Source organism: Oncorhynchus keta, chromosome 13 (genome assembly GCF_023373465.1).
Source record: "Oncorhynchus keta strain PuntledgeMale-10-30-2019 chromosome 13, Oket_V2, whole genome shotgun sequence".
Taxonomy (NCBI): domain Eukaryota; kingdom Metazoa; phylum Chordata; class Actinopteri; order Salmoniformes; family Salmonidae; genus Oncorhynchus; species Oncorhynchus keta.
In genome coordinates this window covers 29,995,327-30,139,028 of record NC_068433.1, presented here as the reverse complement: position 1 = coordinate 30,139,028, position 143,702 = coordinate 29,995,327, and the positions used below count along the sequence as shown (strand labels likewise).

The 143,702-nt window shown below is 42.7% G+C and overlaps 6 protein-coding genes and 1 long non-coding RNA gene across 21 annotated transcripts in view; all 7 read right to left on the bottom strand.

Moving 5' to 3' along the window:
• LOC118392751 (uncharacterized) overlaps positions 1-4,669 on the bottom strand; it is a 6,718-nt gene extending 2,049 nt beyond the window's left edge. Inside the window, exons 1-11 of the mRNA XM_035784773.2 lie at positions 4,651-4,669; positions 4,554-4,596; positions 3,835-3,958; positions 3,518-3,620; positions 3,195-3,298; positions 3,027-3,110; positions 2,692-2,753; positions 2,469-2,543; positions 1,972-2,026; positions 1,373-1,561; positions 1-1,283 (exon numbers count right to left, since the gene is read on the bottom strand). The exon at positions 1-1,283 is cut by the window's left edge and continues 2,049 nt beyond it. Coding sequence (XP_035640666.1) covers positions 420-1,283; positions 1,373-1,561; positions 1,972-2,026; positions 2,469-2,543; positions 2,692-2,753; positions 3,027-3,110; positions 3,195-3,298; positions 3,518-3,620; positions 3,835-3,958; positions 4,554-4,596; positions 4,651-4,669 — 1,722 coding nt within the window. The 3' untranslated portion in view covers positions 1-419. The remainder of the gene's footprint in view (positions 1,284-1,372; positions 1,562-1,971; positions 2,027-2,468; positions 2,544-2,691; positions 2,754-3,026; positions 3,111-3,194; positions 3,299-3,517; positions 3,621-3,834; positions 3,959-4,553; positions 4,597-4,650) is intronic.
• Positions 4,670-8,771: 4,102 nt separating this feature from the next.
• Positions 8,772-25,223, bottom strand: LOC118392155 (uncharacterized). 2 transcript variants are annotated; one of them, XR_004827313.2, is made up of 4 exons: positions 24,576-25,223; positions 23,928-24,018; positions 20,115-20,219; positions 8,772-9,740 (listed from the first exon to the last, which is right to left on the bottom strand). It is a non-coding gene; the product is annotated as an uncharacterized LOC118392155 (long non-coding RNA). The 2 variants fall into 2 exon arrangements; XR_004827312.2 differs by lacking the exon at positions 8,772-9,740 and adding an exon at positions 14,963-15,852.
• A 2,222-nt stretch (positions 25,224-27,445) lies between these two features.
• Positions 27,446-32,675, bottom strand: LOC118392154 (serine/threonine-protein kinase PLK4-like). 3 transcript variants are annotated; one of them, XM_035783834.2, is made up of 10 exons: positions 32,526-32,675; positions 31,692-31,836; positions 31,405-31,486; positions 31,082-31,185; positions 30,906-30,989; positions 30,454-30,515; positions 30,245-30,319; positions 29,395-29,449; positions 28,862-29,050; positions 27,446-28,751 (listed from the first exon to the last, which is right to left on the bottom strand). In XM_035783834.2, exons 2-10 carry the CDS (start codon positions 31,815-31,817, stop codon positions 27,876-27,878), a joined length of 1,653 nt encoding a protein of 550 aa, XP_035639727.1. In that variant the 5' UTR covers positions 31,818-31,836; positions 32,526-32,675; the 3' UTR covers positions 27,446-27,875. The 3 variants fall into 3 exon arrangements, with proteins under 3 accessions (XP_035639727.1, XP_035639731.1, XP_052315928.1); XM_035783838.2 differs by lacking the exon at positions 32,526-32,675 and adding an exon at positions 31,322-31,344 and having other exon boundaries at positions 31,430-31,486; positions 31,692-31,784; XM_052459968.1 differs by lacking the exons at positions 31,692-31,836; positions 32,526-32,675 and adding an exon at positions 31,322-31,342 and having other exon boundaries at positions 31,430-31,486.
• A 14,140-nt stretch (positions 32,676-46,815) lies between these two features.
• On the bottom strand, positions 46,816-52,147 carry si:cabz01007794.1 (mucin-5AC). The gene is made up of 7 exons (XM_035783832.2): positions 51,984-52,147; positions 50,632-51,209; positions 50,051-50,242; positions 49,058-49,156; positions 48,568-48,712; positions 48,108-48,317; positions 46,816-47,754 (listed from the first exon to the last, which is right to left on the bottom strand). The coding sequence occupies exons 2-7, from the start codon at positions 51,205-51,207 to the stop codon at positions 47,711-47,713; spliced, it is 1,266 nt and encodes a 421-aa protein (XP_035639725.2). The 5' UTR covers positions 51,208-51,209; positions 51,984-52,147; the 3' UTR covers positions 46,816-47,710.
• A 16,897-nt stretch (positions 52,148-69,044) lies between these two features.
• On the bottom strand, positions 69,045-90,497 carry apold1b (apolipoprotein L domain containing 1b). Of its 9 annotated transcripts, none has more exons than XM_035783825.2 (25): positions 89,516-90,478; positions 89,181-89,244; positions 88,647-88,709; positions 87,303-87,371; positions 82,960-83,037; positions 82,764-82,823; positions 82,504-82,566; positions 82,296-82,370; positions 82,027-82,092; positions 81,847-81,918; positions 81,677-81,742; positions 81,455-81,520; positions 79,339-79,413; positions 79,109-79,177; positions 78,941-79,018; positions 78,744-78,809; positions 78,363-78,443; positions 78,173-78,256; positions 77,637-77,690; positions 77,379-77,486; positions 75,366-75,405; positions 75,217-75,268; positions 74,432-74,846; positions 73,566-73,763; positions 69,045-72,769 (listed from the first exon to the last, which is right to left on the bottom strand). In XM_035783825.2, the coding sequence occupies exons 2-25, from the start codon at positions 89,241-89,243 to the stop codon at positions 72,470-72,472; spliced, it is 2,361 nt and encodes a 786-aa protein (XP_035639718.1). In that variant the 5' UTR covers position 89,244; positions 89,516-90,478; the 3' UTR covers positions 69,045-72,469. The 9 variants fall into 9 exon arrangements, with proteins under 9 accessions (XP_035639718.1, XP_035639720.1, XP_035639717.1 ...); XM_035783827.2 differs by having other exon boundaries at positions 78,363-78,437; positions 79,109-79,180; positions 89,516-90,475; XM_035783824.2 differs by having other exon boundaries at positions 79,109-79,180; positions 89,516-90,474.
• Positions 90,498-100,772: 10,275 nt separating this feature from the next.
• Positions 100,773-110,951, bottom strand: si:cabz01007807.1 (uncharacterized). 3 transcript variants are annotated; one of them, XM_035783818.2, is made up of 37 exons: positions 110,691-110,951; positions 110,403-110,471; positions 109,661-109,726; positions 109,066-109,122; positions 108,918-108,971; positions 107,790-108,761; positions 107,618-107,683; positions 107,441-107,497; positions 107,219-107,263; positions 107,048-107,107; positions 106,843-106,878; positions 106,656-106,727; positions 106,506-106,556; positions 106,360-106,419; positions 106,201-106,257; positions 106,027-106,122; positions 105,884-105,934; positions 105,730-105,795; positions 105,550-105,633; positions 105,329-105,391; positions 105,154-105,219; positions 104,998-105,078; positions 104,837-104,896; positions 104,697-104,756; positions 104,461-104,562; positions 104,324-104,374; positions 104,140-104,202; positions 103,935-104,033; positions 103,788-103,841; positions 103,548-103,613; positions 103,346-103,450; positions 103,197-103,247; positions 103,029-103,109; positions 102,506-102,577; positions 102,341-102,380; positions 102,177-102,234; positions 100,773-102,021 (listed from the first exon to the last, which is right to left on the bottom strand). In XM_035783818.2, exons 1-37 carry the CDS (start codon positions 110,691-110,693, stop codon positions 101,271-101,273), a joined length of 3,945 nt encoding a protein of 1,314 aa, XP_035639711.1. In that variant the 5' UTR covers positions 110,694-110,951; the 3' UTR covers positions 100,773-101,270. The 3 variants fall into 3 exon arrangements, with proteins under 3 accessions (XP_035639711.1, XP_035639712.1, XP_035639713.1); XM_035783819.2 differs by having other exon boundaries at positions 104,461-104,559; XM_035783820.2 differs by having other exon boundaries at positions 104,998-105,054; positions 110,691-110,950.
• A 4,522-nt stretch (positions 110,952-115,473) lies between these two features.
• Positions 115,474-142,578, bottom strand: LOC118392151 (protein NDRG2). Of its 2 annotated transcripts, none has more exons than XM_035783822.2 (16): positions 142,093-142,578; positions 121,135-121,228; positions 120,462-120,503; positions 120,167-120,272; positions 119,724-119,844; positions 119,014-119,076; positions 118,761-118,821; positions 118,388-118,474; positions 117,657-117,713; positions 117,385-117,488; positions 117,262-117,300; positions 117,053-117,104; positions 116,887-116,934; positions 116,733-116,768; positions 116,437-116,488; positions 115,474-116,301 (listed from the first exon to the last, which is right to left on the bottom strand). In XM_035783822.2, the coding sequence occupies exons 2-16, from the start codon at positions 121,207-121,209 to the stop codon at positions 116,138-116,140; spliced, it is 1,107 nt and encodes a 368-aa protein (XP_035639715.1). In that variant the 5' UTR covers positions 121,210-121,228; positions 142,093-142,578; the 3' UTR covers positions 115,474-116,137. The 2 variants fall into 2 exon arrangements, with proteins under 2 accessions (XP_035639715.1, XP_035639716.1); XM_035783823.2 differs by lacking the exon at positions 142,093-142,578 and adding an exon at positions 128,767-128,917.
• Positions 142,579-143,702: the final 1,124 nt, after the last annotated feature.

The window sequence follows — 143,702 nt, the reverse complement described above, 5'->3', positions numbered from 1 at the left end:
AATGCTATTCATTGACTACAGCTCAGCGTTCAACACCATAGCGCCCTCAAAGCTCAGCAATAAGCTAAGAACCTGGGACTAAACTACCCCGGAGCTCGTTGACAAGCTCCATTACTGCAGTAATTAAATAATAAAGTTGACTTGTTTTGAAGAAATGTTAAAGTGTCTCCTCTTGATTAGAATAATTCCATGACACGGTTATGATATAAAATGAAATGTTTCAGAAGTAGAGGCGTCTGTGATATTGATCTTTACCACTTAGTTATCGTAGCTGAGTTCTACAAGCAATGTCTTGAGGATTTAATCAGGTTTTGGGAATCAGAAAGGCAATCTGCCTATGCCTGCCTTTTGCAGACAAGTTGCATATTAAAGTATGATTGGATCTGTTGTTTATGCATCTAATATAATCACTGAGTAGGTCAGTCGTCGAAGTAACAGTCCTCTATCTCAGGAATGAACGAGATGACATCCCTCAGTTCGTCCAGGCTCTCCTGTAGCCGTTCAGCTGTCTGTCTGATCGTCTGGAGGAACTTCATGGTCTCTGACTTGACCTCAGCCTTTGGTTCTTCACATCCAGGCTTCAGCTCAGTGCAGGAGTCTGTGTCCATCACTTTTAACTTACTGGTATCATTTTCCTTCGCATGTCGGATGTTGTGGATCTCTTTGGCATCCATGGCGATGAAGAAGATATCAACCGCTACAAAAAAAGCAGAAAATATTCCTGTCGCCATCTCTGCCACACGCACTGCCCTGGCAGTTTGGGCTGCCACCTTGCCAATATTGGCTACCCGGAGATATCGGAAGAGCTCTGTGGTGCCCGCAACGCCTTTCCCAACCCTCACCCCAGCACTAGCAGCGGCCTCTACATTTAAACCGGCACTTTCTGTCTTAGAAGAGCTACTTTTCATGAGTGTCTCCAAACCCTCAGCGATGTCTTGTAGAGATGTCACCACAGAGTTCATCTTCTCCTGGAACTCCTTGATGATGTTTTTCATGGCTAGGCGGTCGGTGGACTGATTGACCATGTTGGTGATGTTGGATACTCCGGCTGTGGCTCCACCAGTGACAGCCACCCCAATACCCACCCCAGTGACGATCAGGGAGGCGCCCAGAGTGAAGGGAGCCATGATGAGCCCAACTAAAGAGGTGATTCCTCCAGCTGCCCCAATAACACCTCCTGTCAGACTGCCTATGGTGGTGCCTTTGTGAATACTCTCCAAGCCACCTGCCAGAGTTCTCAGCTTGTCCAAGGTTGTCTGGAGTTCCTCCACAGTTTTCTCACTCTACAGAAACACATATTAATGAATGAATGGAAATGTAGATGGTTACCAGACATATTGAATGATTGAACGATTGATATTGCATAGCAAACCTTTTTTTTGAGGAAACTGATAATGAAGGGTTTTGCCATGATGTCACCAGCTGAAGGCCTAATGGTCGGGTCTTGTTGGAAGATGTCACACAGGAGTTCGCAGAGCTCCGGTGAGAAGCTCTTTGGTAGGGATGGGTAAGATCCCCTCAATATTTTTTTAATGAGGTCCGTTGTTTCCACTGCAGTGAACTGAGAAGAAAGAACTGTCTATTATCACACAATATCCATCATTATCTAGTGGTGGACAGCCAAAATAGAACGAGTTTAATTTATGTCGGAATTATTGGATTTTGATCGACCCTTCAAGTCAGAATTTTGCATCCCGAGTTTACAAGTTTTTGGTATCTGATCTTTGAACTTTTCAGCTGAAAATTGATAAAACAGAGCAATCTTACAATCATAATATTTTTTATAAGATATATGTAGCTCGTTTAATTTGGTCAATGTTAGCTATCTTAAGCTAGCTGGGTAGACGCTTAACTCATTGGTTGAATAATTGTTTCTACTTTAAAACTATTTAACTGCACTCATGTCGTATACAACTTCACCAACTGGAAAATACGAAATGACAACGAGCATTTAAATGCAGGATTACTTACTGCACCCTGAAGCATACACAACTCATACAGCACACATCCCAAGGACCAAATATCACTGCAAAGGATGGAAAATAAACATGTTAATTCTCATGTAATTATTATTATTTTACACTGCATAATTCTCACTTATTCTTACACTTATAAACCTGTTAATAAACATATCCTATGGTAACACTGTCTGTGAGCGTGCGTGTGTAGAGTAACAGCCATGTCAGTGGATCTCTGCAAATGTCAACTTACTTCACATTTTCATTATTGTCTAGGTCATCTTATTGGCCTGGTTTACCTAACGTATGGCTTGGGACATGACTTTATGACATAGATCATGTCATTTTATGATGCCACATCGTAGGCCTTACAGTAAATTAGGGATTATCTAGCCTCAAATGTTTTGTTATTTGTTTGTGGTTTCATTCTCATCTCACTAATTATTACCTCAAAATCTTTACATTTTTCCAGGAATATATATTTAAATATGCATGTTAAATATTTTCTACCTTTTGGTGTCATACATTCCACCAGTTAGAATCTCTGGGGCTAAATAACCCACCATTCCATCCTCGTTGGTAGTCCTGATAAACAAAGTAGGCATATTAAACATATCCCCCCCCCCCCTACTCATTTATGTAATCAAAAATACTAAACTATTAATTGGTGTAACTATTAATGTATGTTGTGTAAATTCATCATGAGCCTTTTATAATTACCAAGCGAACATACTTTTCATTGACACTTCCAAACGCTCCCAAACGAAGTGTTTCAAATTCTGTGAGAAGTACGCTCTAGTATAGATAAGAAAATACCAGTTGAGGTGTTAAACAACAGTTTATGACATTCCATCATTTCATTTCGGCACTGATATGAATAACATACATTTGTGTAATGATCTCTTTTTGTATCGCTGTGAAGTCAACAATCTCCCGTAAATCACAACATTGCAGTTGATTGTTTAACAGGGATTTACATAAAACCTTACATTTTATTTGATTTCTTTAAGTTTATTTCCAGGCTATCTTTAAACTAATAGTCTTTGCATGATGTTCTATTAGCGGTACCTGGGGTCTCAGTTCTCGGTGAAGAAGGTCCTGTTCATGTACATGCTTCAGGGCCATGCAGATCTTGACAAACCAGTCCATGATCTGTGAAGGTATCAAAGTAATGTATATTTAGCCTAAAATTAAAACAGTTGTGGTGTGGAATTTTCTAGTTATTACTTCAGCTACCTTCTCAGAGTACTCTTCTGTAGGGTTTGTCATCTGCTCTTGTATCTTCTGACAGAGATTTCCCTTCGCACAATGGTCTGTCACTATATAGTAGCAGTTATCCTCTGTGAAAATGTATTAGTAGTTTGTGTGTGAATACTACTTGAGAATACTAATCGTGAAACATATTAATACTATTAAACTATTATACTATTTAATACTGTAGTAGTTCACTTGTTGAAGTTGATGATACTGTATTAACTTGTAATTCCAATATAATGTCTCTGAAACAAATGAAATACAAAAAACGACAAATAAAACAACAAAATGAATGATGTAGTTACCTGGAAATGAGTTTTTGTAGCTTACAATGTGGGGGTGACTAATCTGTCTGAGGCTTTCAACCTCTGAGACAATTTCTCTAGCACTGGAGTTCAGGACAGATGTCTGTCAAAACAAATTATATGTGACTTATTGAAAGATATAGGCATGTTAATTATTTAGTTTATCTTTATGAATACATGTCACTATCAATCATTATTTTTGCACCTGCAGAGTTGCCTGTAATTGAAAACCAATTATGTATCCTATCCCTCTGTGATCATTCCAAAAAACTCTTAAGATATAATCAATTCAGAAATAACAAATAGTTCTCACATACCTCATTCAGTTTGATCTCTTTAATGACGAACTGGTCCCCATGTTTGTCAGTAGCTATGACACCGTTCTCTACCTCCTTCTGGGTAGTGTATCCTTTCTTCTCAAGGACACTGTGTTTTCCCCATCTTTAGATTCCACTGGAATCTGTGTCTCACTCATGTCAATTAGCAATGTTCATCTTTTTTTTTTTAATCAATAAAGTACATTTTAATATACACTGAGGTCACAAAACATTAGGAACACCTTCCTAATATTGAGTTGCACCCCTTTTGCACTCAGAACAGCCTGAATCCGTGCATCAGGGCATGGACTCTACAAGGTGTCGAAAGTGTTCCACAGGGATGCTGGCCCATGTTGACGCCAATGCTTCCCACAGTTGTGTCAAGTTGGCTGGATGTCCTTTGGGTGGTGGACCATTCTTCATACACACGGGATACTGTTGAGCGTGAAAAACCCAGCAGCTTTGCAGTTCTTGACACACTAAAACCGGTGCTCCTAGCACCTACCCCGTTCAAATGCTCCATTCACTCTCTGAATGGCACAATTGTCTTAACATGTGATATTAATAAGGGATCATATCTTTCACCTGGATTTACCTGGTCAGTCGATGTCATGGAAAGACCAGGTGTTCCTAATATTTTGTACACTCAGTGTAAAACACATTGGTTTGCAATAATACAACATAGCAGTAAGGTGAATATGTTAGTAACACAGGCGTACCTTTGCTTGTCTGTCTGCTGGTTGTGCTGCTGGCTTACTTTACCTACGATTTGATTAGGAGTTCCAGTCTTATATGCAGGACTACTCCTCTACTTACATGGTTTGATCACACCCATATCCGCATTACATGTTAAGCAATAATGGATGAAGTGACAAGCGGTGTGTCAGCTGTGAGAGGGGGTGGGGCGTAATGGGTAGGTCAGCTTTAATATTGCAGGCAGATTCTGGCTTCCATCACTGTAATTGTCTGCATACTTTCCAATCCTCCACATATTTTTGTAGAAAAATGTAAAATATGCAAATGTATTTTTTCAAAAACAAGCTACATATTATGGACAGTAGCAAAACAAATTATATAATACTTCGGGTCTCTTTGAGCAAAATATGCAGAGCTGGGATGGTTGTATCCCCCATATATATATATATATAACATTCTATTGGTTGCAACAATTTTGTCTAATAATTTAAATTGAAAAGCTCTACATTTTGAATCCAGCGTTGTTTTGTGTATCAGTTCGTAAACCATGTGCCATGGAATTGGTACATCAAAAAAATATCTTCCTAACTATTTTACATTCAATATGGCCAGCTGTAAATGTCTTGGTATTTAAATGAAACTGGCATACTTTTTTATTTATCCCAATTTTCTTTAGACAATTTTGGTCTTTAATGCATGGCTGACAAACAAATTCCTTAATTTCTCACCCTTTCACTTGCTGCAATTAGTTGGTTGTAATTTTGAGTAGAGCAGACATTTCCATATATTTTTGTAAGCTGTGTTGGGGTAGGTTCCTTGTTCCTTGTCAATCATTTTCTTATTGGTGAGCAATCAGACAATATCTTTAAGTAAATCAAAAACCTTAATTAATGCAATTGTAGACAGAAGTTGAGAACGGGAACATAGCACACATGTTTTCGGGAAAGTTCTGCAAAATAGGAAAGTTACTTTAATATGCTTGCAGTCAACCCCTAGTGATGTAACTGCCTACGTCAACACCTTCTACTCATGAGACCAAGCCCATGCATATACAGTTATACAAACTTGCAGGAGAGAACAATAGTTCTGACGTGCCTCTTATCTCTTTCACTCCCCTGCAGGGTTCTGTGTCTACGAATGTCTTTTAGCCTTGAGGCACTTTCTCACAGACACCCTGTTTTGACTGCAATAACTCACACATCTCTCAGACTGTTTCTTATAAGAAGCAGAGGCTAGAAAACAACTGTGGAACAATATTACAACTTATAATGCATATATTGCTAATGTGTAGTCCAGGACCCAATAGATGTTGTGAGGAAGGGATCTTATTGCCCTTCCCCTTCTATTAATACAACATAAGCATGATCAATTATTATAATAATATAATAATAATATATGCCATTTAGCAGACGCTTTTATCCAAAGCGACTTACAGTCATGTGTGCATACATTCTACGTATGGGTGGTCCCGGGAATCGAACCCACTACCCTGGCGTTACAAGCGCCATGCTCTACCAACTGAGCTACAGAAGGATATATAATATATCAATCATTTGGTGCAGCCCCAATCATGACCCCAAGGTGAACCCCATCATCTGCCTGTGTGACATAACTCCGCCAGTCCTATGTATGAACTTATTTACAAAGATTATAGCTTTTCTTTAATGAATTAGTATATTTGAGTTTAACCATAATATTTGTTGTAATATTTGTTCTGTCTTTTCTGGTTGATTAAACTGAAATTGCAACCAACTTTCTATGGCTTGTTTTAAAAACAATGATATTTTGGAAATGATTTCATTTTCAAATAACAGAAAGTGAGATGTTGTTATCTGAATAAAGGGAAAGGGCCGTTTGTGAACATGGGGTGAAACATTGCTGCTAATCTGCTAGAGAACCAGTTCAGAATTAAGTATACCTTTTGTATGACTGAAGCCTTTAGTGAGAGGTCCCGTACTTGAACATTTTAGTCATTTGTGCCCTCCGAATTCATATTCATTATATAAATAGGCCCGTTTAATTTTGTCTGGCTTGCTGTCTGGCTTGCCATTCCAAATAAAATAGAACATTTTTAAATACGTAAACGGGGATATGACTAAAGAGTTCATCGGGGTGATTTGTCCACAAATAGAGAGGTATTTTCCTTTCCACGGTAGCAAGATCTTATCTATTTTTGCCAACTTTCTATTAAAAGGTATTGTGGTGAGATCATTTCTTTGTTTTGGGATATGAATACCGAGTATGTCCACATCACTGTCAGACCATTTCATTGGTACACTACACAATAATGTAAAAGTTGTATTTTTTGTGATTCTATGTGATCCAATACGTAATGTAGTTATCATTGGTTGTAATCCAGAGAGGTAAGAACAATTATCTAGATCATCTATGATGCTGTGGAGGGATCCAAATTGTGTATTTTAAAGAAAACGTGAATCATCAGCATACAATGACACCTTTATTTTAAGCCCTTGATCTCTTAGGCACGACACATCGCGAAGTACATGGACACAGCCCTTAGCCGTGGTATATTGGCCATATACCACAAACCCCCGAGGTGCCTTATTGCTATTATAAACTGGTTACCAATGTAATTAAGGCAGTAAAAATAGACGTTTTGTGTATTTAATGTGTCCCTGAACAAAGGGGGGGGGGGTCAAAATCAAAAGTAACAGACAGTATCTGGTGTGGCCACCAGCTGCATTAAGTACTGCAGTGCATCTCCTCCTCATGGACTGCACCAGATTTGCCAGTTCTTGCTGTGAGATGTTTCCCCACTCATCCACCAAGGCACCTGTAAGTTCCCTGACATTTCTGGGGGGAATGGCCCTAGCCCTCACCCTCCGACCCAACAGGTCCCAGACGTGCTCAATGGGATTGCGATCCGGGCTCTTTGCTGGCCATGGCAGAACACTGACATTCCTGTCTTGCAGGAAATCCCGCACAGAACGAGCAGTATGGCTGGTGGCATTGTCATGCTGGAGGGTCATGTCAGGATGAGCCTGCAGGAAGGGTACTGCATGAGAGAGGAGGATATCTTCCCTGTAACGCACAGAATTGAGATTGCCTGCAATGACAACAAGCTCAGTCCGATGATGCTGTGACACACCGCCCCAGACCACGAAGGACCCTCCACTTCCAAACGGATCCCACTCCAGAGTACAGGCCTCGGTGTAACGCTCATTCCTTCGACGATAAACGGGAATCCGACCATCACCCCTGGTGAGACAAAGACATGACTCGTCAGTGAAGAACACTTTTTGCCAATCCTGTCTGGTCCAGCGACGGTGGGTTTGTGCCCATAGGCGATGTTGTTGCCAGTGATGTCTGGTGAGGACCTGCCTTACAACAGGCCAACAAGCCCTCAGTCCAGCCTCTCTCAGCCTATTGTGGCCAGTCTGAGCACTGATGGAGGGAATGCGCGTTGCTGGTCTAACTCGGGCAGTTGTTGTTGCCATCCTGTACCTATCCCGCAGGTGTGATGTTCAGATGTACCGATCCTGTGCAGGTGTTGTTACACGTGATCTGCCACTGTGAGAAGGATCAGCTGTCCGTCCTGTCTCCCAGTAGCACTGTCTTAGGCGTCTCACAGTATAGACATTGCAATTTATTGCCATGGCCACATCTGCAGTCCTCATGCCTCCTTTTGCAGCATGCCTAAGGCCCATTCACGCAGATGAACAGGGACCCTTTCTTTTGGTGTTTTTCAGAGTCAGTAGAAAGGCCTCTTTTTAGTGTCCTAAGTTTTCATAACTGTGACCTTAATTGCCTACCGTCTGTAAGCTGTTAGTGTCTTAACGACCGTTCCACAGGTGCATGTTCATTAATTGTTTATGGTTCATTGAACAAGCATGGGAAACAGTGTTTAAACCCTTTACAATGAAGATCTGTGAAGTTATTTTAATTTTTACGAATTATCTTTGATAGACAAGTTTCTTTTTTTCCTGAGTTTATGAATACCAGGCCTGGTTTCACAGATTGTTCATAGTTTTCTATTGTTTCTAGTATTTGTCTTATATTATCTCCAATGCATCGTCTGTGTAAAAAAACCTGTCTGAAAAGGATAAATAATATCCGACAATACCTTTTTAATTTTACTGATTGCGCTGTGCACTTTGCTAGAATTTGCATCACAAGACTGAAGTGTAAGGGGCCTCCAATTGTTTTTAATGGACTGGATCTTTCATTCTACCACTTGGGTCCTGTTTCAGTAATAATGAAATCAGACCATCTTGTTGAGTATCTGACAATCTACAATTTTTATTGGAGTGGTTAGAACATAGTAATAACTGTAAACTGAGCACATCAAAAATGGTTTAGTCTACCTTAACTGGTATGCCATCCAGACCTGGAGTTTTCCCGGACTTAAAGGCATGAATTGCATCAAGAAGTCCCTCCTCTGTAATTTGGTCTTCAAATGAGTCTTTCTGTACAGCTGTTAATTTTACATTATGAATAGGAAGAAACTCCTTACAATTAACTTTGGTTAGTGGAGATGGAGGAGACTGAAATGAAAACATATGCTATATAATACTTCCCTTCCTCTTTCAAAATATTGTTTGGAGAATCATGTTGAAGATTTTAAAAACAAAATGGTGCATTTTCCCCCATATTCCATCCAGTTCGCTTTATTTTGTATAATATATAACACTTGATCCTTCGTGAATAAGTTCCTCCATTTCAATTTATATTAACAGGTCGACAAATATGAGAAAACAGTGTACCATACATGCATCAGTTTAGTATTTTTATATCTTGTGTTTTATGAAAACAGTTTGGCTTGCTGGCTAGTTCTGCTTACTACAGTAGCTGCTAGATGTGGTACAGTAGTTTTGCTTTGTAAGCTTTGGCAATTGTCTTTGGTTAACGATGAATAGGAATCCAAAGGTAGGCTATCCAACTGTACCTCTGAGTGATTTTGTGGGGAAAATATCAAAGTCTTGTTTAAATTTCACATATAACAATATTTGCATTACCACTAGTATCAAACTGGCTTTGAGCTGATGGATCTAAGAGAGTAAATGGCTGATCAAACTCGATTCTTGCACGTGAAAGAACATGACACTAGACTCATTTGTTTCTTCAAACTTGGTAACTTAAATAACATGATCATTTATATTCCAATAGTGTTTCTCAGATGGACTGTTGCTTCCCTCCTGGCTCTCCTGTCTCCCCTTTAGGTCCAAGGGGTACGAGTGACCCTATCCTTCCTAAAAAGACAACAAACAGGATAGCTCTCACTAATCTGGGACATTGGGTTATGTACATTTAATAACATACAGTATATCATTTAATAATGTGTGTTTAGCAATTCTTGATCTACTTTTCTTTCTATTGGAGACTGTGCCATGGCTTGATGTTGGTAAAAATATGATGAAACATACCAGTGTCTTCTTACTCTTCCTTATTTTTAATATTGGTCACATAGTCAGCAACAACTGAAACATATTGCTCAGAGTCAAGGATTTGGTGCACTTACATACTTCTTAAAATTTGTATTAACTGATCTTTATCATTTTTACCATCAACAAATGTTAATGTATGTTTCATATCAGTCAATGTTTTATGAATATGATTCTATACAATCACCATGCACTTTTATGTACTAATAGACTAAATCTGCTCATTTTGCAGTTGCTTACTATTTTAATGAAATAAAAAAATGTTTCATGAAAATAATATACAGATCAAATCATCCCGACGGTTATAAAATGAAACATTTCAGAAGTAGATGTGTCTGTGATACAGATTTTGATCTGTACTACTTAGTATTATCAGAGAAGTTACATATTAACTTATGATTGGATCTGATGTTTATGCATATCGTACAATCACTGAGTAGTTCAGTCGTGCAAGTAACAATCCTCTATCTTAGAAATAAATGAGATGACGTCACTCAGTTAGTCCAGGCTCTCCTGTAGCTGATAACCTGTCTGTTGGATTGACTGGAAAAACATGACTTTGACATATTTCATGCCATTTTATGATACCGCATCGTAGGCCTTATGACAGAGTTGCAGTAAATGAGGGCTGTGTGGGAAATGTTCAATATCTTTTAGTTTTTTCAGGAATATATATTTTACACGCATCTTAAATCTTTTCTACCTTTTGTGTCATACATTCCACCAGTCAGAAATAATCTCTTGGCCTAAACAACCCACCGTTACTTCCTTGTTGGTAGCTTTGATTTAATAAAAAGGAACATAAAGCGAAAATACTATACAGATATAGGGAAGGCAATCAAAACGTGAAGGATTCCAGGTGAGTCCAATGATGTGCGTAATGATGGTGAGAGGTGTGCGTAATGATGGGCAGCCTGAGGCCAGAGTGCCAGAGAGGGGGAGTGGGAGCAGGCGTGACACATGAAGATCTTGACAAAACAGTCCATATTCTGTGAAGGTATCAAAGTCAAGTATGCTTTGCCTAACATTAAAACAGTTCTCGGAGTACTCTTCAGAGGCTTTGTCCTCTGAATTTGTATATTCTGAGAGAGATTTCCCTTCGCACAATGGTCTGTCACTATATAGTAGCAGTTATCCTCTGTGAAAATGTATTAGTATTTTGTTAGTGAATACTACTTGGGAATACTATTTGTGAAACAAATAAACACTGTAGTAGTTCATTTGTTGAAGTTGCTGATACTATATTAACTTGTAATTCCAATACACCGTGTCTGAAACAAATGGAAAAACATATAGAGACAAATACAAAGTCAAATGTAATTACCTAGAAATTAGTTTTTGTAGTTTACAATTTTAATTTTAATTTTTTTATTTCACATTTATTTAACCAGGTAGGCTGGTTGAGAACAAGTTCTAATACATAATAATACATGCCATTTAGCAGACACTTTTATCCAAAGTCATGTGTGCATACATTCTACGTATGGGTGGTCCCGGGGATCGAACCCACTACCCTGGCGTTACAAGCGCCATGCTCTACCAACTGAGCTACAGAAGGACCACGAGTTCTAATTCTAAGTTCTAATTTGCAACTGCAACCTGGCCAAGATAAAGCACAGCAGTGTGAACAGACAACACAGAAATAATGTGGGGATGACTAATCTGAGGGTTTCAACCTCTGAGACAATATCTCCAGCACTGGAGTTTGAGTCAAATTATGTGACTTATTGAAAGATATAGGCATGTTAATTAATGATTTATTTTATCTTTATGCATACATGTCATAAACATAACCTATTGTAACTGTGTGTGTGTGTCTAGATGTCTGTGAACTGGAGTAGTAGGTGTCTAATACAGATTTTTATCTGTACCAGCTAGATATCATAGCTGAGTTAAACAAACAATGTCTTAACGATCAAAGACAGGTTCTGGGTATCATAAAGTAAATCTGCCCATAAAATCAAATCAAATTTTATTGGTCACATTCACATGGTTAGCAGATGTTAATGTGAGTGTAGCGAATTGTTTGTTCTTCTAGTTCCGACAATGCAGCAATATCTAACAACTAATCTAACAAATTCACAGCAACTACACACAAATGTAAAGGGATGAATAAGAATATGTACATATAAATATATGGATGAGCGATGGCCGTGCGGCATAGGCAAGATGCAGTAGAATATATCGAAGACAGGATATACATATGAGATGAGTAATGTAGGATATGTAAACATTAATAAAGTGGCGTTATTTAAAGTGACTAGTGATGGTTGTGGTTGGGTGGTTGTTTTCCTTGATGATCTTTTTGGCCTTCCTGTGACATCGGGTGCTGTAGGTGTCCTGGAGGGCGGGTAGTTTGGGCGGGTGCCCCCGGTGATGCGTTTTGCCTTGCAGTTTAGGGCGGTGCAGTTGCCGTACCAGGCGGTGATACAGCCCAACAGGATGCTTTCGATTGTGCATCTGTAAAAGTTGGTGAGTGTTTTAGGTGACAAGTCAAATGTCTTCCGCCTCCTGAGGTTGAAGAGGCGCTGTTGCACCTTCTTCACCACACTGTCTGTGTGGATTGACCACTTCAGTTTGTCTGTGATGTGTAGGCTGAGGAACTTAAAACTTTCCACCTTCTCCACTACGGTCCTGTCGATGGGGATGGGGGGTGCTCTCTCTGCTGTATCCTGAAGTCCACGATCATCTCTTTTGTTTTGTTGACGTTGAGTAAGAGGTTATTTTTCTGGCACCACACTTCGAGGGCCCTCACCTCCTCCCTGTAGACCGTCAGGTCGTTGTTGGTAATTAAGTCTTCCACTGTAGTGTTGTCTGCAAACTTGATGATTGAGTTGGAAGCGTGCATGGCCACGCAGTCATGGGTGAACAGGGAGTACAAGAGAGGGCTGAGAACGCACCCTTGTGGGGCCCGTGTTGAGGATTAGCGGGGTGGAGATGTTTACTAGCTTCACCACCTGGGGATGGCCCCTCGGAAAGTCCAGGACACAGTTGCACAGGGCGGGGTCGAGACCCAGGGTCTGGAGCTTAATGACGAGTTTGGAGGGTACTATGGTGTTAAATGCTGAGCTGTAGTCAATGAACAGCATTCTTACATAGGTATTCCCCTTGTCCAGATGGGATAGGGCAGTGTGCTGTGTAATGGCAATTGCATCGTCAGTGTACCTACTGGGGCGATAATCAAATTGGAGTGGGTCTAGGATATCAGGTAGGGTGGATGTGATATGATCCTTGACTAGTCTCTCAAAGCACTTCGCGATGACAAAGGTGAGTGCTTCGGGGCGATAGACATTTAGTTCTGTTACCTTAGCTTTCTTGGGAACAGGAACAATAGTGGCCATCTTGAAGCATGTGGGGACAGCAGACTGGGACAGGGATTGATTGAATATGTCCGTAAACACACCAGCCAGCTGGTCTGCGCATGCTAAGGACGTGGCTAGGGACCGGCAGCCTTGCGAGGGTTAACACATTTAAATGTTTTCCTCACGTTGGCCACGGAGAAGGAGAGCCCACAGGCTTTGGTAGCGGGCCGTGTCAGTGGCACTGCATTGTCCTCAAAGCGAGCAAATAAGTTGTTCCATTTGTCTGGGAGCAAGAAGTTGATTTCCACGAAGGGGCTGGTTTTCCTTTTGTAATCTGTGATTGATTGTAGACCCTGCCACTTATGTCTCGTGTTTGAGCCATTGAATTGCGACTCTGATGCTTTGCTTGTTTGATAGCCTTGCGGAACGAATAGCTGCACTGTTTGTATTCGGTCATGTTTCCAGTCACCTTGCCATGATTAAAAGCGGTTGTTCGCACTTTCAGTTTTGCGCGAATGCTGCCATCAGTCCTCGGTTTCTGGTTAGGAAAGGTTTTAATAGTCACAGTGGGTACGACATCTCCGATGCCCTTGCTAATAAACTCGCTCACCGAGTAAGCGTAAACATCCATATTATTGTCTGAGGCTATCCGGAACATATCCCAGTCCATGTGATCGAAGCAATCTTGAAGCGTGGAATCCAATTGGTCAGACCAGACCATCTGTTGGACAGATCTGAGCACAGGTGTTTCCTGTTTAAGTTTCTGTCTATAGGCTGGGAGAAACAAAACAGATTCATGGTCTGATTTGCTGAAGGTAGGGTCAGGGAGGGCTTTGTATGCATTGCGGAAGTTCAAGTAGCAATGATCCAGAATGCTATTAGCTCATGTCGCGCATTGGATATGCTGATAGAATTTATGAAGTCCTTTTGTCAGGTTAGCTTTGTTAAAATCCCCAGCTACAATAAATGCAGCCTCAGGATGTATGGTTTCCAGTTTACATAGTCGAGTGAAGTTCTTTCAAGGCCGACAAGGTATGTGCTTGGGGGGAGATACACGGCTGTGACTATAATCGAAGAGAATTCTCTTGATTGTAAGGAATTCTAGGTCATGTGAACAAAAGGACTTGAGTTCCTGTATGTTGTTATGATTACACCATGAGTCGTTAATCATAAGGCATACACCCCCGCCCTTCTTCTTACCAAAGAGATTTGTGTTTCTGTCTGTGCGATGCATGAAGAAACCGGATGGCTGTACCGACTCTGACAACATATCCTGTCTTTTGCAGAGAAGTTCCACATATCGTACAATCACTGAGTAGTCTCAGTTGTCTCAGTAAGAGCCCTCTTTCTTAGAAATGAATGAGATGACACTACTCAGTTCATCCAGGCTCTCCTGTAGCTGAACAGCTGTCTGTTTGATTGACTGGAAAAACTTAATGGTCTCTGATTTGACCTCAGCCTTTGGTTTTTCACGCACGCATGCACGCAGACACACACACGCATATGAGAATGTGTGCCAACACTCAAGACAAATATTTAAAACACACTCACACTCTCTCACACTTACACCAACAAACACAGGCAAAGAAGTCTTCCTTCATAATGCCACATCAGCGAAGAGAAAACAAAGATCCTTGGGCACAAATAAATATGTAGGGGATGACATGGGTGTGACATGGTGAGGTAGGATCCAGGAGCAGAGAAGCGAACGAGAGGAGGAACCAATGGTTAGAATAAACGTAAACACTTTACTGGGAAAAGGTTCAACAGTAGGTACAAAGTAGACTTGGGAAAACAACAAACACTCGATTACTCACTTAGGAGACAAATGCACATGTCAATGAAATCAAACTTCTGCAAAGGGTGACAGAAAACACATCTCTAAAAGGAAATCATAATTAGTAACAGAAAACGCTTTAGCGTCATTATAGTTTCTAGGAAGGTCTCTGCCGCCCTCTGGTGACAGGTGGAACCATGACAGTAACCCACCTCCTTCTAGGAGCGGCTCTAGCCTCAGAGCCAGGGCAACCACCACGTAGTTGGTTGAAGTCCCGAACAAGTCCCGGGTCCAGGATGTCCCTGGCAGGCACCCACGCTCGCTCCTAAGGGGCCCCACCCAGTCCATCAGGTACTGTAGGTTTCCTAGGACCTGACAAGCCTACAGCAGACGACGGACGGTGTTGGCCGGGTGGCCATAAACAAGTCGAGGGGGCGAAGGGGCAGGTGTGTGGGGGGTAGAAGGTACTGGTCCTTACCAGCTTGAGACAGTAGACATGGAACGATGGACAGACTCATTGACCTGGGGAGCTGGAGAAGATAGGTTACCGGGTTAATGCGACTCAGGATCTTAAATAGTACTACGTAGAGCGGGGCGAGCTTCCGACAGTCCACTTTTTAGGGGAGATCACTGGTGGACAGCTACACCCGTTGAGCTGGTCGAAGGAACCGAAGGGGACTTTGGTGCCAGTTAGCCTGGTGTTGTTGTTGGACAGAGGAGCGAAGCAAGGAGGATCGCGCTCTGGTCCAGGTGTGGCGACATCATCGACTGAACACCTCTGCTGAGGGCACCCCTTGTGTGCATATTCGGCCCAGATGAGGAACTTGCTCCAGTTGGTGGCCTGAGTGGAGACAAAACAGCAGAGTAACTTCTTCAGCTCTTGGTAGACTGTGGGTGGAGCCAGAGGAGAGACTGACCGGTGCCCCAGTCGCGCGACGAACTGGGTGCCATCGTCCAAGACAGCGTCCTAGGGGAGTCCTTGTAGTCGAAAGACATGCTAATCATGAGATCGGCTTTCTCCTTGGCCGAGGCTTGTTGGGTAGGGCGGAGAATGAGAATGAAGGTAGATAACATCAAATAGCCAACAATTACAACGTGGGTAACACATTGAATTAGCGCAAACTACTGGAAAATAGTGTGTGAAAACATATGCATGCCCTATTCTTCATTGTGAAAATGTTTATTTTGAATAACCAAATAAAATGACCAGACACAGATTAAACCAAGTCCTGGATTGAAAGTGCTGTCAGTCAATTGAGAAACTCCACCACACTTTATCTGTGTCTGGAAAACTGGCCCAAATGTTCAGTTGGCATTGACCCTGATTGCTTCTCTAACCCTTACTATTTCTCGTAGACATACCAAAAAGATTGTGTTTACAGCAGAACTAGGAGGAGATGGCTATATACAGTACCGCCCTCGGTGAGAGAAACCAACCTGGCATTTAACAATGTCTTCACAATCGTTGGCGACGCCTTCAATCCTGCATCAGTTAAAGAGTTGGAAGACACTATCGAAGAACTATCAAAGTGGTTGCGAAAAGAGGGGTTGCATCCCAAAGATCTCCTATATCCCGAAATGTGCACTCATTCACTACTCCCCACAAATTTAAAACCATTGGATTGGTGTAGGCATAGGCTAGAGGGAGTTTCCATATATTAGTCATATCTGTTGAAAGGAAGTGAGAAGTGTACACTTTGGGAGAAAGAACTGATTATTGGGATGCAACCAGTGTCTCATACTAACCCAATGCAACCCTCATTAGCACAAGCGACATTATGTGTGCTTAAGTTAACCACATGTTGTCACTGAGGCACTGAATGGCTACAGTAACAAAAGGTACACATCAGTTTCAACGTTTTAATGACACCCATGCACAGTATAAGGTATGTTTCTTGTTATAGTTGCTTCTGACCTCATCTCTCCCTACTACTCCTCTGAATCAGGTGTCTTCTGACCTCATCTCTCCCTGCTACACCTCTGATACAGGTGTCTTCTGACCTCATCTCTCTATGCCAGTCCTCTGATACAGGTGTCTTTGATGCGCCAGTGAGACGAGTGTGCTACTTCATCTTCTCATCATTTGCCCAAAGTTAGTCTGTATAGGTGCATGTTGTCTGCATGTTGTCTGCATGTGATCATCAAACAGATAATGACAGATTCAACAGCTACAGTAGGGAAATGGAGGTACTCTACATCTAGAACTGACAGGGAAAACAACAGCACATTCAGTGGCTTCATGCTTTATAGAGCATAAGGATAAATCCCATGAAAAAAAAACGCATAGACTGTCTCAAATTGCACACTTTTCCCTATATAGTGCATGACGTTTTCACCACCTCCCATGGGGCTCTGGGCAAAAATAATGCACTATATAGGGAATAGCAGGGTGCCATTTGGGATGCAGACATACTGTGTCAGCACTTTACTATAATGATCAAATCAGTAGAACTAATAATACATCACTTTATTTTCTCAGAAAACTGACAAGCAAATTTTTTGTAAATACATTTGATGCTAATGAACTATTTGTTTAATACATTTGCAATAAGAGTTGGGTTGTGAAAGTTGTGTGGGGGGAAAAAGGATTTTAACTCTGTCCAAACCTCATCTGAGGAATGCTGTTTAATGTTTTAGATTAAGATTATAAAAATTGTATGACATAAATATGGAATTTAACTCAAAACATGATTGATTTATTCTGAGTCCTAAAGGTGTGTGTGTATAATACTTTACACTACCTACGATGCAGGTCTTTTTACTAATCTTACAAATTAACATAGGCATTATAGATCTATAGACTGGTCTTTGTCTTGGTTGATCATTTTGGTTTTGTTAAGATCCCCGACGCTTGGTCTGAACATTATTAACATGCATCACTTGTGGAATGATTTTGGAAGCATGAGGACCTTATCTTTTATATCAGCGAGAAATAATTTTCCAAAAACAAAATGTTAAATTGATATACACCTTCATGGGGTTAGGGTTATGTTTCCCACACGGCCATATCTCCATGTTACAGCGTTTGTTTACAGAAGACAGACGGAAGACAGAGGGACCACCTGTGCTAATTAGCATGCTCTATCTAGCATGCTCTGAACACCTGTGTGTAACAGAAGAAGGCCACCAGAAACCTGTTGTCACTGAAACATTTCTCTCGCCTGCAACTGTGATAAAGCAGTTAATTTAAAACAGTATACAGTAAGTATATATTTTGTGGAATTATTTTGATGTAACTTAAAAGTAACGGCCTTTATTTTTCTAGAATCATATTGAAATTGAGAATCTATTCACTTTTAGATTGAGTATTTGGCTGTCAGAGCCAGTCTACCTCTGAAAATAACATAAGATCCTTGGACCTTAAGGAGTAATGGTAGGCTCCTTAAGAGTACATCTTGGACTAACCGCAGACTTTAAAGAGCTAGGTATCAACAAGTCCTGACCATAAAGTAGGAGAGGCTATACATCGGTATACACAATAAATCATCATGCACCGAGCTCAGTATCTTTGCTGTATCAGCAACTATTGTTCTGGGTACTCATCCTGCTTCGTATTGAGAACTCCCACATAGGTAAGTACATGTTTTTATTTATCAGTTTTAAAATGCTTCTGCCGCAGGTGCAGAATGCCTTATTGATTACAGAGGGATGTCTTAGCTGTGACTGACAGATATTTAAAAAGTGCAGATGCAACGCTTGCAGTGGTTTACCCGTAACTCTGGCCCCATCCAGAAACAACCTCTATCCCCATCCAGAAACAACCTCTATCCCCATCCAGAAACAACCTCTATCCCCATCCAGAAACAACCTCTATCCCCATCCAGAAACAACCTCTATCCCCATCCAGAAACAACCTCTATCCCCATCCAGAAACAACCTCTATCCCCATCCAGAAACAACCTCTATCCCCATCCAGAAACAACCTCTATCCCCATCCAGAAACAACCTCTATCCCCATCCAGAAACAACCTCTATCCCCATCCAGAAACAACCTCTAGCCCCATCCAGAAACAACCTCTAGCCCCATCCAGAAACAACCTCTAGCCCCATCCAGAAACAACCTCTATCCCCTACACTCTAAACACTTCATAGATCTGACATAAATGAGTGAAGGCAAAATGCTCTCGAAAACACTGTAAAAGGGGTTGCCATGATTTTGACTTACAGGCAGCTCAGTGGCAAGTAAAATTCAGTATTTCATGTAACTGTACACTTACTGTAATATCAATACGGTATCAAAGCAAGTACTTCGGAATTCATTTATGAACGAATGGATGAATGAAATTCATTGTGGGTAGGAAAATGGATTGGTGCAAGCAGGTTGGCTGCTGGGTAAAGTGTTTACGCATTACAACATATTAATTCACATTTGGCGTTTTAAATCACTTGCACTTCTAGAGGCCTTTACAAAGGATTCCAAACTGGCAGCGACTACAAGGCACAACAGACCTAAAGGACATAGTAAAAATGCTCAACCATTTAATCACCTAGAGTCAATTGATGCACCGGTACATCAACATAGGTAACATAATAAAAAAAAACCCATCAACCCCCCCTCCAACAGCTTAGACTTACAGTGGTTAATAATTACTGCAATGGGGCACAATAACCATGTGGGATCTAAATTGTTACAGCAGTCTCACTCACGGGTGCAACAAATATAACCTCTTACAAGCCACGCCTCAAAAAATGTTAATGAGCCAGAAACAATAACATGTACCCACCCACTAGTGGTCAAAAGTTTTTTGGAGCTCCAAAGATACAGTATGTTACTGTATTCTGTGGGGTGGAGTAACAGTACCATTTGAAACACAGCTATTCTTTCCCTGTCCAAAACATGTTCCCACTATGCACCTTAATTTACAGTATGATGCATTAAAACATTAGAGTGTTTTACTGTTGATAATACCCAGAATTACTCTATGAATGACCGTTTTCCATTAGTGGCAGGCTATGTGGAACTTTGGCCATACCTATCCCACCCTTTCAGATCTACACAGATCCTAGGGGCTAGAGGTTGTTTCTGGATGGAAACTGTGTTCTGATTATAAGCAACAGATGAAAAGGAGCCCAGGGCAAGAGGCTGGGTTGATGTCAGCTCACCCCGACATGCAAGCCCAATGAGTCTGAGCTTGTTCTCCTCACAGAGTCCACTAGATGGCACTGCCCAGGTTGTCTGTTGTCTGCTGACCTCACAGTTGACTCTACCTGCCGGGGAAAGCCAGGTATATACATTGAAGAATGTTGGTATATACATTGAAGAATGTTGGTATATACATTGAAGAATGTTGGTATATACATTGAAGAATGTTGGTATATACATTGAAGAATGTTGGTATATACATTGAAGAATGTTGGTATATACATTGAAGAATGTTGGTATATACATTGAAGAATGTTGGTATATACATTGAAGAATGTTGGTATATACATTGAAGAATGTTGGTATATACATTGAAGAATGTTGGTATATACATTGAAGAATGTTGGTATATACATTGAAGAATGTTGGTATATACATTGAAGAATGTTGGTATATACATTGAAGAATGTTGGTATATACATTGAAGAATGTTGGTATATACATTGAAGAATGTTGGTATATACATTGAAGAATGTTGGTATATACATTGAAGAATGTTGGTATATACATTGAAGAATGTTGGTATATACATTGAAGAATGTTGGTAAATACATTGAAGAATGTTGGTAAATACATTGAAGAATGTTGGTATATACATTGAAGAATGTTGGTATATACATTGAAGAATGTTGGTATATACATTGAAGAATGTTGGTATATACATTGAAGAATGTTGGTAAATACATTGAAGAATGTTGGTAAATACATTGAAGAATGTTGGTAAATACATTGAAGAATGTTGGTAAATACATTGAAGAATGTTAGTAAATACATTGAAGAATGTTAGTAAATACATTGAAGAATGTTAGTACAGTGGCTTGCGAAAGTATTCGGCCCCCTTGAACTTTGCAACCTTTTGCCACATTTCAGGCATCAAACATAAAGATATAAAATTGTATATTTTATTTTACTTTAATTATATTTTTGTGAAGAATCAACAACAAGTATACACGATCATGAAGTGGAACGACATTTATTGGATATTTCAAACTTTTTTAACAAATCAAAAACTGAAAAATTGGGCGTGCAAAATTATTCAGCCCCTTTTACTTTCAGTGCAGCAAACTCTCTCCAGAAGTTCAGTGAGGATCTCTGAATGATCCAATGTTTACCTAAATGACTAATGATGATAAATACAATCCACCTGTGTGTAATCAAGTCTCCGTATAAATGCACCTGCACTGTGATAGTCTCAGAGGTCCGTTAAAAGCGCAGAGAGCATCATGAAGAACAAGGAACACACCAGGCAGGTCCGAGATACTGTTGTGAAGAAGTTTAAAGCCGGATTTGGATACAAAAAGATTTCCCAAGCTTTAAACATCCCAAGGAGCACTGTGCAAGCGATAATATTGAAATGGAAGGGGTATCAGACCACTGCAAATCTACCAAGACCTGGCCGTCCCTCTAAACTTTCAGCTCATACAAGGAGAAGACTGATCAGAGATGCAGCCAAGAGGCCCATGATCACTCTGGATGAACTGCAGAGATCTACAGCTGAGGTGGGAGACTCTGTCCATAGGACAACAATCAGTCGTATATTGCACAAATCTGGCCTTTATGGAAGAGTGGCAAGAAGAAAGCCATTTCTTAAAGATATCCATAAAAAAAGTGTTGTTTAATGTTTGCCACAAGCCACCTGGGAGACACACCAAACATGTGGAAGAAGGTGCTCTGGTCAGATGAAACCAAAATTTAACTTTTTGGCAACAATGCAAAACATTATGTTTGGCGTAAAAGCAACACCCTGAACACACCATCCCCACTGTCAAACATGGTGGTGGCAGCATCATGGTTTGGGCCTGCTTTTCTTCAGCAGGGACAGGGAAGATGGTTAACATTGATGGGAAGATGGATGGAGCCAAATACAGGACCATTCTGGAAGAAAACCAGATGGAGTCTGCAAAAGACCTGAGACTGGGACGGAGATTTGTCTTCCAACAAGACAATGATCCAAAACATAAAGCAAAATCTACAATGGAATGGTTAAAAAATAAACATATCCAGGTGTTAGAATGGCCAAGTCAAAGTCCAGACCTGAATCCAATCGAGAATCTGTGGAAAGAACTGAAAACTGCTGTTCACAAATGCTCTCCATCCAACCTCACTGAGCTCGAGCTGTTTTGCAAGGATGAATGGGAAAAAATGTCAGTCTCTCGATGTGCAAAACTGATAGAGACATACCCCAAGCGACTTACAGCTGTAATCGCAGCATAAGGTGGCGCTACAAAGTATTAACTTAAGGGGGATGAATCATTTTGCACGCCCAATTTCAGTTTTTGATTTGTTAAAAAAGTTTGAAATATCCAATAAATGTCGTTCCACTTCATGATTGTGTCCCACTTGTTGATTCTTCACAAAAAAATACAGTTTTATATCTTTATGTTTGAAGACTGAAATGTGGCAAAAGGTTGCAAAGTTCAAGGGGGCCGAATACTTTCGCAAGGCACTGTAAATACATTGAAGAACGTTAGTAAATACATTGAAGAACGTTAGTAAATACATTGAAGAACGTTAGTAAATACATTGAAGAACGTTAGTAAATACATTGAGGAACGTTGGTAAATACATTGAGGAACGTTAGTAAATACATTGAGGAACGTTAGTAAATACATTGAGGAACGTTAGTAAATACATTGAGGAACGTTAGTAAATACATTGAGCAACGTTAGTAAATACATTGAGGATCGTATTGACTTACATCAAGACATTGCACAACTTCCAGTTGAAACAAAAATACACCCAGTTTGGGGAATGATCTGTACAAAATTAAATGTATGTTTGTGTTTTTTAAGGAGGGATAGGGGCACAGGGAACCCCCTGGTAATGTGGGACAACCCAGACCTAAAGGGGAGTTAGAGGAGTCAGGAGGTAAGCAGCAGTCCTTGACCTATGATTTTGGGATTTCTATGTTTCGGCCTAGTATGATTCTCAGAGGCAGGTGTCATTAGTTGTCTCTGATTGAGAATCATACTTAGGTAGCCTGGGTTTCACTGTTTGTTGGTGGGTGATAGTCTATGTTAGTTGCTTGTGTCTCATTATAGCTTCACGGTCGTTATTCGTTTATTGTTTTGTATAGTTTGTATTCAGTGTTCAGTGCTTTCTTTAATTAAAAACTTCATCATGAACACATACCATGCTGCATTTTGGTCCGTTCCTTACAACGATCGTGACAATGTCAACACTGCAGTTCTGCTTTTCTGAAATTCAATGCATGCAAAATGTCCAGATGTACATTTTCTACACAAAAAAAAAAATGTATGGCTAAGTATAGCCACTCTAAAAATTCACGTTGTGTATATGTAACATCATTAAGTGACGCAAACCACACACTTATGATGCAAACCACACACTTATGATGCAAACCACACACTTATGATGCAAACCACACTTATGATGCAAACCACACTTATGATGCAAACCACACTTATGATGCAAACCACACTTATGATGCAAACCACACTTATGATGCAAACCACACTTATGATGCAAACCACACTTATGATGCAAACCACACTTATGATGCAAACCACACTTATGATGCAAACCACACTTATGATGCTTTATATACAATGACATTTTTTTATATCATGTAAATGTATGCACTTTATTAAACATATCTCAGTGTTAACTGCCTATGGGTCCCAATTTGCTTATGCAAAATAACAAACTGCCCATCTTAACTGTATCTATTCACAAGAGGTTGGTGGCACCTTAATTGGGGATAACGGGCTAATGGTAATGACTGGAGCAGAGATAGTTGAATGGTGTCATACCTCAAACAGGTGATTCAGGTGTTTGATGCCATTCCATTTGCTCCGTTCTGGTCAGTATTATGAGCCGTTCTCTCAGCAGCCTCCACTGTATCTAATAGACAGCAATGCAGTTGGGAGTTTTGATTACTCAAACTAGCATTTGCATGATATGCAATGCATTTTCAGACTGGCTGAACAATGTTTGTGGACTAATATTTGCATGGAGTGAGCGCTGTGTGTGTCACGAGGGACTGGGTGTGTGTGATAAGGTGCGTCTCGGTGAGAGGTGTAGGAGAGCAGGGATTTCTGAGAAGCGTGACCTACCTACCTACATACCTACATACCTACATACCTACATACATACATACATACATACGATCAGAAACTCGTGCCAACACACGGAGGAACAACCACAGTTCCGACACTTACACGTGCCTAAATAGTGAACACAATAAACAAAGATAATCGAGCGCAAATAAACACAAACTTAATCCCGCACGAACTAAGGCAGGCAACAGGTGCCCTATATACACCCAGAAATAAACGCAAATGAAACCAGGTGTGAAAAGGTACAGACAAAACAACCAGAAAATGAAAAAGGGATCGGTGGCGGCTAGTAAACCTGCGACGCCGAGCGCCGTGCGCCGCCCGAACAGGGAGAGGAGTTACCTTCGGTAGAAGTCGTGACAGTGTGAGGTAAGAATCGGGCGCAGAGAGCTCCACAGGGAAAAGTGCACTTTAATATGGCACCAAAATCCAATGCCCAAAACACAGGGCGCAAAAAATACTGACCAACACAGGGCGCAAAAAATACTGACCAACACAGGGCGCAAAAAAATACTGACCAACACAGGGCGCAAAAAAATACTGACCAACACAGGGCGCAAAAAAATACTGACCAACACAGGGCGCAAAAAAATACTGACCAACACAGGGTACACGGTCCGGACAAAATCAATACCGCAAAAACCAAGGGCGGGTTTACTATTCTTAAATAAGGAAGCACATCAGGGAAACAATTAGACACAGGTGCAACTAATGAGACAAAACAAACAGAAAAGGGTAAAGGGATCGGTGGCAGCTGGTCGGCTGGTGACGACTACCTCCGAGCACTGGTCGAACAGGCAGTGGAGCCAACTTCGGTGGAGGTCTTGACACTGTGTTTACTCTGGATGGCTGTATTTCATACATGACTCTGGTTCTACTTGGGCAGTATTAATCACTGCTTAATTTTAATGCAAAGAAAACTGGGTCCCTGTTTCTAAGGGCTAATTTGCTCCAGGGGTGCCACACTACTATGTCTGACCCTGTAAAACAACACATTTCACTGCACCTATCTGGTGTATGTGACAATAAAACATAATTTTTAAAATTTGTTTTACATGTATGTTATAGAACCCCACAGTGGCGGTGTCATAAGACCCATAAAACCTAGAGGTCAAACAGGGAAATAATTCCAATCGTTTTTCCACCAGTCATTTTTTTCCCATGGGGGATTTTAGAATCGCTTAAAAAAAGGGCTGTGTTTCGTGTAGGCTTATCCTGGAGTGACATTTTGATAACCAAGTAAATCTCTTTCGGACAAGGTGACTTTTATCAATATATTTGGCTTTATTTAGTCTCAGATTCTAAAATGTTAAATAGCATCAGAGTAGACATGCAACGCTACAAATCCCTGCCAGCTCCTGTACGTCATCTCTAGCTGACACCTTAGCTAACAGGTATTGTGTCAATGTAAAACTTGCTCAAGACAGTTCACAGAATTGTCAGTTGAAAGAAATCTAGTCAATGTATTCATTACTACATTTAGCAAAAATATGTAGTTAATAGAGAGGCCCAGTGCCTTTCATTCATGGTTGTGAGCTGTGCTGCTTGATCAAACAACAGTATCATGTGACATTTTCTTTGTTAGCAGCTGTTTCTCAAGTTTCAAGGGGAAGTTCACCCATTTTTACATGTGGCCTTTATTCACTCTTTCTGTGCTTCTAGTTAATCCCCCCAAAAGTTAATGTTCATATTTTGTTACAGAGAAAATTGTTTGTCACATTTAGCTGATTCTTCACTTGCCATTAACTCCAATACATTATTAAAATGTGTGTAAAATATGTTATAAAACACTCCAACCCACTAATATTACATCAGAATCTCTGTCTGGATAATGTCTCTACACAAAAAAAATCACAGTGAATGATGCTATTTATAACAACAAGAAAACATTTGCAAATATTGGATTATGAGACAGTGGAACATTTGTTTTTTAAATTGAGTGCAGAGACATTATCCAGACAGAGATTCTGATGTAATATTAGTGGGTTGGAGTGTTTTATAACATTTTAATAATGTATTGTAGTCTATGGCAAGTGATGACTCTGTAACTAAACAAAATATGTAAATAATTTTAAAAACAGTTTGGGGGAACAACTACAAGCACAGAAAGAGTAGAAATAAGGCCACATATAAAAATGGCCGAACTTCCCCTTTAAGTTCAACACTTTATTGTCCATTCTTGTTAGAAATGGACATTCGTCTTCGGCTTACAGGCATGTGGCTCAAAAACAAACACATTCTCATTCTGAACCCTTGAATACATGATATAGACATTCATTTGTTTAAACATTTGATTTTGATTACTTTAATTTGCATTTAGTCTCCATGTTTTTCAGTTCCTCCAACTGTTCTCTGTAGCTGTCCGTTTTCATGTCTCCTAGTTCCATCAGAAGGTTACACATGTCTGGCTGTCAGCTGCTGATTGTCTTGGTTAGGGCTGGTGCTTGGATCTGAGAAGAACTTCAGTCTACACCCTGTGCCTGTTCAGGCTGAATCTGTACCATGATGTCATTCAGGTTGACTTCTCCAGATTCTTCACTGAGAGTTTGAGTCCCAGACAGACACGGCAGCACCAGGGTCTTCGTCAGTCCTTCATTCTACAACTTGTACGTAAGTAGTATCAAAATTCACACAAAACCCCTCGGCTACCTGGGTAGCTCGTTGTGCTGGCTCTTTCCTTTATATACCTTTCCATGTGAAACATTACGCAATGTTACAGTCTCATTAGGACGCAGGGACAAAAACAGACATGTTCAAGGACTCTATGAAAAATGTATAAAATGGAACTATTCAAACAGAGTATTCTTAGGCAGCATGGATATTGTCATTTAGCTTGATGCTTTTATGCAGTGTCTTACAGAACAATTTGTGACTCCAATGGGAATTGAACTCACGACTCTGAAGTCTTACTGACTGAGCCACACAGGACCACATGGAGAATGTGCACACGGTTAATGTGATTCTTTGGGTTCACCTGAGGTCAAGTCTGTCCTTGTGTGTGTTAACAGATTGCCATTCGCAAACACGTCCATTTTCCCAGGATACAGGTGCAACACAAACAAGTACCGGATACTAACAGGCTGCTAAATATGAACGTTTTTCGAAATATATCTGTTGTTTGTACTTCAACAGGGTTTACCAGTGTGTATTTGGGCCTGGAAAATGCTACCATCAGGCCAGAAGACAGATTTGGTGCATTGTACACTTGAAAAAATGTTTCACTGATCTTTATTATTTTACCATGAAGAAACGTTCATGCACAATATTTCAGAAACGTTTCAGTCAATGTTTTATTAACACAATTCCATACAATCATCATGCGCTTTCATCCATTAATAGATTGAAACGGATCATTTTGCAGTTGCTTACTACTTTGTTTCATGAATATAATACACAGGTCAAATCAATCCCGATAGTTGTGATGTAACATTTATATTTTCAGAAGTAGAGGCGTCTGTGATATAGAGTTTGATTCTGTACCACTTAGTTGTCATAACTGAGTTGTACAAGCCACGTCTTAAGGATGAAAGTGAGTTTCTGCCGATCAAAACGGACATCTGCCCATACCGGTCTATTACAGAGAAGTTCAATATTAAAGTATGATTGGATCTGTTTATGCATCCCGTACAATCACTGAGTAGATCAGTCGTCTAAGTAACAGTCCTCTATCTTAGGAATGAACGAGATGACGTCACTCAGTTCGTCCAGGCTCTCCTGTAGCCGTTCAGCTGTCTGTCTGATCGTCTGGATGAACTTCATGGTCTCTGACTTGACCTCAGCCTTTGGTTCTTCACATCCAGGCTCCAGCTCAGTGATGGAGTCTGTGTCCATCACTTCTAACTTGCTGGTATCACCAGCCTGTTCATTCGACTTCGCCTGTCGGATGTTGTGGATCTCTCTGGCATCCATGGCGATGAAGAAGATATCAACCGCTACAAAAAAAGCTGAAAATATTCCTGTCGCCACCTCTGCCACACGCACTGCCCTGGCAGTTTGGGCTGCCACCTTGCCAATATTGGCCACCCGGAGTAGTCTGAAGAGCTCTATTGTGCCCGCAAGGCCTTTCCCAGCCCTCACCCCAGCACTAGCAGCGGCCTCTACATTGAAACCGGCACTTTTTATCTTAGAAGAGCTACTTTGCATGAGTGTCTCCAAACCCTCAGCGATGTCTTGTAGAGATGTCACCACAGAGTTCATCTTCTCCTGGAACTCCTTGATGATGTTCTTGATGGCTCGGCGGTCGGTGGACTGATTGACCATGTTGGTGATGTTGGATACTCCGGCTGTGGCTCCACCAGCGACAGCCACCCCAATACCAACCCCAGTGACGATCAGGGAGGTGCCCAGAGTGAAGGGAGCCAGGATAAGCCCCACTATAGAGGTGATTCCTCCAGCAGCTCCAATAACACCTCCCGTCAGACTGCCTATGGTTGTTCCTTTATGCATACTCTCCAAGCCGTCTGCCAGAGTTCTCAGCTTGTCCAAGCTGGTCTGGAGTTCCTCCACAGTTTTCTCACTCTACAGAAATGCATGAATACATTTAGATGAATGAATGAATGGAAATGTAGATGGTTGGATGGATAAACATACATATTGAACAATTGATTGATTGAAATTGTATAGCAAACCTTTTTTGTGATGAAACTGATAATGAAGGGTTTCGCCATGATGTCACCAACTGAAGGCCTAATGGTCGGGTCTTGTTGGAAGATGTCACACAGGAGGTCGCGGAGCTCAGATGAGAAGCTCTCTGGGAGAGATGGGTAAGAACCTCCCAATATTTGGCGGATGAGCTTGATTGTGTTCTCTGCAGTGAACTGTGAAGAAAGAACTGTCTATGATCACCCAATATCCTTTAGCTAGGTGGTGGACAGGCAAAATAAAATGCATTCAATATGTGTCGGAATAATTGGATGTTGATTGACCCTTCAAGTCATAATTTTGCAACCTGAGTTTACAAGTTTTGGTATATGATATTTGAACTTTTCAGCTGAAAAGTGATTATACAGAGCAATCTTACAATCTTAATAGTTTTTTATAAAATACAGGTAGTTAGTTTGACTTTGTCAATGATATTCCTACTTTAAAACCATTTGACTACACTCAACCTCAACTGGAAAATGCGAAATTAAAATGTGCATTTGAATGCAGGATTACTTACTGCACACTGAAGCATACACAACTCATACAGCACACATCCCAAGGACCAAATATCACTGCAAAGATGGAAAATAAATAAATAAATTCTCATGTTATTCTCATTATTTTACACTGCATAACCCTCACACGTATAGTTTCACATTTATAACCCCATAATAAAGCCTTCATAGATATGTCATAAACATATCCAGTGTGGGGTGTATGTCTCTGTGTGTGTGTGTGTGTGTGTGTGTCTGTGTGTCTGTGTGTGTGTGTGTGTGTGTGTGTGTGTGTGTGTGTGTGTGTGTGTGTGTGTGTGTGTGTGTGTGTGTGTGTGTGTGTGTGTGTGTGTGTGTGTGTGTGTGTGTGTGTGTGTGTGTGTGTGTGTGTGTGTGTGTTTGTGTGTGCGTGCGTGCGTGTGCGTGTCTGTGTGTGCGTGTCTGTGTGTGCGTGTGTGTGCGTGTGTGCGCGTGTGTGCGCGTGTGTGCGCGTGTGTGTGCGTGTGTGTGTGTGTGTGTGTGTGTGTGTGTGTGTGGGCGCGCCATGACAGCTGATCTCTGAAAATGTCAACTTATTTTACATTTTCATTATTGTCTTGGTCATCTTATTGGCTTGGCTTACCTAACATACAGTATGGCTTGTGACATCACTTTGACATATTTTATGATACCATATCATAAGCCTTGTGACAGAAGGTTCAAGTGACAGTAAATGATTGATTATCCACCCTCAAATGTTTTGTTAGCTTTCGTGATTTCATTCTCACCTCACTATACCTTCAACATTTTGGGTAATTACTAACTATTTAATCAATATCTTTTAAAAAAAAATCAGGAATATATATTTAAATATGCATGTTAAATATTTTCTACCTTTTGGTGTCATACGTTCCACCAGTTAGAATCTCTGGGCCTAAATAACCCACCATTCCATCCTCGTTGGTCGTCCTGATAAAAGAAATTGGAACACGAACACAAAAAAATACTAAAATACTCATTGATGAAATCAAAAATGCTCGACTATTAATGTATTTAACTATTAATATGTGTTGTGTAAATTCATCATGAGCCAAGTAACATACTTTTCATTGACACTTCCAAACGCTCCCAAACGAAGTGTTTCAAATTCTGTGAGGAGTACGCTCTAGTATGGATCATAAAATATCATTGTACAGTTGAGGCATTAAGCAACATTTTATGACATTCCATTATTTCATTTAGGCACTGACATGAATCATATCATACGTTTTTGCAATCATCTCTATTTGTATTGCTGTGAATTCCATGTCAACAATCCCACCCAAATCATAACGTGCGGTTGATTGTTTAAGAAGACTTTACATGTGTAGGCAGTCATTGTTAATACAAAACTGACTTGCCTAGTTAAATGAAGGTTACATTTGAATAAAATAAAATAATAATAACTAGGCTTTACATAAAACCTGACATTTTTTCAACCCTCCTTTTTCTTAAAAAAAAAAATCCAGGCTCTCTTTAAACTAATAGCTTTTGCATGATGTTCTATTAGCATTACCTGGGGTCTCAGTTCTCTGTGAAGAAGGCCCTGGTCATGTACATGCTTCAGGGCCATGCAGATCTTGACAAACCAGTCCATAATCTGTGAAGGTATCAAAGTGATTATATATTTAGCCTAAAATAAACATTTAAAACAGTTGTGGTGTGGAATTTTCTAGTTATTACTTCAGCTACCTTCTCAGAGTACTCTTCTGTAGGGTTTGTCATCTGCTCTTGTATCTTCTGTGACAGATTTCCCTTTGCACAATGGTCTGTCACTATATAGTAGCAGTTATCCTCTGTGAAAATGTATTAGTAGTTTGTGTGTGAATTCTACCTGAGAATTCTAATCGTGAAACATATTAATACTATTAAACTATTATACTATTTAATACTGTAGTAGTTCACTTGTTGAAGTTGCTGATACTGTATTACCTTGTAATTCCAATACATTGTCTCTGAAACAAATAAAATACATTTAAATACAAATGTAACAACAACGACAATGATGCAGTTACCTAGAAATGAGTTGTTGTAGCTTACAATGTGGGGGTGACTAATCTGTCTGAGGCTTTCAACACTGGAGTTCAGGACAGATGTCTGTCAAAACAAATGATATGTGACTTATTGAAAGATAGATGCATGTGAATTATGTATTTTATCTTTATGAACACATGTCATTATCAATCATTATTGTTGCACCTGCAGAGTTGCCTGTAATTGAAAACCAATCATGTATCCTATCCCTCTGTGATCATTCCAAAAGATATAATCAATTCAGAAATAACAAATAGTTCTCACATACCTCATTCAGTTTGATCTCTTTAATGACGAACTGGTCCCCATGTTTGTCAGTAGCTATGACACCGTTCTCTACCTCCTTCTGGGTAGTGTATCCTTTCTTCTCAAGGACACTCTGTGTTTTCCCCATCTTTAGATTCCACTGGAATCTGTGTCTCACTCATGTCAATTAGCAATGCAATATTATTTGAAAATCAATCAAATAAATTGCAATATACACTAAGTGTACAAAACATTAGGAACACCTTCTTAATATTGAGTTGCACCCCCTTTTGCCCTCAGAACAGCCTGAGTTTGTCTGGGCATGGACTCCTCAAGGTGTTGAAAGTGATTCACAGGGATACTGGCCTATGTTGTCTCCAACGGTTCCCACAGTTGTGCCAAGATGGCTGGATGTCTTTTGGGTGGTGGACCATTCTTGATACACAGGGGAAGCTGTTGAGCGTGAAAAAAACCCGGCAGCGTTGCAGTTCTTGACACACTCAAACCGATGCACCTGGCACCTACTACCATACCCCGTTCAAAGGCACTTACTGTAAATCTTTGATCTTTCCCATTCACCCCCTGAAAGGCACACATACACAATCCATGTCTCAATTGTCTCAAGGCTTAAAAATCCTTCTTTAACCTGTCTCCTCTCCTTCATCTACACTGATGGAAGTGGTTTTAAGAAGTGACTTCAGTAAGGGATCATATCTTTCACCTGGATTCACCAGTCTGTCATGGTAAGTTCAGGTGTTCCTAATATTTTGTACACTCAGTGTATAAACACATTTCCGTTTGCGGTAATACTAACAAACCAGTAAGGTGTATGTATATGTTATTTACACAGGCTTACCTTTGCTTGTCTGTCTGCTGGTTGTGCTGTTGGTTTACCTAAACTCTGATTTGAATAGGAGTTCCAGTCTTATGCGCAGGGCTCCTCTGCTTCCATGGCATGATCAAACTAACCCACCCACACCCATATCCGCATTGCATGTTCAGCAATCCTGGATCAACTATCAACCATTGTGTCAGCTGGGAGGGACTACAGCGACGTTTGGGCTAAACTAAAGCATTCAGATCATGTGATTTACAAGAACTCATAAATGCCTTTAGGCTGAAGTGAAAGCATTCACAAGTTCAAGTGTTGAAACAAGAGCTGTGTACTGTCGTCAACTTGTTTATTTTGTCATGCTTTTTATTGTCCTCTGTACCTGAAACACATGCGTATTATCAGTTGAAGGGGGTGAAATAATTATGTGTTTTCCTTTTTGGCACACCGCTAAAAATAAATGACAAATTCATATTAAAAAGTCGACAGATATGAGAAAACGGTTTAACATACTGTACATGCATCAGTTTGCTATTCTTTTTTTCATCTTGTGTTTCATTAACACAGTTTGCGAGCTGCTTAGCTCTGCTTACCAGCTGGCAGATGTGGTAGAGTAGTAATTGCTTTGGGAATTGTCTTTGGTTAAAGATGAATAGGAATTCAAAGGTAGGCTATCCAACTCTACCTCTGAGTGATTTTGTGAGGAAAAATTCAATTTCACATACTATAACAATATTTGATATTTCATTATCAACCTACCTTTGAGTTCATGGTTCTAAGAGAGCGAATGGCTGATCAAACTGGAGTCTTGTATGTGAAAGAACATGACACTAGACTCATGTTTCTTCAACCTTGGTAAACTGAAATAACATGATCATTTTTATTCCAATAATGTTTCTCAGACGGACTGCTGCTTCCCTCCAGTCTCCCCTATATCGCCTTTAGGTCTGGCTGGTCTCACACGACCCTTTTCTTCCTAAAAAAACTACACTGCCATGTGGAGGTACTGTTGTCTACTCTACAGTCTCCGACAAACACTCTCAGGTTCTTTATTGGTTGTTTATTGGTTAAAGCTCTATTCAACCAGGTTAAGTGCAGAGAGCAGTGTGTTAGAGCAGTTACTACTAGTTTATTCTTGAAGTAACATGCAACTCAAGCCGCTGCAATGAATTAACTTCTTTGACAACAAATACATTTTTCAAGACAGACCTTGGGTCCGATGTGGATGACACTCAAAAACTTTTCTGTCAGCCTGTTTTGTTGGAATGGAGTTTAGGCCTTCCATGGTGACGTCACCATGTGACACATTTGTTCAAATAGACCAATAACTGTAACGCTCGTCTGAAGAAGAGGACCAAAGCGCAGCGTGGTACGTGTTCATGAAGATTTATTCAAACTGAACACTGGCACAAAATAACAAAGTGGAACAAAACGAAACAGTTCTGTCTGGTGCAGAAACACAAAACAGAAAACAACTACCCACAAAACACAGGTGGGAAAAGGCTGCCTAAGTATGATTCCCAATCAGAGACAATAACAAAGAGAGTTCGAAACCTCTCTGTCAATAACAGCAACAACAAAAAATCCCCTTCCCACTCAGACCACTCACAGACAGTCCTAGCAAATGTCTTGCTTGAGCTGTTGCCCTTTGCGAAGAAGCAATTATTGTTTATTTTTGACCATTTTAATTTAAATCAATCACAGTTACCCAGAAATTATTCAATATTGAGATGAAAACAGCTGCGTTGTCACGACTTCTGCCGAAGTCGTTGCCTCTCCTTGTTTGGGCGGTGCTCAGCGTTCGACGTCACCGGTCTTCTAGCCATCATTGATCCTTTTTTCATTTTCCATTGGTTTTGTCTTGTCTTCCCACACACATGTTTTCTATCCCATTCATTACCTGTTGTGTATTTAACCCTCTGTTTCCCCTCATGTCTTTGTCAGAGATTGATTTGTTGTCAGTGTAGTGTGATTGTTTGTATAGGTGCGTGTCGGGTCCTCGTACCCATGTTTTGTTTGTTTGTACATTTATTGTTATGGAGCATACTCTTGGAACTTTATTAAAAGACTCCATATTTACACTCCATTTGACTCTCCTGCGCCTGACTTCCCTGCCACCTATTACACCTATGCGTGACAGAATCTCTGACCAATATATATGAAGTCAGCAGGAGAAGACCCATGGACCTGGAGGAACGCGTTCAGGAACAAGCGAGGGAGCTTGACTGTATCAGCTCCGTCATGGAGCACATTGTCCAGAAAATGGATCGCTGGGAGAGACAGGGAGTTTCTCCAGCGCCACCACCACCACAACCGGAATCTCCCGTGAACGTTTTTTCCTCTCCGGAATCGAGGATCCATTTATCCCTACCCACGGGATACAACGGAGATACTGCCGGCTGCCAGGGTTTCCTCCTCAAGCTAAACTTATATCTAGCCACGGCCTCCCCAGTACCATCTGACCCTGAGAAGAGTTACGCCCTCGTCTCATGCCTCACCGGGAAAGCCCTGGAATGGGCCAGCGCTGTGTGTAGAAGGGAGGATGCGGCGTTGGACCATTTTGAGGAGTTCACCCGCCAATTCCAGATAGTACTCGATCATCCACCTGAAAGCAAAGCAGCGGGTGAGACGAGGAGTGCACAGGATTTTGCTTTGGAGTTTAGGACCTTGGCTGCCGGCGCTGGATGGAGCGACAGGGCCCTGATGGACCATTACCGTTGTAGTCTACGCGAGGACGTCCGTCGGGAGCTGGCCTGTAGAGACACCACCCTCACCTTCGACCAGCTGGTGGACATGTCCATCAAGCTGGACAACATGCTGGCTACTCGTGGACGTCTAGATGGGGTCTGGTTGTTCCATCCTCCCGCACCCTCTCTCCCGAACCTATGGAATTGGGAGGGATGGTGCGCAGGGAGACCGGAGGGGGTTCCCGCTGGAGCACCATTCATGGTCGCAGAGGGCACACTGCTGGTCGGTGCCGGGTTGGTTCCTCTGGGAATAGAGAGGGCAGGCAGGGCATTCTGGCGTCACCCCAGGTGAGTAGGCACCATTCTCATCCAGAGCCCTCTGCTGCACTAATGTTTGTCTCTGTCTCTTTTCCTGATTTTTCACTGCATTCCCAGTATAAGGCACTAGTAGATTCAGGTGCGGCTGGGAATTTCATTAATAAAAGTCTAGCTCATAGTTCAGGGATCCCTATTGTTCCTGTGGATATGCCTATCCCTATTCATGCCTTAGATAGTCGACCATTAGGGTCAGGGTTTATCAGGGAGGTTACCGCACCTTTGTGTATGATAACGCAGGAGGGTCACAAGGAGAAGATTAGTATTTTCCTTATTGATTCTCCTGCGTATTCTGTGTAAGTCGCTCTGGATAAGAGCGTCTGCTAAATGACTTAAATGTAAATGTAAATGTGGTGCAAGGCCTACCCTGGTTAGTTTGTCATAACCCCACTGTTTGTTTCTTGGCCACAGAGGGCTCTCACGGGGTGGTCACGAGAATGCTCAGGTAGGTGTTTAGGGGTTTCCGTTGGTGCTACTACGGTGGAAAGTCCAAACCAGGTCTCCACCGTGCGCATTCCCCCCGAATATGCCGATTTGGCTCTCGCCTTCTGTAAAAAGAAGGCGACTCAATTACCACCCCATCGACGGGGGGATTGTGCGATAGATCTCCTGGTAGACGCTGCATATCCCAAGATTCACCTGTATCCCCTGTCGCAAGCGGAGACGGAGGCTATGGAGACATATGTCTCTGAATCCCTGCATCAGGGGTTCATTCAGCCATCCATTTCACCCGTCATTTCACCCGGTTTACGCCCGTGCATTGATTATCGAGGTCTTAATAAAATCACAGTGAAATATAGCTACCCGCTACCTCTGATCAATACGGTTATTGAGTTAATGCACGGGGCACGTTTTTTCACAAAATTGGATCTCAGGAGTGCGTACAATCTGGTGCGTATTAAGAAGGGTGATGAGTGGAAGACGGCATTTAGCACTACCTCAGGTCATTATGAGTACCTGGTCATGCCATATGGGTTGATGAATGCTCCATCAGTTTTCCAATCATTTGTAGATGAGATCTTCAGGGACCTGCACGGGCAGGGTGTAGTGGTGTATATCGATGATATTCTGATATACTCTGCTACACGCGCCGAGCATGTGTCCCTGGTGCGCAGGGTGCTTGGTCGCCTGTTGGAGCATGATCTATATGTCAAGGCTGAGAAATGCTTGTTTTTCCAACAATCCATCTCCTTCCTAGGGCATTGGATTTCAACTTCAGGAGTGGAGATGGAGAGCGACCGCATTACAGCCGTGCGTAATTGGCCGACTCCAACCACGGTAAAGGAGTTGCAGCGTTTTTGGGGTTTTCCAATTACTACTGGAGGTTTATCCGGGGTTTTGGTCAGGTGGCAGCTCCCATTACCTCACTGCTAAAGGGGGGCCCGGGGCGCTTGCGGTGGTCGGCTGAGGCGAACAGGGCTTTTGCGCACCTGAAGACTCTGTTTACCTCGGTGCCTGTGCTGGCTCATCCGGATCCCTCTTTGCCATTCATAGTGGAGGTGGATGCATCCGAAGCTGGGATAGGAGCAGTGCTCTCTCAGCGTTCGGGTACGCCACTGAAGCTTCGCCCCTGTGCTTTCTTTTCGAAGAAGCTCAGCCCAGCGGAGCGAAACTATGATGTGGGGAACCGAGAGCTGTTAGCTGTCGTAGAAGCCTTGAAGGTGTGGAGGCATTGGCTTGAGGGGGCTAAACACCCTTTTCTCATCTGGACTGACCACCGCAATCTGGAGTACATCCGGCAGGCGAAGAGATTGAATCCTCGCCAGGCAAGGTGGGCCATGTTTTTCACTCGTTTTGTGTTTACTCTTTCTTACAGACCAGGCTCCCAGAACGTTAAGGCAGACGCATTGTCTCGGCTGTATGACACAGAGGAGCGGTCCATGGATCCCACTCCCATACTCCCAGCTTCGTGTCTGGTGGCGCCGGTAGTGTGGGAGCTGGACGCGGACATTGAGCGGGCGTCACGTGCAGAGCCTTCTCCCCCTGAGTGTCCAGCTGGTCGTCTGTACGTTCCGTCTGCTGTCCGCGACCGATTGATATATTGGGCTCACACGTCACCCTCCTCTGGTCATCCTGGGATAGGTCGGACGATGTGCTGTCTTGAAGGAAGGTACTGGTGGCCCACTTTAGCTAAGGATGTGAGGATTTATGTTTCTTCCTGTTCGGTGTGCGCCCAGTGCAAGGCTCCTAGACACCTGCCCAGAGGTAAGCTACAACCTCTACCCGTTCCTCAACGGCCATGTTCACACCTGTCGGTGGATTTTTTGACTGATCTTCCACCTTCACAGGGTTACACCACGATCCTGGTCGTTGTGGATCGGTTTTCAAAGTCCTGTCGTCTCCTCCCTTTGCCTATTTGTAAGTCGCTCTGGATAAGAGCATCTGCTAAATGACTTAAATGTAATGTAAAAATGCCCGGTCTCCCTACGGCCTTACAAACTGCAGAGGCCCTGTTTACACACGTTTTCCGGCACTATGGGGTGCCTGAGGATATAGTGTCTGATCGGCGTCCCCAGTTCACATCAAGGGTCTGGAAGGCGTTCATGGAGCGTCTGGGGATCTCGGGTTAGTCTTACCTCAGGTTTTCACCCCGAGAGTAATGGGCAGGTGGAGAGAGTTAACCAGGATGTGGGTAGGTTTCTGCGGTCTTATTGCCAGGATCGGCCGGGGGAGTGGGCGAAGTTCGTGCCCTGGGCAGAGATGGCTCAGAACTCGCTACGTCACTCCTCCACTAACCTTACTCCCTTTCAATGTGTATGTATTAGGGTATCAGCCGGTTCTGGCTCCTTGGCATCAGAGCCAGACCGAGGCCCCTGCGGTGGACAATTGGTTTCGGCACGCTGAGGAAACTTGGGAGGCAGACCACGTCCACCTTCAGCGTGCCATAAGGCGCCAGAAAATTGGCGCAGACCGTCGCCGCAGTGAGGCCCCAGTGTTCGCACCAGGGGACAGGGTCTGGCTCTCGACCCGAAACCTGCCCCTTCGCCTGCTCTGCCGGAAGCTGGGTCCGCGGTTTGTGGGGCCATTGAAAGTCCTGAGGAGAGTGAACGAGGTATGTTATAGGTTACAACTACCCACTCATTACCGTATTAATCCCTCGTTCCATGTGTCTCTCCTCAGGCCGATGGTGGCTGGCCCGCTCCAGGAGGCTGAAGTGCGTGATGTTCCTCCGCCTCCTCTAGACATCGAGGGGGTTCCGGCGTACTCTGTTCGATCCATTTTGGATTCGAGACGTCGGGCGAGGGGCCTTCAGTACCTCGTGGACTGGGAGGGGTACGGGCCGGAGGAGAGATGCTGGGTTCCGGTGGAGGACGTGTTAGATCCTTCCATGTTATCAGAATTCCACCGTCTCCATCCGGATCGCCCTGCACCTCGCCCTCCGGGTCGTCAGGGGGGGTACTGTCACGACTTCTGCCGAAGTCGTTGCCTCTCCTTGTTCGGGCGGTGCTCAGCGTTCGACGTCACAGGTCTTCTAGCCATCATTGATCCTTTTTTCATTTTCCATTGGTTTTGTCTTGTCTTCCCACACACCTGTTTTCTATCCCATTCATTACCTGTTGTGTATTTAACCCTCTGTTTCCCCTCATGTCTTTGTCAGAGATTGATTTGTTGTCAGTGTACTGTGATTGTTTGTATAGGTGCGCGTCGGGTCCTCGCACCCATGTTTTGTTTGTTTGTACATTTATTGTTATGGAGCATACTCTTGGAACTTTATTAAAGGACTCCATATTTACACTCCTCTCTCCTGCGCCTGACTTCCCTGCCACCTATTACACCTATGCGTGACATGCGTTGGACCTTTAAAAAAGAGAAAGTTACACAACAAACAGACTCTTAATAGCTGTATAATAACAGTACCTCAATACGTGTTTCCCTATTCTGAAATGTAACCTAGGAAACACATATTGAGGTACTACGCCCTTATTAGTCCCGTCCTTGAGACAGTTTGCTGAGAGTTTGTTTCTTGTGTAACTTGCTCTTTATTAAATATGAAGGGGTTATTAAGGATTGGCCTAATATATGGCTAATGAGACGTAATAAAGGCCTTATAAGATACTTATGCACACTTCTAAACTACAAATGAGTGGCTAATATTTGTACCTTCAAATAAAGTGTTACTGTCACGCCCTGGTCGAAGTATTTTGTGTTTATCTTCATGTATTGGGTCAGGCCAGGGTGTGGCATGGGGTTTTTGTATTGTGGTGTGTTTTGTCTTGGGGTTTTGGTGTTGGTATTGGGATTGTAGCTTAGTGGGGTATCTAGCAAAGTCTATGGCTGTCTGGAGTGGTTCTCAATCAAAGGCAGGTGTTTATCGTTGTCTCTGATTGGGAACCATATTTAGGCAGCCATATTCTTTGAGTTTGTGTGGGTGATTGTCCTTAGTGTCTTTGTTCCTGTCGCTGTGTTAGTTCACACAAGTATAGGCTGTTTCGGTTTTCGTTTCGTTATTTACGTTCTTTGTTTTGTAGTGTTTGTGTTAATTCGTGTTTACGTTGTTTATTAAACATGGATCGCAATCTACACGCTGCAGTTTGGTCCGACTCTCCTTCACCAAAAGAGAACCGTTACAGAATCACCCACCACAAACGGACCAAGCAGCGTGTCAACAGGCAGGAGCAGCCCAAAGAGGAGATGCGCAATAAGGATTTCTGGACATGGGAGGAAATCCTCGACGGGAGAGGACCCTGGGCTAAACCAGGGGAGTGTAGCAGCCCAAAGGTGCAGCAGGAGAAGAGGCAACAGGAGCAGCCCAAAGAGGAGGACAGTATGGACTATACTTCTTGGGAGGAGATAGACAGGTGGGCAGTCGACCCAGGTAGAGTGCCGGTGCCAGCCTGGGATTCAATGGAGCAGTGCGCGGAAGGTTATCGGAGAATGGAGTTGGCGAAGCAAGCACGGCGACGCGGATGGAAGCCTGAGAGTCAGCCCCAAAAATGTATTGTGGGGGGCTCACAGGGAGTATGGCTATGACAGGTAGGAGACCTGCGCAAACTCCCTGTGCTTACCGGGGGGCTAGAGAGACCAGGCAGGCACCGTGTTATGTTGTGGTGCGCACGGTGTCTCCAGTGTGGGTGCATAGCCCGCTGCAGTATATTCCAGCTCCGCGTATCGGCCGGGCAAGATTGAGCGTCGAGCCAAATGCCATGAAGCCGGCTCTACGCATCTGGTCCCCAGTGCGTCTCCTTGGGCCGGCTTACATGGCACCAGCCTTGCGCTCGGTGTCTCCGGTTCGCCTGCATAGCCCAGTGCGGGCTATTCCACCTCGCCGCACTGGCAGGGCGACCGAGAGCATTCAACCAGGTAAGGTTGGACGGGCTCGATGCTCAAAAGCTCCAGTGCGCCTGCATGGTCCGGTCTATCCAATACCACCTCCACACCCCAGCCCTCCGGTAGCAGCTCCCCGCACCAGGCTTGCTGTGCGTGTCCTGGGTTCAGAACCACCAGTGCCAGTACCACGCATCAGGCCTACAGTGCGCCTCGCCTCTCCAGCGCTGCCGGAGCCTTTCTCCTCTCCTGCGCTGCCAGAGTCTCCCGCCTGTTCAGCGCAGCCAGAGCCTTCCTCCTCTACAGCGCTGCTGAAGTCTCCCGCCTGTTCAGCGCAGCCAGAGCTGTCGGTCTGCATGGAGCAGCAAGAGCTGTCAGTCTGCATGGAGCAGCCAGAGCTGTCAGTCTGCAAGGTGCTGCCAGCCTGCATGGAGCAGCCAGAGCTGCCAGCCTGCATGGAGCAGTCAGAGCTGTCAGTCTGCATGAAGCAGCCAGAGCTGTCAGTCTGCATGAAGCAGCCAGAACTGTCAGTCTGCAAGGAGCTGCCAGTCTGCAAGGAGCTGCCAGTCTGCAAGGAGCTGCCAGTCTGCAAGGAGCTGTCAGTCTGCAAGGAGCTGCCAGTCTGCACGGAGCCGCCAGAGCTGCTAGTCTGTAAGAAGCCACCAGAGCTGTCAGCCTACATGGAGCAGCCAGAGCCGCCAGTCAGCGTGGAGCAGTCAGAGCCGCCAGTCAGCATGGAGCAGCCAGATCTTTCAGTCTGCCAGGATCCGCCAGTCAGCCAGACTCTTACAGATCTGCCAGTCAACCAGACTCTTCCAGATCTGCCAGTCAACCAGACTCTTCCAGATCTGCCAGTCAACCAGACTCTTCCAGATCTGCCAGAACTGCCAGTCGGCCAGGATCTGCCAGTCGACCAGGATCCGCCAGTCAGCCAGGATCCGCCAGATCCGCCAGTCAGCCAGGATCTGCCAGTCAGCCAGGATCTGCCAGTCAGCCAGGATCTGCTGAGACCACCAGCCAGCCAGGATCTGGTAGATCTATCTACCTGCCTGAGCTTCCTCTCACTCCTGAGCTTCCTCTCACTCCTGAGCTTCCTCTCACTCCTGAGCTTTCTCTCACTCCCGAGCTTTCTCTCACTCCCGAGCTTTCTCTCACTCCCGAGCTTCCCCTCAGTCCCGAGCTGCCTCAGTCCCGAGCTGTCCTTCAGTCCCGATCTGCTCCTCAGTCCAGTGGGGTTCTGGGTGAGGACTACTAGGCCATGGTCGGCGGCGAGGGTGGACTATCCAGGGACGCGAGGAAAGGGGACTAAGACATTGACTGAGTGGGGTCCACGTCCCGCGCCGGAGCCGCAACCATGGACAGACACCCACCCGGACCCTCCCTATTGTTTTGAGGTGCGTTCGGGAGTCCGCACCTTAGGGGGGGGGGGTTCTGTCACGCCCTGGTCGAAGTATTTTGTGTTTATCTTCATGTATTGGGTCAGGCCAGGGTGTGGCATGGGGTTTTTGTATTGTGGTGTGTTTTGTCTTGGGGTTTTGGTGTTGGTATTGGGATTGTAGCTTAGTGGGGTATCTAGCAAAGTCTATGGCTGTCTGGAGTGGTTCTCAATCAGAGGCAGGTGTTTATCGTTGTCTCTGATTGGGAACCATATTTAGGCAGCCATATTCTTTGAGTTTGTGTGGGTGATTGTCCTTAGTGTCTTTGTTCCTGTCGCTGTGTTAGTTCACACAAGTATAGGCTGTTTCGGTTTTCGTTTCGTTATTTACGTTCTTTGTTTTGTAGTGTTTGTGTTAATTCGTGTTTACGTTGTTTATTAAACATGGATCGCAATCCTACACGCTGCAGTTTGGTCCGACTCTCCTTCACACCTAGAAAACCGTTACAGTTACATGACCCGGGAAAACATTCCTGTTGGCCAATAAGAGTTCTGATATGCTCCTGGTCAAGCAACACAGCTAGGAGTCAAGGCCCAAAGTATGGAAGAAAAAAGTTAAAAATTGACTTTTTGTTGTCGTTTTCTTTTACCCTACCCAGAGTTTCAGACAAAGAAAGTACTTGAGGACTGCAATCATAGGAACGACCCTAGGAACTGCACTTACATCTCTGTCACAACCAGCTCACCTTACATAGTGGAGATGAATTAATGAAACCCCAGAGAGACTTGGGGAATACCTGGGGATCCTCAGGGAAATACAAAACTAATCAAAGCACGGTAATGCAAAGTATCCAGCAGATCGTTTTTCCCCATCTTGTTCTATAAGGGAGGCTTTGCCTCTAGGGCAGAAACTTATGCAATGAAGTGGTAAAGTTTAGGCAAGTAAGTTTTGATATTGTTTACGTTTGGGCAAGTCATTTCAATTGGTTAAGGTTAGGGTGGGATTCAAACCAGTGACCTTGTGTATGGCAACCCACTTGGACATTTTTACGAATCAGATGCTTAGACATGACCAGAACCTCTCAATTCATCATCAATTATTAACACATACTTAATTCATTCATAACAAACAGATTAAAATGTTGATGTTAAAATTGTTTAAAAAAAGATCATCCTAATATATAATAAATCTCGCCTTTGAATTAAACCTTTTTCTTGCCAATGAGTCCATGATTGTGTTGTATGAAAATGAGACACAGTTTTTTTTATCGCCTTGTACAATGGAACAACAATGGAATTGATCAACAAAACACCAGTAAGTGGTATTACCAAAATTGGTACAGTGGATTCATCCTCCTCAGGTGTAAACCGTCCTGTGTAAACTTCCATTATTTAATACTTAGATTATTTATTTCAGGTGGAGGTGATAAATTAAATTGCCTATGATCCTCATGTAAAAAATAATCTCTACCTGTTCTTAAAAACTTGACCCTGAGGTCCAGTCATTGGCCTTCAAAAAGTGTTTTATTTCCTGGGGTCCGTTGAGGATGATGGTAAGCTTCAGAAAACCGTATTTGAAATGTAAATCTTTTGACTATGCTGACACCAATTGTTGCTCTCTTGCGGGAATTCCACTCACAGTCTGTATGTAGCCAAACGTAGCTGCTGCTCATGTTGGTATCTGTGCTGATGGCGCAAAAGCCATGACAGGGAGACATAGTGGAGTGGCAACGTGCGTGCAAGCAGTTGCTCCCGACGCCACTTGGGTACACTGCAGCATCCACCGAGAGGCTCTTCGGTACACTGCAGCATCCACCGAGAGGCTCTTGGGTACACTGCAGCATCCACCGAGAGGCTCTTGGGTACACTGCAGCATCCACCGAGAGGCTCTTGGGTACACTGCAGCATCCACCGAGAGGCTCTTGCTGCCAAGGAAATGCCTGACAGCTGGAAAGACATTTTGGACACTACAGTGAAAACGATTAACTTTGTTAAAGCAAGGCCCCTGAACTCTTGTGTGTTTTCTGCACTATGCAATGATATGGGCAGTGACCATGTAACGCTTTTACAACATACAGAAGTCTGCTGGATATCAAGGGGCAAAGTATTGACAAGTTTTTTTTAAAATTGAGAGACGAGCTTAAAGTTTTCTTTACTGACCATAATTTTCACTTGTCTGACCGCTTGCATGATGATGAGTTTCTCACACGACTGGCCTATCTGGGGGATGATTTTGTTTTGCCAAAATGATCTGAATCTAGGATTACAGGGACTGTCCTCAGCTATATTCAATGTACGGGAAAAAATTGAGCCTATGATTAAGAAGTTGGAGCTCTTCTCTGTCTGCGTTAACAAGGACAACAACATAGGTCTTTGCATCATTGTAAGAGTTTTTGCGTGCAAATTAACTCAAGCTTACAGACAATGTCAAATGTGATATAGCGAAGCACCTGAGTGAGTTGGGTGCGCAATTACGCAGGTACTTTCACACACACAACTGGATTCGTTATCCCTTTCATGCCCTGCCTCCAGTCCACTTACCAATATCTGAACAAGAGAGCCTCATCGAAATTGCAACAAGCGGTTCTGTGAAAATGTAATTGAATCAGAAGCAACTGACAGATTTCTGGATTGGGCTGCGCTCAGGGTACTTGGCCTTGTCAAATTGTGCTGTTAAGACACTGATGCCCTCTGCAAACACGTACCTATGTGAGAGTGGATTCTCGGCCCTCACTAGCATGAAAATTATATACAGGCACAGACTGTGTGTTGAAAATGATTTAAGACTGAGACTCTCCAATACAACTCAACATTGCAGAGTTATGTGCATCCTTTCAAGCACACCCTTCTCATTAACCTATGGTGAGTTATTCACAATTCTCGATGAACAAATAAGGTTTTATAAGTAAGATGGTTAAATAAATAGCAAAATTATTGATTATTATAACACTTCCCACGAGCCGGGTTGTGACAAAAACTCACACTCATTCTTGTGTTTAATAAATGTATCGTATAGTGTGTGTGTGTGGCAGGCTTACAAGGATGAAATTAAAAACATTTGTTTGGACTATAAGAAATTTGGGAACCACTGCTCTAATGCCGTTGAGCCCGTTGATTATTTACTTGAGTCAACCAGTAGGTGGCAGTGTAGAACAGTCATGTTGAAAAATCACTCCATTTTTTTTTTTAATTGTGTGTTAGTTTTTCCAGGCCTGTTGATACTGTTGATCTACTCAAACCTCTTCTACCAACCTGAAACCTGGTGTGCTACCAAAGGAGCGCTCTACAGCCAAGTTAAACATTGAACCAGCTTCATATTCTCTGTATAGTGAGCAATTAGTGGGGTGTTTTCTATTACAGTAGTCTGGGCTGTTAATTCAAATGTATGTGTATATTTTCTCCTGTCAATTAGTATTTTTTGAAGAACTGCTTTTATTTGTTGAAATGTACACGTAACACAAAACAAACATCATAAACTATACCAATAATATACCATTCCAATACCAGAGTATACTTCTCAATGCTAATGTTAAAACTGTAATACATGTTTTTGTGTTCTGAAAATATGATTTCTAAGGATGTTTTACACGTGCTCTTTATCTCATGTTTGAGGCCCTTGCTCTACTAGGAGCTGAAAGGAATACGCTAAGTCAAGTACCTGACGTAAAACAGTGTTGGGTTTTGGTTGCCTCCAATGTTGAGCCAAGGAAGCGAAGAGGTGTAAAAATGACCTTTTTGGGGATATTTTTTTTCATGAATAGAGATGTATATTTAACGGCCGAAATAATGGAAATGCTTGAGTAAATGAGGAATACAAAGTGTATGGAAAGCAGGTGCTTCCACTACAGTTAACGTCCCATCATGCTTAGGGTCATGTATAAAAATGCTGGGCAGGCCATTACTTTGGCAAACATGGCTATGCCCCCATGGGGTGACAAGGTCCCATCAACAGGGCACGAGTGGTTACTGAATGGTTTGATGAGCATGAAAACGATGTAAACCATATGCCCTGGCCATTTCAGTCACGAGAGCTCAACTCAATTGAACACTTATAGGATCATCTGCAGCGGCGATTTCCACTAACATCAACAAAACACCAAATGATGGAATTTCTCATGGAAGAATGGTGTTGCATCCCTCCAATTGAGCCCCAGAAAGGTGTTGAGTCTATGCAAAGTTTAATTGGAGCTGTTCTGGCTTGTGGTGACCTAACGACCTATTAAGACACTTTATGTTTGGTGTTTCCTTTATTTTGGCACTTACTTGTAGGCAGCTCTTTATTCATTCATTCATTCATGATACTATAACGACATTATTTGTAAAGCACTTTTCATATATTGTGTCGAAAGTGCTACAGTCTATGTGTATTTATATATTTTGTTGTAAGCTCGTCGTTTATGCTTTCTAAAGGTTACGCTTTTGGTTCCAAACATGGCCACCTTTACCAACTGTCTGATGAGACACCCTACAAAAGACATGACTCATACAACAGTACGCAATCCGAACTAACCCTGAGTGATTCTGTGTCAGCTTTTGAGTGTACAGTGCATTAAAAGTTGTCAGTTTGAGTGTCAACTGATTGAGCAAATATACCCACGAAAGGTAAAACATACATTGTAAAAAAACTTACATTTTTAAATTTTTTAAATTTATACAAATATTTCCATAATTGCACATTAAAACATGTTTCATTTAAAAGGGTAATCAGGAAGAACAGTTCACCATCCAGCGGCTTCATTATTGGACAGACACACAAGCTCGCTCGCACGCACACAAACACACACACACACACACATTTCTGCCAATTTGTGGTGTCATCTATGAGAATGTGTGCCAACACTCAAGACAAACATTTAAACACACACTCACACTTACACCAACATAAAACCACATCAGCAAAGACAAAATAAAACAAAGAGTCTAAAGGGGATGAGATGGGGGTGTATATAGGGAAATTCCAACCACATATTCATCATCTTAAACACCACCTGAACCAACATCAAACACCTGGAAGCCACGTTTTTGACACCACCAGCCGTTACCATGAGCCTGTCTTCCCACAATTAAGGTGCCACCAACCTCCTGGGACATCAATACATGCTACGTTTCGTGGTCAACAGAATAGAAGAAGACAGGTGTTGATGTTTGGTGTAGATGGTGGTGCTGGAGATAATGAATATGAGGTTGAAATGGTGAAAATGTTAGCATTGGGCCTTGTATCACCGGATCCATTCTGTGCGCTATCGTCTTACTACCCCCCAACTAGAAAGTGTTTCACTATGTATGTTGAATGACATGCATTTATAAGCATATAACTTCAGATCTGACATGGTCTTTTAACCCAGAACCAGAGCGTCTGAAAAGGCACCCTACGGTATTCCCAACCCAGTGACAGTAGTGCACTATGTAGGGAATAGGGTGTCATTTGGGGATGCAGCCTTGCCAGTGTCAGTGGCAGTAAAGATGCAGGATTTCTGAGTTCATGGTGTGTCACCTTCAGATCCTCATTACAGCATCATCATACCTAGCACACCAAGCAGGATCAGCAGAGCTGTGAAGGAGGAAGAGAGAGAGAGAGAGAGAGGAAGATTGGTTGTCTACTGAAGATTATATGGGATTATATGAGATAAGGTACTACGGTAACACTTTATAATAACTTCCATGAATATACAGTTATAAAAAGTCATACATGTTTATAAATGCTTTATCAATTAATATATAATTTATTGATAAACAATATTAATTGTTTAGAAATGACGCAAGTGCTCATGACTTGTAGTGCTTCTAATCCTTAGAAACGGCTAGACATTTTTACAAATATTGAAATACTAACATTTAATCAATCATGTTATCAGTCATTATTATAAAAGTGTTGGCAGTAGCGATTTCCAATGGGGTTGGTACCTTGAGACAGGGTGTGCTGCAGGCCCAAGGCATGGCTCGAGGCAGTGTTGGAAGTAGCAGCAATGTTGGAAGTAGCAGTAGTGGTGGAAGTAGCAGTAGTGGTGGAATTAGTGGGGGCGGCGTTCAAAGAGTTGATCACAGTACTGTTGGGGTTGGCCAGGTCCACGGCTGCATTGTTGACCAGGACAAACTTAGGAGTACCCAGGGTTCCTGGGGGGAGGAGAAAAAGATGAGCAAGAGAGAGAGACAGGGAGAGTTAGAGATGGCCCAGAAAGAGGGGATACAATGTCCACAGGGTGTTTGAAGGTATAGGGTGAAGTTGCCTGTATACGCTGATCTTGGGTCAGTTGAGCATTTCCCCCACTAATCGTTAAGGTTGGGATTGGGGAAGAGGAAGCTGATCCTACGTCTGTATCTAGAGGAAGCTTCACCCTGGAGCGTGTTTGGATGAGTGCCTCACCGTTAATTACGGTCCCGTTGGAAACGGAGAGGACGAAGCTAGTGTCAGTGCTCCTGGTGCTCCTGATAGCTTCGGGGAGAGTAGCAGAGAAGGTGCACTGGATGATCTGACCGTTGACTGAGCCCTTCACAGAGTCCACAGCCAGCTACACAACACAAGAGTCCCAACGTTATTAGTCAAAATGGACATTAGCCAAATGTAGGCCTAGAATTAGTCAGGTACATTGTTGTTCTCCATGGCCTTGTCCCAAATGGCACCAAAGTGTATATGCAGCATTGGGATCAAATTGAACTTAAATGATCACTCAGAAAATGTTTTAATTCAAGTTCATGAATTACTCTTACTCTTGGCTCTAGATCTTGTTCAACTCACAACTTCATTGGGTGAATATCAGTTAACTGCTGGAATTTGCCTGAAATCAAACCTCGCTCCTGAAAGGCGTTCCAGGAAGGCAGAAGTGAAACAATTGTATCTGATTGGTTCAACTCACCGTGCCAGTGACAGTCAGAACTTTATTTAGGAGGAGAGTGGTGAAGAACTTCATTGTGCCGTTGTTGTTGGCACATACGTAGGTAGTGTCATTAACGCCCTACAGAGGAGAGCGAGAGGATGAATTCAAATAACTATAAATAAATCATATATATTTTTTAAGTCATTAATTAAATATCAATCTCAAGACCCCAAATGTATAAAATCCAGAATTTCCTGAAGTTAATTAAGAGTCTATTGACCTATGTGTCAATCTAAGTGACATAATTAAAAAATCTGCATCAAAATCTGTCCGATTTTGCATGGGCTGCTTCTCTATCCATCGCATCTGCCTATGTCGGGCCTTCCACATCTGCGGTGGAAGGTGGTCGAGCTACAGTACAACGTTGTCAGACCATGAGACACCCCAAAAGTCGGTCTATTCACCAAAACATCTGTAGCGTGCAAACTAATATGGCCACTCTATGGAAAGATGAGACTCTCACGAACACAATGGTGTTCTCAGTTTCGCTCTACAGCGTGCCAATTTATGTCTATAAGCGTCCGAATCGTTTGGGCTACAAACTAATATAACCCCACTATGGAAAGGGACGATTCTCACGAACACAATGGTATTCAATGGTATTTTTGTTCTACAAGTGTCATGGGTCTCATCTGAAGGTAACTGGTACCTGTAAAAAATAAATTAATGGAAGCATGGAGGTAGTTTTGTGCCAACAAAAAAAAAGTGGTTAAGCGTGTCCAAAAAAACAAGATAGAAAAACCATATGATTTATATTTGGACTTTTTTGCCTTTTAAAAATTTGCCTACAGGGGTCATAACGTTTCAAATGAAATAACTAAATGAGACATAGTATGACCAGCTTAAAACAATGTCATATGTTAGCTTAGTAGACTTTTAGAGGTTAAAATGACTTTCCTCCTATCACAAATCCCAACTCACTTTTCCTGGGTATTGTAAAATGTATACTAATTTGAAGGCAATTTTCCATACCAGGGTGGTGTTTTTGGACAAGCCTACAGCGATGTAGCCTCTGGACTCTCCTCGTAGCTGGAGGAAGAAGTTCTGTCCCGAGGACTGCCGCGTGGAGACGAAGAAACATGAACCAGCCATGGCCGGGTCACAGTCTGATGGCTCAGCAGCACAGAACTGAGTCTTTCCACAATCCGCCCTTGAGATGTTTTGCTGTGTATGAAGAGTCCCTCATTAGTTGCTGTTGTGTTTGTCATTCATTTCAGCTTAAAGGGTCAATATGCAATTGGTAGACCCATTTTTTAACTTTTAAATCAATTATATTGATTCTTGACGAATATCAAGAATAAAGCTTGTTTTACTCCGTTTGCCTCATTGTTTTCTATGTGAGATAGAGTGCCTGATTGGGAGTTTCAACTGCACTAATGCTTGATCTACTTCCTGTTTCCATGTCAGTCTGTGAGGTTTATTGTTGAGGAAAGAAAGAGATAAGATTAGAGAGGGAAATAGTGATAGTTGAGAAAGGAAAAACAGAAAGAGTGAGAGAAAATGTTTTTCTTTTGTAGTGTGAAACTGTGAGACATGTAGCCTAGGTAACTCACCGTGAGAGCTGGGACGGTGGTGGTGACAAGAGTGGGGGCTATTGCCGTGTTGGGTGTAATTGTCGGTTTGGGTGCCATTGTGGTGGTGGGTGCCATTGTGGCGTTGGGTGCCATTGTGGCGTTGGGTGCCCTTGTAGTGGTGGGTGCCATTGTGGCGTTGGGTGCCCTTGTAGTGGTGGGTGCCATTGTGATGGTGGGTGCCATTGTGGCATTGGGTGCCATTGTGGCGTTGGGTGCCATTGTAGCGTTGGGTGCCATTGTAGTAGTGGGTGCCATTGTGGCATTGGGTGCCATTGTAGCGTTGGGTGCCATTGTAGCGTTGGGTGCCATTGTAGTAGTGGGTGCCATTGTGGTGTTGGGTGCCATTGTAGCGTTGGGTGCCATTGTAGTAGTGGGTGCCATTGTGGCATTGGGTGCCATTGTAGCATTGGGTGCCATTGTAGTGGTGGGTGCCATTGTGGCGTTGGGTGCCATAGTAGCGTTCAGAGTCATTGAAGAGTTCTGTGCCTCGGCTCCCATCGCCATGCACGCCATTACCATGATGGCTGCGATCATTAGTCTGCCGCTATTGTCCATTCCTGATACAGTAACAGAGATCCAGGCGATTAGGATATGTAATAATAATGACAATATTAACAATAACAATAATGAATAAAAAGGACAGCTACAATGAAACATTTACAAGTGTAATAATCACCAGTCAGACGCATTGCACCATCATGTTGATTATGATACTAAACCTATTTCAAAAGCTTTGAGATGTATTCATGGGAATATAAAATGATCATACCAGTTTGAATAAACACATTAACATACATTGGTCAATTAAGATCCCATGGTACTAATCGTAAGAGTAGGGGTGTTAAGCCCAGTGGCAAAGTGTCCTATCTCGCCCGTAAATGAGAATGTGTTCTCAGTCAACTTAACTGTTAAAATAATGGTTCAATAGAAATAAAATACAATAAAATGCCAGTGAATAAACATAGGCCTGCCATTATTGTGGTAATTGGTCATTAATTGTTAATATCATGGGTGGTGAATTGGACAACAACAAAACACTGCATAGTGAATGGGTAAGCTTGTTGAATTAAGACTAGACTGTTATTGTTTTTACATGATTAATTAGTAGCCTAGATCCACTAATTAAATTAAATAACGTGACAAAAACAACGAAGAAACGTCCATAGGCTATTCCAGGGAGAAAAGGTTCATAAGTTATAATCTGATAGTATTTATAAAACCAACCAGGGCCAAATAAATCAAGAAACGAAATAGATTTTGATTTTAAAACAAAGAATGAGTTGTTGTTTTAAAACATCCACATGATTAGATAAAAGTGATGAAAACTTTACCTGTGACTTGGAGACTTGCGTGATTCTGTGAGGTAAAAAGCGTCGCACCACACCTTGAACAAGTTGTGCTCACGGCTACTGTAAATACAGCTATACTGTTAAAACAGAGGTGTGGCCGAGGGGAAGATTCTCTCAATCACCCGCTATTTACACAGCATTTGCGAGGGGAGGAGGGACAAAGGATGGAGAAACCTGCTTCTCTCCTCAGGTGCTGCCTTTCTGGGAGGGTGTACTGAGTGGAAACAATTGCTGGTCATATGCCTGATACTCAGACAATAGATTGTGTCGAGTCACTGCACCCTTTTCATGGATCCGATTTCTTCTATTCCCTTGCGTATTAAATATGCTTGGAAACTATATTGCAAAGAAAGAAAAAAAGTATAATATCATGAAGTTAGATACAATAGATACAATCGAGGCCTAAATGTAATCTACTGCTAACTCCAAATAACATTTTAATTGTATTAAAATGTTTCCTTTTTCCTTCATCTTGTTCAACTGTTGCCATGCACCTGCAAAGAGATCAGATGTGCGAGTGCCTTTTGAAAATTGTATTTTTGCTGATTCTATGATCCATAACGGTGTCATTCAGATCTGTCTCAGTTTGATTGAGCGTTCAACCTCACACAGTGGAGGCCAGTCTTTTGAGGACAGTCTTGATTGTAAATCAAGTGGCCAAAGGGTTAGACACCAGTTTTTGTGAAGGAAAGAAATATGCACTGGCTTTAGTTTCAATGGCCCAAATGAATACATTTAATTTGTCGGAAGATGACAGAAGTTTATGTATGGGACCACCCATACATAAAATGTACGCACTCTTATGATAAAAGGGTCTTCTAAATGACATATTAACAATCCAGATAAAGTGCAATATTGTGAACTATAAAATATCCTACTTGTTTCAAATATACAGTGCCCTCGGAAAGTATTCAGACCCCTTGATTTTTTCCACATTTTGTTACGTTACAGTCTTATTCTAAAATTGATTAAATAAGAGGTTTTTTTCTAAGCAATCTACACACAGTACCCTATAATGTCAAAGTGGAACCAGAATTTTAGAATTTTTCCAAATGTATTAAAACTATATCTGGGGAAGGATACCAAAACATTTCTGCAGCATTGAATGTCCCCAAGAATACAGTGACCTCAATCATTCTTAAATGGAAGAAGTTTAGAACCCCAAAGACTCTTCCTAGAGCTGTCCGCCAAGCCAAACTGAGCAATCGGGGGAGGAGGGCCTTGGTCAGGGAGGTGACCAAGAACCCTGTCACACCCTGATCTGTTTCCCCTGTCCTTGTGATTGTCTCCACCCCCTCCAGGTGTCACTTGTTTTCCCCAGATCATTTATGCCTGAGTTTCCTGTCTCTTTGTGCCAGTTCGTCTTGTCTTGTTTTGACCCTTGCCTGTTTCTGGATTCTGTACCCACCTGCCTGACCATTCTGCCTGCCTTGACCTCAAGCCTGCCTGCCACTCTGTACCTCCTGGACTCTGAACTGGTTTTGACCTTTTGCCTGTCCACGGCCATTCTCTTGCCTACCCCTTTTTGGATCAATAAACATCTAAGACTCCAACCATCTGCCTCCTGTGTCTGCATCTGGGTCTCGCCTTGTGCCCTGATAGAACGAACTGGCCATGACAGACCCAGCAGACTTGGATTAGCTCTGCTACACTGTCTCCCTGCAGGGAGCCACTATTGGAATGCATGAGGAGCTACTACAGGACCTGTTGAAAGAGCTTTGTTCCCTGATGGAACGCCACGACCAAGGGTTTAAGGCTAGCATGGAGCTAATTAAGGAGTTAACTCATAAGCTGTCTGCCATCCCTGAGAAACCCCAATCTCCCGGTACATTTTTTCCTTTTATTTTTGAGTTGGTACAGCCTACCCCGGTTACCCGAGAACCATGCTTACCTCCTCCGGAGAGATATTCTGGGGATCCTGGTATCTTTTGGGGTTTTCTTTCTCAGTGCTCTCTCATTTTTGAGCTACAGCCATCTTCATTCCCTTGGGACCGATTGAAGATAGTGTATATTATTACGCTAATGTCAGGAAGGGCGCTCTCCTGGGCCACGGTTGTTTGGGAGCAACAATCCACCCTTTGTTGTCATCTGGAGGAATTCATGGCAGAGGTGAGGAAGGTATTTGATTCACCGGTATCCAGAAGAGAGGCGGTCAGTAAGCTTCTTGAATTATGTCCCGTAGTGTGGCAGACTACGTGGTTGATTTTCTTGGCCGCCGAGAGTGCCTAGAACCCAGAGTCTCTTTTCGATACCTTTCTTCACAGACTATCTGAGGTGGTTAAAGATGAGCTAGCTGCTCGGGAATTACCGGTGGACCTCGACTCCCAAATCGCTCTCACCATTAGAGTTGATGGATGTCTAAGGGAACACTGGAGTGAGAAAAGGTCTGGCCTCGGGCACACTAGTTCATTTGCTAGGGCTTGCTCACCTTCGAAGGAATCCGGAAGTTTCCGAAGGCAGTTTTTCAGAGAGGAACCAACGACCCGCCAACCCCTCTTTTACGCTACTGCTACTCTCTGTTCATCATATACGCATAGTCACTTTAACCATATCTACATGTACATACTAGCTCAACCCCTCGTGAATCATCTACGACCGGTGAGTTGGATACTCCTAAGCCAATGCAACTGGGAAGAGCTCGGTTATCGGTTAGGAAACGCTCACGAAGGTTGAGTTCTAACTGTTGTCTGTACTGTGGTTAGGCAGGACATTATATAGCTAACTGCCCTATTAGGAAACCCCTGTCTCTGGTCGGTACAAGTACTCTGGTTAGCCAGACTGAGAATTCCTTCATTCCCATCACCCGCACACCTTTGTTTGTGCTTTTGCTGTGGGGAGACCAATCTAAGTCTCTCCGAGTGCTCATTGACTCTGGGGCTGATGAAAGTTTTATGGATGCTACCATGGTTGCTGAATTGGGTATTCCCACCCAACCTCTCTCTGTCCCTATGGATGCAAGGGCACTGGATGGCCGTTCTATTGGAAGAGTCACCCACACACAGCACAATGCCTGTTCATATACGGGTATCAGGAAACCATAGTGAGACTATACAGGTTCTCCTCGTCGATTCACCCCTTGTTCCTGTGATTTTCTTGGCTCCAGAAACACAATACGGTTATTGACTGGACCACAGGCTCCATCCAGGGTTAGAGTCCGTTTTGTCATTCTCATTGCCTTAAACGGCACAGCCGTCCTTGAGACGTTCCCCTCAGGACGTGAGCAAAGCCACGGGTGTCTCTGCCGTCCCCACTGAGTACCATGACCTCGTGAAGGTTTTCAGTAAGGCACAGGCTACTTCTCTTCCTCTGCACCATCCACTTCTTCCCAGGCACCACACCACCTCGTGGTCCTCTATATTCTCTATCTGGCCCGGAGACCAAGGCGATGGAAGAGTATATTGAGGAATCTCTGGCTACTGAAGGCATCCGTCCATCTGCATCTCCTGCCGGCGCAGGGTTTTTCTTTGTGGAGAAGAAGGACAAGACCCTGAGTCCGTGCATTGACTACCAGGGTCTTAATGATATAACAATCAAGAATCGTTATCCCCTACCACTCCTCTCCTCGGCCTTCGAACCTCTCCAGGGAGCCACCATTTTTTCCAAACTGGAACTTCGGAATGCCTACCACCTGGTTCAGATACGCGAAGGAGATGAGTGGAAGACAGCCTTTAATACAGCCAGTGGACATTATGAGTACCAAGTCATGCCGTTTGGACTCACAAACATCCCGGCTATTTTTCAAGCTCTGGTAAACGATGTGCTTCGGGACATGCTAAACCATTTTGTGTTCGTTTACCTGGACGACATCCTGTTTTTTTCCGGTCTGCCCAAGAACACGTTCTTCATGTCAGACAAGTCTTCCAGCGTCTCCTGGAGAACCAATTGTGTGTGAACGCCGAGAAATGTGAGTTTCAACGCTCAACAATCTCCTTTCTGGGATATGTCATCGCTGATGGAAATGTCCAAATGGATCAGGAAAAATTGAAAGAGGTGGTGGAGTGGCCTCAGCCTACATCCAGGGTGCAGTTGCAACGTTCCTGGGGGTTGCTAATTTCTACCGCCGTTTCATTCGGGGCTACAGCACTCTGGCGGCCCCCCTCTCGGCACTCACCTCTCCCAAAGTTCTGTTCACATGGTCTCCAGTGGTTGACAAAGCCTTCGTGGACCTGAAACATCGGTTCACCACAGCACCCATCCTCGTCCATCCGTATCCATCCTGTCAATTTGTGGTAGAGGTTGATGCTTCTGTTATTGGAGTGGGGGCCATCCTTTCTCAGCGATCTGCACAGGACCAGAAGCTCCATCTTTGTGCCTTCCTGTCTCATCGTCTCAGTCCGGCAGAGAGTAACTATGACGTTGGCAACAGAGAACTCCTGGCTGTCAAGTTGAGGCTGGAGGAGTGGATGAATTGGCTGGAAGGAGTAGAAGAGCGCTTTGTGGTCTGGACCGACCTTACAAATTTGGAATATCACCGTACAGCCAATCGCCTTAACTCCAGGCAGGCCCTGTGGGTTTTTTTTGTTCACCAGATTCATCTTCACCATTTACTACAGCACAGGGTTAAAAAATGTGAAGCCGGAGGCCCTCTTCCGCATATACAGTTCCTCTACCACACCCTCAGTCTCCGAAACCATTCTCCCTACCTTATGCCTTGCTGCTTCAGTGGATTGGGGTATTGAAACCTTTGGTCGCAAGTCACAATGTTCCCAGCCTGAACCTGAAGGGGGCCAGGCTAACCAATTATTTGTTCCTAACTCAGTCCGATCCCGGTTCCTGGAATGGGCTCATTCCTCAAGGCTGACCTGTCATCTAGGTTCCCGTCGTACCCTAGTCTTCATATGACAGTTTCTGGTGGCCCACAATGGTTCCTGACTCTGCCTACGCCACCGAGTGCACAGCTTGTTCTCTCGATTCTCCAAGGCCGCCCATTTCATCCCTCTCCCCAAATTACCCTCTGCCAAGGAGACGGCCCAGCTTATGTTGCAGCACGTCTTCCGGATCCATGGACTCCCGGTGGACATGGTCTCCGACCGGGGTCCTCAGTTCTCGTCACAGTTCTGGAAGGTGTCCTGCTCCCTCATTGGATCGTCGACCAGCCTGTCCCGTGGATTTCATCTCCAATCCAATTGCCAGTCGGAGCGAGCCAACTAGGACCTTGAAACCACCCTGAGATGCCTGGTCTCAACCAACCCCACTACCTGGAGCCGACAACTGGTCTGGGTGGCGTATGCCCAGAACACCGGGACTCTCTCCTTTTGAGTGCTCTTTGGGGTATCAACCTCCACTCTTCCCGGAACAAGAGCAGGAGGCCAGCGTACCCTCGGCTCAGATGTTTGTCCCCCGACTGTCGATGTACCTGGAGAAGAGCTCGGGGGGGAATTCTCAAGACCAACTCCAGGTATCGTCGACAGGTTGAACGTCGTCGGACCCCAGCTCCCCGCTACCGCATTGGGCATGGCTTTCCACTCGGGACCAGCCCCTTCGTGTGGAGTCCCGCAAAATGATCCCCTGTTTCATTGGTCCTTTTCCCATCTCTAGAGTCCTTAGTTCCACTGCTGTCCGTCTTGTGTTACCCAGTACCCTCCATATTCACCCTACCTTCCGTGTGTCTAGGATTAAACCCGTGTCTCACAGTCCTTTGTCTTGTTTTTCTAGGCCCATCCCTCGATGACCAGCCAAAATATACGGTGAGATGCCCCTTGAGGGTTCGACCACAGGGTAGGGGTTTCCAGTACCTGGTTGACTGGGAGGGTTATGGCCCGGAGGAGACGTGCTGGGTCCCTGCTAAAGACATCCTGGACCCGGCCCTCATTGACGGTTTTCACCGCCGACACCTCGGTCAGCCAGGTATGCGCCCAGGAAGGATGCCTCTGGGGGGGCTACTGTCACACCCTGATTTGTTTCACCTGTCGTTGTTGTGACTGTCTACACCCCCTCCAGGTGTCGCTTGTTTTCCCCAGTGTATTTATCCCTGTGTTTCCTGTCGCTCTGTGCCAGTTCGTCTTGTATGTCCAAGTTTGTCTTGTATGTTTTTCCCGTGCTCCTGCCTTCAATAATCTCTTTTTGCTAGTCCACCCGGTTTTGACCATTGTCTGTTTCTGGACTCTGTACCCCCCTGCCTGACCATTCTGCCTGCCTTGACCTCGAGCCTGCCTGCCACTCTGTACCTCCTGGACTCTGAACTGGTTTTGACCTTTTGCCTGTCCACGACCTTTCTCTTGCCTACCCCTTTTTGGATCAATAAACATTGGCATAATAATCAAGACTCCAACCATCTGCCTCCTGTGTCTTCATCTGGGTCTCACCTTGTGCCCTGTGTTATGTACGCCTCTTGGAGGAGGGAACGCAACACCCTGCTACACTCAACTCCCGTGGAGTGAAAGAGGTATGCGGTTGTAGGTGCGGATAAGGATGACAGAGGCAGAGAATATTACCATTTACAGGGAATTGATTTCCTTAACACGGCAAATGTGGGGAAAAGGGGCCAGATGGAACCAAAGCAAAGAAAGTAAAAGTTAAAGAGCCCCCTCTCCTACCTTACCTACCTACCTACCCACTACTTAATTATTCTTAACGCCACCTGGCAAGCTAACCAAAATACAGGGGCTGGTCTGCTCAGGTCTTACCTAGTGTGCATAAACAGAGTACATACTACGGGTATGTGTATGCCCGCAGGCCTCTTGCTTAAACACTCCCAAGGTGCCTTCCCCTTCCCCCCTGGGAACAAATTAAACAGAATAATACAAACTTAAAGTGAACAATTTCAATAATCAAAAACACTGAGTCCTATTGGCACACACATACCTCAGAAGTAGCAGCTACAAAATACTTTCAACAACTCTATCTCTGCGCAACAACCAACACGTCATCCAAGAAGCTCTCTCTCTCTAACAAAGGAACACTGGCTTTGATCCAGCTGCAGAAGGAGTTTGTAATTGCCGAAAGCTCTATCCCCTTAGGAAAGGGCGGGATCAGACATCCGATCGTTGATGGGGCCGACCAATCAGCTGCATCGAATCCAGGAAGCCATTTCCTGAAATACACATACATACATATACACAAACAAACCCAAAACACAGAAACTCGGGAACGTAACACGCCCACCCCAAAACCTGCAAACTCCCAGTTTGCAACAATAAAAACCAACACTCATCCCCAGTTAATAAACCCGTGATAGAGCGTTCATCTGTATATTGTATCCTTGTACAATCAGAGCCCACCACATAAGGCGCTGGTTCTGATTGTACATTTGCTTCAAAAACACCAAAGGATTATGGTCCATGAAGACCAGTACAGGCAAGGCACTGTAGCCCACATATACCTCAAAAAACTGTAAGGCCAGCAATAAAGCCAGCGTCTCTTGTTCAATGGTGGAGTAACTTGACTGACACGAGTTGAACTTACAGGAGAAGAAACGGACGGGCCGATCCACTCCCTCTTCATCTTCCTACAAGAGAACCGCACCCACCCCCACTATACTAGCGTCTACCTCCAACTTAAAACGTTTGTCAAAGTTGGGGGCGGCAAGCACTGGGGCACTACAAAGTAGCTCTTTGGCGAACTCAAAAGCATAGTTACAGTCCTGGTACCACTTAAATGGTACTTTAGGACTAAGAAGAGATGTAAGGGGAGCTACTACCATTGAAAAATTATTACAGAACGTACGATAGTACCCTACCATCCCCAGGAATCTGCTGGGCGGCGAGTTGTAGGAGCAGGAAAAGCAACAATTGCTTCCACTTTGCCAGTTACTGGGCGCACTTGACCTCGTCCCACCCTGTTCCCTAAGTAAGTCACAGTAGCCTTCCCAAACTCACACTTGGCCAAATTGAGGGTTAACTCCTTTGAGACAGGGGGGCAGTATTGAGTAGCTTGGATAAAAATGTGTCCAGAGTAAATTGCCTACTACTCAGTCCTAGAAGCTAGAATATGCATATAATTAGTAGATTTGGATAGAAGTAGCGGCTATAAAATACTTTCAACAACCAACACAGGACAAGAAGCTCTCTCTCTCTAACAAAGGAACACTGGCTTTGATCCAGCTGCAAAAGGAGTTTGTAATTGCCGACAGCTGTATCCCCTAAGGAGAGGGCGGATTCAGACCTCCGATCAGACCTCTAAATCAGCTGCTTCGAATCCAGGAAGCCATTTCCTGAAATACACACATACATATACACAAACAAACCCAAAACACAGAAACTCGGGAACGTAACACCTGATAAACCCGATGGTCACTCTGACAGAGCTCTAGAGTTTCTCTGTAGAGATCGGACAACCATCTCTGCAGCACTCCACCAAGCAGGCCTTTCTGGTAGACTGAATCCACTCCTCAGTAAAAGGCACATGATTCTCTGGTCTGATGAAACCAAGATTGAACTCTTTGGCCTGAATGCCAAAGAGAAACCTGGCACAATCCCTACAGTGAAGCATGGTGGTGGCAGCATCATACTGTGGGGATGTTTTTCAGTGGCAGGGACTGGTAGACTAGTCAGGATCGAGGCAAAGATGAACGGAGAAAAGTACAGGGAGATCCTTGACAAAAACCTGCTCCAGAGCACTCAGGACCTCAGACTGGGGCGAAGGTTCACCTTCCAAGAGGACAATGACGACAAAGCCTATTTCCCCTCAGGAAACTAAAAAGATTTGGCATTGGTCCTGAGATCCTCAAAAGGTTCTACAGCTGCAACATCGAGAGCATGGTTGCATCACTGCCTGGTACGGCAATTGCTCAGTGTCTGACCGCAAGGCACTACATAGGGTAGTGCGTACGGCCCAGTACATCACTGGGGCTAAGCTGCCTGCCATCCAGGACCTCTACACCAGGCGGTGTCAGAGGAAGGCCCTACAAATTGTCAAAGACCCCAGCCACCCCAGTCATAGACTGTTCTCTCTACTACCTTATAGCAAGCGGTACCGGAGTGCCAAGTCTAGGAGAAAAAGGCTTCTCAACAGTTTTTACCCCCAAGCCATAAGACTCCTGAACAGGTAATCAAAGGGGTACCCAGACTATTTGCATTGTGTGCCCCCCCAACCCTCTTTTTATGCTGCTGCTACTCTCTGTTTATCATATATGCATAGTCACTTTAACTTATACATTGATGTACATACTACCTCAATTGGGCCAACCAACCAGTGCTCCCGCACATTGGCTAACCGGGCTATCTGCATTGTGTCCTGCCACCCACCACCCGCCAACCCCTCTTTTTCGCTACTGCTACTCTCTGTTTATCATATACGCATAGTCACTTTAACCATATCTACATATACATACTAGCTCAATCAGCCTGACTAACCGGTGTCTGTATGTAGCCTCACTACTTTTATAGCCTTGCTACTTTTATAGCCTTGCTACTGTATATAGCCTAGCTACTGTATATAGCCTAGCTACTGTATATAGCCTGTCTTTTTACTGTTGTTTATTCCTTTACTTACCTATTGTTCACCAAATACCTGTTTTGCACTATTGGTTAGAGCCTGTAAGTAAGCATTTCACTCTAAGGTCTACACCTGTTTTATTCGGCGCACGTGACAAATAAACTTTGATTTGATTTGAAGCAAACAGCCAAGACAACGCAGGAGTGGCTTCAGGACAAGTGAATATCCTTGAGTTGCCCAGCCAGAGCCCGGATTGAACATCTCTAGTGAAACATGAAAATAGCTGTGCAGCAACGTTTCCCATTCAACCTGACAGAGCTTGAGAGGATCTGCAAAGAAGAAAGTGAGAAGCTGTTAAAAAGGAAAGAACACTGTTACAGACAACAGAGGCATTCACAGCCAGTGTCAGTAATTCACTGTAAGTAGCGTTAAGAAATCTTTCCACGCCCATACTGTACTATTCCACTTCTATTTCAGCTGGCATGGCAATATGGTACTGTGGTGAACAGTAGTCGCGTACACTCACATGTGATAAAGTATACACACGCTTACAAACAAACTAATGCACATAAAAAATGTTGACTTTTAATCTGCTATTGCACCATAAATTGTGTTATGTGTACAGGCGCACAAACTCACTGATACGTACGTACACATTATCATAGTGTACACACACTTATTAACAGAGACCACGCACAAACACTGAGTGTACAAAACATTATGAACACCTGTTCTTTCCATGAGATAGACTGACCAGGTCAATCCAGGTCAAAGCTATGATTCCTTATTGGTGTCGCTTGTTAAATCCACTTCAATCAGTGGCAGATGAAGGAGAGGAGACAGGGTAAAGAAGGATTTTTAAGCCTTGAGACAATTTAGACGCTGATTGTTTATGTGTGCTATTCAGAGGGTGAATGGGCAAGACTATAGATTTAAGTGCCTTTAAGCGGGGCATGGTAGCAGGTGCCAGGCACACCGGTTTGAGTGTGTCAAGTACTGCAAGGCTGGGTTATTCACTCTCAACAGTTTCCCGTGTGTATCAAGAATGGTCCGCCACCTAAAGGACATCCAGCCAACTTGACACAACTGTGGGAAGCATTGGAGTCAACATGTGTCAACTTTTGACACCTTGTCTGAGAGTCTGAGGGCAAAAGGGGGGGGCAACTCAATATTAAGAAGGTGATCCTAATTTGTTGTAGACTGAGTGTATATGCAAGCAAACACCAACACCGTCGCATGCCCACTTCCACTTCCATACCATGGCATGCTCTGACCAAGTACAGTTGAAGTCGGAAGTTTACATACAGTTGGGTTGGAGTCATTAAAACTCGTTTTTCAACCACTCCACAAATGTCTTGTTAATTAACAAACTATAGTTTTCGCAAGTCGGTTAGGACATCTACTTTGTGCATGACACAAGCCAATTTTCCAACAATTGTTTACAGACAGATTATTTAACTTATAATTCACTGTATCACAAATCCAGTGGGTCAGATGTTTACATACACTAAGTTGACTGTGCCTTTTAACAGCTTGGAAAATTCCAGAAAATGATGCCATGGCTTTAGAAGCTTCTGGTAGGCTAATTGACATCATTCGAGTCAATTGGAGGTATACCGGTGGATGTATTTCAAGGCCTACCTTCAAACTCAGTGCCTCTTAGCTTGACATCATGGGACTTCCACAAGTCTGGTTCATCCTTGGGAGCAATTTCCAAATGCCTGAAGGTACCACGTTCATCTGTACAAACAATAGTACGCAAGTATAAACACCATGGGACCACGCAGCAGTCGCTCACAAAGGAGACGCGTTCTGTCTCCTAGAGATGATCGTACTTTGGTTCGAAAAGTGCAAATCAATCCCAGAACAACAGCAAAGGACCTTCTGAAGATGCTGGAGGAAACAGGTACAAAAGTATCTATATCCACAGTAAAACGAGTCCTATATCAACATAACCTGAAAGGCCACTCAGCAAGGAAGAAGCAACTGCTCCGAAAACGCCATAAAAAAAAACAGACTACGGTTTGCAACTGCACATGGAGACAAAGATCGTACTTTTTGGAGAAATGTCCTCTGGTCAGATGAAACAAAAATAGAACTGTTTAGCCATAATGACCTTCATTATCTAATCAAATCAAATGTATTTATATAGCCCTTCTTACATTAGCTGATATCTCAAAGTGCTGTACAGAAACCCGGTCTAAAACCCCAAACAGCAAGCAATGCAGGTGTAGAAGCACGGTGGCTCGGAAAAACTTCCTATAAAGGCCAAAACCTAGGAAGAAATCTAGAGAGGAACCAGGCTATGAGGGGTGGCCAGTTCTCTTCTGGCTGTGCCTGGGTGGAGATTATAACATTTGAACATGGCCAAGATGTTCAAATGTTCATAAATGACCAGCATGGTCAAATAATAATAATCACAGTAGTTGTCGAGGGTGCATCAAGTCAGCACCTCAGGAGTAAATGTCAGTTGGCTTTTCTTAGCCAATCATTAAGAGTATCTCTACCGCTCCTGCTGTCTCTAGAGAGTTGAAAACAGCAGGTCTGGGACAAGGTAGCACGTCCGGTGAACAGGTCAGGGTTCCATAGCCGCAGGCAGAACAGTTGAAACTGGAGCAGCAGCATGGCCAGGTGGACTGGGGACAGCAAGAAGTCATCATGCCAGGTAGTCCTGAGGGCTCAGCATGGTCCTAGGGCTCAGGTCTGGTGTTAATCAGACCAGATCAGTTAATTATGTTTTGAGGAAAAAGGGGGAGGCTTGCAAGCCGAATAACACCATCCCAACCGTGAAGCACGGGGGTGGCAGCATCATGTTGTGGGGGTGCTTTGCTGCAGAAGGGACTGGTGCACTTCAGAAAATAGATGGCATCATGAGGCAGGATAATTATGTGGATATATTGAAGCAACATCTCAAGACATCAGTCAGCTTGGTTGCAAATAGGTCTTCCAAATGGACAATGACCCCAAGCATACTTCCAAAGTTGTGGCAAAATGGCTTAAGGACAACAAAGTCAAGGTATTGGAGTGGCCATCACAAAGCCCTAATCTCAATCCTATAGACAATTTGTGGGCAGAACTGAAATGTGTGCTAGCAAGGAGGCCTACAAACCTGACTCAGTTACACCAGCTCTGTCGGGAGGAATGGGCCTAAATTCACACAATTTATCGTGGGAAGCTTGTGGAAGGCTACCCGAAACATTTGACCCAAGTTAAACAATTTAAAGGCAATGCTACCAAATGCTAATTGAGTGTATGTAAACTTCTGACCCACAGGGAATGTGATGAAAGAAATAAAAGCTGAAATAATTATGCTATCATTCTGACATTTCACATTCTTAAAATTAAGTGGTGATCCTAACTGACCAAAGATTGCACATTTTTACCAGGATTAAATGTCAGGAATTGTGAAAAACTGAGTTTAGATGTGTTTGGCTAAGGTGTACGTAAACTTCCGACTTCAACTGTATATTAGATGTGATGGTATGACTGTGTGTGATAGTATGACTGACATAGCGTGATGGAATGACAGAGCTGTACTGTAATGTCTATGAGGTAAGGAGATCTACATGGGAAGGTAAGGTCAAATAGGGAGGGAACCACTGCACAAAAGCAGTCCATACAATAGGAACCCCGAGCCGAGTTAAAATACCGACCTGAAAGGGTTGGGTTTGTACAATCAATATGGTGGGAGCCGTGCTCTAACGTACTCCAATTATTTACCAGCGATGGAAGTTGGGAAGGAAGAATTCATTTAGGGCCACAATGAACTTGAACAAAGTGGAACATTTATACAGTAGCAGTAAAAGTGGCATACATATTTAAGATGCAGGGCATGACAGATTTCTCTCTCACACACACACACACACACACACACACACACACACACACACACACACACACACACACACACACACACACACACACACACACACACACACACACACACACACACACACACACACACACCTCAAGTCTCGTGACCTTAATTGCAAGGGTAAAACCAACTCCGCACGCACTAACACATGCACACACACACACACACACTCTCTGACAACACACAACTTTAGCTTGTACACAGTATGTCAAGTCAAATAATATTTATTGTCCATCTCTTTTGAGGAAACAGACCATTTCCCCACATCTGTGTGACTAAGGAGGAGTGTGTTTTCCTTTCAGATGTCAGCAAACAGAATGACAGCATGAGGTCGTTCAAACCTGTCTATCGGCTTTGAGTGGGTACAGTGTCACTCTTATCCAAAATAAGTAATATCGAGGAGCTTTCCTAGACGGTCCTAAATTGGTGTTTGAGATGAATTAATTTCAGCCAATAAGTGGTTAAACTAGTGAAAATTCTGATGGACAGAAAAACAGGAGACTTAAAGCACTGTTAAAAACAGGTTGCCCAAGGCATTCTGAAGAATTTAAAGCGCAATCAGCAGTAGAAACAATAACAACGCCCACTCCCAAGGAGGCCTACAAACCTGACTCAGTTACACCAGCTCTGTCAGGAGGAATGGGCCAAAATTAACCCAATTTATGTGGGAAGCTTGTGGAAGGTTACCTGAAACGTTTGACCCAAGTTAAACTATTTAAAGGCAATGCTACCAAATACTAACTGAGTGTATGTAAACTTCTGACCCACAGGGAATGTGCTGAAAGGAATAAATAAAAACTGAAATAAATCACTCTCTACTATTATTCTGACATTTCACATTCTTAAAATACAGTGGTAATCCTAACTGACCTAAAACAGGGAATTTTTACTTGGATTAAATGTCAAGAATTGTGAAACATTTACTTTAAATGTGTTTGGCTAAGGTGTACGTAAACTTCCGACTTCAACTCTATTTAATCTGCAGCCTAGTAAACTGCATTGTTTCCCGAGTCATAATGTCAGGTCCACACAGCATATCATTGTGTGACTCCAACTTTACTTCGATATGATGGTTATTTTATCAATATTTGCGCATAAAGGCGTTTCCACCACCATTTCTCGCCTCATTAATTTGACGGATACAAAACGATCGCACCATGTCGAACGAGCAAATTTGTGTTTGTTTGTGTCTTTCGGATCATTCCATGTAGTACTACAACCATGTAATTACTATGTATGTCTGTCTGTCTGACTTCCATATAGCATACGTATTAGCCTATACCGGAGAGCTATGCGTGGGCATGCCTGTGCACCAAGCTTTCTTTCTTTTTTACATTTACTGCCATTCTATGTGTTCTGATTCTATATAAAATGTATTCTGAGGTTTATAGATGGGTTGGTTGTAGACACGTGCGCAACTATGGGACAAAACAGACAGAGTTGACATCAGTCAAAACACCTCAACACAAGACGTGGTATCAAGAACAAGATAAAAAAAACGAGCTGAAATGGTCCACCTACGATTCCCCAGGTAGCTTTTTGCCATAGCTGCTAGCTGTTTGGCCATTCAGAATCACAATAACGCACATGGGACTTCTGCTCCATTGAATCGAGCTCATCGTTTTCATGATGTCAGCTAACCCGTCTATTACTAAGTCCCTAAACCTAACACTTACTTTGCTTATTATCCACAAACCGACTCAACCCTAACCCTAGCCATTGCCCTTACCCTAGCTTCATGTCCACATGCCAGTTCAACCCTAACCCTATAGCCTCAACCCTAACTCTAAACCCTAACCATAGCTTCATGTCCACACCCCAGCTCAGGAAGTTCCCAAAGTCAGTTTGCCGATTACATTTTTATGTTGACATTAAAGTCTGAAAGGCACTTGAAGTAAGGAGTATTGTTTGGTTGCCTGAAGATTGTGATCACTTGCCCAAAAATGGAAATGAGCTATTTATACGCAGAGCAGGCTCAACTTGCACTATTGCTCAGTTCACTTGCCCCAGGCAATAGGGCAACCCTAAAGCGGCTCTCAGCGGTAGACACAATAACAAAGTGATCTACCTGCCCGGAAAAGCTGAGGGATGAGACTGGAGAAATGTAACCACTTTCAAATTTGTGGGAATTCTGCAAATGTTTATCATTATTTTTCACTGATCTTAAAGAGCCACTGAACATGCCAATTGGCAGGTGTGTTTTTCTGTTGCTCATTAGAAAAATTAGATTTCAGTCTTGGAGGTGCGTTTACTGACCAATTCCACGTTTGGTTAATGATGTTTTTATCCAACGAGACACTGACGCTGATCTTAAAAGAGCCACTGAACACGGCAATTAGCAGTTCTGTTTTTTTTTTTTCAATTGTGAAGTGCTGTCTTATGGAAACCCGACGGAGCTGCTGTGCAGGTTCTGAATCACTTTCTATGCTATTGAATAGAGAGCAAACACCACAGCTGTTCACCCCATCTTTGAGGACAAATGGACATCATCAAATAAAACGCAACCTTCAACTACCCGGTGTGGCGCATGGATGATTTTAGACGAGACTGACTTTATGACCAAAATGATCCTATTTACACTTTGTAGTCAATTTTGAAACTATAACAATTGTCTATGACTGTTATCAAATGCCACAGTGTCGGTTTTCAAAGGGATTTGTTGCTTTTCAAAGGCAGTCTGTCTTTATCTTTTCTTTGTACATAATGTTTCCTCCATCGGTATCTATGACCGGAAATATCCTATATTTCTCGTAAACGTAGTTTAACAAGGACAAGGATAATAAACATCCAGCTGGTTTTTCAATGCATAGGCAGGACAGAACGGCATTGTCAGGTAAACTCAAGGGGGTGGTGGTCTCTTTGTTAATTAACAACAGCTGGCACACAATCTCTAATATTAAAAGAAAATTCCACCCCAAAACTACCTTTTGGTATTTGTTTAATTAGTCCATTGTTGACATAGTCCCAAACTTTTTTGTTTTTCTGCAATCAGGTTTTAAAGATATGTGCCTTTCAAAATACAGAAATAATTGTGTATTTTGAAAGTTACATATCTTGAAAACTTGATTGCTGACAAGCAAACATTTTGGGGACTATATCAACAATGGACTAATGAAACAAATACCAAAATATAGTTTTTGGGTAGAGGTTTCCTTTAAGGAAGTCTCAAGGTTCTGCTTTGCCCGAGTTAGAATACCTCATGACAAGCTGTAGACCATAGTATTTACCAAGAGTTAACATTTATATTTTTCATAGCTGTCTATTTACCACCTCAAACTGATGCTGGCACTAAGACAACACTTAATGAGCTGTATAGGGCCATAGGCATACAATAAAATTATCATCCAGAGGTGGCGCTCCAAGTGGCAGGTGATTTTCATTTCATTTCACACAGTCTTGGAAAGCACAAGTGTTTCATGTATTGTACACTCTGTGTGTATATTCATTTTAAATTGATGTAGATGTAATCTTGAATCTGCAACATCTAAGTCTGACATTTTCATCAATCAAGCTCAATCAAACCCCATACCTGTAGAGGCAGCGCCCTCTTCCTGTGACAGAGAGAAAAACATTGTCATAATACTGTAGGTTAGTCGGTACTTTCCTTTGCTGCTCAGATTCCTTTGACTCAAAACTACAAGTGACCCTCTAGTGGTTTTAAATGATAACACACCCTTTTATCCTCCGCAAATTCAACTGAACACATTGCAGCGTTAATATTCTTTGGGAAGGATCACAATTTAAAATAACCACCCAATATTCCGGTCTGACAGGAAACAAAACAAAAATTCAAATTAAGTGAGAAATCCTTTATTACCAAGTTCGGAAAAAGACTTGATTTATCATAGTCCCAAACATATCTATTGGTCCTACTACATGTATAAATAAAAAATATCACATTTAATCTACAATATTACAATACAAATATATTACTATTCAACTAAATTACTATTAAACTAAAACAAAAAAACGATATATTTCACAGTAGGGGAAAGTGGGGTAAGTTGTTCCAAAGGGGTAGCTCTGCCATGTGACAAATACAGTACCAGTCAAAAGTTTGGACACACCTACTCATTCAAGGATTTTTCTTTATTTTATATTGTAGAATAATAGTGAAGACATCAAAACCATAAAATAACACATGGAATCAGTAATAGTCATCAAAAAAGTAGTAATCAAAAAAGTGTTAAACAAATCAAAATCTATTTTAGATTCTTCAAAGTAGCCACCCTTGATGACAGCTTTGAACACCATTGGCGTTCTCTCAACCAGCTTCACCTGGAGAGCTTTTCCAACAGTCTTGAAGGAGTTCCCACATATGCTGAGCACTTGTTGGCTGCTTTTCCTTCACTAAACAGTCCAATTCATCCCAAACCATCTCAATTGGGTTGAGGTTGGGTGCTTGTGGATGCCAGGTCATCTGATGCAGCAGTCCATCACTCTCCTTCTTGGACAAATAGCCCTTACACAGCCTGGAGGTGTTTTGGGTCATTGTCCTGTTGAAAAACAAATGATAGTCCCACTAAGCGCAAACCAGATGGGATGGCGTATCGCTGCAGAATGCTGTGGTAGCCGTGCCAGTTAAGTGTGCCTTGAATTCTAAATAATTCACTGACAGTGTCACCAGCAAAGCACCCACACACCATCACACCTCCTCCTCCATGCTTCAAGGTGGGAACCACAGATGCAGTGATCATATGTTCACCTACTCTGTGTGTCACAAAGACACGGCAGTTGGTACCAAAAATCTCACATTTGGACTCATCAGACCAAAGGATATATTTCCTCTGGTCTAATGTCCATTGCTCATGTTTTTTGCCCCAAGCAAGTCTCTTCTTATTATTGGTCTACTTTAGCAGTGGTTTCAACCAGAAAGGCCTGATTCACGTAGTCTCCTCTGAACAGTTTATGTTGAGATGTGTCAGTTACTTGAACTCTGTGAAACATTTATTTGGACTGCAATTTCTGAGGCTGGTAACTCTAATGAACATATCCTCTGCAGCAGAGGTAACTCTGGGTCTTCCTTCCTGTGGCGGTCCTCAGGAGAGCCAGTTTCATCATAGCACTTGATGTTTTTTTTCAACTGCACTTCAATACACTTTCAAAGTTCTTGAGATTTTCAGAATTGACTGATCTTCATGTCTTAAAGTAATCTTGGACTGTAATTTTTCTTTGCTTATTTGAGCTGTTCTTGCCATAATATGGACTTGGTCTTTTACCAAATAGGGCTATCTTCTGTATACCAGACTTAACTTGACACAACACAACTGATTGGCTCAGCATTAAGGAATGAAATTCCACAAATTAACTTTTAACAAGGCACACCTGTTAACTGAAATGCATTCCAGGTGACTACCTCATGAAGCTGGTTGAGAGAATGCCAAGTGTGTGCAAAGTTGTCATCAAGACAAAGGGTGGCTACTTTGAAGAAACTCAACTATATTTTGATTTGTTTTACACTTGTTTGGTCACTACATGATTCCATATGTGTTATTTGATAGTTTATGTATTCACTATTATTCTGCAATGTAGAAAATAGTCAAACTAAAGAAAAACCCTTGAATGACTGGAAGAGTTAGGAAGAGGTAAGAACCCACATGGAAAAAGTGTTAAACAAGTTTGTTCCAAAAAACATATTTTCACAAAGTCAAATTAATTTGTGTTATAGGTTTCATCATGCTTGTATCCAGTTGTGGAAAGATTACCCAATTATCATACTTGAGTATAATAGAAAATACACTCAAGTAAAATCAAGTCACCCAGTAAAATACTACTTGAGTAAAAGTCTAAAAGTATTTGGTTTTAAATATACTTAAGTAATCAAAAGTAAATGTAATTGCTAAATGTACTTAAGTATCAAAAGTAAAAGTATAAATCATTTTAAATTCCTTATATTAAGCAAAGCAGATGGCCACATGTTCCAGTTTTTATTGTATTTACTGATAGCCGGGGGCATTCTCCAACTCAGACATCATTTACAAACGAAGCATGTGTTTAGTGAGTCCCCCAGATCAGAGGCAGTAGGGATGACCGGGGATGTTCTGTTGGTAAAAGTGTAAATTAGACCATTTTCCTGTCCTGCTAAGCATTCAAAATGTCACTTTTGGGTGTCAGGTAAAATGTATGGAGTAAAAAGTACATAGGTTTCTTTAGGAGTGTAGTAGTGAAGTAAAAGTTTTCAAAAATTTGAATAGTAAAGTACAGATACCCCCAAAAACTACTTAAGTAGGACTTTAAAGTATTTTTTACTTATTAAGTACTTGACACCACTGCTTGTATCTAAACTAAAGTAGATTGTTCTATACATCATTTGGGGTCTTTATAAACTAAAATTGAAGTCTTATACCAACAGAAGCATGAAAGTGCATCCTTGTGTGGGCTAATATAGTCAGAATTGTTGCCAGGGTCAAATTGAGCCATTGGCTATAAATATACCCCATAAAAAATGATTATTACATTGTCAGTTTTATGCATAACAAGCATAGTTTTTTGAAGACACCTCGCCATCCGTATGATTAGTCATAATTACTCAAATGATGAAAAATGCCTTCCTCAGTTAGGTTCATCCCCCCCCCTTTAGGCCCTCAAATGAAGTGTTTTCTTCCTAGGCGTAATGCAAGGCATTATCACTGGGATATGAGTTTAAACCAGGGCCTGAGCCTACGTTAAAAGTGTTTTTTTTTTAAATACAAAGTGTTACAAATGTGTCCCTATGCTCATTTTACCCCAAAACCAAGTGACTACTTTTGTTGGACAAGCTGTGTTTTCAAAGGTGTTTTGTTTACATTGAATTCTGATTATTTCCAGAGATGCATGACATCCTGAAATATATTTCAATATCTTTGTGAGAAACAATACTATATTTAGTTTGACCTAGTGATGCTGAATGTAAAAAATGGGTAATCATTCCAAACTCTCCCCTACTAAACCAGTCATAAAAATTAGCAAAATATAGAAATAAGAAGACTAGTGACACCATCAGTGTTACATTAAATAAGGCACTACATTCTCAACTGAAAAATAAAGTGGCAATTTGGCAAAGTTTGGCCATGTCAAAAACATTCCAGGCACCTTTTTGGCTGAAACATAGCACAGATTATAGGTCTACTGCATGTAAAGGAATAAGTAACAAATCAAATTGGTCAACATTTTTGGTCAAACGCCTTCGGTTTCACTACCGAAAACTTTCTTCCCTCCCTCCCTCCCTCTCTTCCTTCACTCATTCTTCCAACTGGGCCAGTTTCTCTGGATCAGACTCGTACACCTCCTCCTCCTCCTCCTCCTCCTCCTCCTCCTCCTCTTCCTCCACCACCTCGATCCCATCCATAGTTTTCTGCAGTTGCTCTTTGATGCGGTTGAGCTCCAACAGTCCATTCTGAAGATCCTTACACACTTCCCTGATCTTCCCAGCGAACTCCGTCTTGGCTCCTTTGTTGAGCTCGATGGAGTCTTTTGCCAGGAAGAACACATCCAGGGCCAGGAAGAGACCCGACATTACTCCTGTGGTGACACTCATCACCTAAACAAAATTAAATTAGGACAAGCTAATCAGCACATGGAGAACATCAAGAACTGAACCATTTGTGATCTATTCTATATTGTTTGTTTTGATCAGTGATTTGTTTTCTTGTCTTTTCCTTTTCCCTATTTGAAACTCAGTCTAGGGATGGACGCTGCAAATTAGCGCCAACTTGATGGGGCAGCTCAGTGTGAACAAGCGTAACGGTAGAGTCAGTATCTTATGGCAAGGTAATCTGTATCTAGCAATGTCTTGTCTTGCATGCCGAGCAAATTCACCAAAGTAGCCTACAGTTTGCCTCTTTCTCTCTGGTTTTATTTTGATTAAACACCTTCCCCCAGGCCTTTATAGCCAACTTCCCCCAGGCCTTTATAGCCAACTTCCCCCAGGCCTTTATAGCCAACTTCCCCCAGGCCTTTATAGCCAACTTCCCCCAGGCCTTTATAGCCAACTTTCCCCAGGCCTTTATAGCCAACTTTCCCCAGGCCTTTATAGCCAACTTTCCCCAGGCCTTTATAGCCAACTTTCCCCAGGCCTTTATAGCCAACTTTCCCCAGGCCTTTATAGCCTGGCCTTTATAGCCAAATTTCCCAAGGCCTTTATAGCCTGGCCTTTATAGCCACGTTTCCCCAGGCCTTTATAACACAGAAAATAATGTTTTGTGATAACTGCACTGCGATTCTAATTTTGTGCGGCGGAAAAGCAAGTATCCCAATTGACTTGAAATATTTGAACCTTTAAATGTCCACACACCTAATTTGTACCAAACAAATCATGTATTATCATCATCATGTACCTGGGCTGCCTTGGCCGCTCCGCCTGCCACGTTGAGAACCTGCACGGTGTTGATCAGACTTTCTGTGTTGATTAGTAATGCCTTGCCGGCCCGGCCACCCTCCTTCATCACGTGTTTGACATTCTGGTTGAGATATTTCTTAGAGATGCTGTCCACGTACTGATCAAAGTCCCACTCCTCCAGGGTCTCCATACCGACCTGAGGTGGATGGAGAGAGATGGAGAAAGTGAAAGCGCAAGGGAGAAATAAAAGGGAGAGTAAGAAAAGAAGCAACAATGTGATAGAAAGTCAGAGGTCAAGACACCCAAAATCCCCCCCCGCCTCACCTCAACTGCACACTGCTGGGTGAAGTTTCCCCTAGGCGCAGATCTAGGATCAGCTTCCCCTCCTCCAATTCAAAACCTCACCATTAGTGGTGATAATACTAAACTAACTAAGATCAGCATCTAGGGCAGGGATAGGCAACTAGATTCAGCCGCGGGTCGATTTGTCAGAGTGGATGGTCGGCGGGCCGGAACATAATTCTGATCATTTATACACCGCAAATTGACCACAGCTAAGCCCAAAAAGAGATTGCATTTGAAAATAACAAGAATTTCATACCTAGATTACATTGAGACACGATCACGTTTCTTTTTTATTCGTGGGAATACATGGGAACAGATTTCCTAAACCAAACTCACTTTTTTGCTGAATTCCTGGTGATTTTACCATTTAAGATTTTTTTTTACTTAAAACTAAAATTCCAAAAGATATATAACTACAGAATTTGGGGGCCAAAAGAAAAATCACTCGCGGGCCAGTCCTGACACGTGCGCCGCATGTTGCCGACCCCCGATCTAGGGACAACTCCACCCTTCACCCACCTGCAAAAAGTCCAGACACTCCTTGATATCCTTCATCTCCTCCTGGTAATCCTGAATCATCTTCTCCACCTTCTTCCTGTCTGTCTTGGAGTGCACCGTATCGGTAATATTTGCAGAGGCTGACGCTACCCCGCCCGCCGTCGCAACGCCGATGCCCACCGCCGTGACGATGAGCGACGTTCCCATGGTGAACGGCGCCAAGATGAGGCCGGTGATAGTGGTGATGCTCCCAGCAACGCTGGCGACTCCGCCCCCCACGCTGGCCTTCACAGTCTTCTTGTGGAAGCTGTCGGCGGCGTCGGCCAATGATAGGAGCTCCAGGATGCGTTGCTGTAAGGAGGCCCCGCGCTGGTTGAAGAGACGCACGAAGAGACGGGCCGCCATGAAGACACGATCCGCCACCGCCTCCACTGCCCTGAGAGAGAGAGAGAGAGAGAGAGAGAGAGAGAGAGAGAGAGAGAGAGAGAGAGAGAGAGAGAGAGAGAGAGAGAGAGAGAGAGAGAGAGAGAGAGAGAGAGAGGAAGGACAAATAAGAAAAGGTGGCGAATAATTGAGAAAGAAAAGAGAGGGAGTGGTTTGTAAGAACTTGTATCCTTTTTCAAACAACGATACCTTGGGAATCCTGGAGAAATAAGCCTGATCTTACACTATAAATATTATGTCTCGGCGTTATGCAGTTCAGTTGGGTTCCCTAAAGACGTTTAATACACCTTGTATGAAATCCCACATTGACAATTTCTCTTAAAACGACACAACCAATGGGTAAATACATGAAAATGCTTTACATCTCGCCTTCATCCGCGTCAAAGGTGTTGGACTCCTTCCACGTTTCCCAACCTAGGGGGAGCAGAGATATAAGCTGTAGTTACTGTAAACAATGACGGGAGAACGCACATGTACACTGGTGAAAAATAGTGCTCTGTGCCAAACATACCCTCTACTGTTTGCCACCAATCCATAAGACCTTCCTCCCTCTAAGAATAAAATACTATTAGTCACATACACATAATACAGTATGAATACACAGAGGTATATGTTTTAAGGTTATATTGCGATGTAAAGCATACATGTACAATAACCACCATCCAGTGTCATAGTAAATTATGAAGTGTTATAATGCAACACAGGGCATGTAATATACGTACATACAGTATGTCACAAAAGTGAGTACACCCCTCACATTTTTGTAAATATTTGAGTATATCTTTTCATGTGACAACACTGAAGAAATGACACTTTGCTACAATGTAAAGTAGTGAGTGTACAGCTTGTATAACAGTGTAAATTTGCTGTCCCCTCAAAATAACTCAACGCATAGCCATTCATGTCTAAACCGCTGGCAACAAAATTGAGTAGCCCCTTAAGTGAAAATGTCCAAATTGGGCCCAATTAGCCATTTTCCCTCCCCGGTGTCATGTGACTCATTAGTGTTACAAGGTCTCAGGTGTGAATGGGGAGCAGGTGTGTTAAATTTGGTGTCATTACTCTCACACTCCCTCATACTGACTGGTCACTGGAAGTTCAACATGGCACCTCATGGCAAAGAACTCTCTGAGGATCTGAAAAAAAGAATTGTTGCTCTACATAAAGATGGCCTGGGCTATAAGAAGATTGCCAGGACCCTGAAACTGAGCTGCAGCACGGTGGCCAAGACCATACAGCGGTTTAACTGGACAGGTTCCACTCAGAACAGGCCTCGCCATGGTCGACCAAAGAAGTTGAGTGCACGTGCTCAGCGTCATATCCAGAGGCTGTCTTTGGGAAATAGACGTATGAGTGCTGCCAGCATTGCTGCAGAGGTTGAAGGGGTGGGGGGGGGTCAGCCTGTCAGTGCTCAGACCATACGCCGTACACTGCATCAAATTGGTCTGCATGGCTGTCGTCCCAGAAGGAAGCCTCTTCTAAAGATGATGCACAAGAAAGCCTGCAAACAGTCTGCTTGCTGAAGACAAGCAGACTAAGGACATGGATTACTGGAACCATGTCCTGTAGTCTGATGAGACCAAGATAAACTTATTTGGTTCAGATGGTGTCGTGTGTGTGTGGCGGCAACCAGGTGAGGAGTACAAAGACAAGTGTGTCTTGCCTACAGTCAAGCATGGTGGTGGGAGTGTCATGGTCTGGGGCTGCATGAGTGCTGCCGGCACTGGGGAGCTACAGTTCATTGAGGGAACCATGAATGCCAACATGTACTGTGACATACTGAAGCAGAGCATGATCCCCTCCCTTCGGAGACTGGGCCGCAGGGCAGTAATTCCAACATAATAACGACCCCAAACACACCTCCAAGACGACCACTGCCTTGCTAAAGAAGCTGAGGGTAAAGGTGATGGACTGGCCAAGCACGTCTCCAGACCTAAACCCTATTGAGCATCTGTGGGGCATCCTTAAACGGAAGGGGGAGGAGTGCAAGGTCTCTAACATCCACCAACTCCGTGATGTCGTCATGGAGGAGTGGAAGAGGACTCTAGTGGCAACCTGTGAAGCTCTGGTGAACTCCATGCCCAAGAGGGTTAAGGCAGTGCTGGAAAAACATGGTGGCCGCACAAATTATTGACACTTTGGGCCCAATTTGGACATTTTCACTTAAGGGTGTACTCACTTTTGTTGCCAGCGGTTTAGACATTAATGGCTGTGTGTTGAGTTATTTTGAGGGGACAGCAAATTTACACTGTTATACAAGCTGTACACTCACTACTTTACATTGTAGCAAAGTGTCATTTCTTCAGTGTTGTCATATGAAAAGATATACTCAAATATTTACAAAAATGTGAGGGGTGTACTCACTTTTGTGATATACTGTACATCCTCACTGTCCGGTGGGTTTCCTTCACCAGGTACTGGCACTGCAGCCATCTCCAGTGTCATAGTGTTATAATGCAATATAAGGATTGTCATAGTGAGTTCGGTAGTATCATAATGCAACATAAGTACATGTGATACATACATCCTCACTGTCCGGTGGGTTTCCTTCACCAGGTACTGGCACTGCAGCCATCTCCAGTGTCTGAACATCCACTAGGCCTGCCTGGGCTGTGGGCTGAGCATCAGTATTCTGTAGGAAAATAAAGATGAATATAAGTGCGCGAAGATATTATTAAACTGTAATATTATTCATGTGAAAATTAAGAAAATAACACACCTAGAGTAAAAAAAAAGACAGGCATAACTAAGACCAAAAGGAAGAGAGTGGAAATATGGTTACTTTAGCTTCAGAGCCAAACAGGGCACCAGGGAGAATCCTTCGGATGTGGAATGTCTACCAGAGAAACAGACAGAAACATAAGAACACACGCCCTATGAAGAGGCCCTATGTAGATGATGTACTTAAATAGGATGATAGTGTTATAGTGTAGTACTTTGTGACAAGTGCTGATGTAAAAATGGCTTTATTAACTGGGTGGATGAACCATGAATGTTGATTGGCTGACAGCCATGGTATATCAGACCGCATACCACGGGTATGACAAAACATTTATTTTTTACTGCTCTAATTATGTTGGTGACCAGTTTATAATAGAAATAAGGCACCTCTGGTGTTTGTGGTATATGGCCAATATACCATGGTTAAAGCCTGTATCGAGGCACTCTTATGCCCCACGTTTTGCGTCGGGCATAAGAACGGCCCTTAGCCAAGGTATATTGGCCATATACCACAATCCCCTCTGGCCTTATTGCTTAATTTTAAAATACATTTGATTGTATAATATAATAGTATGATTAAATAAAAAAGCGACATGCCCCAGTCCTTTTCTTATTTTCTTGTGGTGGTGGAGGTCCACTTTTCACTGAAGAAGTTGCTTCGTTTTCTGTGTACCACACGGTCTGTGACAGGGGATGGAGCAAGTTGTTATTTTAGCTAACCCTGTGCGGGAAATATGCAATTGCATTTTATTTTGCAGGTCGGGACATCGCAGACGCGCTGTCGTACCTGATTCTCCGCAGGACTGAAGACGCCGGTGTCACTCAGACTGTCAGAACTGGAGGATGAATCGCTGTATGACGGCTGAGTCTCCGGAAATGGAGAGGGAGTGTGAGGAAGAGAGGGGGAGTATTTAAATCATTTGCCATTTTGCATATAGTGACATTCTACCAGGTTTCACAAACCTCTCCTTCGAGTACCCCGCAGCCAGTCCACATCTTCGATGAACTCCAGAACAGCTGATTCAAATGATCTCCTCATCATCAAGCCCTTCAATTGTTGAATCAGCAGTGCTAGTTCTGGAATACATGAAATAACTGGACTGGCTGGGGTTACTCCAGAACCGGTATCGGAACTTCCTTTGCATCACGACAAGGGTGTGTAGGCTACCTGGGTCGGTGCTGTAGACTTGAATGGGTTGACTTTCTGCATCATTCCCTTGAACATCCCAGGGTTCTGAAGAAGAAAAAAAAACAGGTGAACACAGAAATCACTTAGTAGTGATAATAAAATGTTCCTCTACGAGCACGGTTCTATTTCTATACTAAGAAGGTGTATGCCTCAGCACCTGGGATAAACAGGTTTACCTGTTTGCCTGCAGAACTGTTACTCTCAGCCAGACTGCCAGAACTGGAAGAAAGATCACTGTGTATGGACTGGGTGTCCTGAATAGAAGGCAGAGAGAAAATAGTCCATTTGAATATTTAGCGTAACTTTGCAACATGATACAGGTTGATCATAATCACCACGGCTACCTGAATCGGTGTTGTAGATTTGAAAGGGTTGACTTTTTGCATCATTCCCATAAACATTCCAGGATTCTGCTGCTGCAATACACAAAGTTGAACACACGGCACACACATCTTCTCTATGACAGCAGAAGAAAAAAACGTATATCTTATTTATGTATATCTTATTTATGTATATCTTATTTATGTATATCTTATTTATGTATATCTTATTTATGTCTCATGAACAGGTTTACCGGTTTGCTTTCTGGTAGCTTTTCTGTGGCATGGTGATCCACACAGTCGGTTAGAGGGTCATCCGTTATTATCACCTAAAATACACACAAATGGATACCAAATGTAAAACATAGTCTTGAATAGGAAAGGACTTGTGTTCTGATAACCCTGTACATGTGCAGTTTACACGAGGGGACATATCATGGATAGGTCTAAATGGTACAGTTCGAGTCATTAAAACTCGTTTTTCAACCACTCCACAAATGTCTTTGTTAACAAACTATTGTTTTGGCAAGTCGGTTAGGACAAGTCATTTTTCCAACAACTGTTTACAGACAAATGATTTCACTAATAATTCACTGTATCACAAGTCCAGTGGGTCAGAAGTTTACATACACTAAGTTGACTGTGCCTTTTAACAGCTTGGAAAATTCCAGAAAATTATGTCATGGCTTTATAAGCTTCTGATAGGCTAATCGACAACATTTAAGTCCACTGGAGGTGTACCTGTGGATGTATTTCAAGGCCAACCTTCAGACTCAGTGCCTCTTTGCTTTGACATCATGGGAAAAATCAAAAGAAATCAGCCAATCAGCCCAAAATGTGTAGATCTCCACAAGTCCGGTTTATCCTTGGGAGCAATTTCCAAATGCCTGAAGCTACCATGTTCATCTGTACAAACAATAGTTTGCAAGTATAAACACCATGGGACCACGTAGCTGTCATACCGTTCAGGAAGGAGACAAATTCTGTCTCCTAGAGATGAACATACTTTGGTGCGAAAAGTGCAAATCAATCCCAGAACAACAGCAAAGGACCTTGTGAAGATGCTGGAGGAAACAGGTACAAAATTATTTATATTCACAGTAAAATGAGTCCTATATCGACATCACCTGAAAGGTCGCTCAGCAAGGAAGAAGTCACCGCTCCAAAACCTCCATAAAAAAGACAGATTACGGTTTGCAACTGCACATGGGGACAAAGATAGTACTTTTTGGAGAAATGTCCTCTGGTCTAATGAAACAAAAATAGAACTGTTTGCCATAATGACCATTGTTATGTTTGGGGAAAAAAGGGGGAGGCTTGCAAGACGAAGAACACCATCCCAACCGTGAAGCACGGGGGTGGCAGCATCATGTTCTGGGGGTGCTTTGCTGCAGGAGGGACTGGTACACTTCACAAAATAGATGGCATCATGAGGCAGAAAAATGATGTGGATATATTGAAGCAACATCTCAAGCCATCAGTCAGGAACTTAAAGCTTGGTCGCAAATGGTTCTTCCAAATGGACAATGACCCCAAGCATACTTCCAAAGTTGTGGCAAATTGCTTAAGGACAACAAAGTCAAGGTATTGGAGTGGCCATCACAACACCCTGACCTCAATCCTATAGAACATTTGTGGACAGAACTGAAAAAGTGTGTGCGAGCAAGGAGGCCTACAAACCTGACTCAGTTACACCAGCTCTGTCAGGAGGAATGGGCCAAAATTCACCCAACTTATGTGGGAAGCTTGTGGAAGGTTACCCAAAACGTTTGATTCAAGTTAAACCAATTTAAAGGCAATGCTACCAAATACTAATTGAGTGTATGTAAACTTCTGACCCACTGGCAATGTGATGAAAGAAATAAAAGATTAAATAAATCAATCTCTACTATTATTCTGACATTTCACATTCTTAAAATAAAGTGGTTATCCTAACTGACCTAAGGCATGGAATTTTTACTAGGATTAAATGTCAGGAATTGTGAAAAACTGAGTTTAAATGTGTTTGGCTAAAGTGTATGTAAACTTCCGACTTCAACTGTATATACTAACTTTTTTGACATATGCCGGTGCTATTATTTGCGAACTGTCACTTTGTTCCTAGTTATATGTACATATCTACCTCAATGATCTCACTCCCCTGTACATCGACTCTGTACTGGATACCCCGTGTATATCGTTACTCATTGTGTATCTATTATTCGGTGTTTTACTATTCTATTATGTCTCTATTTTCTCTCTCTCTGCATTGTTGGGAAGGGCCCCTAAGTTAGCATTTCACTGTTAAGTCAACACCTGTTGCTTATGAAGCACGTGACATACACATACACATATATATGTATTTTATTTTGTATATATGCTGTATTGTACCTGTCTTCCTGTAGAAGCCAGACTGTCAGCACTGGAAGACAGATTGCTGTGTACGGCCTGAGTATCCTGAAAACGAGGAGAGAAATGGAGAAATGAGGAAAACGGCGAGTTTAGAGTATTTGGCACAGCTTGGCATTTTACATAACCAAAAGCATCCGTCCAAAAGTGTTTCATCGCAATATGATACAGCATTATCATCATCACCATCATCGACACGAGTACCTGATTCGGTGCTGTAGACTTGAATGGGTTGACTTTCTGCATCATTCCCGTGAACATTCCAGGGTTCTGCAAAAGCAAAACCACATGACATTTACAAATCCCTTTCAGAATGATCCGCTCTTAAAGTTCCTCATCTCATTATTATACTGAACATGGATAAACATCTTTACCTGCTTGGCTTCAGGTAGCTTCGCTGTCGCTTGGTGATCTACAGTGTCTGTCGAAGGATCCTCCTTTCTCACCTGAAACACACGCACATAGATAACGAATGTACAGAATAGTCTTCAATAGGCCTTGGTGTGTAACTTGGCAGACTACATGGTAGGACATTATTTTGACATGGGCTGTACTTGTCTTTCTGTTGTGGTGTTCTCGGCCAGACTGCCAGCACTGGAGGACAGATCACTGTGTATCGACTGAGTGTCCGCAAAACATGAGGAGAGGAAGGGAAAGGGAGAGAGAGAAAAGAGCGAATTTGAATATTTACCGCTTTTGCGTGAGTAACGTCATTCTAATTATCAGTCCTAAATATTACTATTGTTTTGCAATATGATACAGGGTGAACAAATGTATTTCATGAGACGACTGTAATGTGACCAAGTGAACTCCTCTTCACGACCTGTGTCGGTGCTGTAGATTTGAAAGGGTTGACTTTTTGCATCATTCCCGTAAACATTCCAGGGTTCTGGAAGACCTGAAAGGTGCACAAGTGACACAAAAAGTCCTTTCAGTACAGCAGCAACAATACCATTTTACTCTACTCACTAATATAGTCCTAGAATCAGGATAATGATGCTTTAGATTCAAGGATGAACAGACAGGTTTACCTGTTTGCCTTCTGGTAGCTTTTCCTGATCCACAGTGTCTTTTGGAGGGTCCTCTTTTCTCGCCTAAAACACACACACACACACACACACACACACACACACACACACACACACACACACACACACACACACACACACACACACACACACACACACACACACACACACACACACACACACACACACACACAAATTGGTACTAAATGTAAAAAACATAGTGTTGAACAACATAGTGTGATCAACTGGATTATGGCTAATACCTGTGTAGAGGACCTGAATGGGTTGACTTTCTGTGTCACTCCTTTAAACATACCCAGGTTCTGCAACACATACAAGCATTATGGTTCCCTCAATTATATCACACAGATCTTTTTTTTGTTAATTATTCATGAAAAGGACCAGAAGTCTGACAAGTCAGATCAGTTTAGATACAGAGTATGCGGAGCAGAAATCTACCTGTTTCACTTCAGGGACATTTCCATCCACAGTCTTCTCTGACACTGGATCTGTAGCTGTACTGGCTGTAGAGGAGGCCTGGGTGGAAGAGAAGGATCAATGAGGATCTTTGGTGTTTGTTTCCACTAAAAATAGTAGTCTGTGCCTGTATTTATAAAGCGTCTCAGAGAACGAGTGCTGATCTCGGATGACGTTCTCCCTATCTTATTCATTATGATCTGAAAGGCTAAACTGATCCAAGATCAGAACTCCTACTGTGAGGCACTTTTTTAATACAGTCCCTGGTCCCAGATCAGTTTATCCTGCCTTGCCAAATAGAAAAATAGTATACTTGTATGCCTTGCCAACTACGGGAGTTGGTGTGATAATGACCGTAGGAGTTTGCAAAGCAAAGGTAACTGAACTAAATGACTATCGCCCACAGCACTCACTTCTGTCATCATGAAGTGCTTTGAGAGGTTAGTTAAAACCTCTTAAGAATCCTCCCATTTCTTTCAATTTTCGCCTAAAATGACATACACAAATCTAACTGCCCTTAGCTCAGACCCTGAAGCAAGGATATGCATATTCTTGGTACCATTTGAAAGGAAACACTTTGAAGGTTGTGGAAATGTGAAAGGAATGTCGGAGAATATAACACAATATATCTGGTAAAAGATAATACAAAGAAAACATCAACCGTTCTTTTGTAAATTTTTTTGTACCATCATCTTTAAAATGCAAGAGAAAGGCCATAATGTATTATTCCAGCCCAGGTGAAATGTAGAGTGTGGCCACTCGATGGCAGCAGTGTATGTGCAAAGTTTAAGACTGATTCAATAAACCATTGCATTTCTGCTCAAAATGTTGTATCAGACTGCACAAATGTGCCTAATTTGCTTATTAAGGATCATATCACCTCTATATTACCTGACACCCTAGACCCACTTCAGTTTGCTTACCGCCCCAATAGATCCACAGATGATGCAATCGCCATCAAACTGCACAATGCCCTATCCCATCTGGACAAGAGGAATAATCATGTAAGAATGCGGTTAATTGACTATAGCTCAGCATTCAACACCATAGTACCCTCCAAGCGCATCATTAAGCTCAGGGCCCTGGGTCTGAACTGCGCCCTGTGCAACTGGGTCCTGGACTTCCTGATGGGCCGCCCCCAGGTGGTGAAGGTATGAAACAACACCTCCACTTCACTGATCCTCAACACAGGGGTCCAACAAGAGCGCGTGCATAGCCCCCTCCTGTACTCCCTTGACACAACAATAGAAGGCCTGATTACCAACAATGACGAGACAGCCAACAGGGAGGAGGTGAGGGCCCTGGGAGTGTGGTACCAGGAAAATAACCTCTCACTCAACGTAAACAGAATAAAGGAGATGATCATGGACTTCAGGAAACAGCAGAGGGAGCAAGCCCCTATCCACTTTGACGGGACTGCAGTTGAGAAGGTGGAAGGATTCAAGTTCCTCGGTGTACACATCACTGACAATCTGAAATGGTCCACTCACAGTGTGGTGAAGGTGGCACAACAACGCCTCTTCAACCTCAGGAGGCTGAAGAAATGTGTCTTGCTCCTAAAATCCCTCACAAACTTTTACAGATGCACAATTGAGAGCATCCTGTCGGGCTGTATCACCGCCTGATACGGCAACTGCAACACCCACAACCGCAGGGCTCTCCAGAGGGTGGTGCGGTCTGCCCAACACATCACAGTGGGCAAACTACCTGCCCTCCAGGATCCCTACAGCACCCGATGTCACAGAAAGGCCAAAAAGATCAAGAACAACAACCACCCGAGCCGAGCCATTGCTTGTTCACCCAACTATCATCCAGAAGGCGAGATCAGTACAGGTGCGTCAAAGCTGGGACTGAGAGACTGAATAACATCTTCTTTCTCAAGGCCCTCAGACTGTTAAATATCCATCACTAGGCAGCTTCCACCCATATGTGAAATCCTGAACCTTAGAGGCTGCTGCCCTAGATACAGTACCAGTCTGTCATGCCCTGATCAATCAATCAAATGTATTTATAAAGCCCTTCTTACATCAGCCGATGTCACAAAGTGCTGTACAGAAACCCAGCCTAAACCCCCAAACAGCAAGCAATGCAGGTGTAGAAGCAAGGTGGCTAGGAAAAACTCCCTAGATAGGCCTGAACCTAGGAAGAAACGTAGAGAGGAACCAGGCTATGAGGGGTGGCAATTATAACAGAACATGACCAAGATGTTCAAATGGAAAAGATCTTATCTGTTTCTCCTGTCTTTGTGCTCGTCTCCACCCCCCTCCAGGTGTTGCCCACCTTCCCAATTATCCCCTGTGTTCTCGGTTTGTCTGTTGCCAGTTCATCTTGTTTATCAAGTCAACAAGTGGTCTTTCACAGCTCCTGCTTTTCCCCAATCTCTCTTTTTCTCGCTCTCCTGGTTATGACCTTTACCTGTCCTGACTCTGAGCCTGCCTGGCTGACCACTCTGCCTACCCCTGACCCTGAGCCTGCCAGCCGTCCTGTGCCTTTGCCCCTACTCTGGATTACGGACCTCTGCCTGACCTGACCTGACACTAAGCCTGCCTGCCTTCCTGTGCCACTACTCTGGATTATCGACCCCTGCCTGCCTTGACCTGTCGTTTGCCTGCCCCTGTTGCTGTAGTAAACATTGTTTTTTCAACATAGTCTGCATTTGGGTCTTAACTGAAAGGTGATACAGTCAATAGTGTGAACACACCTACTCATTCAAGGGTTTTTCTTTATTTGTACTATTTTCTACACTGTAGAATAATAATGAAGACATCAAAACCATAACATAACACCTATGGAATCATGCAGTAACCAAAAAAAGTGTTAAACAAATCAAAATATACTTTATATTTTAGATTCTTCAAAGTAGCCACCATTTGCCTTGATGACAGCTTTGCACACTCTTGGCATTCTCTCAACCAGCTTCATGAGGGATGCTTTTCCAACAGTCTTGAAGGAGTTCCCACATATGCTGAGCACTCGTTGGCTGCTTTTCCTTCACTCTGGGTTTGAACTCATCCCAAACCATCTCAATTGGGTTGAGGTCAAGTGATTGTGGAGGACAGGTCATCTGATGCAGCACTCCATCACTCTCCTTGGTCAAATAGCCCTTACACACCTGGAGGTGTGTTTTGGGTCATTTTCCAGTTGAAAAACAAACTAAGCGCAAACCAGATGGGATGGCGTATCGCTGCAGAATGCTGTGGTAGCCATGCTGGTTAAATGTGCCTTGAATTCTAAATGAATCACAGACAGTCACCAGCAAAGCACCACCACACATCACACTTCTTCCTCCATGCTTCACAGTGGGAACCACACATGCAGAGATCATCTGTTCACCTACTCTGCATCTCACAAAGACACGGAGGTTGGATCCAAAAATATCAAAATGTGGATTTATCAGACCAAAGGACAGATTTCCACTAGTCTAATGTCCATTGCTCGTGTTTCTTGGCCCAAGTAAGTCTCTTCTTATTATTGGTGTTCTTTAGTAGTGGTTTCTTTGCAGCAATTCGACCATGAAGGCCTGATTCACGCAGTCTCCTCTGAACAGTTGATGTTGAGATGTGTCTGTTACTTGAACTCTGTGAAGCCTTTATTTGGGCTGCAATCTGAAGTGCAGTTAACTCTGCAGCAGAGGTAACTCTGGGTCTTCCTTTCTGTGGCGGTCCTCATGAGAGCCAGTTTCATCATAGCGCTTGATCATTTTTGCGACTGCACTTGAAGAAACGTACACATCTTCTGGATTGACTGACATTCATGTCTTAAAGTAATGACGGACCGTTGTTTCTCTTTGCTTATTTGCGATATTCTTGCCATAATATGGACTTGGTCTTTTAGCAAATAGGGCTATCTCCTTTATACCAACCATACCTTGTCACAACAGAACTGATTGGCTCAAACATATTAAGAAGGAAAGAAGAAATTCCAGAAATACATTTTTAACAAGGCACACCTTTTAATTGAAATGCATTCCATGTGACTACCTCAAAGAAGTTGGTTGAGAGAATGCCAAGAGTGTGCAAAGCTGTCATCAAGGCAAAGGGTGGCTACTTTGAAGAATCTCAAATATAAAATATATTTTGATATGTTTAACACTTTTTTGATTACTACAATGATTCCATATTTGTTATTTGATAGTTTTGATGTTAATTCTACAATGTAGAAAATAGATATTACTGTACTGTTGCAGCTAGAAACGCAAGCATTTTGCTACACCCGGAATAACATCTGCTAAACATGTGTATGTGACCAATAAAATGTGATTTGATTTGAGCAGAACTAACTGATCTGGGACTAGGCTATGAAAATAGTAATCTATTTAACATTACTGATGTAGTAACCTGTGTCCTGGTTTTGAACGGGTTGACTTTCTGCATGACTCCCATCATCCCAGTCCTCTGTTGGAAAGAAACAAACAAAAACACAACTCATCACAAAATCTACTTTACAATGGGCAGAGAGAGCATGCTCAGTTGAAGCCTTTTATAACCTTGGTTTTGAGGAGCAGCTCACTCTCAGTGTTATTCTCCTGAAAACAATTGTTTGATCATGGTTAACAGTCAATTGCATCAACTGCATCGTTGTATCGTCTGTAAAAAAAAAAAATGTTTGTTAGTGTTGTGTTCACCGACGATACAATGGGGATGTATTAGCTGCTCTTAGCAAAGTGGGCATATTTACATACACTGGCGTTGCTTTCAGTTGTATTGGGTTGCACAAAAACAGTCTGCGGGAATCCAGAAGTGAAATACAATTCCATTTCAACTTACTGTGCCGGTGGACAGGAATTTGAGACAAAATATCGAAAAGGATTGTATTATTAAACAGACTTTCCAAACGTGGGTGTGTCGTAGACCCACTTCCTCTCGGCTTACCTCATGTCAAAATATAAGTCCAACGCAAGTTATTCCTTTTTTGCCCGCTTATGACGCATGTGCAGGACATCTATTTTGACATGAGATAAGCCGAGAGGAAGTGGGTCTACGACACACCCACGTTTGGAAAGTCTGTTTAATAATAATACGATCCTTACGATATTTTGTCTCAAATCACCTCTGTCATAATGACCAAATATCCTACCCACCGGCACAGTAAGTTGAAATGGATTTGTATTTAACTTCTGTCTTCCTGTGGACTGTTTTTGTGCAACCCAATACAATTGAAAGCATTGCTAGTGAATGGAAATACACCCGCGTTGCTAAAAGCAGGCCATTTTGGGCTTAGTTTTAGGGTTAGAATTAGTGTTAGGGTTAAGGGTCAGTGGTTAGGTTTAGGGAAAATAGGATTTTGAATGGGAATCAATTGTTGCTCCCCAAAAAGTCCTCACAAGTATAGTAAGACAGAGCTGTCTGTGTGTGTCAGTACACCATTGCCCCCCTACACTGCTGCTACTCTCTGCTATTATCTATGCGTAGTCAATTTAATAACTGTAGATGTAGATACCTCAATTACCTCGACTCCGGTGCCCCTGCACATCGACTCGGTACCGGTACCCCCTGTATATAGCCCCGCTATTGTTATTTACAGCTGCTCTTTAATTATTTGTTATTCTTATCGCTTAATTTTGGGGGTATTTTCTTAAAACTGCATCGTTGGTTAAAGGGCTTGTAAGTAAGCAGGTGTAAGGTTGTATTCGGCGCATGTGACAAATCCAATTTGATTTGATTTGATACCTGTGAGTTACTGCTTGTATCATTCTCTTTGTTCAAGCAGTGTGCGGTTGGGTTGCTCATCTCCTGTGTGAAGACAGAAGAGATCAATATCATGGACCAAATGAATGAATAAACGAATGAATTACAAAAAGAACAATGAAAGAAACACTATTTGTCCATTCCAATAGGACACTTTTTTTGTATCAGGATTCACACAACCACATACACACATAACATGAGCTCACTGGATTCAATGGGACACTGGGGGTGGGGTGGGGGGTAAAAACAATGATACGTTTATAACATTACTGTGCATTACAGTTTTTACAAACTAGTACTTAAACTACTACTACTAATGTTGATGGTTGTAGAAATCATTGTCCCAATTAGCCATATTAACAAACATCTCATTTTCAAACTTCACATTTCTCGATTATAGGCTACTTACCGCAATGATCCGAGATCAGCAAAATGCCTGCGATAAGTGATCGGTCTGTTCGATACTTTTCGGTCTATCGTTCCAGCTCTAGTGTGTGTATTCAATCAGTGTCCTACCTCACTGCTGGGTCTGGGAGGAACCACTGGAGAAGACTTGTTGTCCCTTCGCGGACTATTCATACTGTGTTACATACACAAAAGTGACACATGAGAAACACATGACTCGAATAGAACACACACACAATCAGGTTGTATAGCACCCTTGTGTTATATGTGTCCCTATAACCACGGATACCGGTCAGATACATAACTACCTTGAGTTGACTTTGACCAGGTTAATCAATGTCAATACAAAACACGACTGGGATATATTTAGCCTACTACAATAGCGTTGGTTGTTATCACCACTCACAACATTATGCAATACGATAATATGAAGCATTAAAGCCTACCTTAATATGGCACATATAAGTTATAATTGAGGTGTTACAGTAGGGCTGTAGAAAACGCGAAGGAAAACACTTCTGATATTCCGTCACTTCCCTTATGACTTGTCAAACTGGTTTTGCAGCGATGGGAAGTAGCCTACTGACGCGGAATATGGTCAACACAAACTTGACGGCATTCAACTTTGTTCTTTCTGCTCCGGTTTGTTAAACTCATTTTATCTGAAATTCCGTCACTGCCCTTGTGACTTGTCATACTGACGAGAAATAGGGTTTTTATTTTTTTAGGCAAGTCAGTTACGAACAAATTATTATGTACAATAACGGCCTACCCTGGGCGTTTTGTGCGCCACCCTATTGGACTCTCAATCATGGCCAGATGTGATTCAGCCTGGATTCGAACCAGGGACTGTAGTGATACCTCTTGCACTGAGATGCAGTGCCTTAGACCGCTGCGCCACTCGGGAGCTCAACACAAACATGACTGCATTCAACGTTTTCTTTCTGTTCCGGTGTATGATAAACTCATTTTATCACAAAGGGGAGCAGTACACCGGACACTCGAGTCGGAACCCAACTGTGAAAGCCAAATTCCCTGTTTCTGCGCTTTGTGAAAAGTTTGAGATGTAAGAACTGAGAAGACCCGCCCACTAGTATTGATCATTTTTTACAGTCAGAGTTATTGAGGGGGTTCGATTAATCTGGCCCGGGGTTTACACGCATATGTCCCGTCATATCATCGGGCGAAGCGCCCATCTCAAATCAAACAGTAATTTGCACCGCTCGGTCATGTTGTCAACAAGGTTACATCATCCAGGAATATTTATTCCATAAAATAAACGTTTGAATTTTCAAACTAGTTTTTATTGGGAAGGCAGATAAAGAATTTGTAATTTTTTTTAAATTAAAAAACACACAAAACAAAACACTTTTGCTTGTGAAAACATAGAATCCTACTCATTAATACATGTGCTTAATTACGTAACTTTTGTTTTAAATCGAGCCGACTTTGCCTTCTGACAGAGTGGCGCACCTGTCCCACTTAGCTATAATAAGAACTAGAGCCTGCCTCCAATATGTCCAACCATTGTTTTCAACATATTCTCTCTGTCGCATACAATCTTTCGTGGGGGCTGACATCTTGCGAGTTCCGGTTTCAGGAGTCCATACGCACTAGTACTGGAGCCCAGCCTGAGGTCCTGAGGGCATGTTGTCTAGCCTGCTTTTCAACTAGTTAAAGATAGCTAAGTGGAGTCTGTGTGTACTTCGGTTTGTACCACCGCATGGTAAAACAACGCACGCATTGAAACTATTGAATGCATGCGGTTCACAGAACGCACGGTAACGTTTCGGACTGCTCCATTGACAATTAACTACTTCCCCAGGATGCAAAGAGTTTTATGCATCTGGTGGACATGAGGCTTGAGCACCGAGCATGATGGAGTGGGGACCTGCATTCCAGCACCAGATTGTGGATCTTGATTAGAGGGGAGGGGAAATATGCAGGCACAACCACTGGAAACATGAAATAAATGTTGTCGACAAGGAAATTATTCAGGACAAAGACTGTGCTCTAGCTTGCTCTATATGTGCACCACAGAAGACAGTTGGATGATATTTGCTATTGAACGCAACACAATCACAACAGCAACCACGGCTTGGTACAGATATTGCTTGGTAACGTCAGGTGTACTCTGGGAACTGTAGTCCTCTTATTACAGCAAAACAGGTGTTTTTGATTTTGTTCAATTTTTGTGGTTGTTGAAGACTGATCACGTCAAATAAAAAAAGTCAACATTTCATCAGACTTTAGTATAAGCTACATTATGTTTTTAGGTCACAATACATTTCCTTAAAGCATTTAGAAAATTCAGAGTAAGAGTGTAACGATGCTGTATCTGGTGTGTTGACCCTGCCTCTTAAGTGCATTGAAGTGCCAGTAGATACATGGATGAAATGTTGCTTTTCATTTGCACTCAAATGGTTTGAGATGTTTCCTCTACCTAGTAGAGACAGTTTGGAATGGAAAGACAATGCTGTCTCAATCTATCGTACAAGATGGTCTGGAGTATTAATACACACACACACACAATTGTGTTATTCAAAAGGCTGTCCCATTCCTAGGAAAGCTGGGCAGCAAAGTTATACAAACAATAGCATTACTTGTTGAGTCAGACGAGCATCATTTCATGTATAACTTTATTCTTAGAAATGTATGGGTTGATCACATCAGAGCCAAAGCAAAGTAGCAGTTACTGCAATTCTCACCAAAGGATGAAGTGATTATCAAATATTAAGCATGGGAGACATACAAGACATTAAATAATACATTTTATTTATTCACACCAACTGACATAAGTGTAACTTGCGATTGCCATATCAACAGATTTGATTGGAATTTGATTCAATACAGAATCAAAACAATTGGAATTTGATTCAATACAGAATCAAAACAATTGGAATTTGATTCAATACAGAATCAAAACAATTGGAATTTGTTTCAATACAGAATCAAAACAAAATCAGTAGACAGTAAAAACCATCACAAAATAAGAAGCTAAACATCCATAAAAGCATTCATACTTGATCAGTACTCTAGATCTCGAGGGCCACCACTCTACATACTAGTGACTGCCAACCAGAATAGTATTGTCCTCACTAAAGTGCCTGTGAGAGGAAGCTATTAGACTATTGAGACACAGCCATAGTGTGTGTCCTCAAGGTGAAAAGGTGATGAATGGGCCCCACGGGGGTCGGCGGGAGGCGACCCCCGTGAGGTCCGTGCAGGTGAACATAATAATGTCACTCGGTTTTTCTAGTAACAGGAACTGCAAGGAGTCAGCCATCATGGCGCGGAGATCTGGGTGCTGCTGCAGGTATGAGGCATACTCCGCCTTCAACACCATGTGTAACAGACAAACACACAAGCCAGGTCATGTTGGAAACTTAGGGGTTAGTGGTTTGAGAGTAAGGGGCTTAGACCAGGGTTAGAGTAGAGGGTAAGGGGTAGGGATAGACATAATATGTCAACTTTCTGGCCAGGAAATTGGAGTGCATCTGCATATCCTCAACACACCAGACGCATCTTCTCAAACCCCGGCTTATCTTCCCTCACCTTTGACACACATACACCCAAACATGTAATTATTGGAACACTCCTAACAGTGTAATGTAGCAGTAGTGCCAACACCGAGGGAGGTCGATTAACCTGAGCCGCGGTGCACCCGGCTATGGCCCTTGATGTTAATGAGCAAAAGTGGTGAGGGAGGAGCTTTTCAAATCGAACAGTAATCTGCGCTGCTCGGTCATGTTGTCAATAAGGTAGCATGGTGCATCATTCAGAAAGATACATCTATTTTCAATAAAAGCATATAGTACTAGTCAAACGTTTGGACACCTACTTATTCAAGGGTTTTTCTTTATTGCAGAATAATAGTGAAGACATCAAAACTATGAAATAATACATATGGAGTCATGTAGTAACCCCAAAATATATATTTGAGATTCTTGCCATAATAGGGCTACCTTCTGTATACCACCCCTAACTTGTCACAACACAACTGATTGGCTCAAATGCATTAAAGAAATTCCACAAATGTACTTAAGGCACACCTGTTAATTGAAATGTATTCCAGGTGACTACCTCATGAAGCTGGTTGAGAGAATGAGTGTGCAAAGCTGTCAAAGCAAAGGGTGGCTCCTTTGAAGAATCTCAAATATATTTTACACTTTTTTTGGTTACTACATTATTCCATATTTGTTATTTCATAGTTTTGATGTCTTCACTATTATTCTACAATTTCGAAAATAGTAAAAATAGAGAAAAACACTTGGACACACCTACTCATTCAAACTTTTGACTGGTACTGTACATTCAAATTGTCTAACTAGTTTTCATTGGGAAAGCAGAAAGTGTTTTATCAAAAGCAATCCCTTTTGCAAGTGAAATCAAAGAATCCTAGTCATTACTCCATGTGCTTAACCTACGTCACTTTTGTTATGAGCCGACTTCGCAGTCAGCCAGAGTGTTGCGCCTGGCTTACACCGTGGAGGCACCACACCCGTGGAGGCACCACACATTTTTAGCCGGTGCAAAACACGCCTACACTTGCACCCGGGCGAGATTAATCGAATCCCCTCACTGCCAAATGGCTGCGATGTTCTCCACCGAGTCTGCTGTCCTCTCCACACCAAACATTCCCAGTGTCTCCAGATTACATAGACATGTAGGCTACTTAGAAAGAGAAACAGAAAACAGACTTAGAAAGTCCAACTCTCAGACTCTCCCTCATCTCAAACTTCCTCCATCGCCTGTATCTCGACTTCCTCCTTCCTCCCTGTCTTACTAGTGATGGCTATTACCACAGGGAGTGCTGTTGATATCTCCATGGCTGTGTGCGTACAGTAGTATGCTCCCTGCAACTGGCCCTCTCCACAAGTCACCTTGAATTCTCCCAGCTCTCCACTCCTCTCAGACACAGAAAGTCTTCAAACACACACTGCAGTGCTGCACCCCCACAGTCCCTACTCAGAGCACACACACACACACAATTCAAGTAGCTATTAAACAAACACACCATCACATGACTAGCTAGTAGCCTACAAGAAAATAGGCTGCGTATAAATGGTTAGCTAGCTATGTTTTTCAGAGACACACAAAAGCAAGTGTAACAGTATAATTTTCGTCCGTTCCCTCGCCCCTACCTGGGCTCGAACCAGGGACCATCTTGACAAATCAACAACAGCCACCCACGAAACATCGTTACCCATCGCGCCACAAAAGGTCTCAGGGCGAGTGACGTCACCGATTGAAAGGTTATTAGCGTGCACCACCGCTAGCTAGCAAGCCATTTAACATAGGTTAGTTACACCAGTTAACGCTACTTTAACGTGACTGTACTGATGACACACAAACCCTTACTAGCATTGGCTGGATAGCAAGTAGCAAGTCTACCGGTACAGTAACGTTACAGTAGCGTTAAGCTAGTTAGCTAAAGTAAACATCACTAATGTTTGTTACCACAGCCACAAAGTCATAAACCCTGTCTATTTCCACAATTTCTCTTCTTAAAAACAGATTTTAAACCTAATCTTAACCCCACTGCTAGTTAGCTCATTTATTCTCATTTAAGTTCATTTATGTGCACAATCAACTAACTAGCTAGCTTGTCTAGCCTCAAACAGTTGTGATGATTTGGCCACAAACACAAATTACATTCACCTGAGGCTGTGTGATATGAGATCACTGAGAGCAGGTCCTGAGGGCATGGCTAGAATGGATCTAGCTAACCCTAACCCTTGTCCTAACAACCTAATTATCCTAACCTGCTGCATAAATTAACACCCAGGATATTTCACAATCTAAACTTGATGCCCTCAATCTCACACAAATGATCAATGAACCTACCAGGTACAACCCCAAATCCGTAAACATGGGCACCCTCATAGATATCATCCTAACTAACTCGCCCTCCAAATACACCTCTGCTGTTTTCAATCAAGATCTCAGCAATCACCGCCACATTGTCTGCACCCGTAATGGGTCTGCGATCAAACGAACACCCCTCATCACTGTCAAACGCTCCCTAAAACATTTCTGCGAGCAGGCCTTTCTAATCGACCTGGCCGTGGTATCCTGGAATGACATTGACCTCATCCCATCAGTAGAGGATGCCTGGTTATTCTTTAAAAGTGGCATCTTAAATAAGCATGATCCATTGAAAAAATGTAGAACTAGGAATAGATATAGTCCTTGGTTCTCTCCAGACCTGTCTGCCCTTGGCCAGTACAAAAACATCCCGTGGCGTTCTGCATTAGCATCAAATAGCCCCCGTGATATGCAACTTTTCAGGGAAGTTAGTAACAAATATACACAGGCAGCTAGGAAAGCTAAGGCTAGCTTTTTCAAACAGAAATTTGCACCCTGTAGTACAAACTGAAAAAAGTTATAGGACACTGTAAAGTCGATGGAGAATAAGAGCACCTCCTCCAAGCTGCTCCTCCAAGAGGCTAGAAAACACTGTTACCACCGATAAATCCACTATAATTGAGAATTTAAATAAACATTTCTCTACGGCTGGCCATGCTTTCCACCTGGCTACCCCTACCCCGGTGAACTGCCCGGCACCCTCCACAGCAACCCGCCCAAGCCCCCACCATTTCTCCTTCACCCAAATCCAGATAGCTGATGTTCTGAAAGAGCTGCAAAATCTGGACCCCTACAAATCAGCCGGGCTAGAATATCTGGACCCTCTCTTTCTAAAATTATTTGCCAAAATTGTTGCAACCCCTATTACTAGCCTGTTCAACCTCTCTTTCGTATCATCTGAGATTCCCAAAGATTGGAAAGCTGCCACGGTCATCCCCCTCTTCAAAGGGGATGACACTCTAGACCCAAACTGCTACAGACCTATATCTATCATACCCTGTCTTTCTAAGGTTTTCGAAAGCCATGTTAAAAACAGATTAACGACCATTTCGAATCCCATTGTACCTTCTCTGCTATGCAATCTGGTTTCAGAGCTGGTTATGGTTGCACCTCAGCCACTTTCAAAATCTTAAACAATATCATAACCGCCATCGATAAGAGACATTACTGTGCAGCCGTATTCATCGACCTGGCCAAGGCTTTCGACATTCTTATTGGCAGACTCGACAGCCATGGTTTCTCAAATGATTGCCTCGCCTGGTTTACCAACTACTTCTCTGATAGAGTTCAGTGTGTCAAATCGGAGGGCCTGTTGTCCGGACCTCTGGCAGTCTCTATGGAGGTGCCACAGGGTTCAATTCTCTGTATACATCAATGATGTTGCTCTTGCTGCTGGTGATTCGCTGATCCACCTCTACGCAGACGACACATTTACATTTACATTTAAGTCATTTAGCAGACGCTCTTATCCAGAGCGACTTACAAATTGGTGCATTCACCTTATGACATCCAGTAGAACAGTCACTTTACAATAGTGCATCTAAATCTTAAAGGGGGGGTGGTGAGAAGGATTACTTATCCTATCCTAGGTATTCCTTAAAGAGGTGGGGTTTCAGATGTCTCCGGAAGGTGGTGATTGACTCCGCTGTCCTGGCGTCGTGAGGGAGTTTGTTCCACCATTGGGGGGCCAGAGCAGCGAACAGTTTTGACTGGGCTGAGCGGGAACTGTACTTCCTCAGTGGTAGGGAGGCGAGCAGGCCAGAGGTGGATGAACGCAGTGCCCTTGTTTGGGTGTAGGGCCTGATCAGAGCCTGGAGGTACTGAGGTGCCGTTCCCCTCACAGCTCCGTAGGCAAGCACCATGGTCTTGTAGCGGATGCGAGCTTCAACTGGAAGCCAGTGGAGAGAGCGGAGGAGCGGGGTGACGTGAGAGAACTTGGGAAGGTTGAACACCAGACGGGCTGCGACGTTCTGGATGAGTTGTAGGGGTTTAATGGCACAGGCAGGGAGCCCAGCCAACAGTGAGTTGCAGTAATCCAGACGGGAGATGACAAGTGCCTGGATTAGGACCTGCGCCGCTTCCTGTGTGAGGCAGGGTCGTACTCTGCGGATGTTGTAGAGCATGAACCTACAGGAACGGGCCACCGCCTTGATGTTAGTTGAGAACGACAGGGTGTTGTCCAGGATCACGCCAAGGTTCTTAGCGCTCTGGGAGGAGGACACAATGGAGTTGTCAACCGTGATGGCGAGATCATGGAACGGGCAGTCCTTCCCCGGGAGGAAGAGCAGCTCCGTCTTGCCGAGGTTCAGCTTGAGGTGGTGATCCGTCATCCACACTGATATGTCTGCCAGACATGCAGAGATGCGATTCGCCACCTGGTCATCAGAAGGGGGAAAGGAGAAGATTAATTGTGTGTCATCTGCATAGCAATGATAGGAGAGACCATGTGAGGTTATGACAGAGCCAAGTGACTTGGTGTATAGCGAGAATAGGAGAGGGCCTAGAACAGAGCCCTGGGGGACACCAGTGGTGAGAGCGCGTGGTGAGGAGACAGATTCTCGCCACGCCACCTGGTAGGAGCGACCTGTCAGGTAGGACGCAATCCAAGCGTGGGCCGCGCCGGAGATGCCCAACTCGGAGAGGGTGGAGAGGAGGATCTGATGGTTCACAGTATCGAAGGCAGCCGATAGGTCTAGAAGGATGAGAGCAGAGGAGAGAGAGTTAGCTTTAGCAGTACGGAGCGCCTCCGTGATACAGAGAAGAGCAGTCTCAGTTGAATGACTAGTCTTGAAACCTGACTGATTTGGATCAAGAAGGTCATTCTGAGAGAGATAGCGGGAGAGCTGGCCAAGGACGGCACGTTCAAGAGTTTTGGAGAGAAAAGAAAGAAGGGATACTGGTCTGTAGTTGTTGACATCGGAGGGATCGAGTGTAGGTTTTTTCAGAAGGGGTGCAACTCTCGCTCTCTTGAAGACGGAAGGGACGTAGCCAGCGGTCAGGGATGAGTTGATGAGCGAGGTGAGGTAAGGGAGAAGGTCTCCGGAAATGGTCTGGAGAAGAGAGGAGGGGATAGGGTCAAGCGGGCAGGTTGTTGGGCGGCCGGCCGTCACAAGACGCGAGATTTCATCTGGAGAGAGAGGGGAGAAAGAGGTCAGAGCACAGGGTAGGGCAGTGTGAGCAGAACCAGCGGTGCCGTTTGACTTAGCAAACGAGGATCGGATGTCGTCGACCTTTTCAAAATGGTTGACGAAGCATTCTGTATACTTCTGGCCCCTCTGGACACTGTGTTAACTAACCTCCAGACAAGCTTCAATGCCATACAACTCTCGTTCCGTGGCCTCCAACTGCACAACTGCAAGTAAAACTAAATGCATGCTATTCAATCGATCACTGCCCGCACCTGCCCGCCCGTCGAGCATCACTACTTTGGACGGCTCTGACTTAGAATACGTGGACATCTACAAATACCTAGGTGTCTGGTTAGACTGTAAACTCTCCTTCCAGACTCACTAAGCATCTCCAATCCAAAATGACATTTAGAATTGGCTTCTTATATCGCAGCAAAGCATCCTTCACTCATGCTGCCAAACATACCCCCGTAAAACTGACCATCCTACTGATCCTCGACTTCGGCGATATCAACACTCTACTCAACAAACTGTATGCAGTCTATAACAGTGCCATCCGTTTTGTCACCAAAGCCCCATACACTACCCACCACTGCGACCTGTACGCTCTCGTTGATTGGCCCTTGCTTCATACTCGTCGCCAAACCCACTGGCTACAGGTTATCTACAAGTCTCTGCTAGGTAAAGCCCCGCCTTATCTCAGCTCACTGGTCACCATAGCAGCACCCACTCGTAGCACATGCTCCAGCAGGTATATCTCACTGGTCACCCCCAAAGCCAATTCCTCCATTGGTCACCTTTCCTTCCAGTTCTCTGCTGCCAATGACTGGAATGAACTGCAAAAATCACTGAAGCTGGAGACTCATATCCCCCTCACTAGCTTTAAGCACCAGCTGTCAGAGTAGCTCACAGATCACTGCACCTGTATATAGCCCATCTGTAAACAGCCCATCTATCTACCTCATCCCCATACTGTATTTATTTATTTATCTTGCTCCTGTGCACACCAGTATCTCTACTTGCACATTCATCTTCTGCACATCTACCATTGTAATTACTTTGCCACCATGACCTATTTATTGTTAACTCCATTATCTTACCTCATTTGCACTCACTGTATATAGATTTTTTTCTTTCTACTGTATTATTAACTGTATGTTTAGTTTATTCCATGTGTAACTCTGTGTTGTGTCAAATTGCTATGCTTTATCTTGGCCAGGTCGCAGTTGCAAATGAGAACTTGTTCTCACCTAGCCTACCTGGTTAAATAAAGATGAAATTGAAAGAGAAAAAAAGTTATCCCAACCTGCTAGGTAAAGTCAAATCTGTTAATTTGACAAAAGCTGGATTCCTTCTATTCAACAGGACCCTGGAAGATTGTGCATGAATGATGTTCATTGTTTTTCCTTCTTTGTGTGCATGTCACACAAGCTCGTCCATATAATAGCATGAATTTAAAATGTTAATAACTTCGGCTGTGAGTGAAGGAAAAAAATAATCTGCCTCAGACAATTAATGGAAAAATGTAATGGATATTTTTGGCACAAATGTGATAACGAAAGTGTCTTTTTGAAAATGGACTTACTATGGGGACATCTATAGGAATCGTCTCTCTGGGCTCAGCGTTAGTTAAACTGAAGTACTGTCAGTCTCCTCTGTGTACATGAGATGGCCTGCTTCCCAACTGAAACCCTGGGGCCATGACCTGACCAAGGTCCAGGGTTCCGGTCTGGAAGCACTCTTGACTGCACCTACAGTATTGCTTCGGTACTGTAGTTTAACTGAATCACTGCCGAGAAAGACAATTCCCATTGACAGCGCCAAAATATCATTAAAATCTGAAAATTCCTAATAAAACACTTTAATCATCAACTTTGTGCACAAAACATCCATTAAAGTATTCAAATTGTCACCGAGGCAGATTTGTTTTCCATCACTCACAACTGAAGATAAACATTTTATATTCCTGCTCTGAGGTCATGACGCCAGGAAGCCAGGGGAAGTGCTGGTTGGCTTGTTCAACTGTCCACGTGCTCAGACAGAGTTCTGGGAGCATGCAGGTGGAATAATCCCAGTCAGAAAAATGTCAGCTATCACTAAATGGCGTATGCTAACGCGAGTAGATTAAATTGAAACTAAATTTGGCTATTACAATGAGACATATTTGGGAAGCCCAGTGAGCGGCAGTGAGAGAAGATGGAGCGAGATGGATTTTTGGGGCGACGTTATGCAAATGTCTTCATCAAATACAGTTCCTTGACCCTTTGTCAAATATATATATTTTAAAACTTTGTTTTGGAATGCAAGGGCAAATTGATATATTGCACGTCACAGAGTATGCATTCCCAAACGGAAATGCGCAAATGCATGCCAGTAGGACCGCGCTAGCTCATGCTTGGCTCTGCCACCCTCCTTGTTCTGCCCACTATGATTCATTTGTTCCCATTGGAAACGTCTGTCGGTTAGTTATACACATATTTTGTCTAGTTCTTATTATAACTCAGTGCACCTGGTTCACTCCCATGAGTCAGCCGGTGCAAAACACGCCTTCACGGACGCCTGGGCGAGATTAATCGAAACCTGTCATTAGTTACACTCCGAGTTGGGTATTTCCAATTGGATGAAAAAAGACACGAGGATAAAATACTGACATTTACATTAGTAACAATCAAGGTTGAAATGTTCAAAGTGAAAAGTTTACAACCAGTTCAAATGCATAATTATCTTTATTAAACACAATTCCAATAGCTGCCTCATTGCGCTATTAGTTATCAACATTGCACATTTAATTTGGTTACAGTATAAATAACCTATTTATTAAACGTTGAAATATATACTCGTTTTAAAATAGCTACATGGTATATCACATGAGTGTAGCCTAAACTAGTTATAAACACGTATCCAAGATCTTAGGCCTACTACTTCACAATCCAGTAAAGTCATACATACAAGTTCTTTGTAAGTAAAAGCTTATTATGCTGCATAGTTGTCCAAATTGCAGAATGCAATCAGAGTTTGTAACTTCATTTATTTACAAGGCAAATGTTCAGTTTCTCCTTTTCGTTTAAAGAGGAACAGGAAAGTTGGGAAAGTCCTCGTTAGGTTTAGGTTTTTAAAAAATCAAGATCTTGAAAACAAATCCTCAGCTTGGACAGTAGGGGGCCATGAGTTGCATAAGACACATTGCATTGTGGGAGTTGAACTTTCATATATTGCCATTAGCATCCTGAAGCTCCTCCCTGATAGCATTCAGCTCCATCAGGCTCTCGTGCAGCACCTGAGCTACTTGCCTAATCTTAAACACCACCTCTTTCTTAAACCCTTTCTTTAGCTCACGAGAGTCCTTGGTGAAGTATTTATCCATTCCTTTGAAGAGGCCCCTGAGGGCCACGGCAGCTCCTTCTGTTACCTCTGTGGCCCTCAACACAGGTCTATCCACTAGGCTGACCATTTGAACGGCCCTGCGGACCTCCCAGTCTCCAGAGTAGTGCTGGGTTCCTCTCCGGAGGAGAGGATGCCCCCTGAGTCTATACAGCCCCTCGCACACAAACCTCAAGATCTTCACCAACTCCTCCATCCTCGCCTCATAATCCTCCAGAACCACCTCCACTTTCTTCCTGTCCTGCATGTTGTTCACGTTGTCCGAGATGGTCGCCGAGGCCGACGTGATCCCACCGGCCGCCGCAACTCCGACGCCCACAGCCGTGATGATGAGCGAGGCGCCGAAGGTAAAGGGGGCGAGGGCCAGGCCGACGATGGCCGCGCCGCCCCCGACAGCGGCGGTGGTGCCGCCGGTGATGTTGCCAATCTTGGCCTTCTTATGGAAGGAGGTGATGTCATCGGCGAGGGCGTGGAGCTTGATGACGTACTGCCAGAGGACCTCGGCACGCTCCGTGAACACCTTGTTGAAGACACTCAGGCCGCGGTGCACCTTCTCCGCCAGTAGGGTGAATGACCTTAAGGGGGATGGGGGCGAGAGAGAGAGAGACAGAAGGACATGGCAAGAGGGAGAGGAGCGAGAGGGAGGCAGAGAGAACAAGTATTCAAACATCAGCAATGTTTCACGAGATTGACTACTGATTACGTTGTTATCACCACAAAGAGGACATACCTAGTCTCATCGTCCTCCACCGTCTTGTCTTCATCATCTGAAGGCAGCTCATCCCATTCTGAGGCACAAGACAATTCCCAGATTACAAACTGGGTGTGTGTGAATGCATACGTGCTTGTGAGTGCATGCACATGTGTATGTGTACGCACGTGTGTATGACTCACGTTCCACAGTGTTCCACCACTCCATCAAGCTGTCAGTGTCCTGTGAGACGGAGAAACGCTGATATCTTTGGACATTGCTTTCACACAGTCACATTTTCAAACTGTTACCATTGAAATAGGGCAGATGGTGATTTGTGAGCGACATTTGACTCGTCAAATACTGACCCCCTCTTCCTCCTCCTCATCCTCCAGACCGTCTGCAAGCTGTTCGTCAATCTGAGCAGAACGCCACTCAGCCTGCGAGAGAGAGAGAGAGAAGAGGGGACAATGTGAGAAAGAAGTGAGAGGGAGTAGGAGAGATTGCTGGTTGAGTTTGAATCTATTTGCTGTGCATACCTTATCATCCTTACAAAGGGATAGTCTGCACTGCCTTTTATGAGAACCATGGCCTTTGCCAGCTTTCCCTCCCCCTGAGGCCTAAAAATCCCTTACAGTATGCAGCAGATCCGGTTCAGTTACATGACCGACGGGAATGTGCCACACAAGACAGAGACAGAAGCCAGCCAGACCATAGTTGTCGACAACAACGTGGGTGTGTGTGGCTTTTTTCTTTAAAGCTATTATGTTAGTCATTCAACACCGATCAAGACAACTACCCATGGTTTTCAGTCGTTTCAGGTCTGTCTCCAATATAGGACAATGATTCAGCACAAATGTACATGTTGGATGTGTTCTTGTATGGGTGTACCTCTGCAGCCTCTGAAAAGTAGTAGTCACTAGATGTGGCTCCTGGTGGGTACTCGGTCATCATTTCATCTCTCGCTTTAGTCTGAGAGAGAGAGAGAGAGAGAAACCAACACTAACATCAGTAAACATATGGCAGTAACACCACACACACACACACACACACAATTACCTTAGTTTCTTTGCGATGCTTATGAGGGACTTTAAATTTAAATGATTTCTTCTGTAGAGGAAAGATGGGATATACATTAACAGCGGATTAAAGAAAAAAATAATCACACAGTAAATGAAGAAAGGATGTTTATAAAGTAGTAGCAGTACCGGTTTGCAGTCTTCTATATCATCCTGTCCATAATAATCTCCATGCCCTCCTGCTGAGAAGAGATCCGACCTCCTCTGAGAAGTGTCATTGTCCAGAAAGCCCTCCTGGAAAACATACCACAGGAATGTCAACACTCTTCCGCTGACAAAATGTAAAGTGCGCACAAAAGCCGTATCTTTGGACCAATAGAAATGCCCTCACATGGGATGCTCGTCGAGGTGTGTAGCGCTCGGAACCAATCTGTGACTTTTCATATGGAAACATTTCCTAGAATAAAGGAATGAAAGTACACAGACCTGTTTTAAAACTAATACAGATGTTCTTTATAGGCCAATAATGGCAATGTAAATCTGTTAAAAGAAAAATATAAAAATTGACACATTCTCTAATAAACAAACAGACAACACACTCAGAGGGCCTACACACAAACATAATAATTACCTGGCTTGACTTGCGCCGACTTGCAAGGTGGTTCTTAAATTTCGATGGTTTCTTCTGTTAAAGAGAGAGGACATTTAGAGCACGAGTGGGATCCATCCAATGCTTCAGGAGGAGAAAGTTCTACTGGGTAAAGGAAAAGAGAAGTACCGGTTTCCAGTCTTCCATCTCGTTCTGTTCATCTTCCATCTGTCCAGCATAGAAGAGATCTGCTCCCTTCTGAGGCACATCACTGTCCAGAAAGCCCTCCTGGACAAAAACAAGAGACACTTCATAAGTTGGGACTCGTATCTAACTTGTAAATAGACAGCGCATCCAAATTTGCTCACATGGGAAAACAAAAACATTGGCAAACCTCTGATCTCCTTTGTGGGGAGTACTGTTGTGTGCTACTAGTCTGAGAATTCTCCTCAGCGCTCTGTAAGAATGAATAATAATGCACCAACATTCACAACTTGATCATCTTGTTTGACAAAGAAAAACAGTATTTTCCAAAAATATAAAGCACAACCACACAGAAACCAACAAAAAAACCTTACCCCAGATTTCCGACGATTCATATGTAGGAGTTTCAATTTGAACGGTTTCTTCTGTAGGAGACAACGTTTATCATGTCATTAGGTTAAATAAAGAGCAGACAGAGGAAGTGAGGGATGTGAAAGAAAGAGGGAAGTACCGGTTTGCAGTCTTCCATCACTTTCTGTCGATATTCTTCTACCCCTCCTGCTGAGGAGAAACCTGCCCCCTTCTCAGGCAAGTAATCATCCAAAAGGTTCTGCTGAAAGAAAAACATGAAATAAATCAAACATTTATACGGTCATTTGACATTTTCTTTGTACATTGAACAGCATAGACTAATTTGAGTTGGCACAAATACTAGACAGACAATTACGACACAGACACGTATCCAACCTTGGGCTGTGACTGCGGTGTGTAGCCTTTCACTTCTTCGGTTTCCTCAAAAATATTAACCTACAAAAGAATAAACAAATGTTGACTGTACATACAGTAGTACTGTGTACATAGAGTACACGCATAGAAACTCACAGTACCTTGGACTCCTTGCGTGGTGTATAACCATGGGCACCTTTAAGTTCATCAAGAGGTTTCTCCTAAAAAACACATCATTACTGCATATGGACAAGTGAAAATGTGTATAGAAACGAACATATTGCGTTTGTCACAAGTATTTCTACACACAGTATATACATACATGAATCATCTTTGAACCTCTGCGAGGTGTGTATTCATGAGCACCTGTTGGTTCATCCTGGGAATTCAACAACAAAACATTCTTGGCGTTATATTAGTTTTTGCATGAATACAATAGCATGTGCATTTAGCCTACTGTACACGTTGCCCTCCTTACCTTTTCGAGGCAGATTGCGAACCCTCTGTGAGGCACAAACTTAATTTTGACACCTTTACTTTTTTTCTGTGCAGAAAAACAGATGGAAACAGTCTCAATGATAGAAGTTTGATACATTTTTCATACGAAACAGTTGTCAACTTTCTAAACGTGTTAAGCATGAGACAAAGCATACAAATCCACCCGTCCCATCATGTTCCTCTGGCTCCTCTTCAGAGTTCTCATCCAAACCCAGGGCCTGTTAAACGACAAACCCATATGTGGTGTTCCACAGGGATCAGTGTTAAGACTGCAATTTTGTCAGCACAACATTTATACAATAAAAGCGGCAGTGGTTTTGATGAGTAGTCTTTCATAACAAAAAAAACTAGAAATATAGACAAAGAAGATAGGTACCTGTTTGGAGTCTTCATCTTCATTCTCCCCTGCAGATATGAATCCTACTTCCTTCCGAGGAAAGTCATCGTCTAGCAAGCCCTCCTGGAAAACACACCACAGGAATATGTCAACACAGATTTTGTACACCAATATATTGCTCTTTTTGTTTACAAACACACATATATAAAATATATATACATTCGTTCTATGTTGAGGCAAATGTAGGCCTGAAGCTTTTTCAAGATGGTCAGCTGAAAACCGATCCTAAAAAATAAAAAAAAATAAAAAGTTATTCCAACAAATGTTAAATTATTTTAAACACCCCTTCCCTAAATTATATGTTCAATTATACCTTAGATCCTCTGCGATGCACAAGGGGCATTTTGAATTTGAATGATTTCTTCTGTTAAGGGGAAGGAAGTTCAAACAATTACAATATTCAATTAATGAAATTCACACAAAATCTTTCAAAACTAACTGGTTAAAAAGAAATACCGGCTTGCCGTGCTCCATGTAATTCTCCTTATCTTCGTAATCTGCAGAGAAGACATCTACCCCTTTCTTTGGGAAGTCTTCATCCAAAAAGCCCCCCTGGACAACATGTTAAAGTAATTAATACTGTATTAAACATCTTAATTCATTACCATCTTTACACAGGAACACACTCACCTTTGACTGCCAATGGAGACCATTGCTCTCTCCATCCTTGGATTCAGAAAATCTCTCCTAAATCAAAAAAATGACATTAAAACATTGACAATAAAGCATTTCCATATAGCTACCTACACAATCACACATACAATTAATCAAAGATAACACAGTCCTCACCTTTGATCCTTGACGTAGTGTGCCGCTGTCACTATCCTTCAGGTCTTCAGAATATTTATCCTGTCGAATAAAAACATGTTTATTGACTACAGCAGCAGAACATATACATTATTCATAAAAAAAAAAAAAAATTAAGTTTGATTTACCTTTGATCCTCTTCTGGAAAGAAAGGATACCTTGAACGTCCTCCCCCTTTTCTGAAATAAAAAAAGGAAAAATTTGAAAACAAATGGATATAAATGTAGAAACGGACACTTAAAATACAGAACGAATACAAATAAGAGTGTGAGACGTACAGTTTTCGCACGTTTTCCGGCGCCATTCTCTTCCAGTTCTTCTACACTCCCCCCATCAGAGTCTGACGCCACCTGAGATAGGAGAGAGCGAGATGAGCGAGGAACAGAAATAGCACCACAGACCTTCAGTATCAATTTACCACCACTTAGCACACATTTGAGAAAAACTGTGATGTGGTGACTTTACCTTCATCGACTCCCTCCTAAGCCTCAGTTTGCCAGACTGACGAGGGGAAAAGACAATCAAACAGTTGATTAACTTATAGGCTAGTCAATGTACAATAGATTCATGTTAAATAAAATACAGTAATATTAGGTAGGAGTGTGGCAAGGAGTTGATCATTTCATGCAAACAATGAACGTGTAGAAAAAGCCATTCAATGAGTTCTTACAGGTTTCCAGTCAGGATTGAGCTCAGGACTGTTTTCAGGCCAATCCTCCACACATCTCTCCTGTTTTGGGTTTAACAAAGTAAACCCAGTTCAGTACACACAGCAATAAGACAGTCAAAGAAAAAAAGTTCAACTTTCATTCTGTCCAAGTGTTGCCCCTCTAGTACATACCTGGCCAGTCAAAAGAATGTTCTCAAATACCTCCACTTCGTTGTCCTGTAAAACCAGAATGTTATTCTCAGATCAACAGAGAGAGAGATGACATGTTCCTACACGACACCGTCTTGTCTACTGAAAGTTGTAGAACAGTTCTGTCATTTAAAGGCTGTTCAACTGATTGTGGTAGGAATAGACTTATTAGTATGTATAGACTTACTTGGCACAGAAACTTACCTGAGCGGTGTTCTTCGTTTGAGGGCCTGGTTTAGGATCTGGTCGCTCAGCTTCGGTCTAAAGACATAGCAGAAACCCAATGAGATACAAGTGAATCACAGACAGACATTACAATAATTGGTATGCTTACATACATGGAGAAAAAGGGACAAATAAAAATGGTGGAGGTGTCCTTACACGACTCGGTAACTTGGGCTGTCTTTTTTGAGGTGGTGGTTCGGGAGGGTTGTTGGAGGTCTTCACCTGAGAGGTCACAACATGTCACTCTTTGCAGTGTTGGATAGAGAGGCCACACGGATATCAAAGACTGTACGAAGACGTGAGGAAAAAAAGACTTGTAGGTAACTACCTGGGGGGTACCATTGAAAGCCTGCGTGGGGGACAGGGATCTGGCATGGAGGGTACCGTGTTTCATGGCAGTAGGGTTGGGTTGGAGAACATGTTTGGTTCCGTGAGGGGTCATCAGGAAGATATCATACTGTTCATCAGAGGGTGTTGCAAGGTTGAAATCCTGCGTGTTGGAGATTGATGCATTGAAGAGCTCAGCAGTCTTCTCAAAATCTGACCCTGAGAAGATGTCTGTTTTCTGCACTGGCGAAGTCTGGAATAAAGGTGTGGACTGCTTGACTGTAGAGTCAGTACTGAAAGAAGCACTCTGAAAGACGTCACTGGGTGAGGAATGGAAAATGTCCCATGTCCTGGAAGGCAGGGGCTGAAAGACGTCTGGTGTCACATTGGAAGAGGGAATTTGGAAAGGGTCATTTGACCTAATAGGCGTGGCTTGAATGAGATTGGGAGTGTCAGAAGGAGTGGATTGGAAGGGGTCCTTTGGAATGGACAAAGGGGCTTGGAAAAGGTCATCTCCCTTGGTGGGAGGAGCATTGAATAGGGACTCTCCCTTGGTGGGTGGTGCTTTGAATTGGTAATCTCCCTTGGTTGGAGGAGCTTGGAATGGGTTTGGTGTTTTTGAAGGCTGAGTTTTGAATAGGTCTTGTTGGTTCAAAGGAGTTGCCCAAAGCTCCAGTCTTTCAGCAGGTGTGACAAATAAAGGACTTTGGCTCACATTTGGTGTGTTTTGAGTTAGGGCCGTTGTTTTGAAGAGATCCGGTGACCGTCTTTCAGACATGGTTTTGAAGATATACGTGGGCTGGTCAGACGGTGTGGTCTGAAGGCTGTCGCCTGTCTGTTTGTCAGGTTGGAGGCCCTCTGGTGTGCTCCGGACCTCTGGCGGAGGAGCAAAGAGGGTGACTAAACTCTGCCGACGTAGAACCTCTGAATCCTGATTCTTCGTGTCCCCGTCAATAGTCACACTGCTGGATTCCTGTGGGTTAAAAATGAACTCATGGCGTAAGCAAATTTGACACATCAGTCAAACAGAACAGTCATTGTCAATACTATTACACATATGTGTCATACCACCATACAAATGGAAGGCTAGAGATCTGGTGGAAATGCAATGTCGCTGATAAAGACTCACTTTCATATAAGAGTAGAATGGATTCTCTTTTGACAAGCTACGATTGATTCCATTCTGAGAGAGAACGAGATTAAAGCATAAAATTGGGTAACAAATAAATGGACATTGTTTAAACATTTACCATTGCCCTATAATAGTTCAGTCTAACCTGCTTCAGGCGAGTGTCAGAGGAATCTCTGGATTCTGAAGTGGAGGGGATAGGAGTCTGAAAGAGAATGTGGAAGATTTCAAAAAGAGTGTTATGATATCCCTTCTATGAGCTTGTGTCCCCCAAGCCCCCCCGTCTCAGCCTCCAGTATCTATGCTGCAATAGCCTCAAGTATCTATGCTGCAATAGACCATGTGCTGGGGGGCTTGGGACAGTCTGTTAAATCTGGTGTAATTATCTAGTGTCCTGTGTGAATTTAAGTATGCACCCTCCTAATTCTCTTTCTCCCTCCCTCCTGGAGGACCTGAGCCCTAGGAACATGCCTCAGGACTACCTGGCCTGATGACTCCTGGCTGTCCACCTGGTCATGCTGCTGTTCCCCCAATACAGCCAGAAGAACCGGCCCGTCCTCAGAGCCTGGTTCCTCTCTACGTTTATTCCTAGTTTGCTGCCTTTCCAGGGAGTTTTTCTTAGCCACCGTGCCTCTCCATTGCTTGCTGTTTGCTGGGTTTCTGTATTAGCACTTTGTGACATCTGCTGATGTAAACAGAGCTTTTTTGATTTTGATTTGAGATTGTGTGTCAGTGTTGTTTACCCTGTATTGTTTGCGGAAGGGACTCTGGGAAACTCTCCTCAGCATCCCCTGTAGTCTCATGATGCTCTGAAATAATTTAAAAACAAATATTAAATATGACTCCATTAATGAATTCCTATAGGTAAAGCTTTCTTGCTTGTCTATACTCTAAGTGTATACAGTGCTTGCTTGTCTACTGTGTCTACGGTGGATAATTAACCTTGTGTTGTGTACAAAAATGGTCAGGAAAACTACACCAGAGAACCTAACAAGGAGCTGTACAAATTACACACCCTGATAGTATCGGGAGGTGGGTTGATTTCTCAGGCTGTTTCGCAATATTCTTAAAGGGTGATAGAGTACATAGGTATCAAAAACACCTGACATCACAAGCAACATCATTTCTCAATCAACTGCCCTGAAAGAATGTCAGACACAACACCATGCCAACACAGTTCCTGAGCTACAGCTAAATGAGATTAAAAAGAGCTCTCTATATAATAAGTATGCACATACTGTAGGGCCTACTACTGTACTTTGGTGGCTAAAAACCTGACGACATACTTTGTACAGTAAGTTCAAGGTTTAAAATACGCATAGTCACTAAGCTTTATTTTAGGGCACAAGAGGTGCGAGGAGTTCAACTGAGGTATTGAACAAACGCATCTCAAGGCTAAGTTCATCTTCAGAACCACGATATGGTTCTAACGATAAACTTCGCTTCATTATGCTTTTGGGAAACCTGTCCCAGATTCTTACTCACCGGTCTTCTCTCCCCCAAAAAACCCTCCACCGGCTCACTCTGTGCCCCTTCCATCTCCTCCTCCTTATCCTGACAGAGAAAGAAGAACACATCAAAACACAATGGAGTTTGATCTTCTTGTAAGAAAAGTAAAGTGTTGGACGTTCTACTCTTATTGAACTGAAATCATCTTTTATAATTATTCAAGAGTTCGAAGAGTTGTGATTTGACACAAACGCACGTGTCCGTAATAATTCCATTGTAGGCCTATCACTTATCATGAAAACATTTCAATTAGTTTGATCTCACCATGGTTGCTGTGCTGATATCCGATCCAGTAAGCTATTGTCTGCACTAAACAAAAGTTTGCACTGAAATGAACTCGGTAGTTGCCAAACTAGTATTTCCAACCGCGCGACTTGGCAAGTGGTCCACGCTGCGTGTACTGGTGATTGGATGATTGATGGACAGAATTGGTAGGCGTGTTTGATTTCCCTCCCCTTCCCTTCTTCATCCAAGCGATAAAATGCAACCGGACCAGTTGTCCTCGCCACAAGGAGAATGTGCGGTCAATGACGCGCACAGGTGTGTTGTGTTCCTATACATTGGTGAAAGAAACATTGGTGCCAATTTATATACCTATTAGCTAGTACGCCTAAAACTACAGGTGGCTTGTAAATGTGTGTGCGCATCTGTCTGTCCGTCTCTCCATCTGTCTTTAATGGTCCCTATGTCTAGGTCTAGGAGGGGGGGGGGGGTGATGTTGGATGGATGTGTAGATAGATACCTGTTGTTCTCTGTGTGTGTGTGCGTGCGTGCGTGCCTGTATTATTTCTCAGAGAGAGGGTGTGTGTGTGTGTGCGTGCATGCCTGTATAATTTCTCAATGAAACCTGTTTAGGGCAGTTTTCATAGTGTCATTACATCATTGAATTCTAGCTCTATCTCTGAAAATATGCAATTATCTTTATGTTTTGCAAATAACTTGGGTGAAGTAAAATGTAAAGTACCACTTTTATATTACAGTATATTAGCCCCGATGACATTTTCTACGCATGAGTTTAGCTAGCCAACGTCACCATGACATAGCCTACAAGTGTGATTGGGGACTTCTATTGGAGAAGCGTCTTAATACTGTACAGTCAAAACGGCACAGTGCAGTCAAAAACGTGTTTTCCTGTTTCTTCCACACTATGAGGTTAGAATAATACTTTGAAAGCTTGAAAATTACGATAATGCCCTTTTAGTGTAAGAACTCTTTGAAAAGATTGTCTGAAATGTCTGCCTGTTTTGGTGGGATGGAGCAGGAGATTAGTTAATAAACCAACGAAAAAGTGAGTTCCAAACCTCTCTGTTAATAACAGCTAGTTTTCTGTTTTCCCCTCCCCACCCAGACCACTGCCAGACAGTCCAAGCAAAGTTCTTGCTTGAGAAATTGTTCTTCGCTAAAAAATGTGTTTATTTTCGAATTTTTTAGTTGAAAATCCCAATAAGGTACTTCATTAATTGTTACCCAGTAATGAGATAATAATCATGGCTGAATTGGACATTTAATCGAGACAGAGTTAGTTTAAATTGTCTCAAAACATTTATTAAACAATATTCATGTTGTTAATTCATGCCAGTGTCACAAAACTTGGAGAAGGGAACAATATTAATGTTTTTCATAACCAAAACTGGACATTTGAAATGTCTTGTTTATATAAATCTGTGCGATTTAAGATTGTGCATGGTTTGTGGTATGCAGTATGCCCAAGCTAAACTGTTTTTGTTTTTGTTATTTTTATAGTCTCAATTGTCTTATTAAGGCTTAAAAATCCTTCTTTTAACCTGTCTCCTCCCGTTCATCTACACTGATTGACTTGGATTTAACAAGCGACATCAAATAAGGGATCATGGCTATCAACTGGATTCACCTGGTCAGTTTATGTCGTGGAAAGAGCAGGTGTTCTTAATGTTTGTATACTCAATGTATAAAATATATAATGAAACAAAAATGAAAGGCTGGAATTAACAGCCCATTTTGTTCATGTAATAAGTATTTCCATGGAATTAATCAAGATAGTTTTCCCAACGTCTCCTCATTTTGGTCTTCTTTGAAGGTAAGACCAATCTAAAATCATTATATTACATTCATATGAGAATTAAGAACATTGATTAAATGTATTTAATGTGTTAAATTAAATGTACTTGTAAATTGTAGGTGTCTGTCATACACATTAAGATTCAATACCATAGCACTGCCCGGACTTTGATAAATGACATTGGCACTTGGATTGGAACCAGGTGCCATGGTCAGATGACACGAACATAGAGCTCTTTGGCCACGCGCACATACAATAGACATTCACTCATATATACTGAGCAAAAATATAAATGCAACATGTAAAGTGTTGGTCCACAAAACGTATTTCTCTCAAATATTTGTCTGTAATAAAGCCCTTTTGTGGGGAAAACTCATTCTGATTGGCTAGGCCTGACTCCACAGGGCCTATACCCTGCCAGGCCCACCCATGGCAGCAACCCTGCCCAGTCATGTGAAATCCATAGATTAGGGCCTAATGAATTTATTTCTATTGACTGATTTTCTTATGAGTAAAATCTTTGAAATTGTTGCATGTTGCTTTTATATTTTGGTTCAGTGCATATCTATATCTATATATTTACAAGCAATTCCCAATCTTCTCTCTTACTTAAACTCACTCCAATGCCATTTTGAATACGACCCATTTGACTAATAATGAAGAAAAAAAACAGTCAAGATTTTTTCTTTTTTTCTTTTAATATTATTGATTTTTTTTCGGTTGTTCATTGTATTATACAGACTAATTAGCCACACAAATACGTTTGATTGTATGTTGATATTCTTTAACTTCTTTTAGGTTAGTTATTGGTATTATTCTTCCTTTTTTGGGGCTAATGCTAAAAAGTTACACAAGAACTAACACACTATTGTCTAACCTTTGAGCTGACTGGGACGGTAAAACAAACACTTTCACGTAGTAAAACAAAATTGTCCAAAGTAAAGGTGGATAAAAGAATATAATTGAAGGTAAATCAAGAATAAACACAAAAGAAATGGACAAGTGTACATTCACACAACCCTAGCCCACTCTCAACTCAAACAATAAGTTCCGCCCCTTTTCCTGGTAAACTATTAAGCTTCATCCGTTTTCATTTTTTTTGGTAGAGGCTCCCTTGCACTACTGGGAGGAGCCTTCTCATTCCTTCTGTTCTTCAGTCTTCATCACCCTTCTCCTCATTATCAATATAACATTCCTGTTATTGTCTAGAAATATCACCACCACCACCACCATCATCAAAATACACCTAATCAAACCGACTTAACCTCGGATTCTTCAATATCATCAACCATCCAACCCGCTCTACTACAACAAAGTGATGTATGGGGAGATCTGAAGAGAATGGGAAAGAAACAAGCAAACCCCAAACAGGTTTGTAAAGCTCAAAGTGATCAAAATGCGACATACACCATTATGAATGATTGCACGCAACTACAGAAACCAAAAAGACACACTCTCTCTCACACACACACATACAGCTCTCCAAGTGTGTTCTGTTTTAGTCGGGGCCTTTAACAGTGTGTTCATTGATCCAGATCAGGGCAGTGTTGAGCTCCACATGGATGTGCTGTTAAGAACAAATTCCTATTTACAATGTTGGCCTAGGAACAGTGCGTTAACTGCCTTGCTCAGGGTTAGAAAGACAGATTTAGGGATTCAATCTAGCAACCTTTCGTTTACAGGCCCAACGCTCTAACCGCTAGGCTACCTGCCACCCCAAATTCGTACACACAGGGAACACTTCCTATAGTATAACTGCTGGATGGCAGGTAACCTAGTGATTACGAGCGTTGGGCCAGAAACCGAAAGGTTACTGGTTCAAACCCTGTAGCGGGCTAGCTGAAAATCTGTTATTGTGCCCTTAAGCAAGGCACTTAACCCTAATTTATCTGGATAAGAGCATCTGCTTAATGACTAAAATGTCAAATCCGTGTGGACAGTCAGGCTTCTAGGTTTAGGGTGTAGTAGTTGGCTATTCCCTGTTGGCAGTGAAGGGGCTGGTTCATTGTTAGATCATAAGAAGGTCCAATGCGACATGGGGTGGACTCTCCTTTCCTCACCTCTCCTCTTAAATTGTGCTTAGAAGGTATGAGAGCTTTCAAATACACACTTGCACATAAACAGTCAGAAAAAAACACACACACACACACAACCTAGAAATTGCCTTGTTCACATACACTATCCAGTACCTTCCACTGCATGACAGAATTACAGATGGCATTAATTCCCGCTCACATCTTCTGGAACAAAAAGCACCCTCATAGCTCCAAATTCAGACATGCTATTGGTTCTCGGCTGTCAATCTGACACACAGACATGCGATTGGTGCTTTCAGCTGTCAGTCACGATCAGTGCATCACTCTAGGGCTATGCAAAGCCTACATCTAGCGATCACAAAACATGTATAGTATGCTTGTCCAAGAAGGTATTAGCTAGCTTATCCCTTTTGATAAAGACTCAAGTATGTTAGTAGTGTATGTATGCAGGTAAATGTATGTCATCATAAACCCCATAGCACAGTGACCCCCGAAGATGTTGTTTTTTACAGGGGCAGCCATAGTAGTACAGCGCCCCTGAAGCAAATTAGGGGTTAAGTGCCTTCCTCAAGGGCACATCAACAGATTTTTCACCTCGTTGATGGTCAAGTCTGGAACTGCCATCAGCATTGGACGCACTGATTTAATGGCATAGTTCACTCACTCATATCATGTCACTCTTCATCAGCCATCCCCATCTTCATTATCATCCTCTGCTATTCCTCATCAGCTACATCACAAACACACATGTACCAACAAACTCATCTTCACATAGAAAAGAAAAAGGAAACCTCTATTTTCACATGAGCTGAAATCAGATACACTTTTAAACAGGGCCAATGGAAGAAAGTATCTACCTGGCAACAGAGAGGAGGAAGTAGATTCTCACTGGCCATTGCTATGGTTAAGGATCAAGTGACCAATGAGAAACTTCAACCCTTCACTGAGGCAGGTTACAAAAAGAAAAAATGAAAAAGACCAAACATGTTTTATTAAAAGAGTTGACAGACATTTTCATTTGAAGTATTTCTGCTATAGTCTTTTTTCCCTTGTATTTCATGCATTAAAAATAAAGATCATTTTTTAAATAATATTACTATCACATTATTGTCATTGTCATTATTAATAGTGTTAATATCATCATAATCTTTCTCATTATCATAATTATTTCTACTGGTGAACACTAAGGTGAGATCACTACAGGCCACTTCCACTCTCTAGGTTAATAGGCTCTATTGGCTAACAGATGTTCTGATCGAGGGGGAGAGAGGACTGCCGACGCCCCTAAAACACACGTTCCTTGCTACCCTTTTCCTTATATTCCCTCCCTTGTTCCTAAACTTCCTTTCTTCCATTCCCGTTTTTCATTCATCCATTCCCTTTACCCTTCGCTGTCTGGGTGAAGAGATTAGTAGATGAGTGTTTAAGTAACTGTCTTTCATTCTCCCTCTGTCCCTCTACCTCTCCTTTACATCCATGTTCCCATAAAACCTTCACTCTCTCAGCTGGTCCTCTGCCCACTACCCATCCCTCGCTCTCTCTTCATCCCCCTCTCTCTCCATTCCATCCTCCATCCCCCCTCTCTCTCTCTCTCTCTCTCTCTCTCACACACACACACTCATTCTCTGTCTCTCTCTTCAGCAGGACACCTCCATGGTATGGGAGGGGCTGGGGGGCATCTGCCCACCCTGAGAGCTCTGAGACAGGGTACGAGAACGCTCGCGCTCCCCCTCCATGGAGTAAGAGGAAGACAGCGAGGTGGTGCGCGAACGAGACAGACGGGTCATGACGGATGATGCCACTGTGGGAGAGGGAGCAAGAGGGAGGGTGGAAAAGAGCGAGAGAAGGAGGATAATTAGATTGATACAGAGAGACAGTAGCACAAAGGTCACAGTAGGTCGTCATAGCCACATATTACAAACTAAGGCAAACTTACTGTAGCCCATCCCCTGAATGAAGTACTTGAAAGCCTCGGTCAATTTGCTGGGCTTTAAGTAAACACAGAAGGTACATTCGATTTTATCCATAAAATACGTAATATAAAATCTATATTTGTACGTGGACATATGACATGGACATGCAGGAATTACAATAGTTACTGGATGGTTAGTTGTATTCATCATGATAAGTGCTGTATTTCTGTATTAGCACCAAAACACATGTTAAATTCACAGCTTGTATGAACTAAAAATATATGTATTTTAACAACTTGGCGTGTTTAATGTGTCTTACCTGGGTAAGCTGGGGAAGACCGCCAGCATCTGCCATCTGAAGAAGAAGATGACAATTTTGTGTTTAGTAGCAACTGAATGTCTGAGGGAAATAAATGGCTTGTGTGTGTGGTTTGTTTTGATGACTGAGGGGGTGATGAAGAAAGCTTGAGTACCTTGAGGAATGAGGTTGTTGTTGGGTCCAGTTTGCTGTTACACTCCACCTGGTGGACATGGGGGGGAAAAACTTGGAATTAATCCACATCACCACATTCACTTCACCTGGGTGTGTTCGGTGCCTACGTGGTAGGCCTACGTTAAGATATAAAGCCGAAAACGTACAGCAGCCTCCTCATACGGTGCCTGATCCCCGACCACCAGCATCACAGGACACCTGAGAAAGAAAAGAGAGAGAGATGGACAGAGAGAGACAAAGACAAAGATTGAGAGAGACAGCGAGACTCTTAGGTATATTCAATGGAAAGAGTGAGAGACCTAATTGTGTACTATTTTCACAGCTGATGTAAGTGATCTGATGGTGAAATGCTTACTTGAAGTTGCTGGTACGGTCAAGGATCAGATCCCTACGGCTGGAAAAGAGGAAAGGAAAGGTTACACGATTGAAGGTTTGTTAGTGTGTATGTGCGCACGCGTGCATGTGCGCCTGTGTGTACCTGTTGTAGCCCCTCCAGAAAAGCTCGATGTTGGTGAGGTTGGGGGCTTTAGAGATGCGATCTCTGTGTGACTTCACCAGGTCTGCGTTAGCTGACATCTCCTCCTACAAACCAAGACAGAAATGATACAATAACAGTGTGAGTTTTATAAGATAGTTAAATAAACCCACATCGGGTTCCAGTCTACGATAACACACACATCATTTGATACCACACACACACACACACACACACACACACACACACACACACACACACACACACACACACACCTGACTGAAGAGATGACTCAATATCTGCTCTGTGAGAGAGGATGTCAGGGTAGTGATCTGGAAACAGAAAGAAAGAAAGAGGGATTGAGAAATAAAGGGAGAGAGAGAGAGAGAGGTATAGTTAGGACAAATCAATAACAGCTTAGTCAATATCACGTATACAGTAAAACCACCATGAATACAATTCCACTATCTATTTTCCTCATCTACACGTTACTTTATGAAATTGCCAACATAATCAAGATATGCCATTGTCTGAGACAGTAATGACTGTTTATTAACTGCTAGATCAAGAGTAATGGATACACGTACTGGTAATTGAGTATCTACTTGAATTGTAATGTAGATGTCAACACAACAACACAGAAGAGTAATGGTGATATTGAATAGGATATGGGATTGATATTGTCAAATTGATGGAAATGCTGCTAGTACTCATGAATATAGTCCAAAATCCTCAGGGCTTCTGAGTGATGATAATAATAATATTTCATACTAATGTTGCCAGTATTATACAGATGTAGGATCTTGATTTAATCACTCTTTTTTTTTGCTGAGAATTTTCCTGCACGGCAGGAAATGCAAACTTGTAGTAAATTTGTGTTTTCAAAAGGCTAAAGTTTGTCATTTCCAGTTTGACATTTCCTGTTGCGGCATGATTATTTTCCTGCTATAGCAAAGTGGCTCAAATTAAGATCCAACATCTGTGAGCATATTGAAGAGACATTAACCTTCTGGGCAGCCCAGTCCATCCACCCTCTAGCCTGAGGGTCAATGTTGACGAGAACGAGACCTTCAACTGAGTCTGGGTGGGCCATCTGAGAGGACGGAGGAGAGAGAAGGAAAGAGAGAGAGAAAAAAATTGGTAAATTGTATGTTGAGACTGTTGAATTGTAGAAATTGAAAAAAGAAGCGAGCATTGGTATACACCGTGGAGAGCACCATATAGCAAATATATGCTAACCCACGCTAGTCCAATGCACAGACTGCCAAGAGATTGCCTAACAGAAGCTAACAGAATGGTATACTGTGATTCTTTCCCAGGGCAGCTGTATAAACTGATACAGGGGGCAGTAACATAACAAGGAGAAATCAGACACTCACTGTGAACCTGGAGAGAATGTACGCCCCAGCTCCCACTCCAACTCCGATGACAGAACGGAAACTAGAACAGTGAGCGAGAGAACAAACTTAGTGACAGATGTTCTATTAGTGCCAATATGTCTGTGTTTCAGTGTTGTGGACTCCAGTCGATGTTTTTGAAATGACGTTATAAAACACTATTTTGCTTTATTAGTGGACATGCTGGTAAAACAAGCGAGTATTATGTAATGACGGTGACATAAGTCTGACTCACTTGAAATATGTCAGGACTGCAGGGATCATCTCTGCAATTTGCTCCATGGACGGATACTGGTATCTAAAAAACATGAGCGGGAACACATGTTTATTATGAACACTTAAATACAAACACGCACACACACACTAGGCTTGGGCGGTATACTGTACATACCGGGGTATCTTGAAAAAGTGACGGTATGATTTTCAATACCGTCAACAAAAATATACTAAATAAATTGAGCCAGTCACATGGGATGTTTGCTCACATGGAGCAAACGGAAGTTTCATGTTAAACTTGAAATTCAATACGAATGTTTTGACCAGCGAAACGTCTTGTAAGTTAACTAGCTATCTAAGATGTGCCAAATACATTTTCTCCAGCTCAGGGCTCCAGCTATACATTTGGTTTGCTAACTTGCTAGCTATAGGTGGCTAGCTTGCAAGATCAAGCTTAATGGTAACAGCAGAGACAATCAATCCCCTCCTGGATCAAGTGTGAGTAGCCTTTTGAGACGGCTGTATAACATTATGAGCTGGGATGTCTGTCCTTGCATTTAGTTGATATTTGCTTGTGCTTGTTAGCATTAAGCTAGTGTCAGCTATGGGAGTTCCCTAGTACTTTCTTAGCATTTGTTAGCAGTATGGTACAGGAATGGTATTAAGTTATGAAAATCTGTATACAGTCCAACCCTAACACACACAAACGCAAACACGTGATATGCATACCCCATAGGATAGGTGGCGGCCCCCTCCTCTTGGCCAGGAGCATCAATGTGGACCAGAGTGAAGTTTTTCACTATCTCCTGCATCTCCTCAAATTTAAACAGAGGAGAGAAGCAGCTTTTACCTGTGAGAGAGGGAGAGAGAGAGAGAAAGAGCGAGAGAGACAGATAGGAGAGAAAATGGGAGAGAGAGAGAGAGAGAGAGAGAGAGAGAGAGAGAGAGAGAGAGAGAGAGAGAGAGAAAGCAAGAGTGAGAAAGAGAAAGAGAAAGTGAGAGAATTACAAGCATAAATGAAGAAAGGGCAGGCACTGAGCTGAAGGGGAAACTCAAAATGAAAGGGGGGAAGTTGCTGGAGGGGATGAGCGGGGAAAGGTATACAAAAAAAAGAGAGATGAAAGACAGAGAGATAAATATTAAAACGTAAAGAGAGAGAGAGAGAGACTCACTGTCCAGGCCCACATCGTGGAAGGTGAGGATGGCGGGACGGCGTGTGTTAGAGGTTCCATGGAGAGTCACGTGGAGGAGACCATGAGGTGTCTCAATACTGTGTTCCTGGAGGATGACAGAGAGAGAGAGAGTTACATCCACGTGCACATATGAACATTCAGGCACTTATACACGCATACACGTATGTAACACGTACGCACACAAATATATGTTGAGAAAACATACTTTCACGTGACACGAGACACATGCACACACATACTGTACGTACAGTAACAGGAAACTAAACAACCTTACCTGGCCCTGGTCCAACAGTATTCGAGCTGCAGCCTCAGCATCCTAGCAAGATGGATAGAAACCATGAAGCAGCCAAAACAAGACACATTTCCGGCCACACAAGACCATAGTGAAATACATCTGGAACCTCTCTGGGAAGCTAATTGTGCAGCTGTTCATTGGCAAAGACATTTCACAGAATCAACCCAGAATCAACCCACTAACATGAGTCCTGAGCCCGTATTCACAAAGACTCAGTGGGAGTGCTGATTTAGGATCAGTTTCTATATTCATTATGATTATATGGACAGGTGGGGCCTGATCCTAGATCAGCACTCCTACTCCGAGCTATTTTCTGAATATGCCTTTGAGTCTGCAGTTCCCCTAACTGTCCACCGCCTGCAGTTGGCAGCAGTGAGAGTACATATCTCAACCATACTCTCCAGCTCTGCAGTATATAACAACATCAGGGAGAGAGGAGCCTCATCTCTCACACCCTCAGGGTGACATCAACCGAGCGCTCATATCTGAGCCAGCCTAGCAACTACACACATACATGTACACACACAAAATACAGTATATGCATGCATGTGGCATGTGGAGATGTGTGACAGCATGTACGAGGTGTGACAGCATGTATGTATGATGAGGCAGGATGAGGAGTTATGTATGTAATGTGTGTACACTCACTGACCTTTGCAGGATCGGGCTGACCTGGAAGTAAAGGCTTCTCCTCCGTAATGGCGATCTCCTGCATCTCAGTCGTCATGGTGTCACTTGTTCACGTCCTAGAAAGATAAATGAATGTATACATGAAAATATATTCTAATATTATAGCATCTCTCTCTCTCTTTTTGTCACACACACACACACACACACACACACACACACACACACACACACACACACACACACACACACACACACACACACATGAACACACACACACATGAACACAGACACACATGAATATAGACACACATGAACACAGACACACATGAACATAGACACACATGAACATAGACACACATGAACTAGACACACATGAACTAGACACGCATGAACTAGACACGCACGCTCACTCACACACACAGTGCACATCCACACACCTATTTGATCTTCTATCCTCATGGGGACCTAAAATGGATTTCCATTCAAAATCCTATTTTCCCTCAACCCTAACCTTAAACCTAACCCTAACCCCTTACCCTAATTGCAACCCTTACCCTAATCCCTAAACTTAAAATAGCCTTTGTCGTCATGGACTTTAGGTCAACACAAGCATGGAAGAACCCCCCCACACACACACAGCCTAAATATATTGTTTTACTAATCTGGGACCTTCACAGTTCTATGGGACTCTAGAAGTGAATTAATAATTAGTTCAAATTAAAATAATTAACTGGGAAGACAAGAGGAAGAAAAATAATGAAGGGATAGAGAGATAAAGTGGTAGAGACAGACAGGCAGGCAGACAGACAGACAGACTAGGGGCAACGTGAGCACCTATTACCATCTAGTAGACCCGTGGCTTGCTAGGGAGTTGTTGATGAAGACAGAGGATGGGCCTAAACAGCACGTTTCATCATCTTGAAGGTCTTAACCTTATCCCAAAACGTAACCAAGTTAACCAAACCCTTACCTACTTTCCTTACCTACAGACGTTTACATTTGACCTGAACATTGGCTGGGGGACCTTGTTTAGAAACCAATAGCCTGACTCCTCCCTGTGTGCGGGTGTGTGTTGACTGTTCATAGCTAGAGCTGTGTGTGTGTGTGTGTGTGTGTGTGTGTGTGTGTGTGTGTGTGTGTGTGTGTGTGTGTGTGTGTGTGTGTGTGTGTATAAATGTGTTTGTGTGTGTGTGGCCCCTAGGGTGCCTGTGATTAGTCATCAGAGAGCGTCACCCCGACACACAGTCTGCTCACATCTGTCGTTCTCTCGTCCCCTCTGTCCTTTCCTCTTTTTCCTTCACCACCCCCCCTTCTCTCTGTTTGTCTCTGTCCCTTTCTCTATTTCTCTCCCCCCTCTCTATTTCTCTCCTGCTCTCTCCCCCCTGTATATTTCTCTCCTGCTCTCTCCCCCTCTCTATTTCTCTCCTGCTCTCTATTTCTCTCCTGCTCCCCCCCCTCTCTATTTCTCTCCTGCTCTCTCCCCCCTCTCTATTTCTCTCCTGCTCTCTCCCCCTGTATATTTCTCTCCTGCTCTCTCCCCCCTCTCTATTTCTCTCCTGCTCTCTCCCCCCTCTCTATTTCTCTCCTGCTCTCTCCCCTCTCTATTTCTCTCCTGCTCTCTCCCCCCTCTCTATTTCTCTCCTGCTCTCTCCCCCCTCTCTATTTCTCTCCTGCTCTCTCCCCCCTCTCTATTTCTCTCCTGCTCTCTCCCCCCTCTCTATTTCTCTCCTGCTCTCTCCCCCCTCTCTATTTCTCTCCTGCTCTCTCCCCCCTCTCTATTTCTCTCCTATCTCTCTATTTCTCTCCTGCTCTCTCCCCCTCTCTATTTCTCTCCTGCTCTCTCCCCCCTCTCTATTTCTCTCCTGCTCTCTCCCCCCTGTATATTTCTCGCTTAACAGCGACATGGTCTTATCAGGCTCATTGGAGTGCTCTGGTCTTGGCAAGGAGTTTGGTGCCACAATTTGGAAAAAATGACTTCATTACTTATCAGTAACACACAGACAATGACACACAGTCACACATACACACACACACACACACACTAGAAATACACCTTCCACAATAATTGAATACTCCTAAATCTCAGATATAAGCATCCTAGATATAAGAATCAATATTTCAGGTTGACAATACCACATAATCAACTTGTGCCATATACTTTTTATTTTCATTGGGTCGTGTCAAATCGGCCATGTCCGAAATTGTAACTTGTGGCTAACTAGTGGAGAATCCCTCCCCTAGAATTATCTAGCCTATTCTGTCAGGCTGTGGACATTTAGAAACAGGATATCCCTCAGAAGCAGAGAAAAAGAAGAATAAGAAACTCATCCATCATATCAGAATGAACCAGCCAGTTATATTTTTTTTAAATTTCATTTCGTCTTGCAATATTGACTGTAACATACTGTCAGTGTTGTACTCTGTTATTGTGAGATAGTGGTGAAAACTAAACTATAACCTGTTTTCCCTTCGTAATAGTATTAGCATAGCTAATGTAATGTAGATGCACATTATCATGAAAACCTGAAATTAGCATGTTAATTAGCATGTTAGCAAGCGACTGGATGTCAAAGGCCACATTACAGCAAACTCATTACATGGAAGGACTCCAATGGGTTATACACAATACAAACCATAATGATAAATAACAATGTGAAAGTTGGACATTTTTCAGACCCCTTGACTTTTTCCACATTTTGTTTCGTTACATCCTTTCCCCCTCATCAATCTACACACAATACCCCATGATGACAAAGCAAAAAAAATGGTTTAGAAATATTTGCAAATATTTGAAAAATGACACATTTACATAAATGTTCAGACCCTTTGCTCAGTACTATGTTTAAGCACATTTGGCAGCGATTAGAGCATCAGGTCTTCTTGGGTATGACGCTACAAGTTTGGCACACCTGTATTTGGGAAGTTTCTCCAATTCATCTCTGCAAATCCTCTCAAGCTCTGTCAGGTTGGATGGGGAGCGTTGCTGCACAGCTATTTTCAGGTCTCTCCAGAGATGTTCGATCAGGTTCAAGTCCGGGCTCTGGCTGGGCCACTCAAGGACATTCAAAGACTTGTCCTGAAGCCACTCCTGTTATTGTCTTGGTTGTGTGCTTAGGGTCGTTGTCCTGTTGGAAGGTGAACCTTCGCCCCCCAGCCTGAGGTCCTGAGCGCTCTGGAGCAGGTTTTTATTTGATCAAGGATCTCTCTGCTCTGTTCATCTTTGCCTTTATTCTGACTAGTCTCTTAGTCCCTGCTCCTGAAAAACATGTTTTTTGCTCTGACATGCACTGTCAACTGTGGGACCTTATATAAACAGGTGTGTGCCTTTCTAAATCATGTCAAATCAATTGAATTCACCACAGGTGGCCTCCAATCAAGTTGTAGAAACATCTCAAGGATGATCAATGGAAACAGGATGCACCTATAGCTCAATTTCTTGTCTTATAGCAAAATGTCTGAATATTTATGTAAATAAGGTATTTCAGTATTTTATTGAAAAACATTTGCAAAAATGTCAAAAAAACGTTTTGCACTTTGTCATTATGGGGTATTGTGTGTAGATTGCTGAGGATTTTCTTTTTTTTAATCAATTTTAGAATAAAGCTGTAACGTAACACATTTTGGAAAAAGTCAAGGGGTATTAATTCCTTCCGAAGGCACTATATATCAGCTCTCTGCAAATGATCAGCAACAATGTGTTATCTACTGCTAGGGATTGTTAGTTAGGTATCGACTGGACAGAGAAAATAATTCACTTAACACCAATATTTCACACATACTGTACTTCCCCTCCATTACACATCATCTCCATGTCGACTCAGTCCCTGCTATAGAACTTGAATCCTCCCTAAGTCCGTCCCTACCTCCCTCCCTCTATACATCCATCTCCCTATCCTTCCCTCTCAAACAAACTCTCTTCCTTTCTCTCTCAAACACACACACTCTCTCTCTACCTCTCTCCCCCTTTTTCCGTCTATCTCTCTGTTTCTCTCTTTCAGTGAGTCAGTGCGTTTTAGAGCATGTAATAACTGTTAAACTGCTCAGGAAATATGTCACTACAGAGAGGGGAGATTGAGAGAGAGGGAGAGAGAGGAGAGGGCTAAGAGACTGTTGCCAGCTGAAAAACACAGTCTCTCTCCCTCCTCTATCTCCCTTTTCTCCCTCTCCTTCTCATAATACGCTCTTGGTATTATGGATGTTTTTCAACCGCTGCTTAGCTTCTGTTATCATTTCCTGAAGCGATGGGCAGGCTTGACACGCTAATCAGCTTTTAAGCACCAGAAATTAACTCTCACTGGATAATTGTGTATACACAAGCTTGTCATACACTGTTCGGTGGAGTAGTCAGAATAGCTGCCATGTGTCATTCAATATGTTCGGTTGAAAATCATGAGGCTTAGGTAGGAAGCATGGTTGTGTTTAGGAGGGTGCAACATTCTAAACACTGTAGATACAATTTTGGTGTACGCTGTCAAGTTTCCATATCACCCTTGACTATGGCTGTTGCGTTGACCGTATTACCGCCAGTCATGAAGGCAGTCAAATTCCACGTGACCATTTAGTCACGGTAATTAGGCTTCTCCAAGCTTTGATGCTTCTGCTGGTCATTAGTAAACTTCCTAACTGTCTGGAACTCAGCACTCTATTGTCCCTCTAATCACTCTGACGTCAATGCAAAAGTAATTGAAAATCTAATCAAACACTTCATGAGAGCCCATGAGCTCATGATGCGCAATATTTCTATAGGCTATGCAACTGCGCGAGAAAACAGAGTGATGGCCTCTACTAAAAAGAGGAAGGTCCTATCAGCTTTCTATAGGCTAGGCCTACTATATTTATTTCTCAACTTTCCTACTAATAAGCCCATTGCTTATCTTTACAACAGGAGTATAGCCTACCTGGCTTTCATGAAAATGAACTATGGGAAAAGTGTCCTCCATTCACTATTTAAGTGCATAGATAACATATATTTTTTCCCCTGCCCGTTTCGAGACAGGTGCATTAAAATGGTCCATTCTAAATCAAAACAAATTTCACACATATACTATTTAGTATATGTAAAGACAAGATTAAATCAACAATAGTCTGATGGGTAACAATATTAGCCTATCACTTGTGAATTATATATTATCAGAAAAAAAAAATTTGGGGGACTTTTTTCGAATCATATTAGCCTAACTGGCATAAGCAGCGCGTGAGTTACAATTTTGGGGAAGATCAATTTCACCATAAAAATGCACCTTTATAATAAAAGCATTACATGCATAATCGCATTTGCAGTCACTTTTAAAAATGGTGTGTTTTCCCCCTAAGCCTACTGCGCTTATAATGTGAAAAAAATAGCCAAATAGTTTATCACATTTTAAGCTAAATTCTGATCTGTTGCGTGAGCCTCATTGCTTAAAAAAGTGGTCGCATTAATTTGGGATCTATCGCATCCCACAACTGTCCCAGACTATGTTTGGAATATTTACTTCTCGCACCGAATAGGTAACTTTTTGTACTATGGGGGATAGTAGATTGACATAGATTAGTGCTTTTGCTGTTCGTTAGGCCTACTCATCTTGTTGGCTGATTAAATACATGTGGACAGTTCTTACAATATCTTCAATATGCACCTCGGAATTGGATAAAGACGCATGCAGTGCATCCCCGAAGTGTCTGTCTTCACTTGTAGCCTGTGAGAATGATCCGATAACGTGATGGAGAGCCACTGGACGCAAAAGGCATGGATTTTTTTAGGGTGCATTACGGCCACACAAAGGGGATGGCCCTGGGAAATTCAAGGCATTATCAAGTGCTTGTCAAATTGTGAATGAGAGACTGATGAAGTGTGTACAGCCTGCAGAAAAAAAAAACAGAGCTTATGCCTTTCAATCAACTTTCTTTCAAATCATCATTAGAGATGCATCATGCATCCTTACAATGTATTACAAATAAAAACATATAGCCCTACATTTGTATCAGAACTAAAGTTACATTAATAACTCTAAATTAAGCATATAGGAGTACCTATTTCTTTGTTAACCACTCAACACAGAATAGATGCATGTGCACACTCCCTCATTTGGAGAAAATATACTTTCTATTTTATTCAAGCTTTGTTAAATTCTATTCTTCATACTATAAAATATTATAAAATAATTTGAACCTAATCGTGTCTGCTAAATGAACTAGTGTAGCCACATCCATATAGCATAGTGATATCAAAACATAAAGACAACTCAGAGACTGCATTTTCTTCATATCGTGTTTCTTTAGACCTGTCTAAAATAAATAATGGATTTATTGTGAAGGTGTAGGCTATATTACATGGATGTATTAGACTACTGTGTAGATGTTCCAAAGGTCTGTATCAGTGGCTTGTGGGCTGTGTGTGGAAGACAGGAGATGCTAAATGTGTTCATGTTAATTAAAGGTCAATTACCGTGAGATCGACAGTTATTTGCTTGACAATCACCGGCTGATGAAATTTCGATACCGCCACAGCTCTACCCCTGACACAGAATCATTACTGTTCAATATCATTTATTTATATCTCATCGTTCTGAAAATGCAACCCAGGTATGAGGTACAGTATCAGAGTAACTCATGGATTCACCATCAAATACACTGATATTTCTCGATATTAACATAGTTCAGCGCTCTACTTCAAGTGAGCTTTGATTGCTAGCTTTGAACTGCTATCAATCGGTCTTGGATCACTTTACAAAACGTCAACAATTTTCCTTCCTCCCTGCTTGTGACTGATGGATAGACTTATTGCACTATAGAGACTACCAAGTGTTACAGTATTGACACAGATATGGGCCTGTATTCATCATGTGCCTCATGAGTAGGAGTGCTGATCTAGGATCAGTTACTCTTTCTCTAAGACACTTGATATTTTTATATATATATATATATATATATATATATATTTGTAGCTTTTTTTTTCATTAACACAAGCCCTGCTCTCTCTATTGGCTCTGTGAATAGAAGATGATCATGAGTGGATTTGATAACAAACACAGAAGCATAGCTAAAGGATTAGCAAGTTATCCGAGGAAACATCCTTCTGGCCGCTATCCTCTACACAGAGACGCATCTTAGTACACAGATGAAAACATCCTTCTCTGATGCAAGGCTAATACAGGTCAGTGCTTTTTATATCTGCTTTGTGCCTCTCTGCTCTCTGTTGGTTCTCCGTCCACCCTTCATTGATCAATCATTGACTGACTGACCAGAGAGTTTACTCCACTCCACTCTAGACACCTAGTCTATAGTCAGCAACATACACACTGCCAACTATAGGCCATAGTCAACAGAGCATCATGAAAACCTCTGGACTCTACAGACCCCTCAAGGACCCGAATTAAGGACACCTGCTCTAAAAGCTTGCACTATCCTTACAGGGTTGTCTGCCTAAAGCGATAAAATAGAAGATACATCTTATTTCTATGAAAAAGCACTGTTACAGTAAGTGAATCCCTGTGGTAGTATATCAGTTGTGGAGTCGGACATTACTTTCTCCATATGTCTTATTTCTGGGTGGCTTCAGGATATTCAGAATCTATAGCTCACATCCTGCGGCTCACTGAGGTGTGTCCAGTGTTACTGTGTTCCTGTGCTGAGTGCTAACACTACTGTGTGTGTGTGTGTGTGGCCTACTCACCCTGCCCTGCGGTGCCCCTCTGAGAGGCCAATCCGTCTCTAACACACCTGCAGTCAGACATGAGCTGAATAACTATCAGTTCACATTGATATATTTCTCCCTCTTTTTCTCAATAATATAGCTCTTTCTTTTCTAGCTCTCTCGGTTTCGTCTCTCTACTTCTGTCTCTGTTTTGTCTCTGTCTGTATAGTTCTCTCTCTCTTTTTCCCCCTACTTCTATCTTTCTCTCTCCTCTCTTTACTAGCTTTGTCTGTTTTTCTTTGTTGTTTTCCATTCCGTCTCTCTCACCCTCTCTCTTCACCTTTCTCTGTCTCTTGTCAATCTCTTTCTATTACACTGCCCCTACTATTCACATCTCGCTCAATCTTTATTCCACTTCTCTCATTCACTCCCTCTCTTTTCCTTTTCATCTCTCTCAGACTCTCTCTCTCTCCATCCAACAACAAGCGTCCAGTGAAAAGGGAAACAGGGTAAACAACCATGTTGGCAGGAGCTCCCCTCTCTCTCTATTGCCCAAGCGCCAGACAAAAACACACACACACACACACACACACACACACACACACAAAGAGGAGTCTAAATCTGAAATGTCGGCTGAAAGGTTGAGATGATAAATATTAAACGATATGTTGTGGTGGGTGTGTGTGCGTGCGTGTTTGTGTGTGTTCACGGGTATGCAACATGAGACATGGCGAATGGCTAAGTATTCAGGGGTTAAGTAGCTTAAGTAGCTGTTATGTCATGTGTATGAAGTCCGTTCAGATGCTTCTAGATGCATTATGAAAGCTTTATGTAGAGACATTGTAAGTCATAACATGAGGTGCTGAGGGGTTAAATTGCAAGAGTACCCTGGAGCCTAGCAGCATCATGCTCTAATACTCTTGTGATACCACACCTGATCCGCACCATATTTATACATACATAGTCTTATGGAATAGGTTAGGTAGTTTAGGCAGCACTACTAGTTCCACACTTCATTCCCCCAGGGGGCAGCAGCAACTTGGTCCAAGTGCTGAGCCTGCTTGATAAGCACATCAGGTGCAGAGTTGGTTTGGTGGCCCTCATGGGTTGATTTTGTTTCGAATCTTTAGTTTGGGCTTGCCTGTTTGTACATATTTATGTTTCGTCACCATCTGAACAAAGACTAACTTACTTAGACTAGCCAACCAAGAGGTCAAGAGAGACAGAGCTGGCCATGGATCAAGGTAAGTTTGCTGTCTCTCTGGGCACAGTACATTCAACACCTTTGGCGCATACTCTTGATTTCTCAAATACATGCACACATCCATTCAGGTTACAGACTCTGTAACGAGGCCTAGGGCCCCTAGACAATGTGAGGGCAACAATATACGTTTGCTAGTTACTGGGTTCGTAACATACTGTATAGGAGCTCGTCCGTCATAAATGTTAACAGATGTTAGCATTTGTGGTTGTAGATGGCTGTGAACTGGTGGGGTTCGGCAGTGTGGTTGTGCATTTGCTGAGAATGTTTGTAGCACGAGTTTGCGTCGAGCAAGTATGCGAGGTGAGGTTTGCAGCAGTGCTAGTGTGAGTTTCAAGGTGCAAGTTAGCAAGATAGCTGATGGCTTTGGCCGGCAGAAATGCTCGCACACGCTTTTTCAGTTCTGCCCACACATTCGATAGGATTGAGGTCAGGGCTTTGTGATGGCCACTCCAATACCTTGACTTCGTTGTCCTTAAGCCATTCTGACACAACTTTGGAAGTATGCTTGGGGTCATTGTCCACTTGGAAGACCCATTTGCGACAAAGCTTTAACTACCTGACTGATGTCTTGAGATGTTGCTTCAATATATCCACATAATTTTAGTTCCTCATGAAGCCATCTATTTTGTGAAGTGCACCAGTCCCTCCTCCAGCAAAGCACCACCACAACTTGATTCTGACACCCCCGTGCTTCATGGTTGGGATGGTGTTCTTCGGCTTGCAAACCTCACCCTTTTTCTTCCAAACAAACAATGGTCATTATGGCCAAATAGTTCTATTTTTGTTTTACCAGACCAGAGGAAATTTCTACAAAAAGTATGATCTTTGTCCCCATGTGCAGTTGCAAACTGTAGTCTGCTTTTTTATGGCGGTTTTTGAGCAGTGGCTTCTTCCTTGCAGAGCAGCCTTTCAGGTTGTCGATATAGGACTCATTTTACAGTGGCTATAGATACTTTTGCACCGGTTTCCTCCAGCATCTTCACAAGGTCCTTTGCTGTTGTTCTGGGATTGATTTGCACTTTTCACACCAAAGTACGTTCATCTCTAGGAGACAGAACGCGTGTCCTTCCAGAGCGGTATGACGACTGGGTGGTCCCGTGGTGTTTATACTTGCGTACTATTGTTTGTCCAGATGAACGTGGTACCTTCAGGCGTTTGGAAATTGCCTCCAAGGATGAACCAGACTTCTTTTCTGAGGTCTTGGCTGATTTATTTGGATTTTACCTTGATGTCAAGCAAAGAGGCACTGAGTTTGATGGTAGGCCTTGAAATACATCCACAGGTAGACCTTCAATTGACTCAAATGATGGCAAATAGCCTATCAGAAGCTCCTAAAGTCATGACATAATTTTCTGGAATTTTCCAAGCTGTTTAAAGGCACAGTCAACTTAGTGTAGGTAAACTTCTGACCCACTGGAATTGTAATACAGTGAATTATAGGTGAAATAACCTGTCTTTAAAAAATTGTTTGAAAAATGACTTGTGTCATGCACAAAGTAGATGTCCTAACCGACATGCCAAAACTATAGTTTGTTAACAAGAAATTTGTGGAGAGGATGAAAAACGAGTTTTCATTACTCCAACCTCAGTATATGTAAACTTCTGACTTCAACTGTAGATAGTGTGGTCTACAGCTTATCATAAGCTACTATACCTCAGGCAAGACTTCTTTAATATTAGACATCGCGCACCAGCTATTATTGACAAATAGACACACACCCCCACCGCTCGTCTTACAAGACGTAGCTTCTCTGTTCTGGCGGTGCATGGAAAATTCCGCCAGCTCTATATTATTCATGTCGTCGTTCAGCCACGACTCGGTGAAACATAAGATATTACAGTTTTTAATGTCCCGTTGGTAGGATAATCTTGATCGTAGGTCATCGATTTTATTTTCCAATGATTGCACGTTGGCCAATAGAATAGATGGCAGTGGGCGTTTACTCACTCGCCTACGAATTCTCAGAAGGAAGCCCGCCCTCCGCCCCCTTTTTCTCCATCTTTTCTTCATGCAAATTACGGGGATTTGGGCCTGTTCCTGGTAAAGCAGTATATGCTTTGCGTCATACTCGGACTTGTTAAAGGAAAAAGCTTCTTCCTGTTCGAGGTAAGTAACCGCTGTTCTGATGTCCAGAAGTTAGCCACCCACTCCTGCGCTATTGTTGTTTGGGTGTCAGGTTTTGATTTAGCTGACACATTTCTAATTGAGCTATAAAAGGGAGGAGATTTTTCCCAGTCATGAGTTCAGGTTAGTGAGGATTCACTGGGAGACGCCCGGTATGAGTTTTACGAGTGACACGGCTGTGTCTTGTGATGAGAATCAGGAACTTGAAGAAGTGAGTTTGGTGGAAAATCCAGATCAGGGTTGCCGGAGTGGTGTCACACTTTTCCCCCATCCCTAGCAAACACAGTTGATTTAACATATTCCATTCTAAACTGAAGATCATTATTACTTGATTATTGGAGTCAGGTGTGTTAGCTGGAGCTGAGGCAAAACTGTGACACCAATCAGGCCCCCGAGTTGCCCATCCCTGAGCCAGATCCAGCGATTTTTGTCATTTCCGGTTCTTGAAGAGCAGTTGACAGTTCCTGCAGTATGTTGACCTAGTGTGTCTCCTGTTAAGGTGGAGTGGAATGTGATAAGGATAACAGTTACCCTCCAGTGAGTGCTCAGGGCTGGAGGAAAAGGCATTGGGGAACATGTATTGTGTTCCTAGTGAGTTTGCTGCAGTCGCGGGTTGATGTTCACTTAATATAAAGGATATGGAATTGTTTATACTTCTTCTTTTACTTTTGATACACTACATGACCAAAAGTACATGCTCGTCGAACATCTCATTCCAAAATTAATATGGAATTGGTCCCCACTTTGCAGCTATAACAGCCTCCACTCTACTGGTAAGGCTTTCTACTACGTTGGAACATTGCTGCGGGGACTTGCTTCCATTCAGCCACAACAGCATTAGTGAGGCCGGGCACTGATGTTGGCCGATTAGGCCTGGCTCGCAGTCAACGTTCCAAATCATCCCAAAAGGTGTTCGATGGGGTTGAGGTTAGGGCTCTGTGCAGGCCAGTCAAGTTCTTTCACACCGATTGCAACAAACCATTTCTGTGTGGACCTTGCTTTGTGCACTGGGGCAATGTCATGCTGAAACAGGAAAGAGCCTTCTCCAAACTGTTGCCACAAAGTTGGAAGCACAGAATTGTCTAGAATGTTGTTGTATGCTGTAGCGTTCAGATTTCATTTCAATTGAACTAAGGAGCCTGAACCACGAAAAACAGCCCCACACCATTATCCCTCCTCCACCAAACTTTACAGTTGGCACTATGCATTGGGTCAGGTAGCGTTATCCTGGCATCCACCAAACCCAGATGAGTCCGTCGGAATGCAAGATGGTGAAGCGTGATTCATCACTCCAGAAAACGTGTTTGCACTGCTCCAATGGCGGCAAGCTTAACACCACTCCAGCCGGTGCTTGGCATTGCACATGGTAATCCTAGAAGTTTCCACTTCAAAATAACAGCACTTACAGTTGACCAGGGAAGCTCTAGCAGGGCAGAAATTTGACGAATTGACTTGTTTAGAAAGGTGACATCCAATAACAGTGCCACATTGAAAGTTACTGAGCTCTCAGTAAGGCCATTCGACTGCCAATGTTTTGTCTATGGAGATTGCATGGCTGTGTGCTCGGTTGAATACACCTGTCAGCAACGGGTGTGGCTGAAATAGCCGAATCCTCAAATTTGAAAGGGTGTCTACATACTTTCGTATATATAGTGTACTTGAGTATATTTGAGCAATTATATTTACTTTTGATTCTTACAGTAAGTATATTTTAAACCAAATACATTCAGACTTTTGCTGAAGTAGTATTTTACTGGGTGACTTTCACTTTTAATTGAGTCATTTTCTATTAAGGTATCTTTACTTTTACTCAAGTATGACAATTGATGGGCGCACACGCTGATTTCTCACATAAATGCACACATTCATTCAGAATGTGACAAAGCGAGTGCAACAACATCTGTAGGCTAGTTATGGGGTTCATAACAATAGCTATGTGCTGTGCTTAAAACAACACTGCACAAGGAAACTGAACATGATTACATGGAAGCACTGCAAGACGAGGCTCTGCACTGCATCAACATGTGGTTGTTTTTGCTGTTGTAGCCATGATGTATAGTAAGAGTAGAAGATCTGGTGTCTTATTCATGTTAGTCAAATGAGCAACTGATGTGCTGTTATTGTTCCCATTACTGTGTGTATGAATAAGTTTATCTCTGTGTGTGAATGTGTGCCAGTAAAACATCTGTTTGGTTTTGAACAAGTATGCCTAGGGCCCTATAACATTTTTTAGATTTTTTGCCTGATTAAGTTTTACCCAAATTCCCTTTTCTCTGTTTTGTTTTTCCTGGTTTTGGTTTCCCCTGGGTTTTTTTCCAGGTTTTTCCAGTTTTTTTTAAATAGAAAGACAACTCAATTGGATGTTCTAAGTCCAAAACAATGCTTGGAACCACACCAGGAGACCACTTTTGAGGTATGGATTTTTTTTTATATATACACATTTTAGGGTTTTAGTTAACCTTTAATTCCTGTGTACACCTAGCAAGGCTGTTGTTTAGTGGTGTTTTTTTTGCAAACGTGATGGTAAAAAAAGCCTTTCCATCTAACAGAATACTTTTCATTAGCATCTTCGCTAATAGCTACACAAAGTGGTAGCCCTTAGCGCACCGCACATACACAGAGAGTGGGAATTCTTGTTGGCTCTTGAGAAAGTTGCAGGAAATACGAATCACTGATGCATACTAATACATTTGCCCAAGTTTATCATAAGACATGAACAGATCATTCATTTTCAATACATTTAGTTGATTCCCTACTAAGTTCAACACAGTTCTGAATATGGTTAAACTCTGTTTTAATGTATGGATTCCATGCGTCCGTCCACGTGTTCCTCAACGCAGATTTTATAGGGCCCTAGTATAACTTTGAGAAGTTAACAGAGAGCGAAAAAGCAGAGAGACCGAGAGAAAGAAAGAAGGATAACATTTCTAAAGGAAAATAATGAGCAACTCTAGCCACCATGGAGATAACAAGAGGTGCCAAAGCTCTCCTAGCTGTTTTTCTTTCCTCTCCCCTCTCTCTCCCAACTTTTTCTCTCAACTCTTTACACTGTTTTTTCCCCCTGTTTTTCTCTGATACCATAATGGTGCACCTGTTCATGAATATGACTCAGTAGTTCACAGTGATTAAAATCAGGGCTAACCACTGTGCTACAATACTACACACACACACACACACACGCACACGCACACGCACACACACACACACACACCTACGCCCAACGCACACACACAAATTTGACCTTCAAGCTAGGGGATATCGCTAGGCAAGAGCTGATCAAGATATGACCAGTAACTGTAGGAGGCCACCGTGGAGCAGCAAGATGTCTTGGCTGCATTCAGTTTTCAACGAGGAGGTCAGCAAAGTCAACATTAATCCAACGCCTACCTGCTGTGTGAATAGCAAACTTGAATCTAAAACAATAAAACAAGAGGAATCATACCTTAAACATCTCTACAAATCAAATGCACATCAGAGTTGTATAATGTTATTCGGTTATCAGTGACGAAGTCAAAGACACCAAGTCCAATACCAACCATGTACCTGTAGTGCAAACCACAACTTCAATCAGTTATCTACCAATCAACTGTAGCTTACATCAGACAGTGGCACCACAACAACATTTCAGAAATGCTCAACTGCAATGGGTTATCGGTTATCTACTGCCAGGTCTTGTTAGTTATTGACTGGCAGTGGTGTGTATCATGGATACTAAGGGAAGCCAGGCTTCCCCCAAAAAATGTACCAAGAAATAAAGAAAACAAATATTAAATAATGTATCTTTCATCTCTCTGTGTTTCATAATGTTTCTTCAATGTGCAAGAGGCTGAATGCATCTCACCAGAGAAGGCATCCGAGCGAGCGAAACAGCACCCTTCTGTCTCTGTATGTGTAGGCCACCTATTTGATGCTGCCTGGTCAAAAAGAGTTTGACATTGCTGCTGGCCGTAGCACTGAATGCAAGGGAAGCCAGCAAGCATTTGGCCTACCTTGAAAAACAAATGTATAAAATAATAGCCGGTCAGTTTTGAGCTAAACTGAGTGAGCTCAACTGTGAATGGTCCTGGCACACCAAAACAAAGTGTCAAGGGAAGCCAGTTTGAATTTGGCTTCACTCCAATCACATCACATCGAGAGCAATACATCATTGACAGAAACAACTTGAATTGTTGCATCTCGTTCTGTTGTTGTCCTCTAGTGGCTGGCTAGCTAGCTCAAATTGGCCCATCCCTAAATTAGCCACGGCTGGAGATAGGGATTTGGACTTGTGGTTTTACTTAATTCTCCTTACTGGCCACTGATTAGAACAGCGATTCTAATCCAACCATAAATTCATGCATTGTGCCCCTGGCCTGACAGGATGGAAGTTCAATATGTAGCTAGGCTTATGAAGGCTTATGTTAACTAGCTAACATTGCAAATGGAAGGAAGTTAGGCTAGCGAGAAAGCATTTTAGCAAGGTAGCCTAGGACAATAGAACATAAAAGTGTGTACTGTATGACTGTATCCAGGCTGAATCACATCCGGCCACGATTGGGAGTCCCATAGAGCGGCAGACAATTGGCCGGTTAGGGTCGTCATTGTAAATAATAATTTGTTCTTAACTGACTTGCCTAGTTAAAAAAAGGTTACATTTTTAAAAAAGTCAGACTGTTTTGTCAATGTGAAAGAGGATGAGGAAACATGTTTTTCTACTTGCACGCACACACACAAACACACACACTCTTAGCATTCTCTCAACCAGCTTCATGGGGTAGTCACCTTGAATGCATTTCAGTTAACAGGTGTGCCTTTTTCAAAGTTAATTTGTGGAATTTCTTTCCTTCTTAATGCGTTTGAGCCAATCAGTTGTGTTGTGACAAGGTAGGGGAGTATAAAGAAGATAGCCTTATTTGATAAAAGTCCAAGTCCATATCATGGCAAGAACAGCTCATTCATTAGTTCATTAGAGTTACCAGCCTCAGAAATTGCAGCCCAAATAAATGCATCACAGAGTTCAAGTAAGAGACACATCTCAACATAAACTGTTCAGAGGTGGCTGTGTGAATCAGGCCTTCATGGTTGAATTGCTGCAAAGAAACTACTAAAGGACACCAATAAGAAGAAGAGACTTGCTTGGGCCAAGAAACACGAGCAATGGACATTAGACCGGTGGAAATGTGTCCTTTGGTCTGGTTCCAACCGCTGTGTCTTTGTGAGACGCGGTGTGGGTGAATGGATGATCTCTGCATGTGTAGTTCCCACCGTAAAGCATGAAGGCGGAGGTGTTATGATGTGGTGGTTCTTTGCACTGTCTGTGAATTATTTAGAATTCAAGGCACACTTAACCACATGCAGAGATACGCCATCCCTTCTGCTTTGGGTTTAGTGGGACTATTTGTTTTTCAACAGGACAATGACCCTTACACAATGCTGTGTAAGATCTATTTAACCAAGAAGGAGAGTGATGGAGTGCTGAATCAGATGACCTGGCCTCCACAATCCCCTGACCTCAACCAAATTGAGATGGTTTGGGATGAGTTGTACCTTGTCAGCTCGGGGGTTTGAACTTGCAACCTTCCGGTTACTAGTCCAACACCCTAACCACTAGGCTACCCTGCCGCCCCGTGAAGGAAAAGCATCCAACAAGTGCTCAGCATATGTTAGAACTTCTTCAAGACTGTTGGAAAAGCATTCCAGGTGAAGCTGGTTGAGAGAATGCCAAGAGTGTGCAAAACTGTCATCAAGGCAAAGGAATGCTTTTTCTCAAATATAAATACACTCTGATTTGGTTACTACATGATTCCATATGATTCCATATGTGTTATTTCATAGTTTGGATGTCTTCACTATTATTCTACAATGTAGAAAATAGTAAAAATAAAGAAAAATGTCAGAACCATGTCAAATCATATTTAGCTTACGTTGATTGGATTAAATCGCTTTTGGTATCTTTCAGTTGTCACTGTATTAGACTAAGCGTAGGGGATTTGATGATGTTGAAATGTTGAAGTTGCACCACTACTGTTGACTGTACAGGAAAAGCATTCAATTACAGAGAGCTGTGATTATAGACTGCTGGTACAGTAGCCTATGACATGGCTGATGGGAAAGACATTAGACTTGACTTTATCCTTTTGATCCCCTTTCAGAGGATGGGCATTTAGCTTAGTGGGCTAACACAGTCTTGTGCTGGGCAGAAGGCCTGGGTTCAATCCCCTGTTTGTTACAGGACTATAGGGCAGGTGACATGCAGAGACAATACAATGAGAGTAAATCTGGACATCTAAACCAGATAGCATAAAAAGTAGCAAATAGTGAGTAGTAAGACATGAACCTTGTTTCTAAGACCAAATGTGGAACATATGACTGTTTTCTGATTAAGATGGAGTCTCCCTTTCCCAAAGTCACTTTGCATTACTGTCTGTTGACTAGCAGATGCACCAACAAAACCCATTTTACGTCCAGATATATTTGAAAATGCTTTAGTTCAAAGCGTTGGGGTAGTGAGTTGTTGTTCTGGATGGCAAAAATCTACATTCATGTTGTTAATTCAAGCAGACGCGTGGGGCCAGTGTGCGCACATGCCAGCGCGTGTATGTGTGTGTGTGTGTAGTCATGGACACCAATTGCCAGTAAAGCCTCTAAATGAACAACTAATGAAGAGATTCACATGTAAATGAAAAGGAGATGTGCATGTACACAACAACAGATTGTGTGGCCTGACTGAAGAGCCATAACAGATACAGTAACTAATGGATATTATTACAGTAGCCTACGTTGTATTGTAAATCACCAAATGTGGGACTCCTGAGTGGTGCAGTGGTCTAAGGCACTGCATCGCAGTGGTGTGGCTAGCTGTGCCACTAGAGATCCTGGTTTGAGTCCAGGCGCAGCCGGCCGCGACCAGGAGACCCATGGGGCGGCGCACAAATTGGCTCAGCATCGTCGTCCGGATTAGGGGAGGGGTTGGCCGGCAGGGATGTTCTTGTCCCCATCGCGCACTAATGTGGTGGGCTAGGCACAATGCATGCTGACACGGTTGCCAGGTGTATGGTGTTTCCTGACACATTGGTGTGGCTGGCTTCTGGGTTAAGCGGGCGTTGTGTCAAAAAGCAGTGCTGATTGTGTTTTGGAGAATGCATAGCTCTTGACCTTCGCCTGTCCCGAGTACGAATTTTGCAGCGATGGGACAAGACTGGATACATTTAAAAAAAAAAAAAAAATTTAATCAAATTAAAAAATGAAATCACCTTAGTTAAATGTTGATGGTATTTTTTAAGTGTCCCTGCAAATTGATATGGTACTGGTAGTGACCCTGTATATAGCATACATTCTCGTGTGTTTTTATTTGTTGTGTGTTTGTATTTATCTTACTTTCTTAACTTTGATATTGAGTATTGCATTGTTGGGAAAGAGCTTGCAAGTAAGCATTTCACTGTACTTTTTACACCTGCTGTATCCTGTGCACGTGACAAATAACCTTTGATTTGAAAATGGAATACATCGCTCGTTGAGACTGGGTTGCAAAACATGAGTCAGTACGAGTTGTGAAAGAGACCATTTTATACATTTGGGGATCTAAAATGGATCCACCCACACATCAAAAAACAATACATATCTTACAGCACTAAACCAGCCTCTGTCACACACACACACACCTACACACACATATCTGAGGGCTTCCCACCGAAACACCATAAGGTACCACCCTACCACCCATAGCTAAATGGACCCAGCGATAGAAACATGAATGAGGGAGGGAAGCACAGAGGGTTTTGATGTTTATAAATATGGTTGTGCTGAGCGGCTGTGAGCGCTGTGTGTGTGTGTGTGTGTGTGAGGGCGGTGTGGGAACAGACAGAGTATTGTCCTGCCTGGCCTATCTGTGTCTGGCCCTGAGCCACAGCTAAAAGAGACATGCTGTACTGTACATGGATAGAGACTGACAACTCACTGATACAGTCAACAACACGGCTAGAGAGACATACTGTGGAACTGCATTCATACAGTCAACAACACAGCTGGAGAGACATATTGTAGAACTGCATTCATACCATCAACAACACAGCTGGAGAGACACTGTAAAACTGCAATGATGCAGTCATCACAGCTAAAGGAGGGACATACCGTACATGGATACTGACAGCAACCACACAAACACAATCAACACAGCTATAGTCAACTCACTGACACAGTCAACACAGCTATAAGAACACAAGCAACTCACTATCACAGTGAACACAGATAAAAGAAACAGCTAAAGGAGGGGCATATTGTACAATGACAACACAGTCAACTCGATGACACAGTCCACACTGCTAAAAGAACACAATCAACTCAATAGCACAGCCAACACAACTAAAGGAGGGACAGGCTGTATACTGACACACACAGTCAACACACTGACACAGTCAACAATAGAGCTAAAGAAGAGACAGTGCATTAGTCTCGACCATGTAGCGAATAGAGTACCATTGCGGAATACTGTACTGTTCAGTGACAACCACAGTCAAAGCAAAAGGAGACACACTGCACCCTAACATAGTGAAGATACTCAAGGAGACACATACAATAGCACAGTCAACACAACGCCATTCCAAATACCATGGTCAGCATAAGAATAGACACATTCCCCATTAGTGGAAACTGGAGACATCAGTAGTGGGCTTGGTAGAGATTCCCAATGCCTTAACGTCCAATAATAGCAGGGTAGAGCTACTTAAAATATGCCACTCCAAAAGGACCTTCAGCACCCCACCCACAAACGGCTTGGAATGACAATCACTCAATATTTACATGATAAATATGTTTACAACCAGGTGTGTGTGTTTGTGTGTGCACTGTAAGCTACTTGCTGTAGCCTACATATCTGAGATGCTTGAAATGTACGGAAAACAACATCAACGTCGATGAGTCCACATGCAGCGCGAGCTGTGCGACACACCTCCGTTTGACATTGACACACATTTCCCCCGTGGCGCTCGCGCGCACCAACAGCCTCGCAGCCTGGGGTCGATCCCCATCTCCCAGCCCGAGACACACACAAATACAAACGCATAAGGTATATCAATATGACTTGAACACCGTTACAAGCCTATAGATTTACATTTTGGCCAACATTTTGAAATGTAAAAAAAAACAAGACCGTCTGATTGGAATATGAGGAAGGGGTAGAGGGGGGCGGGGGCATATAGTAGGCTAATGTCCCTTCAGAGTTCATGCTTATTTCGTGTCATTTAATCAATGTCAGTATTCGGAAACAAGCTTCCAGTGGTTTCAGTCTGGTTTTATCGGGTTTTCTGTTCTGTCTGGGGAGTGAAAACTATGAACAAAGACCATCAATTGCAGCACCACAGGAACACACTCTCACCCACACCACAAAATGGCTTTACCTATTAACCGTCGTGAAAATATGATTTTTTTTATGCCTATCCCATTGTTTGTGATGATACAGAGCGTCTGCTAAACCATTTCATTCTTGATTTTTAAACTACTTATTTTCTTTGGGGGTATTTGTGTATTAGTATTGCACTGTTAGACACTTACTGCACAGATGGAGCTCGAAACGTAAGCATTTCGCTGCACCTACTTTAACATCTGCTAATCTGTGTAAACGAAAATTTAACTTTGATTTGATTTGACCAGACACTGCAATGTTTAGTAGACTAGACAATTGCATGGTTTGACTCTGCTGGGTAAAGATTGGGGTCACAACTCAAATGATCATAACAAACTGTAACATTCTCACCATGTACACTTTTACAGAATTGAAAAAAATGCATCTACATCTGAATTTGGTGAATAAATTGCAAGACGTTCTAGTTTTGTCCAATCTTGTCCTAAACGGGTTGTTTTTTACTTGCATTGTTGCACGATTGCTGATATGTTATTTGAAAATGAAGACAAAATACTTGCCTAAAATAACATGAGAAAAAAATACACCAACAGACAATGTTATTAACATCTATTACATGTAATAAAATAGGCTACTTACCCTAAATTAACAAAAATGTTCAACCAAAAAAAGGACTTATTTATAAAATATATGCAAACGGCACAACTCCTGTCTCTTCTTTAGTTATTTCTTGTTTTTCACACGTGTACCTCGTCGGAAGCTCCCGACAGTCTTTCTTGATATTTCACTTTCGTCCACGTTTATTTTTCGCTGATCGTTTTTTTTAACAGTCCTTTCTCCAGTAGGAAGAAAAATCCTACAATAATATGGGCCCGTCAATCAAGCGACAAGTTACTTTACTATATGATATTAGGGGAGGACAACTATGTTGTTATCAGGCATATCCGTTAGGCTGCCAAAATTTAGAATATATTTTAATAAAAGCTTCAAACTGCAGGACTGTATCCTAAACGGATAACTACAACGGTTATCTAACGACTAAATGGCGATGTGATATTGCCGAAAACTCTTCGTCTCACCCTCGGCTCCCCCTCTCTCGGTTATGGTAGGCGCCCGTTGTTGAAATTACTTGTGGAACGAAACGCGAACGCATTCCAAGGTTCTGGTTAGTGATGGGCATTCCGGCTCTTTTCAATGAACCGGCTCCTTTGTCTAAGCTCACCAAAAAGAGCCGGCTCTTTTGGCTTCCAAACGGCTCTTTAACACAACCTGAACAGCATAATATAATATTGCACCATGCCAAAGAAAAATAAATAACAATTTGCAAAACTGCAGCATCCCACAAATTGAACTAAATGTAAAAATGGATGCTGTTACACATGTGTATTTAAAGTTGAACTTTTTAAAATGTATATAAACAAAGTTCATATAAATGTAACAATTCAAAACAAATACAATCGGAACAACATAATAATAGAATATTGCACCATATCAAAGAAAAATAAATAACAATGTGCAAAACTGCAGCATCCCACTTAAAACATTAAACTGGTCCCTCTTTTCTCTCTCTTGTTTATTGCCAGGTTATAACCAGCAGCACACAGCAATGCTGACCATATTTTGCTTTTATGAGAGATTTGCATTTCAGAAATGCAGGCTGCCTCACTTGAGGGGCTGATGCGGTTTCTTCTCTCAGTAATTATTTGTCCCGTTTTCAAGGATGTGGCCACAATGCAGAGTCTCCCTGTTATGACTTTAGTAAGCCGTGGGTAGACAGAGGCCTTGTTCTTCCACCAGCTTAGAGGATCTGCAGATCTTTGGGCTTTGAGGGGCTCCTCCAAATAGGATCGGACCTCCATTATGGCATCTGTTGAGGGATTCCTTTGTGTTGCATCCCCAGTTGCTCTCTCGGCAAACAGCATCCAAACAGCAGACGTTTGTGGCACTACTGCTGGTGCTTCTGCTCCATCTGATCCCTCTTCTTCCTGTTGCCCTGGTGCCTGAGCCAGCTGACTGCTGGGGCTGTCCCTCCCTGCTGCTGAGGTTATTCTTTGAAGAGGCTCATAAATCTCTCTGGCACCACGGAAGGCTAACTTCTTAAACCTAGGGGTCAAGTGCAGCGCTTTCTGATAGCACGTGATTATATTCCATTCTGTGGAACTTTGTGTCCATTGATGAACATAGGGTGTCCATCAACTCTGTCACATGTCCTGTGGTTACATTTGCTTCTCTCTGGCGGCTGGCTGTGA

Excerpts from the sequence above, each read along its gene's own strand:
- LOC118392154 (XM_035783834.2), bottom strand. The coding sequence starts at position 31,817 with ATGGGGAAAACACAGAGTGTCCTTGAGAAGAAAGGATACACTACCCAG. Across the intron at positions 29,450-30,244 it reads GGAACGTATGACACCAAAAG|TGATATTTGGTCCTTGGGAT; the intron begins GTAGAAAATATT and ends CCATCTTTGCAG. Across the intron at positions 29,051-29,394 it reads TGTGTATGCTTCAGTGTGCA|TTCACTGCAGAGAACACAAT; the intron begins GTAAGTAATCCT and ends CTTTCTTCACAG.
- LOC118392151 (XM_035783822.2), bottom strand. The coding sequence starts at position 121,209 with ATGACGACTGAGATGCAGGAGATCGCCATTACGGAGGAGAAGCCTTTA. Across the intron at positions 120,504-121,134 it reads GTCAGCCCGATCCTGCAAAG|GATGCTGAGGCTGCAGCTCG; the intron begins GTCAGTGAGTGT and ends CCATCTTGCTAG. Across the intron at positions 118,475-118,760 it reads ACATTCTCTCCAGGTTCACA|ATGGCCCACCCAGACTCAGT; the intron begins GTGAGTGTCTGA and ends CCGTCCTCTCAG.
- si:cabz01007807.1 (XM_035783818.2), bottom strand. Across the intron at positions 108,972-109,065 it reads CTGACACTCGCCTGAAGCAG|AATGGAATCAATCGTAGCTT; the intron begins GTTAGACTGAAC and ends GTTCTCTCTCAG. Across the intron at positions 106,879-107,047 it reads TCAATCCTGACTGGAAACCT|TCTGGCAAACTGAGGCTTAG; the intron begins GTAAGAACTCAT and ends TCCCCTCGTCAG.
- si:cabz01007794.1 (XM_035783832.2), bottom strand. The coding sequence starts at position 51,207 with ATGGACAATAGCGGCAGACTAATGATCGCAGCCATCATGGTAATGGCG. Across the intron at positions 50,243-50,631 it reads CCACCGTCCCAGCTCTCACG|CAAAACATCTCAAGGGCGGA; the intron begins GTGAGTTACCTA and ends CTTCATACACAG. Across the intron at positions 48,318-48,567 it reads CAACGGGACCGTAATTAACG|GAACCCTGGGTACTCCTAAG; the intron begins GTGAGGCACTCA and ends TCCTCCCCCCAG.
- apold1b (XM_035783824.2), bottom strand. The coding sequence starts at position 89,243 with ATGAATAGTCCGCGAAGGGACAACAAGTCTTCTCCAGTGGTTCCTCCC. Across the intron at positions 75,406-77,378 it reads ACCCACCGGACAGTGAGGAT|AGGGAGGAAGGTCTTATGGA; the intron begins GTATGTATCACA and ends TTTTATTCTTAG. Across the intron at positions 74,847-75,216 it reads GACGCGGATGAAGGCGAGAT|GGCAGTGGAGGCGGTGGCGG; the intron begins GTAAAGCATTTT and ends TCTCTCTCTCAG.